The sequence below is a fragment of the Crassostrea angulata genome, chromosome 9, assembly GCF_025612915.1.
Source record: "Crassostrea angulata isolate pt1a10 chromosome 9, ASM2561291v2, whole genome shotgun sequence".
NCBI lineage: Eukaryota > Metazoa > Mollusca > Bivalvia > Ostreida > Ostreidae > Magallana > Magallana angulata.
This window is the reverse complement of record NC_069119.1, coordinates 24,566,183-24,710,361: the sequence shown is the minus strand read 5'-3', so window position 1 is coordinate 24,710,361 and position 144,179 is coordinate 24,566,183. Positions and strand designations below refer to the sequence as shown.

At 31.3% G+C, this 144,179-nt stretch overlaps 7 protein-coding genes and 5 pseudogenes across 15 annotated transcripts; 5 read left to right on the top strand and 7 right to left on the bottom strand.

Moving 5' to 3' along the window:
• Positions 1-3,753: 3,753 nt before the first annotated feature.
• Positions 3,754-7,650, bottom strand: LOC128162219 (ficolin-1-like). The gene is made up of 6 exons (XM_052825395.1): positions 7,333-7,650; positions 7,024-7,042; positions 6,237-6,322; positions 5,924-6,020; positions 5,084-5,248; positions 3,754-4,090 (listed from the first exon to the last, which is right to left on the bottom strand). The coding sequence occupies exons 1-6, from the start codon at positions 7,648-7,650 to the stop codon at positions 3,849-3,851; spliced, it is 927 nt and encodes a 308-aa protein (XP_052681355.1). The 3' UTR covers positions 3,754-3,848.
• An 18,111-nt stretch (positions 7,651-25,761) lies between these two features.
• LOC128162217 (uncharacterized) lies at positions 25,762-26,948 on the bottom strand (annotated as a pseudogene).
• Positions 26,949-30,112: 3,164 nt separating this feature from the next.
• LOC128162478 (ficolin-1-like) lies at positions 30,113-32,547 on the top strand (annotated as a pseudogene).
• A 5,576-nt stretch (positions 32,548-38,123) lies between these two features.
• Positions 38,124-41,329, bottom strand: LOC128162216 (putative nuclease HARBI1). The gene is made up of 4 exons (XM_052825394.1): positions 41,034-41,329; positions 40,470-40,745; positions 39,655-39,912; positions 38,124-38,346 (listed from the first exon to the last, which is right to left on the bottom strand). Exons 1-4 carry the CDS (start codon positions 41,327-41,329, stop codon positions 38,124-38,126), a joined length of 1,053 nt encoding a protein of 350 aa, XP_052681354.1.
• Positions 41,330-48,062: 6,733 nt separating this feature from the next.
• LOC128162469 (fibrinogen-like protein A) lies at positions 48,063-55,892 on the bottom strand. Its single transcript, XM_052825697.1, has 6 exons — positions 55,578-55,892; positions 55,466-55,484; positions 54,426-54,508; positions 53,693-53,789; positions 51,945-52,109; positions 48,063-48,301 (listed from the first exon to the last, which is right to left on the bottom strand). Exons 1-6 carry the CDS (start codon positions 55,890-55,892, stop codon positions 48,063-48,065), a joined length of 918 nt encoding a protein of 305 aa, XP_052681657.1.
• Positions 55,893-63,736: 7,844 nt separating this feature from the next.
• Positions 63,737-69,227, bottom strand: LOC128164184 (ficolin-2-like; annotated as a pseudogene).
• Positions 69,228-73,916: 4,689 nt separating this feature from the next.
• LOC128163866 (ficolin-2-like) lies at positions 73,917-80,387 on the bottom strand (annotated as a pseudogene).
• A 1,859-nt stretch (positions 80,388-82,246) lies between these two features.
• On the top strand, positions 82,247-87,690 carry LOC128163307 (uncharacterized). The gene is made up of 6 exons (XM_052826875.1): positions 82,247-82,350; positions 82,835-82,890; positions 83,596-83,650; positions 85,315-85,403; positions 86,196-86,396; positions 86,803-87,690. Exons 2-6 carry the CDS (start codon positions 82,866-82,868, stop codon positions 86,949-86,951), a joined length of 519 nt encoding a protein of 172 aa, XP_052682835.1. The 5' UTR covers positions 82,247-82,350; positions 82,835-82,865; the 3' UTR covers positions 86,952-87,690.
• A 6,782-nt stretch (positions 87,691-94,472) lies between these two features.
• Positions 94,473-99,183, top strand: LOC128162215 (uncharacterized; the record flags this gene model as incomplete). Its single annotated transcript, XM_052825393.1, has 5 exons — positions 94,473-94,695; positions 95,089-95,223; positions 95,872-96,003; positions 97,810-97,936; positions 98,307-99,183. Coding segments are annotated over 5 exons (861 nt in total), but the record flags the coding sequence as incomplete, so codon positions are not given.
• A 1,112-nt stretch (positions 99,184-100,295) lies between these two features.
• On the bottom strand, positions 100,296-106,222 carry LOC128162214 (ficolin-2-like; annotated as a pseudogene).
• A 6,221-nt stretch (positions 106,223-112,443) lies between these two features.
• LOC128163306 (uncharacterized) lies at positions 112,444-122,098 on the top strand. 9 transcript variants are annotated; one of them, XM_052826871.1, is made up of 11 exons: positions 112,444-112,574; positions 114,024-114,151; positions 114,310-114,365; positions 114,650-114,704; positions 117,351-117,439; positions 117,734-117,940; positions 118,537-118,677; positions 119,181-119,270; positions 120,159-120,279; positions 120,588-120,636; positions 120,774-122,098. In XM_052826871.1, exons 3-11 carry the CDS (start codon positions 114,341-114,343, stop codon positions 120,996-120,998), a joined length of 1,002 nt encoding a protein of 333 aa, XP_052682831.1. In that variant the 5' UTR covers positions 112,444-112,574; positions 114,024-114,151; positions 114,310-114,340; the 3' UTR covers positions 120,999-122,098. The 9 variants fall into 9 exon arrangements, with proteins under 9 accessions (XP_052682831.1, XP_052682826.1, XP_052682833.1 ...); XM_052826866.1 differs by having other exon boundaries at positions 114,313-114,365; positions 120,156-120,279; positions 120,774-122,097; XM_052826873.1 differs by having other exon boundaries at positions 119,196-119,270; positions 120,774-122,097.
• Positions 122,099-125,747: 3,649 nt separating this feature from the next.
• Positions 125,748-142,921, top strand: LOC128163308 (uncharacterized). Its single transcript, XM_052826876.1, has 9 exons — positions 125,748-125,873; positions 127,614-127,669; positions 132,464-132,518; positions 136,815-136,903; positions 138,773-138,976; positions 139,144-139,284; positions 140,091-140,232; positions 141,692-141,728; positions 141,844-142,921. Exons 2-9 carry the CDS (start codon positions 127,645-127,647, stop codon positions 142,045-142,047), a joined length of 897 nt encoding a protein of 298 aa, XP_052682836.1. The 5' UTR covers positions 125,748-125,873; positions 127,614-127,644; the 3' UTR covers positions 142,048-142,921.
• The last annotated feature ends 1,258 nt before the right edge of the window (positions 142,922-144,179 follow it).

Below are 144,179 nucleotides of genomic sequence, written 5' to 3'. Positions count from 1 at the left end.
TCGGGATCGGTATACGGGACATACTTAAGACCTGAAATACTAAGACCTGAATGACATGAAATTTTATATAAATGATATATTTGAATTTCTATGTTCTGCGTCGAATAAACTGACTTTGTGTGTGTATTTATTATATTTCCATGTGAGATGTGGTAGAAACATATCATGAAATAACATTCATATCAATTATTTACGAAAAAAATGAAAGACCTGAAAATTTAAATTGACCTGAAAATTTGAGCTGACCTGATTTATTTTTAATACTTTTGAGAACCTCATGCAAATAAACAAGCATTCTGAGAGTATTGCATAAGCAATACACGTCCCCTACCGGTTTGTGGAAATTGTGAAAACAATGCACTGTTATGCAGAATATCGAACCCGAACATTAAAAAATTGGAATATAAAAAAAATATTTTCTCGAAAATATGTCAACCAGACGCTACAAAAGTGTAAACTTGATCTGTAGTTTGACATTTTGAAGCTGTCCAGCAAATTTCATATTATTCCTCAAACGCATAAAGAAAAAAAGTGTGGAAAACTGAAGTGGGACAGACAGACGGACGGACAGACGGACAGACAGACGGACGGACGGACAGACGGACTGACGGACGCAGAGGAAAGCTATAGTCCCCTCCGGTGAAAACCGGTAGGGGACTAATAACCATGATAATCTTCATAAACTTCATAAGTGTGGTAAGATTTATAATTCCATTTAGGAAAAAACCAATGATAATTCACAGAACAATAATATATATATATATATATATATATATATATATATATATATATATATATATATATATATATATATATATCATTGTTCTGTGAATTATCATTGGTTTTTATCCAATCAAATTCTATGTTAATGTTTTTAATTGTGTTTGCATTTCTATTACGTTTCTATTTGCAGGTGATTCATTTTTTATTTGCACAACAGTTGTTTTACTAACAGGTGAAAAAAAACACTGAGAATTTTTATTAATCATCATGAATTTTAAAAGCTGTGTGGAGATATTTGCCCAAATTACACAGTTCTTTAAAATTTTTGACACTTAATAAGTGTATACACTTATGTATATATTTTAATGTGTTAAACTTTAATAAATCGACAAATGCGACAATAATCAATCGCTGTAGTTTGTAAATTATTTTTTTTTCGTCACATGTAAAAAAAAAACAACATTGGAAATCAAGTGCAGGTTAATCTAAAGTTTTATGATTTACAGAATGATAGATTATAAGACATATCATCATATCAAATATTGCATGAGTTCAATTGATCATTGGGTCTGATTTTGTAGCATGGTCGTATAAGTCATCCAAGTAAAATCGATTTCTGTCTTTTGTCATGAAATGTATGTAATTTATATGATCCAGTTGTGTCGATTTGCATACCTGATTTCTGAAGCTTTTTTCTTTTACACAAATACTTAATTCTGCAATTTAAAGAGGTTTGTTCCTCTCTTTTTGGGCACCCATTTTCACCTCTGGTCTAAAAACTCTGCATCATATATCGATTCTATTTGTATATTTATATTTTACAAGGCCAAATAAACTATATTGAATAAAATTGTTAAAAGAAAATTACATTTTTACGAAGTTTAGTAAGCGACTATATTTTATGGCGAAACGTTATAGTTTTAGAGAACTATTACTAGCTTCCTAATGTTAAGTGCAAACCAAACTTCCAGATGGTTTGTACATTACGATATATTTAAATTGTTCAGCAAATCAGATATTTGAACAATATTTGGTATTTCTATCAAAATATGTTGGCATATTTAGCTTATATTTCATAGATTGAAGTTAAGAAAAAATCAACTCCAATTTTTGCGATGTGACCACTTAGTTTTTTAATTTTTCGTGAGAAATGAAATGTAAGTCTATTTGTATGCAAAGTTTTAGAAAGATGGCATTACTAATATTTTTTAATTACGTTATAATTTGATTACTCTAAACTTTCGATACGATCTAAACATCTGCTATTGTGCTCATTATATAGTGGCATTTGAAGCCATCAGTAAAGGAATTTTTTTTAAACTTTGACTTAGATATTACTTTCATAGTCACTACATGTGTTCAACTTGATAATGTATTAAAATATATTATCACTGAATAATAGTTCAAACTGTAAATATATGTTTAGTTTTCTTCCAACAATCAATTTCCATGCCAGATTTTAGCAATAACGTTTTGAAAATATCATTCATGTTCGGGGCTCCATATTACCATAAAATGGCATATGACATGGGTCAAAAATAAAATAATTGAACATTTTTGGTCCCAATCTTTATGCAGACTTGGTTTGTGGATAATTGACATTACTAGTATTTCAGGTGAAAACCTCCTTAACTGTTTTCCATCATATCGCGACAGCATTGTACCACAAATGAAATATCTTAAATCATAGTTTCATATAATTCATTGATGTCCGAAAATTATACGCGATATTTCAAAATTCGCGAGATGTTCTTCTTGCGAATTTACTTGGACATCCATTTATTGCATTTAATAAGATCTACAGGGAGAGAAACCGACAGACAAACAGCAAGCGGAGAATCAAATATAAACCCAAAATTAAAGGTCTTATCTTGTTTATTAAATCTTAAACTTTTGTGGTGTTCCTTTAGAACTTATTAATACCAGTGCAAGTAAATCTCGATATTGGATCATATTTTAAACTACATAGGATCATAATTTTCTATAGTTACATTATCTGTTTGGCATAAACTGTTTTATCATAAAATAAAATCATTTCAAATAGTTAAGTTGAAATCACCTGACCCAATGAACAGCTTTCGCATTATTGATATTTCAATATCATACTTATTTGGTCATGAATTCTAATCGTGCTCGTGGTACCCCCTTCAAACCCTCTTACGGTAAGAGTTTATGGCAATACCTGAATTTGTTTGACGTTCAAATTTATAAATAAGATCACTACATGCAAAAATCATTGCATTCCGCCTAATTTTGGTGTATACCTGTATTCTCAATAATTATATTCGTTGAATTTGCATTGAAACTGAAAAAAATCTACCGCTTGGTTGAATGCAGACTATCACTGAATTGTCTATGATTTTTGTTCGATTACGACAAAGTGCACAAGGCGTGCAAGTGTGATCAGCCAGCATATGATATTCGCTCTTTCATCATGATGGCACCTGATCCTACCTATTGTAAAGGTCAGTGTTTGCTCTGCTCGTGCCTTGTATTATCCTTGTCGACTTTTGATTTTCAACAATGTTCGTTATCACTGCATTTCATCTACTATTTAAGATATGTTTGATTCACACTTAAAGAATCAACCTAAATGCAAAAGATAATAAACATCAGGTGGGTTATCAAAGGAAGACAAAAGGTTCAAACGCTTGCCATTTTGTCAACTGAAATGTGAACAAATATCATCATGATATTCAACTAAGAATCTGAAAAATATGTAAAAAAAAACCGGTGTTATATTTATTTTAAAACATTACAATGACAGATCTAAAAATTAGTTTTCTTAAATCGTAATTCAATTAAAGCAAAGACGGATAGACTCATTCATAATTTTGGCGAGTGTCATGTTTTGCAAAGTTATAAAAGGGATTGAAAGTGCTTGAATTAACACATGCTTTCTGGAAAGAGTGCAAGTCTGAAAACGATCGAATCTTTTATTTTAGTTTACAAACTCATGAAACAAACATTTATATACATATGTGAAAACATAATTTATTACATAGAACATTGAAAATTTCATTAATACAAATAAAGACAGATTTATAAATACTACAACAACCTTTTAAGAAACAAGGGATAAGACAACTCAATGACTGACCGATAATTTTCTACATTTGTGAACTTTATGGTTTTCGAACCATCATTCTGACTTCCTTCATTGAGTAATAGAAACCTTTCCAGTAATACCAGTTGATCCCTTTGGACTTTATTGTGTTCCCATACTCCCCATTAAGGTTTGCCGTGTGACATTTGTGATACCACCAGCCTCCGCGAAAAAGTGATCCACAGTTAACAGTCCCATTATTATCATTGTCATTGTCGTACGTAGTGAATGACATTCCGTCATGGAGCCATAAACTGTCTCCTGGAATACAGAATAACGAAAATACAGAAAAAACGGTGTGAAGAAAAAAAATTCAAATCAAGATCGTGTCCTTCCTATTGTAATGATCTTAGAAATATGTACGCTTTCCATGCTATTGTCAAGATCAAAGGAATATGTACACACCTTACGCTTTCGAATAAGTTGCAAAATAATGTGAATTTCGAAATAACAGTAGTTTAACAAATTCCAGGTATTATACTTAACACCAAAAAAAATATGTGTTTGGTCTTCGTACTTAATATTTTTAATTATATAAATGATTAATAATACTTGTAAATAAATCTTAAATTAAAACATTTTTTGAAAATGTTTTGTACATTTAACTTTAACTTTGTTTCAATCTTATTAAAACATAAGTAATGTGCATCTGCCTAAAGTTTGTTGTTAAACTAAAAAGTTTTATTTTTGTTTCCCTTTTAAATCATTTAGAAACCTGCATTAAATCTATTTGAATGAATGTAATCTTTTTTACTTCTGAATGATTTAATATATTTGGTAATTGTTAAATTTATATTGCCTGAATGATACAATTAAACTCTTGCTAATAGCTCTAAAAAAAATCTCCCATTTTCTTTTAACTTGCTCAGTCATATGCATAATCACAGCATAATAAAAATTAAATGACCTAAAAACGAAAAAAAAGATAACTGTTTTTGTATCTAAAACATTTTTAATCTGCATGATGTCAGTCGATCTAGATAGGTTATCTTACATGTAGCCAATGAGACACTTTAAAATTCAAATTACTATATCTATATTTCAGTGAAAATGTGCTTGGTAGCAAAAATGAGTACAAAACAGTGAATTAAGTAAACAAGTAATTTCAGAAAGCAGTATTTTGATAACTTGAAGAACAATTTACAGAAAAGTATAAAATTAATGACGATTTGAATATAAATGAATCTAGAGTCGACAGGTATTCGCTGTCACCAATAATAAATTGATTTCCCAATGATCTGAACAAAAAAATACCTGCATTCCCAGAATAACCACGGACATGGAGTCTATATTTGAAGCTGTCAGACTCCACATTAAATGTTGAATATTCTGCATATTTCCAAACATTGTCATGGTCCATCAGTTCTATTCTGAGATACGTATAGCCATCATTTGTTAATTCATGGATGTTCCTGTTACCTAAACGTATGCATTATTTTTTATAAGAAAAAAAATAAATATATGAATTAATTGACGCAGCATGTTTAAAAAAACATGCTTCTTTTCGATTATTTTATGAAAGAGTTGGATGAAATCAATAAAACTGTTTTGTTTAGGTTGGAGTTGAACGATTTTTTTTATGAGAAATGCGTTAATTTTCAAATCAAACCCGGGTCTGCAATGATAGATCTAGAGCTGACCCTAAGTAGATATTTTTCACATCCTATGGGAACACATAAAGCAGACCCTGATTTCATCAGAAGACACTAAAATTACATTGAAAGGAACCAGATGTATCTGCATATTTGTAATTAGTATTTGGACTTACGGGCAGTTATAAAAGACGTGTGTGCTTCAAACTTAGTGTGTAAAGCGGACCAAAAGGGTTAGCTCCAGTTCATTGCAGAACCAGAGCGGACTCAGACCAAATTTTCTAATAATGGAGACCCCTACCAGATAACCCCAAAGCGGATAAAAAGAGGACCGAGGGTCAACTTTTTGGGATTGTTTTAGTGTTTGGTTGTGTGAAGTCGTAACTGTTCTAGTAGATTAAAGAATCAATAACAGAAATTAATATTGCCATAAGAAACATAAATTAACAAAAACATTATGATATATGATATGCATTATTACAAATTGATAACATGAATATACCAAGCCAAAACTCGGATCCCAAGCATCCAAAACCGTTTTCATAATCCGCCCAGTCTCTCGTGAAATTCACTGATCCATCGATACGTCTCTGCATGAGCTTTTTAATTTTTACATCGAAAAAAAAAAGACAAATGTAGTAAAAGACATCATTCCTAGTGATATAGAAGAGAGACAAATCACGCTTGTGCAACTTTACAATATTACATTATTATGTTTTTAATGATAACAACATCTATATTCTTGGTTTATTTGTTTTTATTTATTCATTGAGAGAGAGAGAGAGAGAGAGAGAGAGAGAGAGAGATTTATATACCATCCACTTGTGGGCCCCTTGATTACAGAGAGTAGATATTTCAATTCCATTTGTTAATTGTATTGTGCAATACGAGTCCCTCTCAACTTAAAAAGATTCAGAATATTGAGAGTTAGATATAAAACATGAATAAAGAATTTATGATATAATTAATAATAATTAAAATTGTATAAGGTTATGATTATTCACTGTTGAACTAAAGTTAGTTAGCTTAGCTTAACTTTCATGAAGAAAAAAAAGAATGTTTTGCACGGTTTTTCTATACACTATCACAAACTTGAGAGTGATTTTAATTAACTCCGAACTCAACAACATAAACTGCTTTAAATTTTGTAGATGTAAATGAGAGAAAAGGAATGAAAAATTATTTTTTGTATTGCTTGCTATGTAATAATTTTTTTCTAATCTTAAAAATGCCGATGCGAATAGGAAGATTAATTATTTTAATAATGTTTACAATTTTGTGAAGCGCAAAAAAGAGATATTCGTTAGCGTATCAAAGATTAAAACACCGCATAAATTGTAAAATGATAAAGCTGATTGAATTTGATGAAGTAAAATTCTATAGTGTTGTTTTGGCAAGCATGGAGTGGGTAAACAGCCTCATTTATAAACCAGGTATATTTTTGGCATTTCAGATACATGTATGTTCTGTTTTATTTATATGCTGATTGAAACTATTGCAACTTTCACATATGACATTCACGGAATTTCTCCATGCCATCAATATTAAAAAACACCTCAAGCACACAACATTCATTTTTTTTAAAAAGCAAAATAATTTTACCAGTATTGGTTCCTGTAAGCTATATCAAACATCAAAAACAATGATATAAAGAAAACCAAAATACTTGTACATTTGTATTACAAGTAGGAAGGTTTTTCCAAAGTAGCGTACAATGTCTTTTTCCGATCTTCTTGAATATTAGTTTTATTTAGTGTGCTCATTTTTGAAATTGTTAAAAAATGTAATGCTTTTAATTATATATGATTTATAGATTTAATAAGATAGATAGATAGATAAATAGATAGATAGATAGATAGATAGATAGATAGATAGATAGATAGATAGATAGATAGATAGATATATAGATACCTTTTGATAACGAATGACTTGTTTTGAAGTTTTAATTGATGATTTCAAAAAATCAAATCCAAACAAAAGACGACATTGTTTCGCCTCCTCTCCAATGATTTCCATTCCGATACACAGGTCAGAAGAGCTGCACAGTAATCCACATTGCATTTGTGCAGAAGTTGTTGAATTGTCTACAGGAAATTCGTCTATACTGCACTCAGATGAAGGAATCTCCCCAGATTGTACACGAACAAAATTATTGACCGTAATGCGTGAGAAAACAAAGGGACACACTTCAAAAAAGGTAAGAAAGTAGCCTAACAAACACAACTGCATACCGTCAAAGATTTTCCCGATTTCAAATATTCTATCTAAGTGTATATGCCACTTGCATTGATTTCGTTTTGTGGCGGTTTCAAATTCCTCTCCGTAGATTTATATGATTTATATGTTTGAAAAATTGTGTGTATCTCATTTATCAAATAATCAAATAAAATAAAATTCATTTGAAGCCTCCGTCCTATATCATTTGTCATTTAAAATCTAACAGAGTTTTGTTCACAGACAAATTCATTTCTTTGATCATATTGCCCTAAGGAAGATTATATGATTAAACAAACATTTTTTTTATGTATACAAAGTTTTTAGTGTTTTTACGTTGATCAAGTAATGAACTAATATTTATTCAGGTCTTTTGTCTTCGGGATTTTGATTGTTTATCAAAGGAAGCTTAAACAAAAACGCAAACTACAAAAGCCTGTATGGATGGAACATTTATTCGCTACATTATCTATTGATACTTCGAAGAATGAGCATCCTGTCCAAAGCTACACAAAGTAACATTGGACATAAGACATCAAAAGCACCTAAGATGTGTTTCAAAGATCTGGCTTTTTGTTAAAATCAACATTTGAATTAAATTTGAATATAACAACTGTTCACAAAAATATCCTTATTATTGCTCAAGTTTATTTCGGCATGACTAGGATCCACGTACATGTGACATCATAGTCAACAAAATGACGAAGATGGAATTTAAAATATAACTTCTGTTTATTTTTTTTTAGAATACCATTTGTCCGAGTTTTTATAAAGATATTTGTTCAAACACTTTCAAAAATTAATTTAAAATGCATTTATACCAATACCAAAACTTCTTAACAATATATATTTTAGCGAATACATGTATCATACACCGTAAATAAAAAATGTAAAAGCTGTTGTTTACGCAGTGCATACGCAACGTGATGTGAGCAGACTATGCCGAATTTAAAGTGATATACGGGGTACCGTTGAAATACGAAATCTTGCAGATCAATTTAAGTTTGTTTAACTGTACAGTATGTTTGGTAGATCCTTTTAAATTCCCATCACTTGTAATTTTTTTTTAATCACAATAATCAATACTAAACCATCGATAACTATATTTCTGCGGATGATAGGTTTAGAAAATAAGAGTACATTCGAAATACATATAAGCAAAAAAAAGTTCAACACGCATAAATTTAAGATATCTAAAGAACACACGGAGAATTCATCTGACCGTGTCAGATGTTTTGGTCGTTTGGTAAACACAATTGATATGGTCGAAACATTTTTAAAAAAGTAATTACTTTTTACAAAGAAAAATACTTTGATTTTTAAGAGATCGCTTGCAGAAAATGGATATGTAGAAATACTTTTCCAAAAAAAATTCCAAATATTTGTTTCGACTTTCCGCTGCATTTCTTTATTTTTCAACACAATGCGACACTTATTATGTCACCAGGTTAACAGGTGGGTGGCTGTCAGTCAAAATACCGGTTCTTATTTGCTCGATGGTTAGAGCACTGGCACGGTATGCCAGAGGCCCTGGGTTCGAAACTTGGTTGAGACTTTGCTTTTCACAACCTGTTTAATTTGAATCCAACGTACAAATCCAATGGTCACTCCCTGGCAATATGTTTTACAAGATTTCCTTTACTCGTAAAGGTCAAATGGTAAAGGCGAGGACAAAATTCTACCAAGAGGCCAGGAGGTGTTACATTTATCAAAAACCAGAGAATGTACATGTAGAATAACAATTAACTGTTTCTATTAAGAAAGAGGATTTTCTATTCGTGTCCTCTTTTTTTCAGTGCAAAATGAAAAATGAACACAATGCAAAAACAGAAATGAACATGAATTTTATTCATTTTGGTCGTTGAACACAACATAAATTGGTGAACCCACCTTCTTTTTTACACAAAAGCACATTTTACAGTATCTTTAAACCTTCATATTCCACAATGACAGTCATAATATTGGTGATTCCACCAATTTCATTCATCGATTGTTTCACTTACGAAAAAACTTGGTGGGTCCACCAATAATAAGATAATGGCGATTCTGTTATTTAAAACAGCATCAAATATATTAAATACACAGGACCCTGGTGATTTCACCAATTTTATTCATCGACTATCTCACTTTCAAATAAACTTGGTGGGTCCACCAATAATAAAATATTGGCGATTCTTTTATTTTGAAAAGCATAAAATATCTCATTCACACAGGCCCCTGGTGGTTCCACCAAAAATCAATTGTGAATTTGTCTGTATACAGTTTTGTATTTCATTCAAAGAATTGGTGAACCCACCAACAAAGCATTTTGCAAACATTGTTTGGTGATTCCACCAATAGTCAAAGAGGTAAAAATTTCTAATATGTCAATAATATGTCAATATATAAACACTACACTGAACAAATTTTTGAACTTGTCCAAATTGTAAATGCTGTCGCTATTTCAATACTTGGTGGATCCACCAATATAAAATTGTGCGAAATGTGAAATGAAACTAGAGCTCCAAATTGGTGGACTCACCAAGAATTTTTAAAAGATCAAAAGCTGTTAATAAATCGCTGTGTTAAATACAGCAGGTTTGGCAACCAAAAAAGATGAAAAATTTTTCTTCTATACAAGACAAGAAAGTTGGTGAATCCACCAGAAAGATCACATTAACATATTTTAGCTTTCGCTGATGCAGACTAGTGGAATGAATTTACCTTGTTGGACTCACCAAAACAAGCACTTTCACTTTAGATTTACATACTTGGTGGATCTACGGTGACTTATTATCCAAAATAGATTACAAAGCTGGTGCATGCACACACACAAAATAAAATCCCTCAAAAACACTTTGTTTATCAGTCAAATAAAAATATAGATTTGTCGGAGTCTGCTCTTTCTGTGGGTCAAAATACGTTTTCCTTTTTAACGGGATTATCGATGACAGAAAAGAATTATATTGTAAAAGATAAAAGCAAAAATTATCATCACTAACTCCTAGGTGCAACTTAGAAGGATTTCCACCGATGGTAGGTGTTGTAAATAAACTAGTCACCGTCACTATTCATCATTTCAATAATTCGTTGATTATTATCCCTTAGAAAATCACCAATACTACTCTCTGGTCATGTTTTAAAGAGTTCTCGAATTATCGACATACGCATAGTGTGTCTTTCCTCCTCAGGCTTCTAGATGGAGGTGGTGCCACAGGGATTTTATGTGTAAACCAACACAGCGATCTGTAAAAAAGCACAAAACTAATTACTTTACTGGATAATTATGGAAAAAAAATTTCAACTTTCTTTTTGATATGATAAACTTTCACAAAGATGATTTTACTTGATTTTGTCAGCTCAAGTACAGAGAAAATGAAAGAAAATATAATCACATAAAGTCAATGTAGAGGTCATGCGTTGAAGTTTAAAATAATCAACAAAATGTTGATATCACGAACAAAATTGCGTAAAGAAAACTAGGTACTCAGTTTCAGTTTCGTATATACATAATGACAATAAATAATAAATAATAATCAATATGTAATCAATAAATGTTTTAAAAAGTGCTAGTCTCTCATGATTGTAAATAATATTTCCTAATTTGTTTGCTGGAAAGATAGTTTTACATAGGTATTGTTTCATGAAGATGGCTATTGAATACATATTTTAACTAAACAACCCCTCCAATTATCCAGGGGCTGGAGAGCAATTGTACCGGATTAAATGAAAATAAAAATGGTATATAATGCTTCATTTTTCACTTGATTTGCATTACTTCTCGTATCAACATATCTAAGAACAGAATTCGGCTCTTCCTTAGCACATTGTATTGTATTAGACCATGACCAGGCGTCTCAGTCCGTACTCGCTTCACCCGAATTTTATACGAAATGCGAGAAAGAATTACGTAATAATGGCAGCTACCGAGTGCCTCTTGGACAAACGAAAAAGCTTTCATTCAATACATACAAATATTCCGTTTGCCTCGTGGTTATTTTAACGTCAACCAACCTTGCAACCGACAAGGCAACTTGTCATCTAGAACGCCTGGCTATTCTACTTGGCGATGTCACTTATTTAAACAAAAAGATATTGCAACTTATCACTGCACAGTTCTCTACCCAATGTTACATTGTAATCAAATTATACAGATTATACCACAGTTATATTCTTTTTCTGCGTACATGTACTTCTTCTGCATCTTATATTCAGTTTATTGAATATTAGACAACATAGCTTAAGCTTTCAGTATTCATTCTTACACTTTAATAGAAATACAAACAACCATATATGTATATTGGTGAAAATATCTGGCATTTAAGTCCAAAATTCTTTTTTAAAACATATTATGCAGTGTTTTGGGGTAGGAAATTGTTAATTTTCTATATTTACACCCACCAAGTATGATTACCTCAAATTTTAACAGAAAGGATACTGCACTTAAGGACATGCTATACTTGCGAGAAAATAAACTTTTAAAACAAGAATTTTCTTTAAATTGCAGAAATGGTCAACATCTAAACTGCAACTTTACGTAATTGCGTTATATAAAAGTATGTGTTAACAAGTACGAATTTGTTTTATAGGCGGGGGTCATCACGATTTCTTGAATATCCTTACGATAATGAGGACACCCACTTTTACACTGACTTCATACAAAATCAGCGCATGTTTGTCTATTGTATTACGTTTAACAGTAGTTGTATATTTGCATCATCAAAGTTATGTAAAAGGGAGATTAATAAACAAACATGCGCTCGTGGTTTAAATGAGAAAAAATATGGAGGGTAATCGTGTTCAAAAATCCAGACATGTAAACTTGTAAATCCGAATATGCAATCGTGTTGATGTGTGAGCCTGAGTATGAATATGTGTAATTCTGATGTAACCTATAAAACTCGGGCATAAACACGTGTAAGATTTGACTCAGTTCCTTCGCATGATGCCTATTTTGCAACTTTATTGTTTACATTAGTTAATTAAACCTTCAACTTTGCACACTTTTAATCCGCAGTTTCTGCATTTGTAACTTCAGGTTCGGCAATAGCACATCTGACATGATACAAATTGGCAAATGTAAAGTCTACAAATTTGTCGAATTTTGACATGACCTTATATGGCAACTGCCTTGCTGCGGGAAAAGGCATGCCGTAACCGCCGGAATGAACGAAAAATAAACATAATATTCTGCTAAACTGTTGCAATAAGCTTTTAATGAACGACACCTTTTCTATCGAAAACACCGGTATTATTTTAAGAAAAAAAATTGAGGTATGATCGAAGCTGGACCAAACATGAAGAGGTTCATGTAGAAAAAAAAATCGTTGCCGATGTAACGAATGCGCAAATTTCCGTATAGATATAAATCTCATCGTATTATAAAAGGAAATGCCTAATATCTTATTTCTTTAAAAAAAAAATTGACATGTAATTTAAACTGGAATATAAGTAAATGCGTTCTCTTTTCTAGAAATGAGACGGATCAAGAAATATACTAAGGGGGTAAATATATTTTGAGCGGCATGGGGTTCGAAGACCGCCGTGAGGTCCCATGTAACTCCATTACTTCTGAATTCTAAGAATTTTGAGAGAGAATTTTTAACCGGGTTTCCGATTATTGAAATAGTAAAAATTGCAAGCCGACGGCTGTCAAAAAGGTACCCTTATTGTATCGATAACTCCTCGAACAGTTTTCAAGATAGGAAGTTGATCTTTTGCAGATCATTTATACATATATATCAGAGGTATGCAAATTGCTAGGATTTTGATTTCTGATAATTTATGAAAAAATATCAGCTGTTGAACTTAGTCATTTTTGGGCAAAAACATTGCATATAGAGTACCCCATTTTTACTCTTGTTATTTTTCTGAATTTGTTAGAATAAACGACCTGCAAGGATTTGGTAAATTTTCGCGAAAAAATTTATGTTACTTTACATGTATTTATACTTTTTGTTGTTGTGTAAGTGAAAGATAAATAATAACACAATCTTCAATAATTATAAAAAAACTAGCGCGTATTTTTTGTGCGCCGTAAATTGATGTTTTACTATGGGAGGCACTGTAGCTCCCAGATCGTCCATCTGTATTTTTAGACAGGGAGCTACAGACCTGCAGCTAGTTCACAAGTGGCTGTAAATTAAAGCTGTATTATAATAGCTCTCCAGAAAATTTTTATCAACCAACTTCACAAAGTGAGTCTGTATTGAACCGACATTCAGGACGTCATACTCATATCCCGTAATAATTGCTTGAAATAATAAAAAAAATGTCAATTTTTACCTGCATGATATGCTTTTTTCCCTATATATTGCCGACAATGCAAAGAAACATTTCTTAAAATAATATTGATACATATTTTAATTTCACGACAGTTAACCTTATCTTTAGAATTTTTATTCATTTTTTTAAAGAGGGTGTCGCTTCTTATGTCTCATATTAATCACAATTTCAAAACCAATGTCTTTAAATAGTTTGTTTTTCTTATCGATAACTTTGCAACTCAGCTGGCCGACCCCGTGTAATTTTTCGCGGGGGTGTGGGGGGAGGGAGGTCTTGTCACAACTTTGTGTTAGCGATAAGGATGCATTTAGAGAAATTTTCTTAATTCAGCCGAGGCCTATACTTTAACAATTTGTTGGCGTCGGAAGCAATTTGAAAGGGGGTGGGGCTAAACTAATCATAACAAATATTGACAATTTAAGAATTCCCATATTCATGAAAATTCTAATCCGTGGGGGAGGGTATATCAATAACTCCAATTTTACCTGCCCAATCCCCCCCCCTCCCCCCAAATCATGAAATTCCTAATCCGTGGTGGTTGGGGGGTTGGGGGGGGTGGGGGGGGGTTCTAGTGGTCTACTATGACTCTAATTTTCAATATCTCTATTTATATTTCATTCTTTTTAAGGTCTTTTAAGGAACAATTTTGTTTGTTGCGAGGAAAAAGTATGGGGGGGGGGGGGGTGAATCCTCCCTGTTGCTATGTTCCTAATGGTTAGGTCTAACTTGGCAAAAAAGTGGGGGGGGGGGCTAAGTCCCCCCCCCCCCCCAGCCCCCCTCCCGGTTCCGACGCCTATGAATAAAAATGCTTATATATCTTTATACACGTGTATTCAAACAAAGTCATTAAATGTAATTTTTTTCAGGTCTAAGAGGATATCTGAAGCCGATCGAATTCTTTACTCGCATCTTTTATACATTCTCTTGATAAAATGTACACCAATCTCATAATTTAATTTTCCGAAAAATAATACTCTATGAAATGTTGTTATCCAAAGAAAATTTGATTATAGGCCTACCTAATATATTTTTTTCATTTATTCCGTCCCTATTCCGGCAATTACGGCATGCCTTTACCTGCAACAAGCCTTTTTCTATCAGTGACGTCACTGTTTCCATATAAGGTCATGTCAAAATTCGACAAACTTGTAGACTTTACATTTGTCAATTTGTATCATGTCAGATGTGCTATTGCCGAACCTGAAGTTACAAATTCAGAAACTACGGATTGAAAGTGTGCAACGTTGAAGGTTTAATTGACTAATGTAAACAATAAGGTTGCAAAATGTGCATCATGCGAAGGAACTGAGTCAAATCTTACACGTGTTTATGCCCGAGTTTTATAGGTTACACGATCAGAATTACACATATTCATACTCAGGCTCATACATCAACACGATTGCATATTCGGATTTACAAGTTTACATGTCTGGATTTTTGAACACGATTACCCTCCATAAAAAAACTGCTTCTTCTTACTTCCGCTTTACCCGTCGTAACCAAGGGTTGATGCATGTTGTATATTATATAAATCATCACGTGATTTCTCACCTCAGGTAACTTTGTGAATACAAAATTCTATCACATGACGTGTAAGATAGCATTTTGTGTGCTTACTAGGACAATATTTTCAAGAACGTTAAGTTGTCAAGCATTGATTTAATGGGGCTTGGACACGATTTAAGCTCAAATTTTTCAAAATTTAATTTGTCATATTTAATGTCTAAAATAATCAGTATGGGTGTTTTTAATACTTTGTCAAAATTTGAAAGTACAGTATCGAGTTACAAGCGAGTTACAGAGGTAAAAATGTTGAGCTTTTGTTATTGTTTAAATATGTGTTATAATGATATGTTTCAATCTAATGTTACTTTTTGTTGTTGGTAAAATTATTTATGAGCCAATTGAATGAGTTTATCTTGTTTCCACAAGTTATTTTGTCAAAGAAATTGTAATTTCTTTACTTTACATTATTTGTAAGCAAATATAAGACTCGAGCTTTGTTTACATAAAAACGATTTCTTTCCTCTGTCTCTCGCTTGTAACATGACTTCTAACATTCAAATCTGGGTAAATCGTTCAAAATACACAAGAAAACTATTTTATGTATACAAATCAAAAATAAAATTTTCATCTGAAATTGTGTTTAAATCCTTTTAAAGTCTTCTGTACTTACATAGGCGTGGTCTAATTGTTGAAACCAATATTAAATAGAATACTTGTACCATATAGAATAGATAGGGTTATGGTGAAAGAGTTATCACATAAATTTTATACATGGCATTGTTATTCATGCTAGTATAATATCAGTACCATTCTGATAATGTCAGCTCCACCTCTCATGGATATTAATATCAATCGTATGTTTGATCAAGGGCAGATAAGCAAAAATCTCCTTTTTTCTAAAGTTATAAGGAGAAAAACATAAAAAGAGCTTAATGTGTCACAGTCATGTTGGAAATAAACTAGACTCTTTAAAACTTGTAACAAAAGTGGAACTAGGTTAAGAAATAAACGCAACGGAAGCGACCAAAAGGGGCCCAAACCCCGGCGCCAAGTGCAGTCATCCTTCATGAAATATATAGCTATGTAGACACTCACATAACTGAAATCTACCCAACCCTCTTATCAATTGGTCAAAACCTACAGTGACATAGGAAAAATCACGGACTACACGAAATAATCTATACATACACATCTTACTGATGTATATGAATTGTAATTTAAATAGTTTTTAATAACCTTTGACAATCATTTCATCAATTTGTTAAAAGAATGGTGTTTATACAAACGGAAACGAGGGTATGCTTACTTTGTTGATTCATACAGGTTATATATAGGTAGCGAAAATTGCAGAAAAATTTCCTAAACCCGATAACGCGAATTCTAGCCACACTCTGCGATAAGAAACCCTACCCTGTGGTTGTTGAATTCATAATTTTGGACCTTATAGTCTTTCTTAAAATTCATTCAGTTTCAGTAGAGAAAAAGAAGAAGTGTTTCAACCATTTTACGTGTTAGTATATTAACACTGCATGACCATATTGGCCTACTGAGTGCATCAGGTGACAAAACAAAATCATATTTGCGCGTATGTTAATTTTAAATCTGCTAAAGGAAGTGGGCGCTAAAGATGTACATTCGGCGGGAATCTGGGCGCACACTTAGAATGAAAATTCCATCGATCAATTTTGCACATTTTCCGAATTATAACGGTTATTTGGTTTTTGTTGGACGTGAAATGGGTAGAAAAATGCTTGTAATGCAAAGGTTTTATCATAATATGGGTCTACATGTTAATATAGCAACACGATTCAATTCATGCAAAATCCTACTTATTTTTTGCTGTCTTTGAATGATTTTGTCGTCTCTGGGTCTTCTCTTTTAGTAATAATAGTTATAGTTGTTTACGTGCTGAAAAGTTGCAATTCACGTGGCTTAATAGCTAAAGCTAATTTTTGAACTCATTAATCTGAAGCTTACTTTCACAAGGTCTGTGGATATGATTAGTACCATCGATATCTCTGGACAAGTTTTTGCTTTAAAAGCCTCGTAATATCTCTAAAAACCGTTAACCCACCTCTGGAAAAAGTAAGCTGAATTCGCGTGCAGATCAAGTGTCGTCATTTATACGTGTGAACAAACTACAATACTTCACTTACATGTAAGTTATTTTGGCTAAGCGAACATAGTGGTTAAAATATAATGATTTAGTTTGATTGATCATTCCTGTCTCCTTATGTATTTTCCCATCATTTTCCTGATTATTTTTGTAAATGAGAAAATATTTTTTAGGCATATTATAATTAAATTTCACTGCACTGAAACTATAGAAAAAAATAGCTATGTATACTTACACTAGTGATTAACTATTCTTTTTCAATGGAAATTTATTTCGCGCGTGTTTAAGACTTACATTTAGAACAAATGAAATCTAAAACACTTAATATTTTAAAAAAAAAAAACCATTATGACAGCAGTTACAGGCACGTATCATCGTTATTGAAAGTGTGTGGGGGCAAACTCATCCCAAGCAAAAAAAAAAAGGAACTTTCAAAATCATAAAAATCCTTATCCGTGGGAAGGGGGGGGGGGGGGTCAGAACATAGCATATCTATAACTTCTTATAACATCAACTTCCTTTCAATTTATTTTTTACATTCTCCCAAAAAGGGGGAGACATCTTCATTTTAATTTCCCTCTTTATATGTAGAGTAAAAAAATGTTTACTGCGCAAAAAAGCAGGGGAGATGCTGCCACCCTCATCCCTACTCCACCCCCGATGCTACGTGCCTTAGCTACAAGGTACTTATATAAAGGCCAGGTCAATGATACAGATATAGCTGTTGCATTTGTAATGTTTATACTTCCATAACTTTAGCAATCGTCATAACTTCGCATTTTTTTCTGCAGTTAATTGAGGACACGGTTAAGTAACATATTCACAAAAATTCCAAGTATTCATGTTGATGTAGTGTATTACTTACCATAACTAGGCCGACTTCATTTGTTGTCTATTTCTTTTTTTCTTTCTTCATTTATCCCACCATCGGCATCCATATATATATATAATTCTTTTCTTCCCTTTCGCACACAATATCCAATATTTCGGTCATTATTCAAACAGATGAATCATTATAATTCGTGGTAATTCAAAATTCCGTTGTTGTTTATCCGTATGTCCTAGAATGTTGGTCATTCGTACTGTAAACTGTTCTGTGCATGCCCCATTCACCCAGCCTTCTATTGGTTGATGGTATAATGTTTCAGAGGAAGGCACAGCAGGAAGTCTTTATGCAACCGTTATTTGTTGACTGTGCCGTGCATTCCAAATTAAAAATAAATAAAATACTATATCTAGCTACATTTAACTGTATTTATTTGTTGAATAGTACTAAAAAAAAGCGAAACAAATTTCAATTATGCGATCATTGGTTCCTGTTTTACAAGTTTTTCCGACCCACTTTTATGAACCACACTAGTCCATAATACATCATTTTATTCATAATGATTCATAATGATAAACTACATGTAACCTTAAAGGGAAACTTGTTAATCTTAATCTAGGATTAAATCGTTACAAACAATTAATTGTCATTAATTTCTAAACACTCTTCTCCTAGAATAAACAGAAATTTGATTAGATCAATACTCTCTCTCTCTCTCTCTCTCTCTCTCTCTCTCTCTCTCTCTCTCTCTCTCTCTCTCTCTGCAAATTATCTATGCACTTCTTTTTCCTTTCTTTATCTCTCTCGCCGATCTTGCTGACTTTGACATGTGTCTATGTGGGAATTTTACGACATCCAAGAGCAGTGAAGAATTCTCTCTCTCTCTCTCTCTTTCTCTCTCTGGGGAGGGTTAACGATTACCATGACCTTACATACAGACTCCGGGAAGCCGCCCCTGTCTACTGTTGGCCGCCCCGATTACGACACCGGGTGCTGATTTTGAAGCGGAGAATTTCATCGGAAGAAGTTCGATTTCTCCGCTTCAAAGTTATATTTAAAATAGTTTTCGTTTCGTTAAAATACATTTCGTTACCGTTCAAATGAAAACTTGTTAAATAGAAAGAGTTGAATGCATCAAAGAGAAAAAAAACTGAGGATGGGGGTGTCTGAATTTTACTTATTGTTTGATGTTGAAGAGTTTGAGGGACAAAGTCATCATATCGTACATAAATTGCTTTAAAAGCTTATCATGAATTAAGTGTCTGGTAACTGGAATGGGTTCTTTTATATCAATCGGATTGTTCATCTATTTTGAGTACAAAGTATCATAACAAAGAGACATGTTTTGAAGGGTACTGTTTAAATCAACATTTTTTGTATTTATTTGAATTAATCAGTAAGCAATGTTTAAGCGTTCCTTCGCTTTTTGTTGAGACACTTATATCACATTGCTGAAAAATGCCACTAAGAAAACATATGCATGTATATAACCAAAATATTTACTTAGTATTCTTAGCACTTTCTTCAAATATCATTAGAAAAAACTTCAAAGTGGATTTAGGTCATATAATATTTTTCAAATTGTAAACACACAAGATAAGGTCGCTAGGATATAGATGGTATTTTGAATTGAGATAAGGAGACACAAAACGCGGTTCCTCTTGTCCTGCACAAGGTCAGCAATGTTTATCCTCCTGCTGGTGTGAAGACCCAGCGAATTCAACAGAATGTAGCCTCCCGCTGTGCCGACCAAGAAAGTGATCTTACAGGTGTTTGTAATTATCTAATGAAAGACCTCCCTCTTTGCTGAGCTTCTAGCACGGAATTATTCTGAAATTCTCAGATATTGCTGAATTTTACGAAATTTACATTACGTTGCGATGTTCTAATGAAACATGCTCCTGGAAAATGACTTATAACTCAATGAATATAAATATATATCTTTTTCAGTTGAATAATTGTCAAAACTTAGAAGCAATTATTAAAAAGTCTTTACGTAAAAAAGTATGTACCTTACAAAAATACGATTGAGATGAACTGACTGAGCACCCACAAGAATGTTTATGAAGCTATATCTTATAAATCAGAAACTTTCGAGAGGCGGGTATGACGCATCTTACATGGAGGTTCATGTGCTGCTGAATATTTGTTTATTCTTAGGACAACTTCTGATACTTTATGTACATGAATGATGTACATGTACTTATTTCTTTTTTATTTATTCGCCGTCGCATCAAATCCAACAGTTTGAATAAAATATCAAATCTGAGAATAAATCATTCATTTGGATTAATTTTTATTCATTTAATGAAAATGATGTTTATTTAAGATATGCATTAAACGGATGCATAATCTTTTCCCCACGCAAAAAACAGAATTGTTTCTGATGCTTTTAATAAAAATTCGCACATACGACGGCGTTCTGTCTGCCGCCACTGTATTTTTCAGAGTTACATGTATATGTACGTCCGCCGGTGAACATAACGTGACGATTTTTTTTATTAAAAAAAAGGCAACGGCGAACATAATGTGACGGCGGACAAAACGTGACTGACCCACCTCATATGTAATAAGAAATATGCAAGTACGTGAGAAGTTTATAATACAGAATACACTGAATTAAAAAGTGCAGTCTGCCTCCAAAAGACAATTCAGTTTTATAGAATGATATAGAGGGTTTTATAGTGGTATGTCCCCTTCATCTGAGCTTGCAGAGATATAAGGAGTACATACATGAACAGTATGTAGTATTGAATTAGAACCCCCCCCCCCCCCCCAACCATTTTCGGGAATATAGGAATATACCAGTAAAGTATACAACGCTTTCTCCTACCGTTGCCACCCCAAATGTTTAGTTCTATATACATGCACATTTTGCACATACATGTACATGTGTATTTCCCTTTTTAAAACCAAAAATCCTGCATTCGCGCCTGAATATTGAGAGAGAGAGAGAGAGAGAGAGAGAGAGAGAGAGAGAGAGTTCACATAATTTTGTTACTTTCGCTGCTAGTTAACTACTGTATGACGTGCTGATCATTTATCTATACTTATTAATTTAGACATTTTGCCAATAGCAAAGAAAAAAAAAACACCAGTGGCAATGTTCATGAAAGTATCTTAAAATCTATATTACGTCATGTCCTAGATTTAGGATGTCTTACGACATATCTTATGACCACTCTAATACAAAACATAAGAAGTAAACCAAAGCTGTCTTATGTATACTAAATCATATATAGGGATATAGAGGGGTTTTCAAAGCAGAAAAATAGGAATGGTCTCTGCATAGTGTATAAACTTTCAATTCTTCACGTGATCTGATATTTTAAGATTATACTTGTTTCTTGCATTTCTTACCCAGGTAAGTGTAGACAATGGTGTGTGCATGCATATACATGTATATATGAATACCTGTCATAATACTTATCATGTTTATATCAAATTTAAATTGCGTGTATTGTTTTCTCACACCATAAGATTATTTGGATCTATAAATGTTATTTTCGATCAGATATAATTTGCCGATATTAGTTTTTTTAATGAAATGGAAATTGCAAAAGGCTTACTTAGATCTACATGTAAATATTAGACGGGGAATTTTCTTAAAATTTAGAAAACGGACTTTGTACTCAGTGTATGTAAGTAAACACAAGTCATGCGTTGATTGGGAAGAATGAACATAGTTAAGTTACTGAAACTAGCGCTCGGAACCTCCACCCACCTTTTGGAGAAATGCAAATTTAGATATGATCAAAAAAGTGTCCTTGTTACAAACCCTGAAACGTACTACTTTTCCATTTTTTCGTGTGTTCACCGTGCGCTCATAGTGCGCTCAATGTGCGTTCACTTGCGCTCTCCGCTCCGCTCCGTTCGCGCTCACCGTTCACAAAGCTCTCATAGTGCGTTCACTGTGCGTTCACAAAACGTTCACCGTTCGTTCAGCGTTCTCTTATCGTTCAGTCAATTTTCATTCGGAACTCCAAAATGAAAGAAACAGTCTTTGCATGCGAGACACAGCAACATGCAGAGGTTGTTGAAAATAAATTCTAAGAAGTTCGTCTTCTGCCTCAGATGACATTTTATACAGCTAAAATTGTCTTTATACGATAGAGAGCTTCACAATTATAAAAAGGCGAGGGCGAAAGTGCGAAGACGCGAAGGCAAGAGTGCGAAGTTGCGAAGGCGAAGAGCGATAGTAGTATCGCTCCTTTATGGTGTCCGGATAGGGCCATTTGCGTTAGCGCGACATCGCGTTCAGGTAAACGAGACATCGCGCTAACACACAACACGCCGTCGCGCTAACGCAACTTTGCACAACACGCCGTCGCGCTAACACACAACACGCCGTCGCGCTAACACACAACACGCCGTCGCGCTAACGCAACTTTACACAACACGCCGTCGCGCTAACGCAACTTTGCACAACACGCCGTCGCGCTAACACACAACACGCCGTCGCGCAAACGCAACTTTGCACAACACGCCGTCGCGCTAACACACAACACGCCGTCGCGCTAACACACAACACGCCGTCGCGCTAACACAACTTTGCATAACACGCCGTCGCGCTAACACACAACACGCCGTCGCGCTAACACAACTTTGCACAACACGCCGTCGCGCTAACGCAACTTTGCAAGTTTCACAGTCTAGTAGGTAGTCGTGTCCGGAAATATCAGACTGCGCATGCTTAAATATGTAGGCATGCACGCAAGCATGGATGAAAAATAAATAAAATGTACTTATTGTAAAATAAAATACTTCATGATATTTCAATATTCTTTGAAATTTTTTTCTACACGTTTTTCCCTTTTTTGATGGCTTTGTAAATCCAAAGGCAATTATGAGTTATGATGATATGTTGATCTTTCTGGTGGATTCACCAACTTTCTGATCTTTTATGTAAACTGAACATAGCATTCATATTGGTGGGCCCACCAATTATATATTCAGTAGCAGCAATAAACTAATTGTTACCGGCCGGGGGTTTCTTTGGTGAATCCACCAACTTTGTAATCTGTTTTTTTAATAATTCGTATAACTTGATATCTGGTGGATCCACCAAGTAGGGATATTTTGAATATTGTCAATCTTTTTGGTGGCTTCTGCAACTTTCTTGTTTTGTATATTAACTGACATGTATTGTGGTGTTTCTGTTTATTTAGTGCCATCGATGAATGTTTAGAAACTTTTGGTAAATGCATCAACTTTGTACTCTATATTTGTTTGTATAATTTCATTTTGGTGGATCCACCAAATATTTGGATAATGAAAGTCTGAGTTCACAAAATTTAATCAGTAAAGTATAAGACAAAATGATTATTGCATATTTGTATTTAGGTGGAATCACCAATTAAGGTTTCATTAAAACGGAAATGTTTGATGACATGTGTTGCTTTCATTGCTCTGTTGGTGGGTTCACCAAATCTTTGAATGAAATACAAAACTGTATGCGGACAAATTCACAATTGAAATCAAAATATTTGGTAAAAAATAAAACACTTAAATAAATCATTATAATTTTCCAAATTTGCATGAATCTATGAATATTGTTATGATTATTTAACTTATATTAGATAATTTTAAGGTTTCCCAATGAATGCATATAGACCATATTTTGTATCTGATATATAATGAATGGTCCAAAAACTATTTTGTTCCCTATGTTTACTATTTGCAATTCAAAATAAAGCATGAAATAGAAAACCGAATCAAAAAGTATTTCGTGTATTATGCCTTTGGTGAATGAATAACTGCATGCATGTGTACCTTTCAATTACACATTCACATGCATGTGGTAAAAGCGTAAAAATTGTTTTCATATTTTGCGTATAAAGGATTGTAAAAACTTCTTTGTACATAAATTATAGTTAAAAGTAATGAAAATGAGAGTCAGAATCGTGAAAAAAAAAAACCTTTTAAAATAACTGACTTTGAAAAGATTGCATTCAACCACTATTATTAGTTCGGACGATGTACAGGTTTTATTTCACTAAACCGATTCCACGCAATGATGATGCTGGTCACAAGCTAGTACACCGATTCAACTCCCAATATCTTTATACGTAATCCGTATATCGCGACAGTAACACATGCAATGCTAAGCGGAAACCCCTTTCTAGCACCCATTACTTTCATTCTTACTTCACCCTCTCGAGAACCCTGACAATGACCCTTAGGGCTAATAATCCATGGTTCACCACTCAAGGAAAAAAGGGAAGCTCTATACTGCTTAGAACTTCCGGTTTGGCGATCGCGATTTGTTATAATCGATCTCATTGGCTGGAGCTCTTTTGTAATTGAAAATAAGAAAAACGAACCAAAACAAAGACAACGTGATTCTAGGCTAACAAGCACGCTGTCTGAATAACAGGTATTTGCCATTGAAAAGGCCAAACAAAGATGCTCATAAAATACATTAACTTTTTGAATACACACTTTGCATAGTTTTCAACATATTAATTCTGATTTAAAGATACTAATCTTTAAAACGTTATTCGCTTTTCATTTAATTAAGGTAGCACGAAACACCCCTGAAATTATTTATTTGAAATATTTTCTCAAATACAGACAAATATGACTAAATATTATTTTAAAATTAATTTCAATCCATTATATTAAGAACAAATATATAAATCATACCCGTTTATTACTCAAGGCTGAAAAAATTGAGGTACAACGTATTTTGATAATTTTGAAACATACGGTTATATGGTGTTCATATGATATTTGTGCAATTTAACCTTATATCATTTAAAAATGCGTAACTTGTGTTGTTTTCAAAGTAAAGACTTGAAATTTGGATACAGTGAATCGGTGACCTTCATTTTTTACCTAAAAAAAGATTGAGACCTTCAGTTATTGTGAATAGTTAATAAACCTCCTGTATGAAACAAGTGCCTGTGAGTAAAATACCTCGACAAATCAGCGACACTACACCGGACATTTATATCGAGAAATAAAATACAGAATATTAGGTTGACGACAATAGACAAGATATTTCCAGCGTACTTAGGTAGCACAAAAATAAGAAGAAATAAATAAATAATCAATACATAAAAAAAAATGATAAGTACATGTAAATAAAATTCCTGAGCTGTATGCAAATTATTTCAGAAAATGTTTTAATTCGAACTGTATAAAGAAAAATAACACAGGATTATTATATAAATAGAAGGGAAATATAATACAAGTTGACGACAATAGACAAAATATTTCAGGCGTACATTGTACTAAGGTAGCACAAAACATAAATAAATAAATAAATAAATAGATAAATGAAAAAAGGTGTTTAAAGAAACAAAGAATAAAACCCTAAATTTTAACGATATCTACAAATTACATATCTGTGATCATTATTCCTTAGAATTGTATTGACTAGTTTGTAATTTAACAAAGCGAAATAACAAGTTCATTCATCTAGAGTATTGGCTACGTCACACAAGTGTTTCTCCATGATTCGCCATCGGTCCGGACCAAGGTGTCTGGGGCCACGCCATCGCGTGATGACCATGTTTTCATGTACTGGAGAACGCGTCGGCCGGCACCGTTCTCTCCGTCATCCCAGAAACTTTCATGAATTGTCCCCGCAGAATCCACAAACCTATAGATCAGATTACAGTGATCCGCCGCAGCAGAATATGAATCAACACAGACCTTTCTGTACAGGTCCTTGACCTCTTCCACCGAACAAACTTTTACACCCGTTGCAAAAATTTCGGAACCCTTTAGTTTTTTAGGCTGCGTAGAATGTGTTGGTAGTTGTAGGGCATCGATCGCATCTGGTGTTATCTGTAAGGCATGCGCCGTCTCAATCTTTGGAACAGGATCTTGGTAATATTCACCGTTGGGTAGGATCAACCGCCCTCGTTCCACCTTTGACTTAATATTTTGCTCCCGGAGAGAATCTGAAATAGCATATAATATTTTGCGGTCTGCAACTATTACTGGTGGGTCTTGAAATGTTATAAAGAATGGTAATTTAACCCTTTGTAGTTTCTTAGCTTTCTGTGCTGGTAGAATCTCGTCTTTCTTGCTTCTGTTTACCAATTTTGCAGTTATCGAGACTGGTCTAGAGTTCATCGTGCCCTTTACACTGTTTCTGTGAATATGGACAAATGAGACATGCACCCCTAAAACTTCATGAATTAGCTGAGAAATGCTTTCTGATAAGTTCTCGCCGGGGTGTACGCAAAATTATGAATCAAAATGTTATCTCGCATTGAACGAGAACGTGAATCCTTTATTTCATGTTCAAGGTGGCCCATCTTTCGATCCATCTTAATAATCATAACACGTAATAAATCGCCTTCACCTCGAAGTTGCGCATTTTCAGGACGAATACAGTTGATCTCATCATTATTGCATTCCGATTGTTCGGACACATATTTCAGTGATTCTCATCTTCGATTATATATTTCATTTTGGCAACATCGTCAATCAAAGATTCATATTTAAAGAGTTTGTGCTTTAGATTGTTTAGCGAGGTCTGTAACTCCCGAATATACTTTAGTTTACATCTTTGTTTACCTGGCTCGATGAACTCGGTGAACACTGCTCGGACTCTTTAGTGACCCTCTGTTGTTGGTTTGTTGACATTTTCACAAATGAACGTCTTTTCGATATTAAAAACTGTCAAAAACTATATCCGAAGATGTTCATAACTTACGATAAAGAATTCTGTAAAATCCCAAATAAAAATTGCCACTGAAAATTACACTTGTTCTGCTAAAATGTTGCCGGTCAAATTTACGTGGCCATTCCTCAGGTAGGTCAAGTGACTCAACTAACTCCACACCACTAACAAATTTTCATTAAATTTCAATTCTTTTCCCTTAAAGGAGGGCACGGTCCTTCATTTTAACAAAGTTGAATCCCCTTTGCCCAGTGATGCTTTATGCCAAGTTTGGTTGAAATTGCCCAATAAATCTGGAGAAGAGGTAAAAATGTTAAGTTTACAGACAGACAGACAGACAGACAGACGCCGGACAAAAAGTGATCAGAAAAGCTCATTTGGGCTTTAGCTCAGGTGAGCTAAAACAACATGCGGAATGTCATACATGCATATATAGTATAATACCTAAATAGACATTCTTTTCATCGATCAACTTGACAAAGATGCACCAAAATTAGTACCATGCTCTTAAAAAAAACTAAGGGTGGAGGGGGGGGGGGGTGGGAAGAAGTTAGACAACAAATGTCTATACTATTATGATAGTAATATAGGGATAACATTACAACAACTGTGAGCTATTTTATAAAAAGCGAAACGGTACCAATATTTTTACACATTCAATACGATGAACACGATAAATTACATTTCTGAGCTTGTATTGCTAAAGAGTTTACAAGTTACGCGAACAAAAACAATCGATGAACATTTGAAATATAAGTGAAATATAAGTTCCAGACAATCCCCAAACAATTGATAAAAATAAATAACTTAAGCCCCAAGAGCGAAGATTCCTTTGCCCAAGGCATTATTTTCATCCAATCTAAGACTAAATCTGCATGCATTAGCATTATTAAAGCATATCAATAGTATATCAATTGATCGTAATGAGCATGTGCATGTATATGGCTCAAAAGAAATTGTATTTTAATTAAATCAACATAAAATTCTCATGAACATCGAAAGCATTTGTGTATTTTCCAAAAGGTCTATACGTCTAGCAATGTATCATGATAAGGTAAATAATTTTGTATTACGTTACAAGTACGATGCAGCTGCGAAGGAAGACAAATTCGGTGCGTTGCTATGCAACGAGCTCGTTTCTAGTTTTGTTCTACATGTTTATTTCTTCGGTGTAATAAAAACGTATTGAAATGTGTTTAGCGTTGCATGAATATAAAGCCTTTATATTTGAGTAAGGTGGAATGATAGTAAATCAGTTTGCATATTCAATACAATATGATTACATATAAATAAAAAAAGTAAAATTGTTAATTCCGAGCAAAATCAAACGTTGGATAAAATCAAGTACTTTGCACTAACAAATTCATTTAATCCTTTGTTTAAATTTGTAATAATATTGATGTACCATTGAAGATAAAAAAAAATCAAAAACATGTGGTTATTAAACTAAAAACATGTGGTTATTAAACATACCCCCCCCCCCCCCCGGAAAAAAAGAGGATTGTCCTATCAAAAATCAAAGAAACTTTCAGCAGAATAACGTATTTAGTACCTACTATTAAAGTCTACAAAGAAAATCAAGATAAATATTTGTTATGATTTTAACTTGCAATCGAATGGGTGAACAAAAGTGTATGCTTTTTTTGCTCACCTGAGCTGAAAGCTCAAGTGAGCTATTCTGATCAAATTTTGTCTGTCGTGCGTCTGTTTGTCCGTCTGTCTGTAAACTTTTCACATTTTCAACATCTTCTCAAGAACCACTGCGCCAATTTCAACCAAACTTGGCACAAAGCATCCCCAGCCTAAAAGAATTCAAAGTTGTGAAAAATAAGGACCACACCCTTTTGCAAAGGGAGATAATTAGGAATTTCTGAAAGACCAGGAAAGCTGAAACTTGTGTGAAAGCATCCTCAGGTAGTGTAAATTCAAAATTGTGAAAATCATGACCCCCAGGGGTAGGGTGAAGCCACAATGGGGGTTCGAAGTTTAACATAGGAATATATAGAGTAAATCTTTAAAAATCTTCTTCTTCTCAGAAACTAATCAGCCAGGAAAGCTGAAACTTGTGTGGAAGCATCCTCAAGAAGTGTAGATTCAAAGTTGTCAAAATCATAACCCCCGGGGGTAGGGTGGGGCCACAATGGGGGGGGGGGGTCGAAGTTTTACATAGGAATTAATATATAGAGTAAATCTTTAAAAATCTTCTTCTCAGAAACTTATCACCCAGCAAAGCTAAAACTTGTGTGGAAGCATCCTCAGGTAGTGTAGATTCAAAGTTGTGAAAATCATGATCCCTGGGGGTAGGGTGGGGCACAATGGAGGGTCTAAGTTTTACATAGGAATATATAGTGTAAATCTTTGAAAATCTTCTTCTCAGAAACTAATCAGCCAGATGATTCTTTATAATTGTTAAGAATTTGGCTCCAGGACAATTATTCGGCCTCACAAGAAGGTTCAGAGTTTGATGTATCTGTATATCCCATATACATGTATAAACAATTGTTCAGGATCTTATTGAGAACTGCAATACTCAACATATGATATGACTATAAAATCATCCTGTTAGAAATAGGACTAATGATTATAAACATAAGAATATCCAGGGGGGGGGGGGTGGATTTTATTTATACAGGATTTACATGTATTATTGTACATTGTCCAAATTGTTTGTATTATGACTATATTAAGCTGATTTTATCATACCTATTGTTCCTCAGGTAAGCGATGTGGCCAATGGGTCTCTTGTTAAATATTAACGATCTTTGACCAACTTTAAATGTATTGAATTTTTTGGGAACAAAATGTATTTGCAAATAACTTTAAGTGAGAGTAAATGAAGTTGAAACATTCCATCAACAAAAAAATGTTTAGATAAAAGATTCAATGCAAGTAGATGATAAACAGTTTGAGATGTAACGACAAACAAAAATACAAAGAAAATTCACATTAATGTGTGATTGATTATACCGTTTTATGAGATAAAAAGTGCTTAGTTTTTGCATTTTTAAACAATTTTAAAAGGAATTTTGTACGAAGCACACGTTCGATATAAAAAATAAATACAAAACGTGTGAACCATCTTTTCTCAGATAGTTCTTAAGGGAATCACAACCGTAATAACGACAGAATGAAAATGGGAATACTTTCCTACTTAACTGTTGTTATTGATATTCTGTCAATTGTTTCTTCATCCTCAGTTGAAAATGATTTTTTTCTTATCCAGTCTGGTGAGATTCCGTCTACTTCGTGCCTTTTAAATGAAATTCAAATAGAAAATTCAACACTCACACCACGATTACAATGTGGACTTTATTGCAATACATGATCACAGTGTGTTGGGATGGAGATCATTAGCAAAGATCCCAAAACGTGTCGCCTTCTAAATGGATTTGCTGCTTTAATACCAACACATGCAACATCTGAGCAAGCCGTGAGATATCAGAAGGTAATATTAAAAACCTACTTAACAATTAAGTTCTATAATTCAATTTAAACAGGAAAAGCCATTTTTGTTAATAAAAGAAACAAAAGAAAAAAAAGGCCAAGTAATTAGAACATGTGTAGTTTTTTCTTTCGAATAACAAATCAGCAATTGTCCCCCTTTTTTCAGTCGTCAGGAATCAATATAGGTAATATGTCTCATTGCAATATCAAAATATGTTTTCATTCGTCATCAGTTGTTTTTTTTTTTAACATGAAGTTGATATATATATCATCAAATCATGCATTTATTCTTTAATATTTCTTGTCGGAGATTCAAAAAACAAAACATCACAAAAACAAAACAAAACATGAAAAAAATAAAAAACAAAACAAACAACATAACAAAACAAAACAACCGATATAACATACTTACATAAGCTGGATGGTAAGCACATAAATTCGTTAATGGCTCATACGTTTGTGTCAGGTACAGAAAAAGAGACGATAGACTTTCTCGTTTTACAAGTGTTATAAGTTAACTAAATAGTCATGGATACCAGTTCTATGTCAAATGCAAAAATATTTGCTCTAAGCTTCTATTCATTCCCAGATGATATATATATATATATATATATATATATATATATATATATATATATATATATATATATATATATATATATATATATATATATATATATAATAAACGTACAGAAAACGTATACTCGTATACTTAAATTATGAGTCATTTTATCTCATAGGCACAGATTCATATTGCTCTGTGCACCTTACAAATGGGAACATCATATCCACCATCTGTAACCAAGGGACCCACCAATGGATGGTAGTTTTTGTATCTATATGCCTTACAATTATTTTTGATTATTTCTGAGAGTAATTTTGTTAAAAGTTTGAAGACATTACTATCAATAGAAAAATACGTCTAGCTACAATCAGTTGAAAGTATTAATTAAACTGCAATACATGTTTTCCCTACATTGATTCTGTTGTTATTAATTTAAAAAAAATTCTTTCGACCTCAGCTCTTTCAGAGAAGAATCAACGGGTCCGTAAATTTTAGAAGAGATTGGTTTGACTACGAAAACGGGTTTGGATCAAGAGAGTCAGAGTTTTGGCTAGGTACGATTAACAGGAACATTCAGTTCAGAAATGTAATGGAAGTGTTTGCTTTTACAGATTACCCGCAAGGCCATAACAACATTCCAAATCAATCAGAAAACGATAAAGATGATAAACATTTTAGGTTAAACTATCTTTCTTAATAAAAACAAACCATAACATTTATGATATTTTTTATAAGTATGCTAAACACTACAGACACTTAAAATGTGAATTTGTTGCTTCTTTGAAGGTAACCAACACATCCATGAAATAACAAATGATGGCTACACATACCTTAGAATAGAATTGATGGACCATGACTGTGTTTGGAAATATGCAGAGTATTCATACTTTTATGTTGAATCAGCCATTTCCAAATACAAACTGCATGTAAACGGTTATACTGGCAATGCAGGTTAACTTCTTTGTTCATTTTATTGTTTGATTAATATTACATTTTATAAAATTTCATTGATTAGTAATGTGGCAAATTTTGGAGAGAAAGAGATATATTTCCCCCTGGTTCGCTGATTGTATCTCTTGTGCGTTTCTATTTTCTTTTATCACTGTCTTACATTAAAAGTATATTCACACATTGACTGAAAGAAGAAAGAAGAATATCTATGGAGTATGATGATATAGAATCACGCGAATAAGAATTTGTTTCTTTTTAAGAGACATGCAAATAAGCCGTAATGGCAATATTTTTGGCTGCTGAATAATAATATAGTAATTTATCTAAATATTACAAGAAAGTACTTTTTTCTAATTACAGGAGATAGTATGGCGTTCCATAATGGAATGTTCTTCAGTACATTTGATCGCGACAATGATGTTAATAACAACTACAACTGTGCGGACGGCAGGCTTGGCGGATGGTGGTACAACTCCTGCCACAAATCGAACCTCAATGGAGAGTATGGAAACACAGATTACTCCAATGGCATCAATTGGTATCACTGGAAAGGTTTTTATTACTCCATGAAGGAAGTCAGAATGATGGCGCGGAAACCCTGACGTTAAATGAATAATGTGTTCTAACATTGATCTGAACGATTATTGTGTGCGGAAGAAATGTTCTTTTATCGCTGTACAAACATTTAGAAGAAATCGAAGTGCCAATTTACCTTTCTATCATTGTTTGCAGCATACATCATATTACATGTAGGTGGTATTGTATTTTGGCATGGGAGTGAATAGAGGTACATGTAACTCATATACATATGTAGAGACTGTTTTTAACGTTCAGGGACCGTGTCAAACTATGATTTACGTCCTGTCATTAAATAAGCAAAGCTGGGTCAAAAGAAAATAACTTCTGAAATTTTAATTTTAATTTGTTTGATATGCAGGTTCCTTACGATTTATGATATTTTAATTTTTTGGTATTGAAAATTAACATATCATTTAATTAATTTTAATATACATTTATATTTTATTCGTTAAATTCGATTATGTAATTGTTCATTTAAATTCCGGTTCAATGTTTAAAAATGTATTGGCACATACACAAAGTTTGATAAAAATGTGACATAAGCTCACCTGTATCACTGTCAACTGTTTTTTCGATTCGCGGGTATGATAAGGCAACTCTCAGCGATTAATAAGTAAAAATTCCTCTGATCCGTATGACGTCACAAGAAGCATCATGATGTCATATTTTAATAAACATATCAATTTTTAACTTTATATCTAATTATCTGGTTTAAATTATTAAAACTACAGGCATAAAATGTCACTCGAATCTCTTCACTCAAATCTGGTCTAACTGAATATATCTTCGATTTCTCTGTATAACGTATAATTATCATAATTGATGACGTCACAGGCATGTTTAATAGAGAAGATCAATGTCGGGAAATAAATCATCGGAATGCAGTGTGAACAATGCCGAAATATGACTTATCTAACACAGATACCAAAGATGAATATCAGTTAGATTATAATCTGGATTATACAAGCATGGATATTTTGTTTTATCAGCGAGTGTTATAAGGTAAGCAGAGAACCATTTATATGGCTTGACCGGCCTCTCCTCTGCCAATGTGTACAAAAATGACAAAAGTGTAACACTACCCCTAATATTATGAAAGTTGAATTTGGCAAATATCAAAAGCACATAACCTAAAATACTTGAAAAGTGCTGCTAGAACCCTGTTTTCAATGAAATTGAAGTTGAGAAGGTTTCCGATAAAAAATGACAACATTTTTTTATGAGATTAACGATAGGATTTTAGCAGTTATACTAATAAACATGAACTATTTGTTGATCGAATTATTGTATCGTACAAACAAATGAACTTCGGGGACGTGTTACACTTTTTGATTTTTTGTTAAGGTAAAAAAGGGATCTATTTTTAACTGTCACATGATACCATGGCACGACAGCTTTATAGATTGACTCGATTCCGAGGTAGAAAATAATATCTTGGCGAACACATTCACTTGATATTAATATTCAGCACTGTTTTCATAAAAATAAATTATTTTTAAATTGATCATAATATCGACGGTCATTAAACTCGGAGTTGCCTTAACCTACCCGCGTTTTCATTTGTTAACAAATAAAATTTAAGAGTGCTGTATGACCTTAGCTACTTTTTTCTATATGACATAATGTATACATGTACTGTAGTTTCCATGCGGTGATTAGCTCTGTAAAAAAGACATAATTGCTTGTTAAAATTTTAAAACTTTTTAAAAGCAGTTATTTTTACTCTCTGGATGATAGTTTATGACAAAAATCCTACTGTAAATCTGGGAATTTTTACGGCGATAATTATTTTTATGAATCCGAGTCATTAAACTTTAAATTAATTGTTATGTTTTAAATTTTTGCGAAATTTCGCTAAAAAATCTAAAGCACTCAGATATTAAACATATTGACATTCACAATGTTACATGTAGGTAACCTTCGTGTATCGTATATTTATGTTTATTATCATGTGAGAGTTGATGTCTACAATGTATATCTTGTTCAAATTACCGATATATACATTAACAGCGGCAAATGCAGCCAAACTACCTAAAGGGGCATCTTGTTACAGATTTACAGCAATTCACATCTTCACATGCAACGGTTTGTGAACACTAAACAAGTATCGGATGGTCACGTGTCAAACACAGGTGATGTTTTCCTGAGTCGAGCGAGCGAGAATGAAAGGAAAATGGTGACATTCAATGAGAAATTCAAAATACTGTGAAACGCTAAACTCTGCCTAACACCGGTACATGTCACATGTGTGAATAAATCACGCTTGCATGCAGTGTCATCAGTATACCTGTACACTTAAGATAGACACGAGTCTTCCAGTCAATCAAAGATACCGTTTGAGTAAAGCCCTTCTCCACACCCTGCTAATAGCTAGGGGGTAATTACCTGGTTATATAAACAGGTTTTTTAAATGACTACTTCTTACGGACACCTGTTCATATGGTATGGAGTAGAGACCAGCATTCGGCAGATTTTTATTCACTTTTTTTAAATTGTTGATTAACTTTTAGAACATGTTTTTTGCGAATGCATAGCGCGCGAGCGAAGAGCTAAAAATGTATCTATAATAAAAAAAATTCCAGATTTACGGTATATATGATTTTACTTTTTCGATTATTCTGGTGAGTAATTTGTAGATCATCTAGCCCCCTTATCAATTGATGTTTAATCCCAATATACACTATTTCGCATCATCATTGAAATATCTTTTGCGCATTTTGATCGAATCCGCGGAAGAACAAGTATCGAGGCTTAGAGCTGAAGAATTTTTCAACAACTAAATTGGTAAATTTTAAAGATGAATTTCATAAAAATTTAAATTTCATTGTGTTTTAAGGGGAAAAAATTAGCATAATTACATGATATGAACATATAACTGATAGCAAATTAGTTCACTACGTTTGATGACTATTCAGTCATTATAAGACAAGCTGAACTAATTAAAATATCGAAGTTAGTTGACTTTGCTCATAAAACGTTTAAATGAATAAGATATTTATACCAACTAAGTATGATTCCTCTATTTCTTACAGAAATTGAAATAATTCATAGCCCAGTAGAAACTAACAGGACTAAATTCTACACGCACGGAATATCAAACAAAACCTTTATCGACCTAGGAGAAGTCATGGACTGCACAACATAATTATGATTATGTCAGACTCATATACCAATTTAAGACGACTTGGATTTTTCTTTTATTCAACGTACTGACATGCATAAACAATATCACAGTGAATCTAATTAATTTTGACGATCAATCTATTAATTTTTTAAAGGAAATTTGTAAAATCAATCAATAAAATGAGAGGGAGAGAGATAAAGAGAAGGTGTGTGGGTGTATATACCTGCATCCCCTGAATAACCAGTGACATGTTGTTTATATCTAAATTTGCCAGATTCAACATTAAAGGTCGAATACTCTGCATATTTCCAAACATTGTCATGGTCCATCATTTCGATTCTAAGATATGTGTAGCCATCATTTGTTAACTCATGAATGTTCCTGTTGCCTGAAATACATAGTGAAAGCGTATAATTTATGTGCTCAAATTGATTATATAGAGCGATCAGAGCTGTGTGAATTCAGTTTCAATATTTATATTTTTGCATGGTTATAAACTATTTCAATAGGAAAAACGATGATTTTCAAAATGAATATGTAAGGGTGAATAATTTAATAATACGTCAGAAATTATAGTTTAAAATTAAATTCAAAGACCATCGTGACGTGATGTATCCTTTGCATTATTACAACTTACCAAGCCAAAACTCGGATCCCAAGCATCCAAAACCGTTTTCATAATCTGCCCGGTCTCTCGTAAAATTCACTGATCCATCAAGTCGTCTCTGTATGAGCTTTTGTTGTGAAACAAAAAAAAAATGATTTCGTTATTACAACAAAACAACATCTAAGTATCTTTTGTTTTTAAACCGTTTGAGAGAGAGAGAGAGAGAGATAGAGAGATAGAGAGAGAGAGAGATTTACCATCCATTGGTGGGCCCCTTGATAACAGAGAGTAGACACTTGTAGTCCATTTGTTAATTGTATTTTGCAAAAGGAACCCCATCCAGCTTGAGAAAATCAATAATAATAAAAAATAGGCATATGATTAAGTTTATAGTGCTCATATTTGAAAAAAAAAATGTTTTAGTTGTCCATTAATATTATATTAGCTTACATGTACACATCCACTTAAAAAATCCCAGCTGAATTGATTTTTCCATGACTCTTTACGTAAAAAGAACAATGATTTAGATATAAATACATGTACATGTATCGCAAGCTATTCAAATTGTATAGTAAGTTATGAAAAAATAAAATGAAGAAATCCCTATTGTCTTAATCAGTATGGACCTCAAAAACAAATTAGTCGTTTGCACATGCAAAGTAGCATTTCAGAAAATAAAAAAAACTCATAAATATGATCAAGCAGCTTTAATTAGCGCCTAAAAAAGTTATTTATCACAATTAGAAAATAGGTAAAATACCTCATCCATAAACCAGGTATTTTTTTTGTATTCCAGAGATACGTTCGGTTATGCTTGTTTGCTGTTTGAAGTTTTAAGTATGACATTTATTTGATTTTTTCACAAAACCAATAGCATAAAACCCAAGCAAAGAAATAAATGTAAGTTTTCAATTTCAATAAAAAGAAAGAAATTATAATACCTTTGTCGATTTCTGTAAGCTACAATAAACGTTAACAACTATGACTATAATAACAAAATAGCAAAATACATATTTTCAGGAACATTTATAACAATTTATTTTTCTATAACCATTTTTTGTATGCTGTTTTACAATATTTGTTTACTTGAAATGAAAAAAAAAGATTGTCTAAGCTTCAGGAGAAATTTAACTTTATTTGTCAAAAATGTACGTCATAACTTGAATAAAATTCAAAAGATAGATAGATAGATAGATAGATAGATAGATAGATAGATAGATATATAACTTTTGATATCTTCTCACTTGTTTTGAACTTTCATGCGATGGTCCCAAAACCGTACATGTTCAAGACAAGAGGTGACATAGTTTTGCCTCCTTTCCGATGATTTCCATTCCAATACACCTCTCGGATAAGGTGCACTGCAATCCACATTGCATTTGTGCAGAAGTTGAGGAATTTTCTACATGGAATTCGTCTATACTGCATTCGGATGACGAAATCGTGTCAGATTGCACACGACGAAAGTTATTTACCGTAATGGATGAGAAAACCATGGGACAGAATTGCAAGAAGGAAAGAAAACATACCAACAAACAAAACAGCATTGTTACCGTCTAACGATTCCTTTGTTCGAATTCCCTTTCCAACTGCATATGCTTATTGCATTCGTATTGTGACCGTTTCAAATTACTCTACGTAAATTTATACGATTTATAGGTTTTATATATATATATATATATATATATATATATATATATATATATATATATATATATATATATATATATATATATATATAAAATAAAAAACTTTTAAAACACTGTTTCAAAATATTTCGACCGTGTTACCGGTCTTCATCAGTCGGTTTTTATTGTCTATAGCAACACAACGTAGAACGGAGTGCCCTAATCTAATTAATGGTTTACCTAAGAGAACCGTTGCCTGATTAGTTGGTCTCTGGTTGATTTACCGTCATTGACCGGACCCTGGTACACAACATCATTTTCGTCTTCGGGCAGTTCTTCTGGAATATCACTAACTGGAAGATGCTTGTCGATACAGATATTGTGTAGCTGGCAACAGACAAAGATAATCTTGCAACACTTTGTAGGTTGATAATCCAAAACCCCTCCTGTTTTATGCAGACATCTGAAAAGGATGTTATATATGTGTGTTAGTGTTTAAAACGTATGGTTCTTTATAACTTTTATCGCTGTTGACATTTTGTCGTTGTTTACTCCTCAAAACAGTTCATTTACGAATTGATTATTTGTTTTTTTTAATTATATCATGAGGAAGACAAAACAACTTCAAAGAGGTATAGCGCACTTAGTATACGATTTCATCCACGAAATAGCGCTTTTGCAAACGGCAGACATTTTCAATATAATACGATATTTATGTAGTTTAAATATATTCAAAGAAACGCAAGCTACTCAACAAGATAAAAGAGTCTTAGTTGTCTTACACAACATCGTTGACCACTTTATATGCAAGACACACACATGAGTGATGAATAGAGTTACTCTTGACATAATAGATATTTAATTAAAAGGATAACTCAGGATTACTAATTATTTTCATTACAGGTGGCACCTTAATGTCCGGTGGCAAAAAATTGCTTTTAAAATATTTGGACGGTAAAAATTGTAAAAGCCCGATCGAGCGGGATTCGAACTCATGACTTACAGATTCGTAGTACACCCTCTAAATCAGTGCACTACGCTGTTAGGTGACAATATTGGGAAAGAAACTACTTATATAATAACACTTCATTTTATTGTCTATTTCGATATATAAAACGTCACAACATGGAAGTGTCCCATACCACCTTAAACCAAAGAAATCCGATTAAAATTATATTTTTTCACGAACATGTATTATATGTTTACATTGAAATAATTTAGGTTTGTACTGTAAATTGTACTTGTTTCAATCAGTGACTTTTCTTAAACATTCATGAATAGAGCCACATATATTGAAAGGACATTCTATAATTGTGTTGTAAGCGTGGCCAAATGGTAACGCATTGTTCTTTTTTTTTTTAATTTTATCGTCGCTGAATCGATTCCCCCAAGTTATATATTTTTTCTTTTCATTAAATTAAAGCATGATAAAAATAGAAAGTATAAATTATATGTGTCTGATATGCAGGATGTTTTTTTTCAAAACATCTTTTATAATTCGCCGAGTCTGAACTCATCCAAAATGATCATTATGATATCTCTTCAAACTTTTTACACTTACATTCATTTCATTTTGCTGGAAGTAATGTTAACTAACTTTATACACAGAGTTCCATATATTCATTTTTGATGCAGGTTTATACCACGTAGTTAAAAACCTTCATAAAATAGCGAGAGGTACCTGAATCTATTTTTAGTAAAAGGTACTTTCCGTTCAAACACGGATGTAGGTGAATTTAGCGAGAATTGGGCGGACTATTAAGTGGGATACCTGAAGCGGGATTTTAAAACGCCAAAGGCTTGCTCCACGACAACCCTTGATCTCCTGTGTGACCGGTTATATCGATCTTCTCCCCGGCAACTTTGACGATTGACTGGTGTTAAAAGCCACGGTCGAAGAGGATAACCGGAATCGCCCAGAAGCCACCCATCAACCTGACCACTCTCGAAACGTCGGGCTATGGAGGAATTGGCCCAGACAAAAGCATCATGTGTGGAACCTGGCCATTTACTGACAATGCTCAGAAATCTGAATAAAGATTAATGTTATAAATTACAACTGGTGTCTCACGAAGACAAACCCCTTTATAAAGCCGCTGGGGGTTAAGCGATGTAATCTGTACATTTTTAAAATCAGATAAGTCGAAGAATAACCTTCCATTTTCTTTATATTATTCTTTTATGGAAGTTATTGCTATATAAATACTGATATTTAAACATTTTTAGTATTATTCTGCCCCTCGTATCAATTAGTTCTAAATTATTGTAATGTATAAGGAAATTATTGATTTTTTCTTATGCTAAAAAAACTTCATAGTAATATAAATATGATTTATATGTATTCAATACAGCTTCTCCATACTTTTTCATAATTAAATGATTACATGCAGCTACATTTTTCAGTTTATACTTTGACCTTGGATTCGTAGCTCATCAAATATGTCATGAATAGGAAATATTTTTATTTAACACTGCGACATTTAAGTCCGGAATTCAAGTTACATACCCTTTCTGTAATATATAAACTAAGTTTGAAATACTTAATGAAAATAATCACATTTATATGCTATAGTAATTAACATTTACTTCATGTCAGCATCAACTATTGCCTGGACATTGATTGAATGATAGCCCTTCCGACATATGTAAAGGTGTTCGTCGGTAGAAGGTGCAGTTATTGCAATGTGGGTACCGTCAATGGCTCCTAGCACATTGGGAAATCCAGCAATGGAGTGGAAACCCACCTTCGTCCTGGTAACGTCAATGTCACTGGTTGGAAAGTTGATGTTTTGCAGTGATGCACTCAAGACATTTGTTACATCTTCGATGGACCTGAACAAAATTTTACATCGCACTGAAGAACTATTACAGAATTATATAGTGAATATATGTGCACCCTTCTGCAATTAAAATGTCGATTTTTGCTAAAATAGAATATATCAAAATATGTGCAATTTTTTAAATCACAAAATTACTTTCTCATATTTCATGCTACATGTATATATCGATTATTTTTATTAAAATTATGTAATAATTAAATAAGTGTAGTTGTTGAATTAGACAGACCCGTGAACTTTCACTCGCAGCGTAAAAACACTGTATTCATAGTAAATTTCTGAACGGAAATTTCATATCCTGCAAACGGAGGACTTCGAAATTCCTAGCGTGTCCCCAATCAGTCTCTGCTGGGTGCCAGAACCAAGGAAGCGCAAAGTTGCAAAGACTTGTAGAGATACAGGTAGGCTGACCGATCGCTGGGTGGGCCTCTCTAAGCGGTCTTTAATCAAATCGATGATCGAGATGATGGATTGCCTGTCTAACCGATATCGCTGAATGATTTCAAGGTCGTCGTAGGCGTCAAGGGGATTCTGTCTGTCCCTAAAAATGCGCTGCCGCCTCAAATCCCGTCGCACTTGCTCATCAACAACCCTCATGAACGCCGCCATTTTGATAAACTAACGCTGAGAGGTAATTTTACGTCACCTCCGAGATGACGTAGAGTAACGACGTAACTTACGACGCAACGTGAATTAAGACGCTTTCGTGAAACGCCGAAATTTTGCTACGAACTACTTACGTCGCAGTTACGTACTACGTAAGATTTACGATGCTTTTGTGAAACGGTTCCCAGGGGACCATGCAAATTATTTCAATATATCCGTATTTCAATATAAGCGAAATTGACTGACGTGAAGCCGCCATTTTTTAAAGCTCAATCCCAATGTAAGCATAGAAAACCAAACCCAAACAAATTATTATATATATATATATATATATATATATATATATATATATATATATATATATATATATATATATATATATATATCCCATATATTTGAAGTCTCCTTCCCGTATTCCGCGTCGTTCAAAATGAAATAAACTTTTGTTCAAAGACAAATATATTTCTATAATCATATCAGTTTTGGTTTAAAAAAACCAAGCGATATATGAATTTTTTAATGTAAATAACATTGATCAAAGAATAAATTTGATTTGTTAGGTCTTCTCTCTTTGAGAATGTTATTGTTATGTGAAAGGAAGCTTAAACAAAGACCCAAATAACAAAAGTTTGTATGGATCAAGTATTTATTCTTTACATTATCTATCGACAGTTTGAAGAATAAACAAACAGTTCCAGACCTCTATATACTTAGGTATTTGGTGATAATATAATCTCATGAATAAATCATAATAAGATTATATCCAAATTTTCATGAGGATATGAATAATAATCTTATTTTAAAAGTTTCTATGATAATATGATTAGTGGGGTATCTTTATTTACATGTGCACTGCATACTTGTTTGTGTTTATATAAATCCCTGTAAACATTTACATTTAGCAGTCATTTTTTTTTTAATAAATAGTTTTTGCTTCAGCCAAATCAAGCACATCGTCAAATGACAAACAACCGTTACGGTTATGATGCATACGAGGGTTGTCCCAAAATAGCGTAGACAAGTGGCGTTATTCAGTTAATCGAAGACAAAGGATGATGATATTTGTGCCACAAAGGGTACAAGAAATTTGCATTCAAATAATGTTTTAAAATCGAATATTGTTCGAGATTAAATCTGTGAAATGAAAGCATGTTAGATCAGAAATTCGACATGCGGCGCAATGTCAAAAACAAAAAGTTAAAATCAACATAATGAATTGAAAATTGGGCGGAAAAGTACTTTTCAAATGAAAAAAATTCAAATGAAACATACACTGATATTTAAAAATAGTTCTTTTATTTACTCAGAAAATGTTTTGGCTATAACAAAACTTATAAATATTTTATAGCGCGTTTTGTGACAAGTTGAAAAGTTAACTAATAATAAAATGACGTTGTCAGCGTTTAAGGCGGCGCAGTATTAACTGATACAATTTTGTAAAGACCATGAAATAAATCCTAAGCGGCTTTGGAAGTAAATGAAATAAACAAAATCGATGAGAAATGCGTTTTATGAATAAGTAGTTAAACAACATTCAAAATATTTGAACAAGTATGATGACAATAAGTGGAAAAAAGAAACCCCGAACGATATCAATGGACGTCAAAATGTTGAACGACGCATTTCGGTAAGACGGACGTTAAGTTAACAAGTAATACAGGACAAGTTTGGAGCCGACAGATCGTTTGTACTTAAAAAATATTTTTAAAAAAATCAGAACTAGAAATATATATTGAATGTACATGCTGGGTACATGTTTCAAGATATTATTTTTTCTAAGACATTTTCGGAAATAAAACGTAAATGTTATCGTAAACGATGTGGAGGGTTAAGGAAGAACGTAAAACTGGAAATTTTCAACGTCGCACATTGCGCCGCCTGACAAAACTTGTTGTAACTAATTATTCATCTTCTCGAGAAATAAATAAAGTACAGATCTGAACTTTTCAGCATTGTTTGCCAAAGGGTCATTGAAGAAAAGATAGAAGTCTAATGAAATTGCAGTGAACAGATTATAAATTATGTGTCTTGTCTACATTATTTTGGGACAACCCTCGTATTAATAGGTAAATTCCAAAATGCGCTTTACTTTATCAAATTCAAGCTAATCTGTTGTTAAAATAATTTTTCAACGAAAAATAAATTGTACACATTAATCAAAATACGTTTACCCCACTTTTACTATGTTTACGTGCTCTTTAACATATGTAAATGACGTTGTTCGTCTATTGAATTAATATCTATTTTAGTCTTCCTTCCTGTTTTCAGAGTTATCCGAACTTGAAATATTTGTTTTAAGCAAGATAAGAACATTTTAAGGTCATATATATTGGACTGATCTGTAACAGAAAACAAGGAATGGCTTATTTGTTTTCCAACGTTGCTATTTCCAATTCAATGATATACACAAATATTAACAAAAAGTATTACACGTGTATAGTGATAATGTCCTTAAAATATGGGATTTAATTTTTTTTCTCAGAAGGAAATTATGTACAATAACCTCTCCATTACACGTTTTTATTGTTCTGGTGTTGTTTTTAAAATTTAATAGACCACATTATAGTAAATGTATTTAATAAGATGTTAGTTTACACATCAGAAACTACAACGTGTGCTTATTATACAATCATGTATAACGCGTACACAACAACGACCAAAATCATTCTTGCTGAGGTGAAACATGAACTGGGCGATAACAAAAAAAAATTGTACGAAATTGTCCCATAGAACCAACTGAAACATAAATAAGAAAGAACTGCGAACGCTTACGCCCGTTTCCCGCCTACATTTTACATCCAAATATTTCGGAATTTCTGTTAGATATTCAAAAACTAAGTTTTCTACTTAAAAGTTAATCAAATCCTAATCAATTTATATCAAAATAAAATTTGTAATCAAATTATTTTTCTAAACAGAAGTTTTGCTAACGTGGGGTCTTTAAAAATTTCATTGAAATCGGTCTCTATGAGTGAGGAAAATATTTTTTAGTGGCCAATATGTGCATAAAAACTTAATAATAACATATTAACGATAATTATATATTAAAGTAAAATTTCATTTTAATTCATATCTGTTAATTATTTTTCGAAAATTTACAAAGCGAAATTCTTTTTTGGAATGTATTTCGGTCTGTAGACATATGTTCCCCCCGTAAAACAACAAACCCTTTGGTTGAAATATGATAAATAACAATATATAAAACCCGTCAAAAGGAATTTTTGTTTCACGGGGGGGGGGGGGGGGATCATTTCCGTTTTCCGTTATTTTCTATTATGAAATGAGCTATTTTAACCCAAAATACAAAGTTATCTCTATTTGTTTGACCAAATCATTTATATATTTAATGAAAATATACGTATTATAAAAAAATTACTTTAATTAGACAACTTTCAAAAAATGATTTTTAGTTAGGCGGCTAGACAATGCTGTCGTTCGCAGTCCTTAAAAACTAGTTATCATCTTATAGTAAATGATAGAATTAATATGTTGAAAACAAAAGGTTTTTTTTTATCCAAAATATGTATGTAAATTAATGATTGTGACAATTGTTCTATTTGTAACTGTTTTAAAAGCAGAAACGAGTTACATGTAAATATTATATCCATGTTTGTATTTTATTTTTTGCAATGGAGCCATAATCTTGCAGATTTCTATTTTTTTAATTCATTTATTGACGTGAACAAACTTCAAACTTTAAAAACAAAAAGAAGTGCTCTAGGAGACCAATTAGGGTTTTATTCTACAAAAACTACAGAAACAAAGCTCTTGATTTTTAACCAAATGTAATAGAATCAATAGTATATTTGAGAGGTTTTAAGAAAATCTACCGTTTGGTACTTTTTAGTGTCATCTCAAAATTCAAATTCAGGTACACTAACAAAATGAAAAAAAATATGAAAAATTATTATTTTCTGCATTTCCAAGCAAATCAAAGAAATACTACAACTTCACAATTTCCCTAAAATTTCAATATCAATTCGTAATACCATTTTCTGCCTTATCTGTAAAAAAAGAAGCTTAATTGCACCGTTTTATTTGTGTTTCATCCAATTGTCAACCAAGTTTGTCAAAATATCAAAATGCACCATATTTTAATGTACCCCGGTGATAACATCATTCAGTGTATAAAAAATTAGAGCCGTGCTCTGCTTAATTTTTCTTTTTTTTAATAATTTTTAAAACCCACTTCTACAAAGCTTTACATGTATCACAACGTCCTAAACATAACGTCCTAAAGCACAATGTCAACGCTCACCTATCAACAACGGATAAATCGAAAATTATTTATTATATTAACTGTTATTTTTATTTTGTTTTTTTACAAGGTATAAATACAATGTATTTTAATAGAATGCGCAAAAACATGCTCAATGAAAACTAAAGTAACCCTCCTTAAAATGTTCAAATTGGAAATAGTTTACAGATGACATGTCATTGAGAATGCCGTGTGAAAAGATGTCGAGTAAAAAAAAACCCTAAACGATTTAAAAAACCTAAACGACAAGAAATCATATTGATGCAAGCGTAAAATGGGCCGCACAAAATATAATTGTTATATGAATCATTGGTCGTTTACATAAGAAGGAAATAAAAGTTGGTTGTGCTAATTTATATGGTAAATTTTGATATACTTTCAGCAACTTGTTTTTACTATTATCATAAAGAATCGAGTTCGTTACTGTAAGCATTTCTAACGGTAATTGTATGATTATTGCCATAGATTGAAGTAATGGAGAACACATTGATTACTCTAATACAAAGTTCAACTCATCATTTTTCTCTTGGAGATTATGTATTTCAAACCATTTTGGTTTTTTGTTGTTGTTGCATTGTATGGAATGAAAACTTAATGCATTAGTTTATATGATTTCAAGGGACCACATGATAAAATAAAAATGGATTAGTTCAAATTTTCCAGTCAATTCAAAATTTCATTCATGTCATATATTTGCGTAAATAATTGATATGTATTTCATTTCATGATAATATCTACCACATTTTACTTGGAGATATAATAAATACATATACAAAGTCATTTGATTTGACACGGCACATAGCTATTCAAATATTGCATTTACATAAAATTTAATGACATTTGGGTCTTTAGTATATCCCGCATACCTATCCCGATGCATTGTTTTGAAAAGAATGAAGAACTCCGAAATTTTCCGAATAGATTATAGTCTCGATAAAAAACGCGCTAAGCACGACAGTCTACTAAGTATGACCTATTTACATGTTCGAGTAAAACAAAAATATCTTATATTTTTTTGAAAGGCATAAAACATATTTCTACATGCAAATTTATATTTAATTCATAAAAAGAAGCATAATATTAATTCTTTTAAAAAAGAACTATCCCACAGATACGCAGTAACAATATTTAAATGTATATCAAATAACGGACCGCCTTCCGGCGGCCATTAATAACACAAACATAAATCATCTTAGTTTACAAATGGAAACTGATAGAATGATCTGTTTGTCTGTGTTAGAATTTCATGAATTTCTTCATATAAGAAGTATGTCTGATAACAAGAAGACTCCTTCCATAAAAAAAAACATAGTACGATAGTGAGTGGATATCGATTTGTCGTTGTTGCCAATATTCTCTTTTCGTTAACATCGTCGGGATTGCCCCGTAGACGATGTTGAACACATATCAAATATAATCATATCGTCGACATTGCCGACATTTCTTTGACGATTACATTGCAGAAATTGTCGACATTGCAATGTTTATGTCGACATCGTAGACGATAAAAAATGCACTATGTAGACACGATGTCGACTCGATGCCTATCATCATTGTGAGTGACTATGTCGACGATGCAAATAAGAAAGAAGGCGTACAATGTAGACACAATATAGACTCGATGATGGCCAATATTTATATAAAAATCTTTTGGTTCACCCTACCCGATCACAGAAAAAAACTAAATACGCAGTCAGATAAATAGTCAGATAAACTGCGAAATAAACATTGCTAAATAAGCTAAGCTTTGAAAAAGGCGATAATATACTATATAATATAATCACGATTATTCTAAGATAGTCATGAAATTCAATGTTAAAAGAAAGGTTATATCCATAAGTTACAAAGAGAAACAATCAAATGTTGAAATTATGCAAAATAAAAGATATATAAATATTGTAAAGATTGAAATCTTTGAATCCGAATTATTATGTTGAAAACTATACAAGGTTTCTATTAAAAAACGTAACTTAATATGAAAATTGAAATACATCTGTTTCTATGCGACAGTTATTGTTATTTCATTAAAAGCAGAAATGCGTTAAAGACTTTTAACGCATTATTTGCGATGGGTGTATAAATCTTGCTGTTCCAAAATCTCAAGTTATCAACGTGAAACATATCTTGTCAATACATGTAATTTTGAATGGGCAAGTTGCAAGTCTTGGAAACTCATTAAACTGATTAAGAATGTTTTAATTCAAACTGCTTGAAAGATGGCAGTCCGACTTTTACTCCCTTTCCAGCTGTGAGACTGGATTCAAATCATATAAGACTTCAACTCCACCTTTCCTTTTCCTTTTTTGTAACGAAATTAAAGCATATATCAGAATATTTTTTTATCACATTCAACATTTTTTAATTCATTAACTACACAAATAAATATACATGTAGCAAACACTGAATATTAATAAGGTAATTGCTTAAAAGATAGAACCGCTCTTTGATTGGTTGATGGATCCTTTATAGCTTTCATTCCTAGGGTTTTCGAACCATCATTCTGACTTCTTTCATTGAGTAGTAGGCACCTTTCCAGTAATACCAAATGATCCCTTGGCCATAATTTGTGTTCCCATACTCCCCGTTTAGATTTGATGCGAGACATGCGTTATACCACCATGCTCCACAATAACCTGATCCACAGTCCTTCCACGAATTATCGTTGTCATTGTCGAACGTACTGAAAAACATTCCGTCATGGTACCTCATACAGTCTTCTGAAATAGGGGATGACAATGAAAAATATTAAAAAAGTATTATTTTCATTAAAGGAGGCTGTATGGTCACTTAATTAATCATCAGATCTACCTAAAATTATAAGATAACATTTGTTAGCTATAAACTGTTATTTAGTAAAGTAAAAATCATTATATTTTACCATAAACATTTGTTTTTTTTTATATTAAATTTTGTATATGAAAATCTCCTTTTAGAGAAAATCAAGCAATTTCAAAATGACCAAGACTATCGAGTCTGCTTAAAGAAGCCGACATTAGTTTTTATTGTGCATGTTTTAGCGCATTCTAGTATAATACAGTGGATTTATTCTTCTTATGAAATTTTTCGATTTCCTTAATAAAATGGAACACAATACACAAAATACAGATAAAGTTGTATTTTTAGATTTTTAAAGGAAGTTTTAATTTTTAAACGATTTTTCCGTTGTGCGGTAGGGGAACGTTGTCTCTGCCCTTTCATGCCGTTGTGATAGATTGAAGCTTTGTAGGAGTACGTTATACGCAATAACATAACACAAAAAGTGAAAATCGAATGCCGCTGAAATTTATACACAGAATGATGCTATCTTCGATAACATTTTTCTTATTTTTTTAATGAATCAATTATACCAATCTTCATTTGTAATGCTCTAAATGAATAGCAAAATTTGGAGCATTTTAAAATTTTGAGATAGCCCCCAACTAAAAAAACAGACGGTAGAATTAAGGTTTTTTTTTTTACATAGAAGGTAGGAAATAATATAACTAATCATATATAACTATTTGAGAAAAAAAACTATTCTAGTATTTTTTAATCTGCTTCGAAGTGTGGAAATTACATTTTTATATATATTCCTATCATTGTAAACTGACCTCTATTTTGAGATGGTCCTTAAAAAGAATCAGACGGTCGACTTTCTTGAAATTTCGCAAAGAAAGTAGAGTTAGTTTAAATGACATATGGTTAAAAGTTAAAGGGTTTTAACTAAACATCTAGATCTGAAGCAACTCTAATACCACAAAGCCCACATATGTAACTTCACATTTCCAAAAAATACAAACATGGTTTAAAATATCGATTAATCTGCTTGTCAGAGAAAGTACCTTTCATGATACCATGAAATCAACATTTTTAACAAACATAAAGTCAATAGCTTACAATTAGCTGCTGAGCTGACATAAATTCATGAAAGTATCAGTTCGCCATATTATGTTTCATCGTTCCTTAACTGGTACTGGAGTAAATACATCAATCAAAAGAGTCAAGACCGCTTGCTTTTTTAAATCAAAGCATTTAGGTTGAACGGACATTTTTATATGCAGAAACCACACTTTACAGTTATAGTAAAAAAGGAAATAAAAGTAAGTATGCAGCCTTGAAAAGTTGAAGAATAAAAAATTGCATCGCATATGTACGCTCTAAAATTTATAGGTCTATTATGACAACAATATTTACCTGTTATCTTATTATGATATAAATTTGAAATCAAATAAAACAACACTAATTGGTTTGGCACTTTGTATGACACTTAAAATGGTCTTATGTCGTAGCACTTTTTCATAAATTAAACATTCTCTTTATTTATATTCACATTGTGAAAAAAAAGTTGTAAAATGTATGACCCTGTGAAAAGGGATTGAAATAGGTGTCAAACTCAACGAACTTGTACACTAAATACTCTCAGACTGGTAAAAAAAAATAGATACATTCTATAAATATCGCATATAATTATAAATTATTTGAAGATTATACTACATTATTTTTAAAATGCATTACCCCTCGTTAAAGCAAGAGATGTTTGTGAAACACTTATACCCCCTCACTTGGGAACATCCACAAATAAAATGAACGTAAACTGCAAATAACTGGAATTTTTCTACGTACAAGGGTCATAACTCTGTCGAAAATTGCTCTAACATACCCAAAATCAAACTTGACCTAGATATTATCCTGATAAACCTGTATACCAAATTTCATTTCAATAGTTGCACCCTCTGCAAAGAAAATGAGCGGAAACTGCAAATAACTGGAATTTTTCTACGTCCAAGGGCTATATCTCTGTCGAAAATGCTTGATCGTACCCAATATCAAACTTGACGTAGATATTATTATGATAAACCTGTAAACCAAATTTCATTCAATATGTTCATCCTCTGCAAAGAAAATGAGCGGAAACTGTTTGTGGACCGACCGACAGACCGACCGACAGACAGCAGCAAAGAAATATGCCCTCCCTTCTTCGAAGGGGGGGGGGGCATACAAATGATTGATTCACATACTATGCGTCAATATGTTCAATACGACGTCACATCTACAAGTGCATTGTGATCAGTAAGTTGTATATAATTAACGATGTTGGAATTATTTGACTCCAGAGTTACATTATAGTTGCATTATAATTTTTATTGTAGTTTTATACAGCCGTAGACAAAAGAAATGAATGTCAAATTACTTTTTAGCATTATATTTGTCGGACTTTGTTTTGTGTGGAGTCCGAAACTTTCTATACCCCTCTACTACCTAGTAGACCTTAACAGACCTTAACAGTGCTGTTTACAATCAATAGAAAATAAAAGTGGTTGTATGCTTTGAAAGAATTGACAAGTTGTTTGAATTGTCCAAGACAGGTCGTACTGCTATATTTCGCATATACATCAAACATAAGTGTCGTTAATAACGAATGCATAACCATTATGATAATAACGTCTGCATCGTAGTGTAGACTAAGTCGCAATAAAATTATATATAACATATATAAGCGATAATAAATCCAAGAAAATAACAACGTGTTGTTGTCGTTTTTATCAGTTTTCGCAAAATAAAAATTGTTACTTTTTTGAAATCGATGATATCATTTGCAATATTATTTGCGATTAAGTAGATTATAATATAACACAAGAATTCTTTAATTGTATGTGCCTAGACTTCAGTCTGCTTTGCCTTGTCTATCATTGGATAACATAATACGCTGTGTATTCGTTTTTAACATATGACAATGTGCTTAATTTCTCGGATTAAAGGTGAAAACTAGTTTTTTGTTCCTATCGAAAACACCATTGCAGTGTTTTTGATGTTGTTGGGTCTTTTTAAAGGTTTTTTTAAACGTGAGTTTAAAATCTTTCCGTATGAAATACCTGAATGAAGTAACACTGAAAAAAATACTATCAGTTTTGCTTCATTCAGGTATTTGGGGGAGTGAAACGATAAGCCTAATAATAGAAATCAAAAACTATTATTGAGGAAGTCAGTGAAAATAATGTGGTCTCCTAAAAGTTACTCAGCTTTAACCTTATTTTACCATTTCATAAAGTATTACAGAATTTACATGTAACATAACTTCACATGTATAGAAAAAAAACACTTCTGTCTTGATCGATGTTAGGAATCAACATTAAATTCAATGAACGAATTTTAAATGCGCGGTACATTCAGCGTTGTTAACTTTAGAAGATGGACATCAAAGCATTTGAATGAAAACAATACCGCTGGTTTGATATTTTCAAAAATTCGGTTTGAAAATATAAAATGTATACAGAACCGATTTAACATTGAGAGAGAGAGAGAGAGAGAGAGAGAGAGAGAGAGAGAGAGAGAGAGAGAGAGAGAGAGAGAGAGAGAGTGAGTGAGTGAGTGAGCGAGTACCTGCATTCCCTGAATAACCACTGACATGCAGTTTATATTTGGAACTGCCAGATTCAATATTAAAGGTCGAATACTCTGCATACTTCCAAACACAGTCATGGTCCATCATTTCGATTCTGAGATATGTGTAGCCATCTTTTGTTAATTCATGGATGTTCTTGTTTCCTAAATGTAAACACATTATATCCTTTGAGATGAAGGTGAATGTTTTAAATAGTTGACTAGGAATTGATTCAATTCTATTTATTATGATAACAATTTATATTCCTGGATTGAACTTACATTTCTGAATTTTTATCAATTTTTAGCTTAGATCTAGTAAATTATCACAGCAATACTTTTTAACATGTATTAATTTTTCAAAATACTTTTTACATGTATAAGGAACTAAATAAATCTAACATTTACTGGCTTTTCAGCTACAAGTTTTTCAAAATAAGATACTATAAAACGATAAAATATGGCGCTCTAAAACTTGCACATCTTTTGCCGCTTATGTTAAGGCCATTGCAAGTTTTTTCTTTGTTTAGCGTCCACCCAAAACTCAAAAACCTATCTTTCTATCAGGAAAAAACACAAACCTTAGAAAATAAAACACAACTTTAAAAGTGCAACAAAATAAAATTTGTTATATATTTTGATGTATATTTTTTCACTTTGTATCAAATACCTACAATATGATTGCCATTTTGAATGTTGTTATATTTGATTTCTGATCTGGATTAAAAAATGCGATCCTGAGCCCGACATTTAAAACAAGCAATCTAACAGATTGAACTAAAATTGTGGGTTTTTTTTTTTCATTTTATATCTCAAACCAATCCGTCCGCGGACGCTAAACATGGAAAAAATTGGAATAGCCTAATAGTGCCTCAACGATCTCCATTTTTGTAAATTTTTTAAAGTTACAAAATAATAACTTCATCCCTATTTTAATAGAAGAAATGCGCGCTAACGTAAATTTCGACAATCGATTCTGTTTGTCTACACTTTTCTACAAGTATACAATATTAGAGATCGAGTTCTGCCTAAAAATTGATTCATTGAAATTTTTTTTGGTTAATTATTATCTATCATTAGCAATACCAATAACCTTTTCTTTCTTCAAAGTTGAGCTTCTTTCCCTACTGCTTTATTTTCGCGCCTTGAGTTAAAAGTGTGATCACGCGTGGCAAATTTTCATCCCTACAATACATGATTGATCATTTTCTAGCTCTTTAATTAGCAGATATAAAATTAATAAGAGGATTATCTCTGTTTGCATTATTTAGATATAAACTTAATGTGAAGAAGATTCGTCCAGGGCGTCGATTCAAATTCACTGGTAGCATGCGGTAGCCTTCCCTTTTAGCTTAACAAGTCGACTATTGTTATCACAGTTGCTTCATTAAATCCAACGTCTGATAGCTCAAACTTGTAAAACAAACAAAATTACACCCCATCGACAAAAACTGAAGCCATAAGCTTATATCTATCTAATGATGAATTCGACAAAAGTAAGTGTACTGTTCTCAACGACCGCTAGAAATCAAAGTCGTTGTGTTCACATGCTTGAGTGAACACAGAAATAAAGGGCGAAACAGTGGATTAAACAAGAACATTTGAATTAAACCTTTTTCAAAATAAAAGGTGCATGCGCAAAAATGTTAATGTGCTAGGATATTGGAATATGCGTTTGCACTAAGAAACGTTTGCACAAAAATTTCTCGTTTTACAGTACTTGTTTTTTTTTCTCACAAGTATCCTACCTAACCAGAACTCTGACTCTATTGATCCAAAACCGTTCTCGTAGTCAGCCCAGTTTCTCAAAAAAATTTCCGATCCATCCACCCGTCTTTGAATGAGCTTTTTACAAATGATAAAAAAGATCAAACCAAACAAAATATAAATCATGTATTATATAAAGTTTATTTCACACATGTGTTGTTAACTACCTGTGTGATAGACCTTTGCTTTATCAATGGGTGGTGCTTTATCAAATACAATTTAAAACACAGTCCCATGATTAAACGCGTCATTGAGCTAGTTTTAGAAAAAAAGTTTCTTGTATATTCCTTATCACTATATTTCTTACCAAACATTGATTTAAAATAATTCTGTCGAAGATTTAAATTTAAAAAATAAACACAGACTTTAAAGTGTGTTGTTAAATGAAATTAATTCTTGTCATTTAAAGGAGTGTCTCAAAGGAATGTCTTGCCATAGAAATCAAATCGTATGAGATACATAGGAAATCTATGATTGTGTAATTTGAAAAGTAATATTTGCTCGGCAAGCCTCGTGAATATATACACCATCTCAACCTCGTTTGATAAAGCAACTATAAAATCACACAATTTAAATATTCTCTCTGTAATTCTATTCTTTTCTGTTGAACACTAATTCATGGAGAGAGAGAGAGAGAGAGAGAGAGAGAGAGAGAGAGAGAGAGAGAGAGAGAGAGAGAGAGAGAGAGAGAGAGAGAGAGAGAGAGAATCTAACCATCCATTGATGATTTCCCTGATTACATATGGTAGATACGATTTGCCCATTCGTTAATTGCATTGAACAATAAGAATCTGTTCCTACAAAAAAGTATGTTATATCGTTGGTTCTTTAAAACAGTGCCTTAGCATACAACTTAGTAATTGTGTGGACAATAGACAAAGATATTGGTAAACAAAAGCCTATACATGTATATAAGTATGTCACTATAAAAGATGCTGAACACTTTAGTAATGTGGTTTTTAAAAAAATAATAATACAGAGGTAAATAAAACGGGTTAGTTTTATAAACTTAAACTGTAATATATGTATTGACAGCATATGTGTCATGTGTGAACATTAACATCACCTGATATGGTAAAAAAAAAAAGCAAAAACTGAAAAAGTAAATAGTAAACTTGAAAACAAAATAACATACTTATTTAGTAGGCTGTCATTCTTTCTAGCACTAGGATATCTTTATCAATAACTAGTCTTTTTTTTAAGGGCAATTTTTTAGCAAACTTTAGTTTAATGTTGTAAATAAGATTGATACTTATTCTGTCACAGAGCATTGTATATTTATTGTCATTTCAAATTTTTAAAAATATTTTCGGGTTTTTTTTTTAAATGTTCAACTCCTATCATGTGTTAAGCATTGTTAGATAGATAGATAGATAGATAGATAGATAGATAGATAGATAGATAGATAGATAGATAGATATATATATATATATATATATATATATATATATATATATATATATATATATATATATATATATATATAATTATATATATATATATCAATATACATTCATTTTTTTTTCAAATTGGTACGGGCATTGCAGTAGATGACATTTATTCCATGATATTTTTTAAAAATTCTAATTAGGTAAAGATGTACAAAATCAACCTCAACCTTAAACAGATTACAAAAATCCCTTGATTAATTAGGTAAAAGTAATGCTCTAATTTATTTAAGTTCGCCTTGATATATTGTTAAGAATAAACTACAATAGTTTAATAAATTAAATTGTAAAACATGGTTGTATTACCAATATTTATTCCAGTGAACTGCAATAAAACAAAAAGATTAATCAATCAAATAGTTCAAATTAAGACATAATCCCATTCAATTTAAACATATAGATGAATAAAGGACCATACCTTCTGATACCTGACCGTTTCGTCTGATGTCGCATTTGTTGGTATTAGAGCAGTAAATCCATACAAAAGGCGACAGCTTTTTGTTTCGTCTCCTATGATATCGACTCCAACACAATGTGAGAGAGCATTGCAAGACAGGCCACAGTGTATCATAGGATCTGTATAGTTATCTACTGGGAACTCCTTCAAAATGCATGCATTCGATTGAGTCACACCAGACTGCACAACGAAAAAGTAGTTTTCTGCTTTTGATAAACGACTAATTTGAACTTTTTCATAAAAGATAAAAACACAAATTATCAGATGTAGCTTCATGTCGGCTTAAAGAAACGTCTATTTCTCATCAGCACGTTGAAAAACTCAAGAATATATTCAATTTTTTAAGCAATATCCTAAAACTAAAAAATTATTCTATGAACGAAAAAAGAAGTGTTAAGCCTTTACAAACTTATTTTGGTAAATATTTTCATAAAAGTGCCCATTTTAGAGTAAAATATAAATTAAAAAGCATAAACAATCAAAAGCTTTTAAAGTAATGTGTATTACAATAAAAGTAAATTCAAGGACGTTTACTTTATACACCGTTAATGTTCTAATGATTTTCAAAACACTTTTTCTTGTTTGGTTAAAATGTTCACCGTTGTTTTAATTGTCAACAAATATTTCTTGTGTCAGACCACATTTAAAGATAATATTGATTGACAAATTTCGCGTTATAAATATACAGATGCTCTTAAATGTTATTAGAGAAGAATGATTTTCAAAACAAACAAAAAATCTAAAATTAAGCATGTAAATGACATTTGTATAAAAACTTATTTTTAAAGATTGTATTCAATCCATTAAACAATGTAAGAGGAATTTGTATTAATTGTGTTTAAAGATTGTCATCAATCCAATGGGATTATTTGTGTTTTTATTAAAAGATTCTGGTTTAATATTTGCTGTATTGTATTGTATCTTGTATATTCTGTGTTAGTTCCAGAGGTTTTCTCAAGTTGGACTTAAGTTAGATATACACAAACGAATAAAACTATGTTTAGATAAACAAAGCAGAAATATCCCGCCCGATGTAACAAAGGCAATTGAGAGTATTTTTGTCTTTAACATGTTCACTGTGTATCTAGCAGATCTAGAATTAGACCTAGAAATAATTAAAACTAAAAAAAAGATAACCTTAAACTGAATATTAAAGTAAATCATGAATTGTTCGTTCATTTTTTTTTTAAACTGGGTACCCTAAAAAAGAAAACAAAGAAACCCATTGTCGTACCTATTTTGTGTAAATGCGTGCTCTTTTTTTTTCGAACACAAATTCTATACAAAAGCAATTGAATTTTGAATCCAGTTCAATGAAAATTATGATTTTCCAGTCGCTCAATGCAGGCATTACGTGAGTTACTCTTCAGTCGTTTAATGCAGGTGTTGAGCGACTCTACCATGGTCTAATGCATGCACTGAGCGACTCTTCAATATTTGCTTAATGCAGACACTCATTAATGAAATAGCGTCCAGTGCACCATATTAAATGCAAATCAATTATATTTGAAGTTAATTTAGACATCAACAATGACAACGTATATATTTTATAACGCACATGCAAATTTAGTAATGATTAAAATAAGCATAAATTGTAAAGCTTGAAAAGAATGATCAAATAGAAACAAATAACAGTTACTGTAAGCTGATAATAATAAGGAATTCTCATGTAAGATGAAAAGTGTGTTATTGTAAATTACAAAAAGAAAATGTAAAACTTTGAATTGTGCCTCAGTTTCTTGAAAGCTGAATAATTATTTTATTTAAAATATATATTTTTAAACCGATTTAATGTGTTGAAAACTATTCAATCTCTATTCAAAAAAGAAATCGATCGAAAATTATAGTTCGTAACTGTTTCTAGGTTACAAATGAAAATTTTCAAGTGATTTAATGGATGAAAAGAGGTTTATTTAAAAACTTCATTAGATAAATATGCTTAGAGTCGACCTTAATCCATTCATCGGAAGTGAATTTTTGTGAACATTTTTTGATATCAATATATATTTTTACAATGTTGAAGCGCACAGCCAATATAAAGCTTTTAAAGAAATTTGTTTTACATCGAGTAAACGTTGAGGTTAGGGCTATATACATTTAATATTGATTTTTTTAACATTAAAAGTTCTTTTATTCAAATGATTATTTATTAAGGAAGTAAATCCTTGCCTTGACTACATTGGAACGTATATTTTTTTTACTTTTGTCAAATGATGTGTTTTAAACAAATAATTGTTCCATAACAACAGATATAAAACATTCATTGACAATCAAAATTCATGTTATGCCTTTTCAAAGGGGTTTGCAACGATTAAACATGATTGTATCATATTAATGCTTTGCCAGATTTTTAGTTTTCTTTATTTGTTTATGTACAAACAATTGTATCTAAGAAAGTGAGTGTGCTAATATTATAATTTGAGTAGTGTATTAAATTCATATTAAAGGTCCATGCTTCTTTTTTATAAGTTCAGCTTTAACCATAAAAAAAGAAACAAAATGCATTATGCAGACATCTTGTAAAATGTAAAAATTAGTTTGAATTATGGGTTTATATTCGTTTTATCTAAAATACGAAACAAATAAAAGATTAAGAATCTACATATTATTAAATCAATGGGTAAAAGCTTCTTACGGAAAATATTGCTATTACCGTTTATTTAGAAAACATTTTTTAGTAATTGTAAAACTTCAAAACTGCGGCGATGTAGATAAAAACCAGGTCATCGATGATTTTCTGCATTCTACAAGTTTAATCATACCTTATCATTTTGACACTCAGCTTAAGCCTTTACAACTGCTTGGATTCTGCGTGGAAAGTTCCTGTAAGAGTGAAGAAGAAGGGTGATGAAGTTAGGACGGATATTTTCCCATACGTGTATGGCCGTTTCCTGATCATTACTGTTCTTAAATTATGTACCTTGTTTAAGTTTTCGCCAAAAGTTTTCAATAATATTCATGTCAGGGTTCGAGCAGGCCATTCCATGCTCATAGTATTTTGTTCCGGTAATAAACGGGGGCATTGTCATCTTGAAATAGGTAATATGTTGATAAAACATGTACTGAAGCGACGGGTGTCAATTATCTCTTTATATTTCTTAGCATTTATGTTTCCATCTAAAACACAAAGTGTGCCGATTTTATTGTAAGTAATGTATCACTAAATCATTAAATCCAACCATTGCCTGCTGGCTGGTGCATTAAAAGGTGGGTCTTATTCCTCTCCTGCTTTTCTTCCTATATATATACGTTAATCGCCATCAGTCAAAATCTTACATCCATTTGTAAAAATTTACTTTTTAGGAGTTGATTTTAATTTACTCTTCTCTGTAGTCAATCTGGCTAACTGAAATAAAGCAGCGTTCGGACCAAAGCAGACACCATTATCTCTGACACTTAACACTTAAAAATAATTGAGAAATTCGATGTAAAGTATTCAGAAACATTTTTTTCCGGGGAAATGTATCCATATATATCGTAAAATAGTAAGATTTTAAATAGTACGAACAATTATGATAATTTTTACAGTCGTATTGCAGTTCCCTGACGCTTCAAAAACGTATGCATTGTTTATAATGGCCTTCCAAAATATCTCAAATTTTCCATGTAGCTTCAAACTTGCTTTCTTAAAAAGTAAAATTGACTTTTTCTCTTTCAAACATAATTTCTACCCTTTTTTACGTCATCATTTAATATTTATCCTACATGAAAATTATTATTTTTACATTTCATTGAAGCACACATTTAAGTATCTGTGTTCTGTAACAATTTCTTTTCTTGATACGATTGATGGTGCAGATAAACCTCGAACATGGATTATTTGTGAAGTACATACAGATCTGATGCATGTATATTAACTGATTTTATTAAATAATAGAAATTATTTTAATTAATTTAGTTTTAAGTCACCTGATCCGATTCACAGCATTAGTACATGCATGAAATATATCACCAGCAAGTCCAAAAAGTATTTGTGGGATGAAATGCTAAAAATAAAGTTTATCTTTAAATCTTTTAATCTTTTATTACGTGAAAAAAAGTTTAGCTTTATTTGCCTTTTTTGTTTTACGCTGTATTTAAAATGTACTGGTACGGAAATACTTCAATTTTTTTTTGTGAATTGCCTTGAGTGCCATATCAACGACTACTGGTACTGTACCAGTTATCGGCTAAGACCAGTTATCGGCTAAATTGAGAGTTCGGGTTTATAGCACGTGACAATCCAAGATTTTTTAATTCAGTCGTCTTTTTCGAATAAAGAAAAGTAAGTTTGCTTAAAAACTTTCTTGAATATGTTTTATACATGAGCTTAAACGATCATTGTTTACCGCTGATTTTACATCTTTGCACTTTCAGCAGTGGGGGAAGTGACGTAATAAGTTAAAAATAGAATATTACCTCTTTTTGATACGTTATTATAGCCCTTTATTTGATTTGACATATGAAATCAATACATTTAACATGTATAAACAAAAGGAATTCACGAATTTCCGAGAGATTCGTAGCGCAATTGAACGCCGGATTGCACAATTATGTATTGAATAGTATACGATTTGGTGTATTACCGTATGATAATAAACGAATTATTTTATGAGTTTTGTTTAAAATGTATTATGACCCCGAATACTTTAGTCTGACCTCACAAGGGGCATAATTCAATCTACATTTAGCAGAGTATAAAATCAACATGAACACAAATTTTACTATGTTATTATCACGAAGCCGATAACTGGTACAGTAAATCATAAAAACTCGGCAAATTTTGGGCGTGCTTAAAAGCACAAAACAAGATGTTTTGGGTTCTAAATAATGATATAAACTAACAGACTGATAAATAAGGAGTTCACTTTTTAAAGTATGTGATGTTTTATCCAAAAATATCAAGAAATAAGGAATTACGAAAAGGAAACGTTAAATTTTAGCCGATAACTGGTACAGTGCCAGTATAGTTATTAAAATCAAAAATAAAAGTCTACGCGCAATAGGATTTAATTAGCTTTTAAGATACTGCATAACGCCTAGAAAGTACGGATCATCATTATTTAAAAGTTCAAACTGTAGATTTTCAATCTCCCAAATGATTGATTTGCAGTTTAATATACGAAACTGCATAATCCCAGTAAAATATCAACTCGTATGGGGTCTTAAAGTTTATGATTTTATTCTTTTATTTGCTTTTAAGAATAACTATAACACAAGAGGCCCATGGGGTCACATCGCTCATCTGAGCAACAATGGATGTTCAAAAGATATTGTGCCATATGGCCCTCGGTAGAATAACAAAAAAAAAATAAATATTGTAAAGTATTCGAATTTTACACTTAATTTTGCATACACGTAATCTTCGACATTGTACCTTCATGAAATACTGTTTTTACACAGAACAAGAAAATCCTACGCAAGATATAGAACTAAATATTTGGTAGGGGTACACTGTTATATAACTTCTAATTCCCTGTTTTTTCGTTCTGCCCCCCTCCCCCACTTAATAAAGCGATCAAAATATATGAGAGCATATAGGTTCATTTTCTTTTTCAACTACTAACTAGTTATTGTATTTTTTTTTAAATACAATAGTTATTGTATTTTATCAAAAAAATCCTACATGTATATATGTAAAGAAGAAAATTGCACTTCAATGCGCTCAATTTCTCAAATTAAAAATATTCTAAAATTTAATTTGTCTTCTCCATTATAATTAAATGACTGTTGTTTACCTCGCGTAAACTCGTGACTTTTATTACTTTACTCACACTTTATTGATGAATACACTTGAATGAAAAATGTTGTCACATGACATGTTAAAGAGCTATAAAAATCAATGTTACCGTATTGACAGGCACATCACTCTTATTTACTATGGCCCACCCATTATTTTCATTTTTATTCAAAAATAACAAAAGGCTACAAACCAGGATAATTTTCCGCTGTAATATTTTCGTTTGTTTTAACGATGTCGTTTTTATTTACTCACATTTCACATTATTCATTGTATAAAGGGGGCCCCAGAGAGTAGTTATATACAGCATATCATTCTTTAATTTTGTTGTGTACAAGTATTTAACATACTCTTAATTCATATAGAATTTCTAATGATCAACCAAAATTTCAGTGTCAATCGTAGAATTATAAGCAAGATGAGCTCAAAATTGTGCTAGGTTTGAGTCATATTTTGTTCACATGAGTTTATTACATTCAGCTTAAGATTTTTAACTTGGTATTTCCTATTCGGCATTTAAAATGGAAAAAAATGAATGGCCTCAGATCTGTGTACAAAGATAGAATTGTGAGCAAATCTCTGTATATTGCTTATAATTCGAAGCTTAACACTCAAATATGGTAAGTAAATAGAAATTGTATACAATTGAACATAAGAAACATGTACTATAACAAATAACACAATTTATTTTTCAAATTGAATCATATACATGTATATACCTACATATTTCCGTCAGCGATATTGAACTCTATTTAAACTGAATAAACTCGAGAAAATGCCGAGCATCTCAACAAAACATATTGCATTATTCTACCATTACGCAAAATATGATACCGAATTACCGATAGCCTGAATGAATTGCATTTTAATTCTTTCTTAATACATCAGATGTTGCTTAATTTGCGCAGGTAAACAGTAAACTGTTTGATTAACCGAAGTCTCTGTTTGATTTGATACGTAAAAATCAGGAAATACAAGCGACAGTTCCCAGGTTAACGCAAAGCATAAATGAAAACGAAACGAAAATCACAACAAGCTAACAACACTGTCATATGTGAAAACTGTCAACGCATTGAAATATTTAACCTCAATTTACTTCACAAAATCGGCACCAATGTATTTTGCATGTTTCAAAGATTCCCTTCGTACACGAACTGTTGCACAACAAACAAATCCCGTTTATCATATAGTGTCATGGCTGCTTTAAACAAAGAACCTCGTTTTAGAAGTATGGAATACGAGTCTTGGTAAAATGGGTATGCAAACCCGGGCCGTGGCAAAATAAAAGCCGGGGCAGATCGGAAATCGTCAATTCCAAACACGCAGTATTTTGCAGCATTATTTACAGCGAATACAAATATACTGGTCAACCAAATATCCTGAAATTTTAATGAGATTGGCAGATTAATAACTGCCAATCTTTTGTTTTGCCCAGGCCAAATCTTGCCAACCCATTTTACCGGATGCCGAACCCGAAGCTATTAAACTGATTGAAACACGCCTTTCCTTTATTATTATTTTCGTAATAACTCTGATTTAAAACATAATTAGCCCTTAATTTTTGCAATTTATATTTTCCTTCCCATAAGGATAATTAATGCTAAACTACGTTGAACTGGAATCAGTAGTTCTTGTGAAGAAGATTTTTAAAAATGCACCCCCCTTTTTCTACAGTTTCAAAGTTTTCTCCGCTTTGAATATAGATCGGACTTTTATTTCTGCAATATATATTCGCCCTCCCATAAGGATGTTTTGTGCCAAATTTGGTTGAAATTGGATAAGTGGTTTTAGAAAAGAAGTTCAAAATGAAAAAAGTATACAGACGGACAGACGGACGGACAGACTGACGACGGACAAAATGTGATCAAAATAGCTCACTTGAGCTTTCAGCTCAGGTGAGCTAATAAATATAAAATAAGTCAAACTCATAATAATACCTTTTTTGAGTATCACTGATTTCTGATACATGTAGACTTACTTTTAAGATTCAACTCATATGCCATGATGTGTGTAATTAAAGGAAATTTTAACGTTTAAAAGTTTGCCTTTTAGTCAAATAAAGTTAATGAAATTTTCTAAGATTTTCAACTTGGAATATGTTTTGGTTTCAAAATATCAACAGATCTAAAAGATTCTGATTTCTGTATCTGTAATTAGATTCAAAGCAGAAATAAATTAAACCCATTTATGATTTTGCATTGGCGATTTTTAAGCTTGCAATCTAATATATGTGGAATAAAATGTTAGAAATAGCGGTTTTCATTACATGTACAAATGCCATGTAGAAAGAAGCCTCGAATATAGAAAACAAATTTTTAAAGTTTATACTCATAAGTATATTATTAAGAAAAATCAAAAATCTTTTCTGAAATGCACATTAAACATTTGATTTAGTACACAAATAAATGCAAATATATACATGTATAACAAACACTGATCTTTATTTTAAGAAAACTAGGATAATTTAATCTTTGAAAAACTTTACTGAATTGCACATAAAACATTTCGTTAAATACACAAAAAAAGGCAAATACATGTATAACAAACACTAAAAATCATTTTAAGAGAACTAGGATAATGTAATCAAGATTAACAAAGAATTCTCCAGAGCTATCAACTTTAAGGTTTTCGAACCATAATTCTGACTTCCTTCATTGAGTAATAAAAACCTTTCCAGTGATACCAATTGATCCCTTCACCATAATCATTGTTTCCGTAATCTCCATTAAGATTTGTCCTATGACATCCACGATACCACCACCCTCCGCGCCATCTTAATCCACAGTTATAGTCTGCATAATCATTATCATTGTCGTACGTACTGAAGAACATTCCGTTAGGTACCACATACTGTCTTCTGAAACATACAATAGAAATGAAATAAAGAAAAAAATGTAAAAAAAAAAAAAAATCTGTTATCTTCTAAATGGGGAGCATTTTTTTTTTAATGATAAACTTTTCGAATTACTTATTACAGTAATATATATGGAAGTCTACTTATTAATGGCAACACTTTAACAAATAATTGTTTGGTCTAAATTATAGATTAATTTGTAAATCAGTAACATTACTTTAAACAAAAGTATACTTATATTTCATGGCAAACACTAAATGTTCATCGTACATTTAGCGTTAATCTCACTTCATTTTTAGTATAACTTAAACTTGGTTGTACAATCCTATGATTTCATATTTTTCTTATTAAATTTAAAACATTTCATAAATCTGCATTAAATTTATTAAATGAAAGTATTTATTTACACTTTTGTATGATTAATCATCTGCTTAATTTATTTTGCCTTTAGTTAATAATAGCTTTAAACGATTGCAGATAGTTCAAATTGTGTTCATTCGTTTTGGGTTTTGAAGCTTGCCCAATCATAATTACAGTATCATCAAATTAATTTGACATAAAAAAGATACGCAACTGATTATTTGAGGCAAAAATGGTTTTTAATTAATGCTATGATATCATGTCATTGCATCGGTTAATTAAGATAGTAAAACCCTTAAGAATTCAAAAAACAACAATATTTTGTTCATAATCCATTGGTGATATACTTGGTTGCAAAATTAATAAAAAATGAAAACAAAATATTTAAAAGAGCAACATGTAGAAAACAATATAATAACATTTCAAAAATTAGTACAGATGAAGCTATGTATTAATTAAGCGTAGAAAGATTCTCAATGTCACCAATTATCATTTCAAAATTATCTTAACTAAAGTACCTGCATCCCCAGAATAACCATTGACATGCAGCTTATATTTATTGTTGTCGGATTCAACATAAAAGTATGAATACTCTGCATATTTCCAAATACAGTCGTGGTCCATCAGTTCTATTCTAAGGTAAGTGTAACCATCATTTGTTAATTCATGAATGTTTCGGTTACCTAAACATAATTTGAGAAAAGGTGAATATATTAATTGATCTATCAGCATTTCCTTAAAATTAAGCTTAATCACCGTAAGTGTTAATATCTTTTTTTAATTTTCGAATGAAGCGTTGGACAAATTTAGAATTTGATGAATAAAAAAAAATGAAAATTTAGATAATGCCCACAACAATGCTTTTTAACAATGTATTAAGATTGTGAGAAACTTATCTTTCCTAAATAGAAGTATGCCAATACACATTTACTGTCTTTTCAACTACAAGTTCTGTTAAATTTGATATTAAGTTTTGTCTTAAGTTTCTTACCTATCCAGAACTCTGACCCTCTAGATCCAAATCCATTTTCGTAGTCCACCCAGTTTCTCAAAAAATTCTCTGATCCATCAAACCGTCTCTGAATAAGCTTTTAGTAATAATATAAGATCAGAGAAAGAAAATTATTGTTAAGAATGATATAACGTGTGGCAATTTAAATTCAAAAAAATAATCACAGAGAGAGAGAGAGAGAGAGAGAGAGAGAAAGAGAGAGAGAGAGATATTCTAACCATCCATTGATGATTTTCCTGATTACATATGGTAGATACAATCTGCCCACAGGTTAATTGCGCCTCACAATAAAAATCTGTACCTACAAAAAAGGTGTATTTTGTGATAGGTTCTTTACAAATTTCCCTAACATACAAAGTAGTAATTAAGGGAACAAATATATTGTAAATGTTATGTATTCTTATGATGGAATTCGGCGTTTGTGATATTGTTTTTATCATAGCAATAAGGTCAACGTTTTTTCTCAAATTGAGATGTAAGACGTAAGTTAAGATGATGATTACTCTACCTAGATTATGAGTATCAACTTGAAAGTATTTTATTGTATGTTTATGGTGATTTTTAAAAGTAATTGTTTCCTTCTTCTTATATATCGGCTTCCATTTTTCACCTTTTTTTAACTTTTGTAGTCATTTTGGTTAAATTAAAGGTAGATGTGGCGTATTTTTTTATGCTTAGAAATATTTGATTGATTTATTTATTTAAATATGTTATATAAAATTATATCTTCACAATGATTTACGCAGTTTATATCAATCGGGTTAAAAAAATATAGAAATTAAGAAAAAATTTTGATAATTATTTTCGAGTCCACGATAAAAGAGCATTTGAATAAACCCCGCCTTAAATCGGACACGTAATACTACGCCCAGTCTATTACAACAACAATGGCGACGACGAGAAAGATAGGTATACCCGTAATACCGTTAAGTTTGACAGATTTGGCCAAGAAAGAAAAAAAGAGACAGCCTGACAAGGACATGAACAAAGGGAAGATTGTCATCAAAGACCATGTAGATTAATGGAATTGAAATTAAAGCCAAATTAAATTAAGTTTTTATCATGAAGTTGAAGGGTTCTTACGTGTTCAATGTGTTCCATGTCCTTACGTTATAAGTTATAAACCACAAGTGGATTTTTGTTTAGAGAAATGTTGGAATAAAAAAAAGAATAAACACTCTCAGTTCATGCATCCCGCAGGGATCAACCGTGTCGTTGATGCTAGAATAGTGTTTTATCTTTATTACAAATAATAAGCAATTTATATCGTTCTACATTAAAGAAAAACGGAATAAAAATGCTTCGGGTATTATCTGATATAAGAATTATCTAATTTTAGACATAAAACGTGATTCTAATTTGTAAACAAACTGTTCTTCCATCGTGTTTTCAATACTAGGTTTTCCCGTACGAATGCGCAGTGGCGTTACAAATGGCCGATCACATTAATATTCATCAAACGTGTAGCACAGTTTAGAGACAAATAACTAAAGAAAGAACACGTTTTACGGGCCTATAGCTTGTAAAACGTCTAATTATAAGATTGAAGCATGTTGTACATTTAACTGAAACTCATGTTAAAAATTTTACTCCAAATACGCCACATATAACATTAGATATGTTCCATGATAATCTTAATTTTTTTTTCAATTATAGTTTGTCCCAAGTTACTGCTTCTATCACTTTTTGATGGTTTTTCATAAAAGTACACATACCTATGAAATCAATAAACAGGATTATATCCCCGATATCTTTATTGACACATTATCATTTCTCGCTCATAAAAGTTCAAACGAACGAAAACAAATAATATCTTACGGAGATTTAAAATGATAAATGTTTACATCTTTTCACCATTTTGAACTCGTTTGGAATACCTCGCACATTTTTTCAACGTTATCACCCGGGCTCTTTTTTTGGCTGATGCAATGCAATATCTCCGTAGATTTCTATAATTTTGGGTTTTGTATTGAAGCCTTAAGCGGTGGAGGGGTCATATCAAAAAAGATAATCTGGGCATTTTTGATATTAGTGGATTAAAGTAGTTTGAGCACTAAGGTATTATGATCGAAATATCAAGTGGAAAGTGGAGGAGCAAAAACTCGGGACTGAGCTTGGATGAAAATATTTGGTTTAAAATAAAATGCATAATATTATTGACACCTTAATTATCCCTTTTAACAGAATTCAATAAAAGAACTTAAAGAATAGTAACTATTTTGTTGAACATTTTTTTCTATTTAACGATCATTAATATATATCCAAAGACTTCTTATATTGTTATTAATTAACCAAGTACTAACATTTTATGAATCAACATGTAAAAAGAAAAGTGTTATTACCAACTCTGCTTCCAGTGGACTATAAGAAAACAAAATATATAAAATACTGGACGTATAACTATTAAAAATTAAGAATAACAATAAAAAGCAAAAACTAGAGCAAAGCTCGTTGCAAAGCAACGAGTGGGTCTTCCGTTAATGTCGAAAGTAAAGCCGGAAGTTCCTGTAAGAAGCAGAGCTCTTAAACCAACAACAAGAGTAACTAAAATAAAAAGATAAAAAAAATCGAATTATTCCTGGTACGACTTAACAAAATCCGAATGCTTTTAAGTACGAATTAACAAAAACCTTTCTGATTTCAAGAACGACTTGACAAAAAAAATCCGAATGTGTTCAAGCACGACTTAACAATTATTTTTGGTACGAATTAATTTTACTTTGAACATTACGCTATTTTTTAAACCAAGGACGCGGAATCAAAATTTCCGGAAAAATCAATTTTTAAACCCCGATATCTCTGTAATGCATTGTTTGATTTTCAAACAGATTTCAGATTTGAATTCACCATGGCAAGTTCTATAATACTGTAGTATTGTCTTATTTGTTAAAAAAAATGAAAATTTCCAAAAATTGGAACTGCTTCCGGTTTTGAGCAAAATTGATGAACAAAATTTTAAACCCCCCAGTACATTATAGAATTGATACATCTATCATCAGTTAAAATTTCAAAGCGATATCTTTAAAGTTAACGGAGATTTTTTCCGGACAAAATCACTTTTTTTAAATTTAAAAATGGCCGCCAAATTTGAACGGAAGTGACGTAAATACTGAAACTTTGACATCGTTGAGGCACGGTAACTTTACAAAAGCTCTGAAAATTTCATTGAAATCGGATGAAAACTTTTTGAGATATAAAGCCGAGAAGGAGTCAGAAAAAAAATAAAAAATAAAAAAATAATAAAAAGAAACCGAAGAAAAACAAGAGGGTCTTCCGTTGGAAAACGGAAGACCCTAACTAAGCAAAAATTCCTAAAATAAAAGATTATTTAACAAATTATCATACTTTCTGATATCTGGCGGTTTCATCTGATGTTGTCTGTGTTGGTATTAGAGCAGGAAATCCACTCAAAAGGCGACACTGTTTTGTTTCCCTTCCTATGATATCCACTCCAACACACTCTAAAAGAGCATTACAAGGTATTCCACATTGTAACCGAGCGGATAGTGTCGAGTTATCTATTGCAAACTCGTTCAGAATACATGCATTTGATTGTGTCACACCAGATTGCACATAAACAAAGTCATTCTCCGCTTTGGATGAGCGAGTTATTTTGAGTTTTCCAAATAAGAAAAGAAAAGAAATTATAAGATTAAACTTCATATCGCCTTGTTCAGAGTTATAATCGCATCAGCTGGTTTTCGTTTTAAAACGTCAGAATTTATTAAAAAAAAATTCCCAACAAAAAATACGCAAATGCCAATATAAAAAAATTAATCGATTAATAAATGGATACCTTAACAAAGGTTTAAATCCAAGCTTTTAAAAAAGTAAACATTTTTTTTATAAAAAAATCACACTTAAATGCATGTTAAAAGTGTATCAATATAATATTTGATAAAAATTTAGACACTGATAAATTATGAAAAAGTAAATTAGTTAAAATAAATAGCCATTAAGTGGTTTTAAAGTAATGCGGATTTGTCAAAGTAACGACAGGAATGTTGACACTACAAACAGTTATTGAATTTTTAACATTGTAAATGGAAGTTGTTTGGTTTAATTGTTAATCCACTGTTTTAATGTTACACAAGTAATCTCTTTTGCGTTTTTCACCATTGAAATTTAATATATACAATGAATTGACAATGGTGAAAAAGAAATAAACACATGCTGTTTAATCATTAAAAAATATTTATTCCACAAAAAATAAAGTTTTTGCATTGAATTAGCAAAGAGTTATTAGTGTCATTATTTAAACTATAAAATGCGTTCTTTGCATTGGTGATTCATTCGTGATATGAGGGTAGCGACATTGCAGAAAAATACATAACCCGCGTTAGCGGGTTATGGTATTTTTTTCTGCAATGATCGCTACCTTCATAACCCGAATGAATCATCAAAGAAAGCATTTTATTGTTTATATTAACATCTTTCTTTAAGCTAATTGATAAATTGATTATGAAAAGTAAGTAAAATTTACTTAATTACTGTTAATGTACGTAAGTACGTTAGCTAAAAGAAACAGCCAAATCGTCTCCTGTGAGAGTTTGATTCTGACGTCGTCATGATTATTTCGTGCAGTCCGTGATTTTTCCTATGTCGTTGTAGGTTTCGACCAATCGATAAACAGGGCATGTCAATATCTGTCCTGTCATATTCTTGTCAGTTTCTCAGCCGCTGTATATTTTGACCAATCGATAAACGGGGCGTGTAGATTTCAGTCTGGTTGTTTCTATAGAGCTATGAATTAACTATAAGTTTCCGTAAGAAATAGAAAGAAATAATACTTGTTCGATGTAATCATTTGTAAATGCTGCAGCTGGTTTAAGTTGTTGTGTTATTAATGTAGTGAAATAAAACTAACTTATTGACATGCATGTCGATCATCTGTTTTTGTAGTTTGTGCAACTGATTAGCTTTTGTCTAGTACTCTGTTTAGAGCAAGTGTAACATTCAAGTCAACAAAGCAATTCTTTAATGATCTGAAAATCGTTAATTATAAAATGAAACAAATATTGTTAGGTTCAATGATAGTTAATCTTGCGATCTTGCAATTTGACGTGACTTATTTACACATTAATATGCTTTCTTTGGAAATTCATGGGGGATATGAAGGTTACAACATTGCAGAAAATAACTAAGTTAAACCCGCATTAGCAGGTTGTATGATTTTTTTCTGCAACGATTGCAGCCTTAATTACCCGCAATTTATGTCGACTTTGGGTGAAACAGCGACAGATACGAAACAAATGAAAGAGAAAACGGTTAACCATCGAAATGTTTTGAGATCATCATAATTCATCTACAAGTGGCACACGTGATTTGTAATGACGTGTGCGGTTGTACCTTTTGGCCAGGCAGTGATTACATCATATTACTCACCGGCAAAGCGAGGACAACAACATATAAAAGCGTCGATATACCTTAGACGTCACACAAAGCTATGCGGCCAGTATAGACAATACTGATTTAAGAAATAAAGCATATTAATTCTTTGAGTATTATAAGGTGATACTTTTTGTCGAGGTGTGATCAAATCTAATAAAAGCCCGAAGAGCTTTATGAAAGATAAGATCACGCCCCGACCGAATTATCACCTCATAATATTCAAAGAATTATTCCTTATTACTTATATTTATATATTTTTAAGTCATTATACGATTAAATATTCATATCTGAATAAGCAAACCCCGCTCAAACCTCAATTATACGGCATTTGAACTTACAAAATCGATACATATTGATATCACCGGCAATGACACTGGAATTTAAATATATAACAACACCAATGAAAGTAGGTACATTGCTTTGATTTTTAAACATATGCTTAATTATATAAAAAAAATGGTCAATATTATATCATTATGATACGTTTCTGAAAATTTCGTCGTTATTTAGAGTGAAATTATATGTATCCACGATTATTTTAGACGGCCCCTCGTATCAAACTAGAAATAAACAAATAACCATTCATTGAAATGTAGAATAGTCCAACGATATTGACCACCCAACTTTTTCTTCAGTATTGATGTGTTAAAACTAAATAATTACTGAGAGAATTTTTCCATTTTTTTTTTCAATTTATCGAATTTATTGTAAACGATGGCGCATATAAACGTTTTTGTTACTCCAAAACAAGGTACCGTTACAAATAACAAAGTGACAGGTGAATAACAGATTAATAATGTAGATGTTTGCTAACAGCGCTTATACATGTACTAGGATTTCCAAACCCTTGGGAACATATAACGTGTAGAATATCATTAGATATCATTTGATGTAGAAGATTTTAGGCAATTAAGTTGGCACACATTGATCATAAACTCATGTGTTCTATTCTGTTTGTAAAATGTTTTGGATTGTTATAATAATTGTTGTTTTATATGACAAAACAAAATTACTTATTAGGTTTGTTACTGACTGTTTACAGAAATGTGTGGGGTCGGTAAAGTCCATAGAAGGCGATGTGGAGCCGAGCCTTCTCTGGACTTTACCGACACCACAAATTTCTGTAAACCGTAACAAATCTAATAAGTGTTTTGTTTTGTCGAGGACCTAAAAATTGATATGAAAACAACAAAAGATAATACATAACAATTAAATTCATAGGCTTATTCTCTAATTTTGTACCTTTCTCGTCAGTTGTCTGAGCAAACCTGAATGCCATTGTACATGTATATAGAATCGTTTCACTACGTCATCCAATGATGTCGAAACATTCTAGTCCTAGGCAAAACAAATATTAATTTTGTATTAAAGTATAAATATTGATGCTATTCAACTCCTGTTCCGATCCTAATCTTGATGTAATTTATCAAATGAATAATTGTTTACCCATTTAAGCTTTCTCTGTGTATGTTGAGTCATTCGAATGATTTCAAAACAAAATTTAGCAAAGAAATATTGTAAATGATTAAAATAATAAAAATAAATGATAACTTTTCGACGAACAATAATCGTGAGATGCAATTCAAAACCTTAAGCTCATGATTGGTTAATCTTTAAATACATACAATAGGTTCAGATCAGTTTAACTTTAAATTTTTATATATTTTTTTGTGTTAAAATGGTACTGCAAGGACATTTGAAGACATTTCATGTTTTTGTGAATTTGTCTTGAGTGTCATATCAAAGAATACAATTTAACAGATTCGAATATAAATGTATAGGCGTAATAGTTTTAGCCGTTGAGTTAATGCCAAGAAGGAAGGTTCAAATCATAAAAAGGTACCGCAAAAGTTCAATATGTAGAAGAAAAAGAATTCATCATAATTGAATGTGCAGTTAACTTTATGTTAGTGCATAATCCCAGTGAAATCTCACCTCTTGCCGCGTCTATAAAATATGTTTTTGTTCCTTTAAGAATGATTAGAAGATGAACAAAAAAATAAGTCATACTTTATTTGAATTATTCACCGACGTGTACTAGATTTACAGTATATTGAATCTTATTTTTTTTAAAGATGTGGTCTGCAACGGTGTGTGAATACAAAATGTGCAATAGAAATAATGCTTTTATATCTCTGCCTTATTCTTCGAGTAAAGTGCCCTTAACGGAGGAGCAATTGGAACAGCCACAGTATGCTGACAAAAATAGGGCACATCGCTATAAATTCTAATTACACAATGTTATTTTTCATTATGTTAATTGAGTGATATAACCCAAAGCATGATAATCAATAAATAAATTGAATTCATCCAACTGTTAACAAATATCTCAATCGATAAAACGTTCCTAAGTTTAAGTTTAATATCGGGTCATGATCCGGTTTGAAATCGCGAGGCAAGTCAAACATGTTCGTCTAGAAACACTAAAAAAATGTATTCATACGCACTAGATTTGGTAATTTGGTCTTCCGTGTTATGCGTAAATATCACTCAAATCGATCAATGCAATTCAATAGGAGGAAAGAAAGTAAATGGAAATAATTTAAATTAAGAATCAAATCAGATGCCATCCTGTGTCTTATCAAAGAAAAATTCAAAGTTTAAAGTTTTGAAACTTAATCAACCAAAAGTGTAAATAGATATTTTGAAGATTTTGGAATTACAATCTGAATTTGTAAGAAACGAAGTTACGTTTTTATTTTCAGATGTTAACGTATCTGAAAGATTATGTTTACTGTAACTGTAATTTGATAAATGCAGGAATAAATAAATCTATTTATAATTTTATCTTGGCTAGTTTCAAATTTTGCAAACTTCTAGAAAAGATTTATAATGTTTGGAAGGATTATTTGTTATTTTTATAAAGAGAGCAATTTTGAAAATACTATTGATTTTTTTTATGATATAAACTCATACATGTAAGACAATCATTTATACATTGTAAACATGCATGCAAAACAAACTTTATTGCATTTAACATTGACCATTCCATTAAAAATACGCATAAAGTAAGTTTTGACAAGCACTAAACAACTTTTTAAAAAGAAAAACGGGATAAACACATCCTTGTATGACTGATGACTTTTTCTATAGCAGTCAACTTTAGGGTTTTCGAACCATCATTCTGACTTCCTTCATTGAGTAATAGAAACCTTTCCAGTAGTACCAATTGATGCCGTTGGAGTAATCTGTGCTCCCATACTCTCCATTAAGATTTGCCTTGTGGCATGAGTTATACCACCATCCTCCGCGCCTGGTTAATCCACAGTTATTTGACCAGTAATCGTTGTCACTGTCGTACGTACTAAAGAACATTCCGTCATGGTACCACATACTTTCTCCTAAAATGTGAAAACATAATTGTTATTTATAAAGCACATTTTTTCTGCAAAGACCGTTTGATAATATGAAACACTGATACTACTTTGAACTTTCATTTTAGTATCTATTAAGTAGAGATCACTTAACAATACTGGAAAAAAATTCTAAGACCGTTTGATAAACTGAAATGCTGATACTACTTTGATCTTTCTATTTAATTTTTATTATGTAGAGATTGCTTAACAATACTGGAAAATAATTCTTAGAAATATATTAGCTTTATAGTTAGCCTTAAATTCTCAATTTAATCAACGTTGTTATCATGAAGTCAAATCTATTTGACGTTCAATAGTAAACGCAAATAATCGAAATTATTTGATGAATTTAAAAAAGTACAAACTTAATTTAGTTTCCATTGGCGATCTGGTGTGATATGAAATCGAGGTTTTCTTCCTGTCGTTCAAGTAAACAGTCATGTAATGACTACTCATTATTGCAAACAGGAACCATGCCAGATTCATCTCTTAAGAGCAAAATATAAATCAGAGAGGTAAATCGATCCCAATTCATTCTACATTTTAAGTCAACATTCCTCCTGTGAGTCACAAACGTCACCAGACGACTACGGGTCGCCATCGATTGCCAGAAACCCTCGCTCACGGTCGAGGGATGCAGGAAAGATGCTAGATGGAGACACGACGGCATTGTCCTGCGGAGGTCTAGGATGTAAATTATTCTTTAAGTTATTCCATCTATTAAGATAATTTATTTCCGTTTAAAATCTACTAATTTAATAGTACTTTATATCAAGTTAATGGCATACTTTAAACTAAATTCCGGGTTTGTCCAACTGGATAGTTGGATTATCTCTCTCTTATCGGACAGGGATAGAAGCCGGACCCAGTTCCGAGGTACAAAACTCGACCTGCCATCCAAAATCACCTGGAATGGCATACAAAGACTGCAGTGACACCAAGTCCTAGAGAGTATTGCGGGTACATGTATGACAGATAGGATGTGTCATTCTAATAGGTTAATTTTATATTTAAGGTCCAATGACTTAACTTCAATAATGTATCTTCTAAGTCCTTTATCCATATGGTACAATCATTATAAACCAAATATTTTTAAACAATCTGCGAGCAACAATGCAGATTTTTTCTGTAGCCAAACAATCTTTTCTCCCATAAAGTTACCTCGTGTGCTATGCAAAAGCACTGACTACTAACTTTTTGTGACACAAATATTTCCAGTTTCATTATAATTTTGGGCAAAAATGGCATCATTATAAAACGTGTAATCATTCATCATCCCCCCTTCCTGCCATGTTTAAGACGTATCGTTTAGTGTGGGAATTGGCGAATATTTGGGGGGGGGGGGGGGGGATTTATCAATGTCCATGGCGGGAGTGGGGAGTTCACAGTGGTAGTTGATCACCCGTTGTCTCCTGCCATTTGCGACTAAAGCAGGGAGAAGATGTTATGTATGCCTTCAATTTGTTCCAAGAGTAGATAGGTTACGGGTCATCATTCATTATCTGTATGTTACATGGAAGGCGCACAGCTGGGTCATTACGGGTGCCATATCCACCTCCCAAAGAAGGGAGGGGATGTTACAGGCTGGTGCATTTTCCTGGACAACGGTAAAGCTGTCTACATATTGGTCGTGGTTATGCTTCCATACCAGGTAACACCAAGGCTTCTTGAAATGCCCCCCGTAATAAGTAGACTTAAAGTAGGATTTTTTTTTTTTTTTTTACATATAAAGTAGAAAATGATATTACTTATCACGTATTACAACTTGAGAAAACTCGCCATTGTATCTTTTAATCTGTTTAGAAGTTCGGAAAATGACAATTTATATATTCCTAAAGTAAATGTACCTGCATTTTGAGATGGCCCAAAAAACGAAATGGTCGATACACCTTGCAATATATTAAAATAGTGAATTGATAACGAAAGAGAAAAAAGACGAACAGTACCTGCATTCCCGCTATAACCACTGACAAGCAGTTTATATTTGGAACTGCCAGATTGAACATAAAAGGTGGAATACTCTGCATACTTCCAAACACAATCAGGGTCCATCATTTCTTTTCTAAGATATGTGTAACCATCGTTTGTTAATTCATGGATTTTCTGGTTACCTTCAAAGAAAAAAATCAATTAAAAGAAAATAAAAATGGATAACCTTATTATTTGGCAAGTCATTCAGTTAAAATATATTCGTGTGTTAAGTATCAGTTCTTTAATATATGATTTAACATTCAGAAAAAAAGAATATGGCAAATGTCGTCGTACAATTATTTTTCATTCAAGATGTATATTAATATACGTAAAATGTTTCCCAAGGTCAAGTCTAAGCTGATTTTCTTTTCTAGCAAGAATTTAGTAGTACCCTTACCTATCCAAAACTCCGATTCGTCAGAGCCAAAGCCGTTTTCGTAGTCTTTCCAGTTCCCCTAAAAATTTCTGATCCATCAAACCGTCTCTGAATGAGCTTTTCATCATTAACAAAAACAAAATAAAGCAAAGAAATTATTAAGTATAACAGTATACAGAGTCTTACCAAATATATGAAAGAGTGTGCTATTGTGTGATTTCATATGGTTTTAATAGTTATTACATGTATTCGTAATGAGTTGACCTGAACAATAAACATGAATTTAAAAAAAAAAACTAAAAAAACAACAAGAAAACCAGAATCATCGATTCGAAGTTAAATTTATGGAGTTAAGATGCTTAATGTGGAATGTCCTTCTGATAAGAGAGATAACTTCTGTGGAAAATATTCTCACTCTGTAACTCAAAGTTAATCAGGAATGTAGCTATAAGGGAGGCGGTACTTGATCCCATTTCATGCTGGAAGGTAACATTTATTTTAATTCAAATATAAAAAGATGAAAATTAAACGGAAGGAACTGAACCTCAACTGTAATTAAGGGGGGGGGGAGGGGCAAAACCTTCTAAAAATAAGTCTTTGGAGTATTTAATTAAGTAAGAAGCTTTCATACAGAAACACATTGTCTGTACCAACACCTGTGTAAAAAAAAGCATGCACAGAGAGAGAGAGAGAGAGAGAGAAAGAGAGAGACAGACAGACAGACATGTAGAGAGACAGGGAAATATATTATCTTACCATCCATTCATGAGTCCCCTGACTGCACAAGGTAGATATGATTTGCCCATTCGTTAGTTGCACAGAACAAAAATAATCTATAACTACATCAAAGTATATGGAAAGCATTTTTATTCAATTTAAGTGTCTAAAAATACATGTACAAAAATCATTCTTAGTGAAATTGTCCAATTTTGCATATATCCTTAAGACGAAGATCATTCTTTGTTCAAAATTTATGCATTTCATCTCATTATAAAGCAAACATTGTTGGAGCTACAATTACAATGTATTTAGAAAATATTACCATAAAATTGCCGAGAGTTTTCAAAATGCAGTTTCTTATACATTTTGCATACAAATGTATGGATTGCTTTTGAAAAATTGTCATCCTTTGCTACAGTAACACAAGCTCAAAAAATAGGTTGTTAACGTACAAAGTGCAGCAGATTTAATTTTGATAGGTTTCATTTTATTTAGCAATTAATAAAAAGATAATGTAAGATGCAGCCCAAGTAAATTTACCATGAAATGATTCTCAGAATTATTGTTTGATATTCACATTTACTTAATCTTTGCTGTGTATATATATATATATATATATATATATATATATATATATATATATATATATATATATATATATATATATATATATATATATAAGTGCCCTATTCCCGATATAAAACAGTCCCATGTAAGATATGCATCATTATTAAGGTAGGGATACACTTTTAACATTTAATCCTAAAATACTTTAAGTTTAAAAGATACAAGCCTAATAAGGAACTATTTTCTTTACAGCTGGTTAATGTATAATGTCGTAATCTATTTATATATTATGTAAACTTTTTTTTCTCCATAACACGTTCGGAGTTAATTCAATGTTGAACATTGCAGTGGTTTGCCTTGTACAACTTTTTATTATTTATTGTTTTTGTAAAAAAAATAATTAGAGCTCGGAATTGAAATTTTGGGTATTGTTTGGCAAAGGGAAATGAATCATGAAGTCTTATGAAATTTCAGTCGACAGCTGTTATGTAAAAATTATGTGTTCTGTCTACGTATTCTTCATTGTAGGAATGAACTCCGAACATATCATGAAAAAAAAAAATCCTTGAGCATGTATCCTGCATGCATATTCACAAAGAATGTCTAATTAAAAATATTGCACTGGTACAAACGATTCGGCGATTCAAAAGTAGTCCCGTATGTCTTATTGTATCATGTATGTTTCTTAAGATGTATTGTTAAGCCTTTTTATGCATCTTACAATCCGTCGGTTTTTCTTTCTTTCTTTCTTTTCTTTTTTTACTTGATATCACCATACTGTTCTAGTTTTTCTTTGACGCTTGAGTATTTGAGCAAATGAGGATTTATTTTCAAACCTTTACAAAATTTTATTATTTACATATACCACAGCGTAACCTCAAACGGTGACGTGGCAAGTTAACTATGAATTCAAACCCTAACTTGTCGAAAAATGCGCTAGTAAATCTTGGAAAACTCCATCATGGTCAAACTATATATTGGGAAAAGAAAAAAAATCAAATATATTAATTGGGTTTTTTTTCTTATGTTGATTTAACTACTTGTTTTTAACATTGCGCGCCGCCGGTCGATTTAATTATTTAGCATGTTTCTATCATTCTAGTTTAATTTCATACAATATTTTAGATTGACGCATTGTTTTAATGCAAATATATTAAACTCTTCGAGGCAGAAGTTTGTTCTTTGAGTCTCCTATTAACAGAAGAACGCCAATTGTCCACGCAATTGTAGAACAACCCTTGCATAAGTAATAACAAATTTATTTTCTAAATACTATGAGGTGACCAATATTGTCAAACGTGATAAATTTAATCATAAAGCCTTTTGAGTTTATTGGAATCTTTTATCCGCGACCATTTATGAAAATCTCATTATCCTAAAACTATGATTCCTTATGCGTTAAATGAATCAATGTGTAATTATCAACAGGAGATATCAAAATTTGATATTCCACATTTGCATTATACAACGAGTTAAAATGAGGAGTAGCATTATAGAGGGTTGTGTTTTTAGTTTGGTTATTCTTAACACGTCAAAAATATGCATTTCTCAGCAGTTTTTGTAGTTAATTCGAAAATGTTATGAAATGTTCTAACCTAAAGAGACTAAATTGTTCCAATTACTCCCAATTGGTCATTGAATTACTTTAAGTGTCATTTTGCAAAAAAATATTAAGATATATATTTGTTGCTTATCATTATACTGTTGCAAAAAATGAAAGTATTTGTGGCCACCGCCTTTTGATTTTTACATGCATTAAATTGATCTTAAGCTTTATATTATGAATTCTTTAGAGAGATTTGTTTCGGTTTATATATCATCTGAGTATTGAACTATAGCTACATGTAATACCTATTTCAAATAGTTTAACATAGTGTTTCTATGATTTAAATCGTTATCAATATAAAGAATTCAAAGTTTCATCTTATTCATGCATGTAACTTACTACCAAAGAAAATGTTAAATTAACCAGAATTTAAAGGGTCAACTTACCAATGCTGATTCCAGTTGACTACAACAAAAGAACAATACATATAAATATCAAATACAAAAAAGGATCGCATTCAGACATATAAAGAGGAAAGTATACTACCTTCTGATATCTGTCATCTGATATTGTGTCAGATGGTATCAGAGCAGGAAAGCCGTATAAAAGGCGACAGCATTTTGCTTCGTCTCCTACGATATCCACTCCAACGCATTGCGTAAGAGCATTACAAGGCATTCCACATTGTAATTGAGCGGATATTGTCGAATTATCTATTGCAAACTCGTTCAGTATACAAGAATTTGATTGTGTCTCGCCAGATTGCACGTAAACAAACTTATTTTCCGCTTTGGATGAATGTCTCATTTGATGTTTTCCAGAAAAGAAAAGAAAAACAATTACCACGTGAAACTTCATATCGCCTTGAAGAAAGTAGTTTCTTATCAGCAGGTTTCATACCAATTTAAGTTTTTTGAATCAGTGAGAAAGCTTTAATTTCAATATAGAAATAAATCAATTCATACAGGGAAAAGGGAACTTAAGATCAGATTAAAGCTTTTAAGAGAGTAAATATTTTCATAAAAGCGTACACTTAAAAGTAAAGAAAAAATGTTCCTGTTAAAAGCACGGCAAATAAGTAGCTTTTACAGTTAAGTGTATTACAATCAAAGTGAAGACACGGATGTGTACTTTACATAACTTATCGGATTTTCTTATTGGTTCCTGAGCAATTTTAAATATAATAATTTTAATTTTACACAAACCTTCTGTCCATATTGAAAGAAAATATACGCATGCATATCGACAATGTCATACACGTCCAAAAAACTTTTCAAATATATTTAGCAACTACAAAATGATGATGTTATGTATGCAGTTCGAGTTATTGTTAAATTATATAATTAAAGTTTTTTGCATTGAAAAACGACGTTATTTGAAGAAACGCATTTTAGTTGGCTTTATTGTTATAGAAATCAATTAAATGTTCCTATGCATTTTATTGTTCATTGAACAATATTGTAAAGAAATGTTAAAATTTTCACTTTGCATCTCCTGAAACAATTTAAAGCCGCCTGCGATGGTTATATTTGAAATGAGAAATAATTTTGTACACAAACGTATCACCAGCGATACCATTTCTTTAGGCATTTAGCACTTTATAAAAGTTGAGGCCTAGGAGGAAAAAGAAAACAATCAAGCAGATGGTATGACATGAACAAAAATTGGTCTTAAAAAATTATGTAGATTCAGACTGAGAGTGGTTCAATGTTCTAAAAGAATTCCTGCGTCCGCAAAATTGATGTGTCAACATTTTTTTCCTAGCTAATCAAATCATGTCAAATCATAAACACCAATTATATGAATTAAAGATGACAATTACACTGTATATGTTAACGAAACAATGAAAGGGGGAACAATAGGTAGGTTACGAAACAACAAATGTTAGCCCATATACGCTTCCGTAACTGAACTCTGTAACTAATGACATTCCATCATTATATGTATTTTCTTCTTAAAATCAAAAAGACATAAGATGGTGCACACTGAATGAAATCAGGTCCAAACTATGATGCATGTATCATTAGATTGTCGAAAACTCTATTGCAAATGAAAGTAAACCATTTTATATGCTGTTTATTTTTTTTTCAACAAAGCGAATGGCATATTTAATTTTGGTTATAGAAATCATATGCATGAAACAAGCACGGGATAATTGACTTCTTTTTGCGTTATATTGACAGTGCATGAACTGTTAACTCACAGAAATGTGATGCTAACTGTGCTAGCTAACAAAAATAACGTTAAACATCAAATTTTAAATATGTTTCTAACAATATCCCAGTTATCTTTGGTGATGATATGCATCTGAGAGACATTTGGGGCTTTTTTTCCATTGAACATTTTTACCCTGGATGGATTTGCATGTGTTTATAGTAAACAGGTGTTTTAAGTGTTAGTTTAAATGATAAACAAATAGTAACATACGAATTTGATGAGTTTATAACTCCTGTGCATATGTAAAATCATGAAGCTACTTAATATTACCAAATGAAATAAATATCGATATGGTTTAAATGGGCAGTAGTCAACTAAAATTAGATCCATGTGAGTTAAATTCACAAGATACACGGTTTTGTACTTTATGATATGATAAATGTTACGTTGTAAATTAGACATAAGAATAATATACCAATATTAAATGTCTTACGAGCTTTTTCCTGTTTTCATATCCTAGAAGATCGTTTCCTTTTTAACGATAAAAAATACCAGGAAGGATTGGGTAAAGTTTATGTTTTTAACACAGAAGATTTTGCTCTTTTATACAAGAAGCTGTGAAAAAAGTATATAATCTTTTAAAAGATCATTTATAAATCATATAAGAAGGTAAATATCTTGGTTAACTTTTGGCATTTCTGTCAGGTAAGCGCTTTGTCAAATGGGTCTCTCGATTACTTGAAAATAATATAATGCCGTCGTTGGTCTCTTATATGACACATAATGCTAATTTTGTTTTATAACAATTGTGTAGAGTTGTATTTATCTGATGGTTATTTTTTTTTCACCAAAAAGCCTTGTTTCTATTTAGGAGGCTGGCTGCTCAAAAACTAAATCAGGAGATCTGCAATAAGATACTAGACAATATTTCTTAGCCATGAAGTATTATTTTGTAAATGTTTTAATAGTGTACATTTAAAATTTAACCAATTTTCTTTCATTTATACAAATGCCTTGCTCTAATGAGGATTAAATTATTCTTATAATAACCAATAATTTATTCTAAAAAAATAACCAGACCAGCTTTTCTCTGAATTACAGTGTAGATTTATTTAAATAATGTCGTTTAATCTTCCACGTAAATGAGCGTACATCATTTTTTTTTCTATAAATGTTTCTTTTTATTTAGGTTTTGAAAAAAAAGTTCTGTGAACAAGATAATGGCGATCCGCTGTATAAAAATATGTATTTTTTATAATAGACGTTTGAAAATAAGATGACCTTGATGGCCTCATTACTGATACTTTACAATGTTCACTTAGTTATTATATCATCATCTCAAAATATTATAACAGTCATAACGATAGGGTGTTGAGGACGTATATTGAATTTCTAATGTGAATATCTTTCAAGGGGCTAACTTACATTCTTTATCTCATATTTGGGTCTTCATATTTGATGAGGATGGAGCCCCGCGAAAAGTCAGTCGACCCTCAAAACTACTTGGATTTACACGACCATAAAGAAGATAAGCTAGCCTGGTGAAAGAAGGGAATTTCGTACAATACAGTTCTAATGGGAATATCATTCAAGGGGCTGGCTAAAACCCTGTATCGCATATTTGGGCTTTAATATTTTATGAGGATGGGGCCCCGGGAATGTTCAGTCAACGCTCCAAAGGAATTTGGTTTACACGACCATTATCAGGCTAAGCTAGCCTGGTGAAAATAGTAAATTCCGTATGATACAGTTCTAATGGAAATATGCTTCAAGGGGCTGGCTTAAAACAAATATCCAATAGTATGGCCTTCATATTCGGGGCTTATGGGTCCCGCGCGGGAAAATAAACACTATAATGAAAATTTTAATTGTTATTTATGTTACCTATTGCATTTTTTGCTCTTTATTGTTAAATGTACATCACTTATATATCATATTATCAATTTTAAGATGTTTCCGCCATCCAAATTTCCTGCGTTTTGCTAAATGCTGACTTTTTTGTGAGGTAGGTCAAATAAACATGTACCTGTATCCGTCCTTCTTATGTATCCGTCCTTCTGAGTACAGAAAAATGTCCTGCTTAAAAACAATTTTGTATACAGTGTTCTTTTATATAAAAAACTGCCATTCTATTATTCTGTAATAATTTTTCTGTCTTAAACTGCAATTTCTTTTTTATTTTAGTTTAGTATGCTTGTGTATCAACAATGCATGGATTACCTTTTACTTCTTACACAGTTGGGTTAATTGTTGGACTAAGGTTCAAATAAAAAAAAATAATCCATGTAAATATTCAAAGTAAAATTGCCTGTATTTTTTAGAAACTTATCTTGCTGAAAATACAGACAATCTGGTAATTCTGTTTGCAATATACCATTTTATTGTAGAAGAAAATTAACAAACCAAATTTTTACAGTTTATGTTTTTAAAAAAACCATACAATGATACTGTACATTTATTGCTGTTTTAAGGTCAACACGATAACTAAGCTACCCGAGAAGCTCAATATTCACCGAGCTGGTATTACATTAGATGATTTAGCGACGAACATACATAGATATAATAAAGCAACAACAAGAACAGAATTTAGTGTTTATCAATCGATGAAAACTTAATCACCTCCTTATTCGATTAATATTAAAAAACCGCGTTATTTCGTTAGACGACAAGATTATGAAAACAAATAATAGCATTTTGGACATTCCCGATCTATTTTAAGTCCTATTTAGAAATAAAACCACAGGACTATATGCGAGATAAAGTGTTTTTGATGCCTCGAAATTGTCTGTTTTGACTTGAACTCAAAGAGATTTACTTAATATTAAATATTAAAACATATGTAATTAAAGTGTAACTATACATTTTCTAATAGGGATGTTATTTATCGCGGATGATCTAATGTTCAAAAAGTATATAATTATCTAAGAAAAAACTGTATTTCCTGCGAGTCATTTAAACATTCCACATTGAGAGCATGCTTGCTTCAACGATATTTTATGATATTATTTGCAAATAAAAATAAACAATACTATATGTGAAAATGAATTTGAAGCAACGATGCGCTCTAAATTTGTTAGAGCCGATTAAAAAAAGGAAAAAAGTGGTTAATTATTCATGCTTCTGCGAAATGGCGGGAATTGGTCCATTTTCGAGACTTCTTCGAGCCACAAGAAATGAATGATGCTGTAAAACCTAAATATTTTTGTACCTTGCATATTTAATTTTACATACTAACAAAATTTCGGTACAATATGATTTTTTTAAAAGTATGTGGGGGCGCAGATATTGGACCTTATCGAACATGAGCTTACGCTTTAGCTCCTAAATAACGTACATGTACAGGTGAATACATGTGTAACGTTAATTTTGGTTTTTCATGATCGTTGGATAACAGCGAATCAGTGAGCAGAGAATATACGAATCATATTATACATTAAATGTTTACATGTGTACAAAACATTTCTTTTATAACGTCAATGTTGTCAATTTGAATCATAAGCTAAAAAATTCTAAAAATAAATCTACTTAACAGATAACATTTTATGAACAGGTGTTCATTGTTAGGTTAGTATTTTTTTTTTTAATTTTCACGTTTATGTTTTTGTTATTGTTAATTCATGTTTATGAATGTTTACATAATGGTGCATTAAACTTTTGTCATTTCTTTAGTTCCGTATGCCTTGAGGACATTCCGTCATTTATTAGAAGTAGCAAAGCTTGTGAATTTAGAACGGTTGATTTTGACATCATATCTAATGGTACAACAAGTTTGGTGATGTTTAACACTTTATCCAGATGATTTCTATTCCTAATTATATTACAGTAAAACACGGTTATAGCCAACACGCTAATAATGAATTGACGCTTCTAGCGAAGTAATTTTCATTCACTGTGACTTTATTACATGTTGTAAACTTGACAGATATAACGGATTCCGTTTATAACAAAGTAAAATCACCCGTCGCTGTCACTTCGTTATAAGCGTGTTTTACTGTATTTAAAATTGTAGCAGTGCAATTTCTTAAAAAGAAGTTTTCAAAGAATTCAATATATTGATATTCTGTAATACTGATTTATTTTTCCCCAGAAACCCAGTTAGGGTCAGGATTTAAACCAGGTTAAAACATAGAATTTATTAATATACTTTGTCTTATAAAAAAAATACCACAGGCATCAATATGTAGATGTTACTATTTACTAGAGTTACCATGTTTGAATACATCAACTGTTGTTTTATATGTAATAATAGCGATAAGTTTCTTCACGAAGATAACACTTCATTTGGATGATTTTTTTTCATAATAATATTATGTAAAAATGTAGCACTGCAATTTCTTTAAAAGAATTGATCAAAGAATTCAATATATAAGTATTCCTGTAATACTGATTTGTTATTTCCCAAGAAACCCAGTTAGGGTCAGAATTGTAACTAAGTTAAAACATAGGTTAAACATAATATATTACATGAAATATGCTTCGTCTTTTGAAAAAAATACCACAGACATCTATATTTACATGTTTTAATCATTGTATTTGTTTCACGTTTGTAGATAGCACTAAAGGATGTCACATTGATTGTTCAATACTTTCTACTGATCCACCGTCTTCTCATATGGATAGCGTATATAAAATATTGACAATAGAAGTTAAATTACTTTTTGTTTCAAATGGATTTAATTTGCAAACACAATGTATAAATAGAAACCCTTCTTTGAACATCAGAATCGGTTGCGAAGGAGAATTTATACACAGTAATGTCGTTTTTGAAGATTTCAACATTTTATGAATAACGTATTTTAAAATCATTCATTGCAGAAGTCTACCTGTCGACAAATAAATTACTCTATGGTATTCTAATATGAAAGGAGCATAACAAAATAAATTTAGTGTTGATATTAAATCGATTTGTGAAGCCAAAATGACGGTGGAATTAGTTCACTCCTCTTTTTAACACTGTTATTCGTTGCAAAGGAGAACTCATTTAAACACAGTTTTCTTTTTATATTTCAACATTCTATCGAATAAATATTCTAAATTCATCAATAACATCAGTTTACTTGTCGACAATGATAAATCATATAAATAAATTCTATGCTCAGAGATTTTTAAATTTTCACAAACTGCCAAAAAAGATACTTCATTTGTTTCTTTTTCAAGATCGTGGAATAAGAGAAAGATGTGACAGCGACACTCAGTGTGAAAATGGTACAACTAATTCCTTTTGTAATGAGACGAGCGGATTTTGTCAGTGTAAAGCAGGATCTCTGTTTTTGAGGGAATCAAATACCTGTTCTCCAGGTCAATAATGTATATTTTTTATTTTAAGCTCACTTGAGCCAAAGGCTTTTCTGATCACAATTTGTCCGTTGTCTTTCGTTGTCGTTGTCGTCGTTCTTGTCGTCGTCGTCGTTGTCATCGTCGTCGAAGTTGTAGACTTTTGCACATTTTTATCTTCTTCTCAAGAACCACTGGGCAGATTTCAACCAAATTTGGCACAAAGCACCACTAGGTGAATGGAATTCAGGTTTGTTCGAAAGAAAGTCCACGCTCTCCTTAAAGGGGGGATAATTGAGAATTACTGAAAATTTGATGGTATTTTTCAAAAATCTTATTCTCAAAAACTATTTGGCCTGAAAAGCTTAAACTTGTGTGGAGGCATTCTCAGGTAGTGTAGATTCAAATTTGTTCAAATCATGGTCCCTGTGGGTAGGGTGGGGCCACAAGAGGGGAATCAAGTTTTACATAGAGATATATAGAGAAAATCTTTTAAAATCTTCTTCTTAAAAACTACCAGGCCAGAAAAGCTCAAAATAAAAAAGAAGCATACTCAGATAGTGTAGATTCAAGTTTGTTCAAATCATGGTCCCCGAGGGTAGGGTTGGACCACAATTGGGGGATCAAGTTTTACATAGAAACATATAGAGAAAATCTTTAAAAATCTTCTTCTCAAAAACTATTAGGCAAGGAAAGCTCAAATTTGAGTGGAAGCATCTTCAGATAGTGTAGATGCAAGTTTGTTCAAATCATGGTCCCCAGGGTAGGGTGGGGCCACCATTGGGGGATCAAGTTTTACATAGAAATATATAGAGAAAATCTTTAAAAATCGTCTTCTCAAAAACTATTAGGCAAGGAAAGCTCAAATTTGAGTGGAAGCATCCTTAGATAGTGTAGATTCAAGTTTGTTCAAATCATGGTCCCTGGGGGTAGGGAGGGGCCACAATGGGAGATACATTTTTATATATAGAGAAAATCTTTAAAAATCTTCTTCTCAAAACTATTAGGCCAGGAATGCCCGAATTTAAGTGGAAGCATCCCCAGATCGTATAGATTCAAGTTTGTTTAAATAATAGTCCAGGGGTAGGGTGAGGCTACAATGGGAGATGAATTTTTACATAGGAATATATAGAGAATATATAGAGAAAATCTTTAAAAATCTTCTGTTTAAAGACTATTTGGCCAGAAAAGCTTAAACTTGAGTAGAGGCATCCTCGGGTAGTGTAAATTCAAATCACAGTCCCTAGTGGTTTGGCGGAGTCGTGATGGCGGTTTGAATTTTTATATAGGAATATATAGAGAAAATCTTTAAAAATATTCTGGGAAAGGTTTCGGTCCAAAACTCAGTACTTAGTGTGAAAGCACAGGATATGCAGATTTAAGATTGATGAAACCATAATTCCCTAGAGAAAAGTGGGGCCATGAAATGGGGGGGTGTATATAGGAATAGAGAAAAATCTTCTTACAGGTACAACAACAAAAGGGGCTTGGTATTTACGAAAAAATAAAGAGGTGGATAAAAATTGGCAGATTTTCAATTTTTTTTAGCAAGATCCAGTGTACTTAATTGTCAAGATATTCTGATACTGTAATGTTAATTTGATCAGAATTAAGGCAATTGTTGCTCTGGTGAGCGAATAGACTTCACATTTTTTTAAGGGAGATAATATATATATATATATATATATATATATATATATATATATATATATATATATATATATATATATATATATATATATATATATATATATATATATATATATATATATATATATGTATTGAATTGTATTGAATTGTATGTTATCTACTATGTTGCAAATTATATTTTTTTCCGCTAAATCTAGCTATGACGTCATAATAGACATTGCCATTCAACGTTCAAGTTTTTTGACGTCACGTTACTATGTTACCATTATATAGCTTCTGAAGATTTTAAAATGAAAGCGCTTAAGCTATATTGAACGTTTTTCGTGTTTTCTTATTTAATTTTTATTTATATATAGATATATATATATATATATATATATATATATATATATATATATATATATATATATATATATATATATATATATATATATATATATATATATATATATATATATATATTGTCACGACAGCCGTCGTGACTGTTCAGTCAAACACAACAAGATCCGATATCTATTTACAATTTTTATATAAAATAAAACCAAACAAATATACATAATTTAAACACAACATGAACAATAAAATGTTAAAGTGTTCTGGTGTCCCAAGTCTCAATTACGGGCATGTAGAATACTAGTAGATGCCATCCAGTGAGTAGACGGACGATATGGGTAGATATGGCATGGCGTGAAACAGTGGCGGACAGGTATAACCACGGCGATGGACTTGAAACTGGATAGGGATCTTATTAAATTAAACAAATAACCATATTTTAAGTAACATGATTAAAATACCTTACATAAACATAGGCTAAGTCGTACGGACTTAAGGTAGCTCGCGGGTTTACCTGCTTGTGAGAAAACCTACCTTGAAAATTTGTCCACGTGATCCATAGGTTTTATAGTTTTATTTCTAAAATTTATTTAAGATTCGTCTGCGCGGTAATAATGTTATCGTGTTTCAAATACAGTGTCATTAATAAAATCAAGCAACGCCATTTCAATGAAATATATAGTAAAATGCACATTTTAACCGAGAAACGCATTACAAAACTATGCTCCAAACTTTTAAACGATTCAGACGAAACTAATCATACTCAACACAAAAACAGAGGAGATAATTATGAATCAATTCATAAAAAAATATCAGTATGTGTTCTCGGCAAATTTTTGGCAAAAAAACTTTAAATATTTAAAAGATTTCTCAAAACCTTATATTTTCATTAGGACGTTAGCCTGACGTCATCATTTCCTTACTTCTTAGAACACCAAAATTGAAATGCATTTATTGACAAGACTAGCTGTTTAACACATTTTAGAACATGTAAATGCTGATTAGACATTATTGTGAATGTTATCAAATGCAATTAATGTAAGGCTGTAAAGATACAAAAAATTGCTATTTTTGTTTTTATGAAACTCTGAGTCAATCAATGCAAAAATAAAATGCCAGGCAACTACTGACATTATAAGTAAGTAATCGAATAAAACAGTTATCTCAAGCCAAAAGAAATTTAAGAATTTAATCGGTAGTGCAGATTACGGAAGTTATAATGGTAAAAAAAAAATCGAAGTTAATGCATACATTCTGTTTTGAAACATGACTTTAAATGGAAGAGTTCTAACGCACACTCATTCTTTATCTTTGTAGAACAAAATCTGACAATGTATGTGACATCTTTAAATTTTCAGCACTTGATATCATAAATCGTTGTATAAACAGTCATAAACCGCATATAAGCTTTTTAAAGTATGTTCTTTTATACTTCTAAATATCTCATTTGTCATTAAAAAAAAAATTATGAGTTTACTATGACGGTCAACTCTTTACGTCGATTCCTATTGTGACGTCAGCAAACCCGCGAGCTACGTTAAATATAACATTATGGCAACAACAGCACGATATACAACAGCACGAAACCACAGCGAATACGAACACTGCATAATGTTAAGAGTATCACACTACTTAACAAAGAAAAACCACGTCTAGACGATAGATATAATACTCCGTACTACACGGAAAATATACTTGTACACCGTACCACACAGCAAAAATACAAGTATATCATGCATATATATATTTGATTAAAATCAGTCAAATATTTAAATCATTATTTTTTAACAGACTGAGTATTCACTAATAGAAACTAAACTTAATTTCTGTTATATATACGAGCCGTATTTTTAATAATAATTAATTAAAAATCAGGCACGTAGCATCAAGGGGGCTGCCCCCTCCGCTTTTTTACGCAGCAAAGATTTTTGCTTTAATTTGCATACAAAAATTGAACGAAGATGCCCCCCCCCACTCTTCTGTGACCATGTAAAAATTGAATTGAGAATACGGTAATACGGTAAGGTAATAGTCGTTGAACGTTTATGACAATCACACAAACATACAAGAATCAGATCCAAACATATACCCATTACAATCATTACAGTACACAAGATAAAGCTCTTTTATTTAGTCGACTGAAAGAATGATTTAAGGAAATTAAAATGTGACTGAATGGCATATCTCTGAAAATTAGTCACATTTCCAGATGTTTCAGTTAATAATCAGGTGGTTGAATTGCACAAAACCATCCATAGATGTATGTAGCATATTATTAAAAATATCACGGATTTACATAATGTAAATTCTAGTTCATAAAAGCAAAACTACATGTAATATATGAACAAACCAACCCCGTCCTATATTTATAGACTACTTATAATGAACTTAGCAATATCAATCATACAAGTCCAATGCACAGGTTTCCTGGATATGACCGACGTATTCCTAACTACAACAACTTGACATTTTACAGAGTGAATGCAAGCATAAATCTAAAATATTTCCAAAAACCGCTCTGCTTAATAAAACGAGCTGTTTATTTGCGTACACAATGAATTATTTCATCAGCATATCAATCAAGAATCAAACGAGTTCATTAATTTTCGAAAATTGAACTAAACTTTGTTTTCTTCCTGGAACGTACACAAGTGAAGAGGCATTAAATATAAGAATTGAATATTGAACCGATCTTTGATTAACGAACTTTCCGTGAAGTACTATTCGCATTTGAAGCCGGCTGTTTTGCAAAGTAAAATAATGGAATCACGACATATCTGTATATGTAAGTAAATGTATATTTTGCATGATAATGAAATTGAAAGTGTTTTGTTGTCTTACGGTAGAAGTTTAAGCTTTAATATATACAATTTATTTTTTTTCTTTTAAAAAATGTTATGATGTTCTTTAATTTACTAATGCAAGAAATATTGAATTATTTCAATATTAAAAATATAAGAATTCTTAATAACAGCACAGGTGCTGTTTAGAATTTTGATTCATTTAGTAAGAGGTGAGCGAAAATAAATTTATTAGGGTTTTTAGAGGAGAATCAATGGTTGAATTAATTTTTTTTGTATATTTTATTCAGTAATATAACCTTACATATATTATACGTATAGTTGTACTGTACGCTTAAACTTTGTATTTCTTTACTTAAACTGCATTGCTACCGTTTTGTCATCGTGTTTCCAATTTTTAGATGTTTATGCCATGAAAAAAATAGCATATATGACCATTCTGCTATTTACTGACGTCCCTGTGAGGTAGGTTCTATGTATTTGATTTTTTCTTCTTACAAGTACACCTCATATCATGTTCTTTGTTATTATTTATCTACTATTCGGCATTCCCTTCATCTCAGGATAAAGCTTTACCATTTCGTTAACTGAAAGGTGACTGCTTGGTAACTTAAATATGACTAACGGTAACTTAAAGGTGACTGATTGGTTACTTTGAGGTGACTTATTGGTAATTCAAAGGTAACTGAATGGCTTCTTAAAAGTGACTGAATGAAAACTTAAGGTGATTGAATGGTTACTTAAAGGTGACATATTGGTTACAGATCTTTCATTTAGTTATTTTCTTTTACATTTTCCGTTAACATTCTGGTTCAAGGATCCTCTTAAGTCTAAATGTGTGCTCAGAGAAAAAAAGATTATCATTACTTTGGAACAAAATCAAACATGTATTTTAGGATTGTATTTCCTTCTCATTAAGGAAGGATAAGATATATTAAAAATATGAGGGTTTTTAGTACATCCTGAAAAATATCAGCTAAACTATGAATCTTTTATATTCCTGGAAGGCTAAACTTAAGTCATGTTGTACAGTTATATTATTTCAGTCAATCAATGGCTAAAATTGTGAACTAAAAATTTCTTTAAAATTAATTTAGGTCTATTTGTCTTGAGGACGATCTTTCATTCAAATCTAGCGATAAGGCCTGTTCATTCGACTTCAATGATTTCAACAAATGATACAGAAGTAAGAATAGATTAATATATACTATTCAATGCTAATCTTGTTTATTAATAATGGGCTCGTCAGCTAAGTATTTTATTACGATAATACAATCAAATTTATGGCTTTTAAAGATTCAAATGTTCTCATTAAATAGTGTTTAATAGTTTATTTTAATAAAAAAATAAATAAATATACATCATCAACTAAAACACTTAATAAGCCATGAATATTTTTTCTAACTATCACCATAAGGTATTATGTCCAATATTCTTTTAAATTTTATTTTTCGAATTTTAGCATGTCAAACGTTGCAACATTCGATATAATCCATTTGCATTGTATTTAAGCATTGTTAATTATTTTATTTTGCAATATCAAAGAACAGTTCTAAATATTTACAAAGTCTATATTGATTTTTATTTTCCCCAATTTTGTTATCAGTTAAACATAAATAGTTATAACATACGTTTGATTGTGAAAATATTATTTACCAGTTATCATGGGTTTTTTTCCGCGTCATCTTTTTAACGCAAATAAGAACCTTGAACAGTTTTTAAGACTTATGCAAATCATATTTTTAATATTTTACAGTCAAGGTGAAAAACAATAATTCATGCACAACCGTTTCAACCTGTAAAGTATACGTATTTGAGGGGGGGGGGGCATCTAATATATTTTTGACTCCTCAATTTTAATGAAAAATTTAGACAATGAAACAATTTACACGATTTCCATTATATAATATAATTACCAAAAATATTTTTCAGAGATATAACAATCATAGATCAGAAAATCATGTACCGTACCGATCAGACCCAACCTAACAGAAAGTAAACCCCAACTAAACCCTGGGTTTACTTTCTGGGTTTACTTTGGGTTTACTTCGGGTTTACTAGAGTGGACCCAGAGTAAACCCAAAGTTAACCCAGAGTGGACACAGAGAGTAAACCCAGTCAGAAAAATACCCCTGAAAGCAGACGCTAACTGTGTATTCAGAATATACAAAGGGTAGGAATTACAGGCAGTAGGATGGTAAGATTAAATTCTAGTCTGCTTCACACTTCAGTGCATACAGTTGTCCTAAAAAGAAATTTTAAAGTAAACCCAAAGTAAACCCCGAGTTAACCCAAAGTAAACCCCGAGTGGACTCAAATTTTCAAAAAGTAAACCCAGAGTAAACCCCAAGTAAACCCAAAAAGTAAACCCGGGGTTTAGTTGGAGTTTACTCTGGTGTTAGGTTGGGTCTGATCGGTACTTTACCTACCTTTTTGTTTTAAAGCAGAGATATAGTTCTATTACAGGATCAAAACTTTGTACAAAATTTTCGCTGACTTATTTTCCGCAAATCGGATATCGTCGCGAACAAAGCGGAAATTAGATATACGCTGGAAAAAATATACAGTAAAACACGGTTATAGTGAACATGCTTAAAATGAATTGACTCTTACAGCGAAGTAATTTTTATTCCCCTTGACTTTATTACATGTTGTAAACTTGACGGATATAACGAATTCCGTTTATAAAAAAGTAAAATCACCCGTCCCTGGTATTTTGTTATAAGCGTGTTTTAATTATGTATACGGTATTTCGTCTTCATTTATTAATCACTCATCTTTGTAGGTGATTCTAAGAAGTGTCAAATTGATTGTTCAATAGTTTCAACTTCTCCAAATATATCGCACGAAATGGAAAAGAAATATGAAATAGCGAGGATGGAGATTTATTTTGTGTCATCTTCATATAGTTTTGTGCGAGATAAAGCCTGTGGGAATTATAGCAATACCCATTTTAACATTACCATCTGTTGTGCCGGAGAGTATTTTCACGGTAAGATTGTTCAAGACATTTAGATAATTATCAGCAACCTTACATTGTTGTACATAATCATACTCAGTTTCTATTTCGACGCAAAGGAAAATCGTTTCTAGATAATTACTATATAAAACTAATCGCTACCTTTTGATACATGATACAAATAGCCAGTTAAAAAAACCTATCTTACTCTTGTAGCTAGTTACTTGTAGCTTATTGCTAGTAGCTACATGTAAATACACCTTTCCGATTTTAAGACCTTTTTTTCACTCCCATTAAAAAACAAAAACACATTTATTTTAGTTTGTTTGTTTGGATTTTTTTTTGTGTTTTTGTGTTTTTTGTTTGTTTGTTTGTTTGTTTTGTACACCTTAATGTTGTAAACTATGAATGGTTCTTTCATAACAGACCGTAACATAGGCGAGAGCTGTGTTAGAGACCAGCAATGTGTTAGTGTCAATTCCACATGTAACGAGACGAGTGGGATGTGTCAGTGTAAGACAGGTCATGTGTACCATCGGAAGACGGACACTTGTGAACCAGGTAAAGTAATGCAATTTTTTTCACTGAATTATCTTTGAGATCTGAGGATGGATCCGATGTGTGATTTAACGCACATAAAGACGGACAGACAGGGAGACAGACAGATACATAGTTACATAACTTGACATTTTAAACATCGTTACTAGAGAGTGCAATCAATGGTCAGTTTTACCAGTTATTATACACCTCGTAGACTAGGCAAACAATGTTTCGACTCTAAACAATGCGAAAGAGGAAGCCAGTATTCAACATGTGAAGCTGGTGACAAGTATACCGAGAGAATAGAGCACTCGTTTGCCTGTTAAAAATAAACAAGTCATTCAAGGTACAATGTAATATTATTAGTATTATGACCGTTTTCCCCATCTTCTTTTTTTACATCATGCTATTATAATTTATCATAATTTATAACTATATTTTTTTCTAATATCTACATGTACCATGAATGAAAATTATAGGATGAATTTCTGCCATTCAGTCAACTAAAATGAGACTGAAAGGTAACTGAAATGTGACTGAGTGGCATAGCTATAGCCATTCAGTCACATTTCCAGACCATTCAGTTAACACTGAGTTGACTGAATGGCAGAGATTCATTCTGTAATTACATGATTGCTTATTAAAACTAATGACCTTTTTTTTAAACAGAGCGTGGACTGAACGAATCATGTGACAACACTTTACAACGCTCAGTGGCCACTCCAAATGGTATGTGTAATGTAATCACTGGGGTCTGTACGTGTGCTAGTCACGTGATGGTGGTGGACACGCGTGTCAACGGTATTTTAATATACCTCATTTGATTTAAAGTAACTAAGTGAAATCCTTTGATTCCTTTAAAGGACCACCTGATCAATCAACCTTTGACTAATTTTTTTTTTTTGGGGGGGGGGTTGTTTTTGTTTTTGTTGTCCCCCCCCCCTTTTTTTTGGGGGGGGGGGCTTCTTTTTGCGTTTATCTTTTTGTTTTTCAATTTATCAGTTGAACTAAAATTATTTGCGCTCAGTTAAGCAACTCTTGATCTAAATTAAATGAGTTTGGTATTTTACAAGTACTTCTCTCAATATTTAGTTTTAATCTTGATTTTAGGACCGATATACCAACAATTTATTCTATATATGTTAGGTCGTATTTTGTTTGATAAAATACATAAAATCTGCAAGGAGTGTATGTCAGATCTTTGTGAAGACGTACACATTAAAAAGGCTTGTATATTGTTATATTATACATCTGCTAGCTCTTTTGAATGTGATATATGATATCATTTGAAGTTAAAATCACGACTTATATTTAAGTGTTTTGGTTCTTAGTTTTCTCTTAAATGCAAAAAGAACCAAGAAAAAAAGGAAACAAAGAAACGCAAAACAAAACGAAACGAGGCAATAAAAAAGTTAAAACAAAAACAGATAAACAAAGAAACAAAAAGTATAACATAACAAACATATCTTGATTTGTAGTACACGTAATCCATGGATAAAAGCTGGAAGAGCTCTGACTTTTTCTACATGCATTTCGATCTGCGCTTTGAACCCGTGGTTATTTTTAATCCTACCCACAAAGCTTGTTTTTAAATTTTGGCGATTGTGATCATTGAAGGATTAACCATCACATCTTTATGTGGAAATTTTATTGAATTAAAACAAGTCAGTTATGAATAAATCCTTTTTATAACGATTTACAATTGTAGGTGTCAATATCATCCATAGTAATCATTATAACAAAATGTGTTAAAATGAGTACTACAATTTGTTTTTTTTTCATAATACGTGTATCAAAAATACATGTCAACCAGATCTAGATGCTATATAATAGAACAACTTGATACTCAAAATTTGATAAACTGACGGTAATAACAAAATCGATAAAAGATATTTGCGCGAGTAATAGATAATAACTGGCACTTTGATATTGACGAAATCAATTTATTTTTTCGACTCATGGCGCCGAAATGATGTAACATATGTATATAGACACATTTTCCTTCTTTCTACTTTAACTGTCCATCTAATGAGGACTAATGTCAACAATCACTACCGTCCCATTTTCTACAATATTGTAGAAAAAGATGAAAGCGACTCAAAATGGTTTTGATTTAGATATTCAATGATCTGTTGGTTTTTTTTTCCAAATAAATACAGCGTTTGCAATGTGTGTATATGTAAGTGTAAGTATTGCTTTGATTTCATTTTTGTCAACTTACATGTGTAATTTCAGTACGATAGATATACTTAATTTAATCAATTTAATCTACTTTTTTAATACCATCTACTTTGTCAAATTTAAACAGATATTTTTTTTATTCACATTAATTCAGATATTGCAATGTGACTATATGTAAGTCAAGGCTATTGCTTTGATTTCATATCCGTCAACTTAATTCAAATACATGTACGTTAATTTCTTAATGACATTGTAAATCAATGAATTCCCCCCTCCTCCTTCGTCAATTTAATCTACTTCTTTTACAGAATCATTGAATATTTAAAAAAAATGGATTAAAAAGGAATTATAACAACAAGACATTCCATATCATGTTTTTTATTAGGAACCTTTTTTACTGCCATCTACTTTTTCTAATTTAAACAGATACAGTCGGGAACCATAACTCTGGCGTTGTTATAGGTAGTGGAGTGATCGGACTTTTGTTGGGAATAGCTTTTTGTGGAGCACTAAACTTTATCATAAATCGGTTAAGAAACCAATCTGGATTAAGGTAACACATAACATATGACACAGCAAACAAATGCATTTTGAACAATTTCTTAGGTAGTTTACTATATTATTTTGTTAAATACATGTTCATTTATATTAAACGAATACATTTTTGTCCCTGAGAACTACAATCTGGCAGATCAAGAGAAATAAAATGTCATTAATATAGAAAATTCCTAATTACTCTGTTATTGTTTATCATTAGCACGCTATATCATTTATTGATTTGCTGCTTTTTAGTTTGCTAAATACTTATATTTTTTATACTTTTCCACCAAGCACAAACTACTATCGATGCTATTTATTGAATAGCCGTATTCTACTCATCGTGTATTTTATACGTAAAATGTATTACACTTTTGCTCTCTTAGTACCAGAACTTATATATCAAACGGGGAAAAATCAGTGGAAAGTATGAACTCCAATCCAACTTGCAATGAAATGAGCAACGATGAGGAGGAAGGAAATGACATTTATAACCATTTACATGAAGACCATATCGAGCTCTCTGTACAGTCGGATTATGAAGTCACAGAGGAAGACGACTACAGTCACGTGACCACATTTAATGCAAATCACATCCAGATCTCTGGAGACTATGGAGTGTTCAGCTGAAAAGAAGAATGAACTATTCTTTTTCTTTTGTTAATCGAAGATGCCACCTTTACAACAGAAGAATTGAAACTGGTTGTTTGAACAAATCAATCAATATTTGTTATTGTTCATTGGAAACACATTTCGTATATTTACACGTCTTGTATAATACATGTACTGTATGCCCTGCATTTAAAAAAATCTGAAGTCACTTTTTTTTTGTATCTATGTTAATGTCTGATGCATAATGGATTTATTTGCTGTATGTCTGTTAATAAATAAATTAAATTCAGCCGAATTAATCATTCAAAATATAACGACAATTGTCAAAAAAATTATTAGGAAATTGCTTGATATGAGCAAGGATGCTGACACTAATAAAAACTGTTCAATTAAGAGTCGTTGTTAGCTCAGACTTTTTGACATCTGATGTTAAATTTAATCAAAATACGATTTTATAAAGATCAATTAAAGCAAATCACTTCTGTTAGTTTAAGAAAACCTCCGCTTGTTGATTCATATACATGTACTTTAATTTGCTGAAATCCAATCATGAAAAATTATAATGATGTAACAATACTTGTACACATAATTGAAGAGGCAATTTCTGACCAAAATATCCTCAGACATATATATGTTTGCGTGCGATGAATATTCTCGACGTTTGATAGCAGTTTGTGTGTATTTCATTTAACTATTTTAAATATAAATGTCATTGTTTGAAATACCATAAATAATTGCAAAAATGGTTGTCTTTAATTACTATGTTTTGTTTAAGTCATTGCGGAGAATGGGTGTTTACATATTTCTATCGTTTCAGATTTTACTGCACAACTACAAATATAAAGTGTACTGTGATTTTGCATTGCAAACGGCATGAAAAGTACCCAAATGATAATGATACATTTGCGAGGTAGTCCTCAAACTCTCCAAATGGATAAATTATTTGAAATAAAAGGTTAAAAAGTTTGCAAGGTTTCTATATAATTTATAAAAGTAAATGAACTAGACCCCAACTAAATCTTGTTTTTACGTGTTGATACTTTCTGGGTTTACTCTGGGTTCACTCCGGGTTTACTAGAAATTACCCAGAAAACCCCCAGAGTAAACCCAAAGTAAACCCAGAGTGGACACAAAGTGTAAACCCCGATCAAAAGTATACCCCTAAATGCAGACACTATATGTGTATTCGGAATATACAAAGGGCAGGAATTACAGGCAGTAAGATAATATGATAAAAGACGGGTCTCCTTCACACTTAAATGCGTACAGTACACCCCAAAAGCAATTTCAGAGTAAACCCAAAGTAAACCCTGAGTGGACCCCAATTTTAAAAACATAAACCCAGAGTAAACCTCAAGTAAACCCCAAAAGTAAACCTAGGGTTTAGTTGGGGTTTACACTGGTGTTACGTTGGATCTGATCAATACTGTACCTCAGAAATCAATTTTATTTCATTTTGGTGAGACGCAAGTTCTTAAAACTAAAACAAGTGACTAGAATGTTTAAAATCCAACTGCTTGACAGACGACATGCCATTAAAAGGAGACTGAGTCGGGTGAGACTGAATTTGACTCCTATTAGACTACAAATTCGGAAAATGTCTCTCTTTAAGTAAAAACCTTTATTATCTAACAATTAAGCAAATCATTGAATACACAAGTGAATTGACTTGAACAGTGTAGCAACAACTAAGTCTATTTTTTTTATTTAGATAAGACTGATCCTGGATTGGTTGATGGCTTTGTTTATAACTGTCATCATCTCTAGGGTTTACGAACCATCATTTTAACTTCTTCATTGAGTAACCATGACCTCTCCAGGCTTTCCACTCAATCCCTTCGCCATAATTTGTGTTCCCATATTCCCCGTTAAGATTTGCCCAGTGACAACCGCTATACCACCACCCTCCGTGAAATTTCAATCCACAATTGCTTTCCCATGCATCGTTGTCATTGTCCTACGTACTGAAGTACATTCCGTCATTGTACCACATACTGTCTTCTGGAAAACGAAATAACAATACAGAGTTTAAAAACATTATTATTTTTTATTTAAAGATCGTTTTCTAACTACTGAGACATATACGTAAGCTTTTGCATACATTGCCAACGATAAAAATGTGGCTGTAACTGTAACTTGTTGCTTTGTGTGATGCCTAGTTTTGACATTTCCCGTCCTTTTTACTCGGTGCAACTACCTAGTAGACCTTGGTAGTGCTGCGTACAATCAAAATAAAATAAAATTGGGTACATATACTTCAATGAATCGACAAGGTGTTTTAATTACTTAGACAGATACGATGTGGTGTTGCGTCACTTTGCATTTACATCGAACACGTGTCGTTCATGAAGAGAGCGTTGTAATAGGGTCGTGAGGCAATAACCTTTACAATTGAAATCGGAAATAACAAAGCAGAAGTCGCGAATAAAAAGAAAAATAAATGTTTGGTGTGAATTTATGCGAGGTTTAAATGTATATTGCCTTTATCGTAAACTAAAGTAATGTATATCATAACTTAACATTTCTTGTGAAAACCAGCAGTTGCAGTTTTGTCTTTTATGATTAACTTGGCGTCGGTAGCCGAGTGGTTAAGGTGCAGGACTCATGACCGAAAGGTTGTGGGTTCGAATCCTGGCCGCAACAAGTCGACGTTGTGTCCTTGGGAAAGACACTTTACATGTATTTCCTCACTCCACCCAAGTGTAAAATTGGTACCTGGCTATAGACAGTGAAAGATATTGTCGGAATGTGAGTGTCTGAGCGCCTTAACGGCTGTCGCACTCAGAATGCTCTGGAATGCTTTAAGGTCTGCTGGGGTAATAATTGTAAAGCGCTTTGAGAAATGCTTCGGCAATTTTAAAAGCGCTATATAAAAACTTGCAATTATTATTATGGCAATTACTTAAAAGTCTTCCTTAATGAACGCTAACGCCCGTTTCCCGCCTACATTTTGCATCCAAATATTTCGAAAGTTCTGTAAGATACTAAAAAAAATTGTATCTACTAAAAAGTATGATTAAATCCTAATTGATTTATATCAAAATAAAATTTGTAGTCAAATTCTTAATTTTTAAACAAAAGTTTTGCTTACGGGGGATCAAAATAACTTTCATTAAAATCGTTCTTTATGAGTAAAATATTATTTAGCGGCTGATATGGGTATAAACTTAACAGTCACATGTTTACGTTACATATTAAAGTAAAATTTCATTCTAATTCATATCTATTAATTATTTTTCAAAAATATACAAAGCATAATTATTTATTGGAATGTATTTCGGTCTGTAGACATATGTTCCCCCCGTGAAACAACAAATAAGTATGCTTAATAACAATATATAAAACCCCTCAAAAGTAATTTTTGTTTCACAGGGGGGGGGGGGTGTTTTAAAATGTTTGCTTTCCGTTATTTTCTATTATGAAATGAGCTATTCTAACCAAAAATACAAAGTTATCTCTCTTTGTTTGATCAAATCATTTATATTTAACGAAAACATACGTTAATGCTTAAATTGTTTTGAAAAAAGTAACTTTAATTAGACAATTTTCAAAAAATGACTTTTAGTTAGGCGGCTTGACAATGCTATCGTTCGCAATCCTTCAATGAGTGAAATTATTAGACTTTGAATGAAGTAGAATCTGTTTAATTTGTAATGCATGAATGATAGCATTGAATATCTGCAAATAGCTTCATAGCTTTTTTTATGTAAATATTATTTTGCTCAGTCATAGTTAAAATGTTAAAATTTAATTTGATATGCAGGCCAAAAATAGGGGGGACACCTTTACTCGGCCATATTAGGTTTTTTATTTGAATCATAATGATGTCATAACATTTAAAAACGGGTAAAATATCCAATAAAATGTCAAAATGCTAATAAAAATATTTTGTTCTGTGTGTGGTACATGTAAAATATAACCTAAAAAAGAACATTTGAAAAAGCAACATTTTATATTTCAAAGAATAATTTTCTTTGATAGTTCAAAGTTAAGGAAAATCTAATTGTATGCATATATGGAGTAAAACATTCTCAGTGCCACCAATTATCATTTCAGTATAGTCTGAACTTAAGATTACAAAACGTCCGAAGGCCTACGAAAAAGCTTACGTAAAACATGATATAGCGGTAAATAATTTTCCATTATTATTATTAACATCAAGAGAGAGAGAGAGAGAGAGAGAGAGAGAGAGAGAGAGAGAGAGAGAGAGAGAGAGAGAGAGAGAGAGAGAGAGAGAGAGAGCTTAAAAATACCTGCATTCCCGCTATAACCATTTACATGTAGTTTATATTTCAAGCTGCTAGATTCAACATTAAAGGTTGAATACTCTGCATATTTCCAAACACATTCATGGTCCATCATTTCGATTCTAAGGTGTCGATACCCATCATTTGTTAATTCATGGATGTTCCGGTTACCTATGCGTAAAAACAATTTTTAAAAATAAATTATGATGAATAAACTCATAATTCGGTTGATATACATTTGTTTGTTTAAAAATGTATACATTATGATAACTTAAAAATATTAAGTTAAATGAAACTTAAAAAACAATATGGCAACATTCACAGTAATATAAACTTAGTATGATGATATAAGTTTAACGGGTTTTTAACGCCTCTATGATTACCATTTCTGATATGAATCCTACCTAACCAAAACTCCGAATCTTGTGAGCCAAAACCGTTTTCGTAGTCTATCCAGTTTCTCGAAAAATCTTCTGATCCATCAAACCGTCTCTGAATCAGCTTTTTACCGATAACAAAATTAAAGTATACATGTAACAAAGAATTTATATAACATTAACACACAAAGTGTGCTACCAACTGTATGGAGGATATCTGCATATTAAGTGATTTTATAAATGCTTTAATGGTGATGTTTCTAATGACCTGAACTAGAAAACAGTGAAATGAAAAAGAGCAGGACAATCAAACTAGATTTACATATATTGATTATGTGTACTTATTGGTACTGGTGGTAGAATAAAATTCTTCTAAGTATACACAATTATATCAGAAAGTGTTGGTATAGAAAGACAAACAATGTATTTATTTAATAACAATTACATGTATAATAATAATAATGAGAGTATATAAGGATATGTTGATGACTAACGTAATGTGCCGTTAAATATCTTCATACTAATGTTTTAACTTAATTTTTTCCTAACGTTAATACTGTAAAAACAATGTTGGATCAATATTGAAAATAGAAATGATGATGTGAAATACATTGAACATATTTTATTGTGTAAATAACACAAAAGGATTGGAAACAAGTTCTTGCAACTTACAAGTTCCTCTCCTATTGATAATACATACAATATATACAATTGTCATAGTACATGTAATATTACATTTTACTTATAGTTATTGACTTTATAATAATTAAATTCATAGACATACATTTACAAAGTAATTGCAAATATATAGGAGATAACGTTAATATACAGTATAGAAAGCAAAAGCAAATGGGAATTTAATTATTAAATCTTCCAGATATGTGTATGTGATATATATATATATATATATATATATATATATGTGTGTGTGTGTGTGTTTTTGTGTGTGTGTGTGTGTGTGTGTGTGTGTGTGTGTGTGTGTGTGTGTGTGTGTGTGTGTGTGTGTGTGTGTGTGTGTGTGTGTGTGTGTGTGTGTGTGTGAAATACAAAGATATGTATTCAAAAACTAGGTATTTAAAACGATGGTGGTGTTTGAAAAATATTTCTTAAGTGTTTGAAAAAGGATCAGATATGAAAAAGCAAGAGGTATATGTAGTATACACCACACGTATGGGATAAATAGCAATATTTCGTGGTTGGATGTCAAACAGAGAGAGAGAGAGAGAGTGAGAGAGAGAGAGAGAGATTTACCATCCATTGATGATTCCCCTGATTACATAAGGTGGATATGGTTCGTCCATTCATTAATTGTACAGAACAATTATAATCTGTCCCTACAGCAAAGTAGATTGTGATAATCAAAATTAAAGTTTATGAACATATAAACAAGTTTACATGTAGCATTTTTAGTGTAAAGGAAGAATATTTAAAAATTATGTATATTTTCTTCAGATGATAAAAATGATAATCATTTTTTTTATAAATGGTTATATTCTCAATCATCTTATTTTAAAAGAAAAAAGTGTTGGAGACACCATCATTCATAAAATAGTATCATTAGAATTGCTGATAGTTTTTATGAAGAATTAATTGTGTTTTTTCTATATAGTACTTAATAAGGTTTTTTAAAAAGTGTTTTGGTATAGTACATGTACAACTTTACCACAAAAATAGGATGTACATGTACAAAGTAAAGCAAATGCGATCTCTGTAAGTTGATATTTTCTTTAGAAATTGATGTATCAAAAACTTTGTAACATGTAGTCAAAACATAACATATAACTTTATGGTAAAGCACAAGCGGGGTTTTCATTATTAACAAATGAAAGTAACATTTAAAGGTCAGCTATTTAGAATTTAAGAATTGGTGAACATTATATAAATTTTAGTAAAAAGGAATTATTTCTTTAATACTATGAGATAATCAAATACGGTCGGGTGTGATCAAATCTACCATAAAGCCTATCGAGCTTTAATGCATATGACTAATCTCTATCGTATCTAAACTATACTAAAATCATAATTTCTAATTCTTCAATAAAATAAAAATAATTTAGTTGTAAATAGAAGATATCCAGATTGTGTGATTTTATAGCTTCTTAATTCAACGATTAAAGATGAGAAATATTATGTGCATTACTAGTATGTGTTTTGTTTAGATTTCATTTTAGGATTTAAAATCAATCGGATTTTTTTTAAGTAATGAACACGTCCAAAATTTGCATTTCTCACAAGTGTTTCTCTTGTATTCGAAAATTAACAAGTTTTTAATAATATTTTTAGCCGAAAGATGCTTAAGTGTTGCCATCACTCGCAATGAGTCATTATATAAGCCTTTGTCATTTAAGCAATATTGTCATTTTGCAATGTGTCTATAATATTGCTGATCAAAGTATAGTGTGCCAAAAAATGCGAGTATGCGTTGCCATCAAAGTTGATTTTTACATGCATTGAATTGATCATAAACTTATTTTTTTCTTATTAACTCGACACAGGGATCCGTTTCAGTTTATCTGCAATCTGAGCGTTGAACTGAAGCTCAAAATGACTTTAATTATTTCATTTAACATTTTTCTTTCATTTGAATCGATATCAAGACTAAAAATATATGTTTAATTTTGTTTATAACCACTACAAAAAATTAATGAATCAAAATGCAAAAAAGTCATATTACCAATATTGATTTCAGTGGACTACAACAAAACAAATCAATAAATTAGTAATCAAAAACAAAAGAAATGATCATATTTAAATATATACATTCATATGAGTGAAGTGTAGTACCTTCTGATATCGAACGGTTTCGTCTGATGTTGTGTGAGATGGTACTAGAGCGGGAAATCCGTACAAAAGGCGACATCGTTTTGCTTTGCCTCGTACGATATCGACTCCAACACATTGCGATAAAGCATTACAAGACACGCAGCATTGTAACCGAGCGGAAATTGTCGAGTTATCTATTTCAAACTCGTTCAGAATGCATGCATTTGATTGTGCCAAGCCAGATTGCACGTATAAAAAGTTATTTTCCACGTTGGATGAGCCACTCATTTGGAGTTTTTCCATAAAGAATAGGAAACAAATTATTCTAAGGAACTGCATGACGCCCCGAAGAAATGTATGTTTCCCGTCGGTAGGTGAAGTTTTCTTTGAAAAAAACGTGGTATTATTCGAGCTTTTTATGATCTGTTTCCCTTCTCAAAACCCCAAATATCGATTAAAAATATAAATCAATTTATCAAGTGTTTAATGAACTAAAAATTAGTTCTAAGTTTAAAAAAAAATTAATATCTTTATAAAATTGTAAACTTTCACAGTATATTTTCATTCTAAAGGAAACTCTTGAAAACAATTTTTAATTTAAAAAAAATGCTTGTCAACCAATAGATAGCTTTTAAAGCAACGTGAATTACGATCAAACTAAAGAAACAAATGTTTACTTACTTAGTCTAGACAGTTAATGATTTCTTTGTAACTTTAAGAGTAGGGGTCTGATTTCATATTAAGTTTTATATTTGCGTTAAACAGTGGTTTTTTTAGTATGTGTATAATAATATGCTTCAAAAACTTTTCCCAGACATTCAAGAGATATTTCAATGGCAAATAGATACAAAAATCCTCTAACACTGATTGTTTGTTCAATGAACATAACATATAATATGCTTTTATCATCTAAGTCTTCTTCAGACTTTAAAGAGTAAACAATAACGAATGTAAAATGTTTTACACGTACGTGAAAAATATAAAACATTTGCATAGTTAAAAAAATTCTAATTGGGTATTTTTAAGTAACTATGTTACTTTTTGAAGATTTGTGTTTTTAAATTATTGGGAAAAAAACTATTATATATTAAATATATATATATTATATATTATATAAAAATATTAATAATATAATAACATGAAAAACTTTTAAAAGGACGTGGTAAAAGTACATGTATTACTCCAATTGCAAATGCGTCGCTTTTACTTTGGTAACATAAGTGATTTACTCAAACATATGACGTACATATAAGATATGTTTCCGACAGTTACAAAGGATGTCTTGAAAAGCTCATTAGTATATTTACCACACTTTGAATCCATGACCTTGAATTCGTTCCGTGTTGAAATCTGATATTTCTCAAGAGCAAATTAGTTAAACAACATTTTACAATATTGTCATTTAATATAATTATCAAATTTATACTTCGCATCATTACATCTATAACGCAGTTCTACCTTTCGAATGAGCGAACAGAAACGCCTTTTTTTACGTGATATTGAATATGTTATCATCAAACTCGATGATAATGGTATATCAGTTCCTGTAAAATAATTTGCTTTTGATACATATGTAAACATATAGGAAGTCTTTGTAAATTATATAAATTGTTTCTCAAATCATTTGACATTACTTTATATCAGTACATACATGAATTGTCAGATAAATATGGCGTTTCGATAATGTACAAATAATTTCTACAAGCTTGCTTATATTTAAGCATTGGAACATGTTATTTTATAATATCAAACCTATGAAATCTGATATTTTTTTATGGTCGGTCAGTTACATGTACAAACGATATAATTTCATGTATGGTATAGAACATGTATTATAAAATATAATCTTGATTTGCTAAATCTACACTTGAACATTTTTGCGATGCAGTAAATATCTCCAAATAGTCACTCATTTATCATATAAATTCAGTTGAAAATCAATTGACAAAGATGAATGGACCACAACTCGCTGATATATGTTATTGAGATAGGATTCTATCCAACAAAAAGCATAATGAGATGATGCTCAATGCGTGCATTGACCATTTTTTCCAAAAAAAAAACAATAATGAAATTATTTTGTTATCAATGCACAAGTCACAAACTGTCGTGGAAAAACGATGTCATACTTTCCTGAATTTCTCTAACCGGTTTTGATAACATCGGTTGAGGTGTTTTGAAAGGAAGATAAGGAAGATATAAGGTATCTGGTGTGAATTGGTTTTAACTTTGATAGACTGCGGTCTATATCGAGTTCTTTCACAGTTCTTCAGGCGGAGGCGCTTAGTTTGCTTTTTTTAAACCAACTTCTCAGCTTGATTGTCATGAAATATTTGTGTGATTTCGGGTTTAAATACCTATACGACCTAATGTTGATATTGTTTTATAATTAGTACTGATAACGAACATTTGCGTCTTGTTTTTTGTACACAAATGGAGCGGATCTTTAGTTTCACATAAGCAGAGTTTTTAAAAATACGCTGAATTAAATCTTTCTTAAGAAAAGCCGCTTATTCAAATCTATACCAACTTTTTGAATATTCTATGTCCGACAAAAATCGTACACGCTTAATATAATACGCTTTCCGAACTAGGTAGGTGTTATTTCATTTAATTTTCAATAGAACAATAAAATGTTGTTTTTTTATTATTCATACGTCGGGCTAGAAGAGCAGCCAGTGTTTCAGGAAACAATGGCATCAACCCCTTGCGATGCTATGTATTTCTGCAATGATAGCTGGATCCGTACCAGCATGCATCAACAATAAACGTATTTCATTGTTTAGGTAAACAATTCATGCATCTGAAAAAATTCAGATCATAAAACTAAAAGAAAGCAACTAAAAGAACCGGAGAAAAACAAGCAAACAAACAGGCAGACAATATGGATTATTAAATATTAGAGGTCTTATATTCAGACTAGAGTATCATAATGCTTTATTAAAATTCCCTTGCCTATAAAATTTACTCAGCAACATTGTTTCCCAGAAAAAATAAATTGGTATATTTAGCTATTATGTATAACATTATCATATTGTTTCTTAATACATAAATAACTTATTTTCTTATAAGATCAACATTTTAAATTTAATAGTTCTGTCAATAGATATATCCTCATTGTCATACACTACTTTAACAAATGGAGAAAATTAATTCGTGTGAAATCATATGGTACAAAAAACACAACTAGTAAAAATTTCGGTTCACAATTATACTACAAAATTTAACAATACAATGAATGGGAGAACAATACATTAGTCAAAACGCGACAAATATAAGACGATATATGCCTCCGTAACATAACTCTGTAACAGCTGTCATTACATCATCATATGATGCATCTATCACATCAAACTACAGACCTGTGTCATTGCTGAGTTGTATTAGTAAAATTTTTGAGAGAATCTTGTTTAAACATCTATATAATTTTTTACACGCCAACAACTTATTTTATAAATACCAGGCTGGTTTTTTGCCTGGACATTCAACTGTTTACCAACTTTTAGAAACATATCATTCTATTGTGAAAAGTATTGACGATGGAAATTACTGCTGTATGATCTTTTGTGATCTTTCAAAAGCTTTCGATAGGGTCTGGCATAAGGGTCTAATTCATAAACTTAAATCGTATGGAGTCTCTGGGCCAATTCTTGAATGGTTTATTAGCTATTTAAGTAATAGAACACAGAAGGTTATGTATAAAAACAAACTCTCTTCCAGCCAATTCATAAATGCAGGTGTTCCCCAGGGCTCTGTTCTTGGCCCATTATTGTTTTTACTCTATGTAAATGATGTGGCTGAAAACATGAGATCAATATGTAGACTTTATGCTGATGATAGTTCATTACAACAGTGTTCAAACAATATTTCTGTCATAGAAAATAATCTTAATTATGATCTTCATGTACTGAAGGAATGGTCAAAGCAATGGCTTCTAGAATTTAATCCACAAAAAACAAAAGTTGTATTCTTTAGTTTTAAAAATGTTGAAAAATTTCCTAATTTGTTGTTTGATGATTGTACCTTGGAATATGTTTCACAACACAAGCATCTAGGAGTATTGTTATCTTCAAATTTAAGTTGGTCTAAACACATAGACATCATTGTTAAAAAAGCTTACAAAAAACTTGGTCTACTTAAAAAACTTAAATTTACTGTATCTAGAGATATTTTAGCACAAATGTATGTATCATTTATAAGACCACAACTAGAGTATGCTGTTGAAGTTTGGTCTGGATGTACCCAATTTGATATGGATAAGCTTGAAAAGGTTCAACTTTATGCAGCAAGAATAGTTTCAGGTCTTTCAGTCATAGCCTCAAGAAATTCTCTATATTTGGAAACAGGATGGGAACCATTAATAACGAGACGAGACCGCCTTAAATTATCTACTATGTTCAAAATTCATAACAATCTTGTTCCTTCTTATCTAAAAGACATAACTCCTGGAATTAGAAATGTCACTTCCAACTATAATACTAGAAACTCCTCAAACTATTCTTTGCCTAGATGTAGATTAGAAGCTTTTAATAAGTCATTTTTTCCTGACACTATTCGTAAGTGGAATAGTCTGAATAATAATACCAAGGAAGCTACTTCGTTAAATATTTTTAAGAAATCACTACAGAGCAATTATACAAAACCTCCTAAGTATTTTTCTTTTGGTAAAAGATTCTTGAATATCATTCATACAAAATTAAGGCATAATTGTGTTCTCAATTGTGATCTTTATCGGTGTAACATAATAGCCAACCCAATGTGTTCATGTGGAAGTTTAGAAGATGCACATCACTTGTTCTTCGTTTGTAAAAAATATTCATCATTAAGACAATCATTTATGTATAATCTTTTATCACTGAACTTTTTGAATATAATTGATGTACATTTGTTACTTTGGGGTGACAACACTTTATCTTATGATGAAAACATAAAAATATTTAAAGAAGTTCATACATTTATACAAAAGTGTGGTAGATTTATCTAAATTTTTTAAATTATTTGCATAACTTTCTTATCCAACCTAATTCTAATTCTAGATTTAAAACTAATGATTTATTTGTATTTCATTACATGTTTTATAACTGTTATCAATGTTAACTGGCATTGTATGGCACTGTAATATATTATGTACAAGGAGAGGACATTCTAAGTTTTTGGAACTTGTGTCCAATCCTTTTGGCATTAGTCAATAAAATATGTTCAACACAACACATCATCATATGTAGTTTTTCATTGAAAACAAAAAGACATCAAATAGTGCATTTCAAGTAAAACAATCTAGACTATGGAACATTTCTTAATTAATTTTCAACATTTTTATCAAAAATGAACTTTAACAATTAACAGATGCTGTTTACGTTTGCTTTCAACTCAGTAAATTACGAATTGATAATTTCATTTCTATTTTCCTATTGAAATCATATGCATAAAACATTCATCGGTTAATTAGGGTGTCTTATCTGCTTTTTATTGATAGTGTGTGTATACTTTGTAATCCACACGAACTGTAATGCCCACTGAGCTAGCTAACGCAAATAGCCTTTCAGCATCAAACCTTAAATGTGCTTATGTCAATATTCTTACTATATGTGGTTACAACATGTACATATGGCAGACAATTTAGGCTTATTTCTTCTTTATTTTACATTTTTGCCCTGAATGGATTAACACGTGTTAAGTTATATTAAACAGGTGTTTGAAGTTCATGGTTCAATGGTCAACATACTTACAAATGTCAACATACTTACATATGTCAACATACTTAGATATGTATTTGATGAATTTATAACCACTTTGAATATGTGAAATCGTGTAATTGCTGTAAATTACCAAATCAAATTTTAAAAAAGTGTCAAAACAGTATAAAGATCCATATTTAATTCGATGTCTGTGTGCTAAATTTACAATCTCTGATGTTAAAATACAATGGTCTGATTAAATTCAAATTCTCCATCCGCTCCTTTTTTTTCTTTTTTTTTCTTTTTTGTTGCTACTGGAGAATCTGCAGACACCCTGCTTATGGTTACTTGTACTACCTGGTGAACTTTGTCTTGACCAATGAAATTATCGGTTCCATTCCTCAGTTACGTGTTTTGACAGTTATATCAATACAATCTTTGGATTCCTCGAGGGCTTATACTATCAATTTATGATCCGTCCCTAGCTCGCTGATACCAAAGTGCCTCGCCTCATCTTACGACTCCATATTTTTAGTAATCCGAAAATACTGCCTCTAACGATTGGCTAAAATAAGTCATGAATACCTTTAATCGAAGATCACCAAGAGATGACCTCAAGCGGGGTTTCTTCAGATCCTCGTGTAGCAATAATAGAAAAACAAGGAACGTATCGAGGGTATGATTTTGATTAAATTGCGTTTGAATAAATGAATCAACAGATACAATTATTTACCGTAAAATAGCACTAAGGTTTGTCGCGGTAGTCATTTTTGGTTTATTTTAATCTCGAATGTCGCTTCCGCAACTTAGAAGGTCGTTTCCTTTTAACTTTAGATATAAACCCAGGAAGGATATGATAGAGCAGTTTATGTTTTTCTGTTTTATAAAAGTGGCGGTAAAAATAATATGTAAAAGTTTTCCTTGTAAAACTGAGTGATAATTTCACTATTCAAGTCAACTTTTGGCATTTCTCTCAGGTAAGAGTTGTGAGCCATTGATCTCTTAATTAATTAAAACCCATTTCTTGTCGTCTGGTGTCTTTTTTATATTTTGCTTTCCAGATAATGTGCATTGTTGCGTTTATCTGATGGGGTTTTTCTTTTCAAAGAAAACAGTTTCAATTAAGGAAACTAGGTGCTCAAAACATTAATCATTAGATCTCCAATAAAATGTCACTCCTTATTGTTTTAACCATTAAGTATTTTTTTGTGAAGTAAAAGTTTTAGTACTGTACTTTAAATTTTGATCATTTCCCTTAATTTTGTCGCAAAGCTCTCGTTCACAAGGAGATTAATATATTCTAAAAATAACCACGGCCATCATTTCCTCTGACTGGGAGTGTACTCTAAGATGCATTTAAATATGGTCTATTATTTCTTCCTGGTTGAAGACCATACATACTTTTACATTGTGTTAAAAACGAAGGCCGCATAAGAGTGTGGCTTGTAACAGTCATCTTGCAGTGGTATTAAGGAAGCATAATTATAGGATTTAACTGATTTTGTTCATAAATCAGATTGTATTACGCAGATTTAAACATTGATGACGTCATGACTGAAAGTTAAACGTCGTGTCAATTTGATTGAAAAGCAATGCAAATAAATTCAATATTGAAGAAATCTAATTGATTAAGTATTTTAGTGTAACCTTATTTGATTAAACAAGAGAATGCTGGAACAGATGTTAACCTTATGTAATATTCGCTAAAAGATATGTAATTATGTTTTAATCTCTCGACCAGGTTTTCCTCTGTCGTTGTTTAAGATATAAAAAGTGGACTAAAACTAGACTACCCTGTATACTTTGAACTTTACATTTAATACCTATCAACAGTTTGATCAATGCTAAACTTGAATGTTCTGTGTTGGTGGTTTGATGTTCTGTGTTGGTTTGATGCAACATTCCGTTTTCCTTTCAATCTGTATAAAGGATGGAGAGGGTTTTTTGAGAACCGAATGAATAACTAACTATTCATTCAAGGAAAATATAGGACTCTAGTTTTATAAAACTAAAATGGTTTACCCTTATTTGAGTTGTTTATTGTTTTGTGGATCTGTTTTCTTTTTATTTCATAATAAGGAATATACGTAATGTATTTATACTTATCACGTAATGATGCAACATTTGTGTCTATTTGTCTTCGGGGAAAAAGATGTAAGGTGCTAAAGAAAAAGTTAAAAAGTTTGTAATATATTTATTTCATTTTATTTTTGCTAACATGTGTGCTTTTTTTTTAAATAAACCAACAAAAAAGTAAGACCAATAACTTGGGACAAACTATAATGACATTAAGTCTCGTTCAATCAATTTGATTCAAAAAATATTTTGTATTTTTGTTGATTGCACTCACTTTGTATTTAATTTCCCATGATAAGGCTCAATATATAAAACAGTACGATTTTAATGGTGTTATGAATATAAATAAGAAAAACAGGAAACATTTCATCCCAAATAACAAGAGATGGCGTGTGTCATAGGGCCTAATCATTGTATTTAACCCCCTGTATGCAGAGAAGAAGTGTTTGTGCTTCAATCTTCAGCAGACAGCGTGTATGTAAGTGCATATTTATTTTAACATCCGACAAATTCACCATATGCTACTTGTAACACATATTTCACTTCTTGATACGTGTTTTAATAACATATAATATGTGCTTGTATTCCTATTATCATGCCCTTGTTTTGTTTACATCTACAAATCTTTGTTAATAGCAGATTGATCATATTTTATTGATCGAAAAAAATGGCAACACAGAGGATCTTTATTTGTAAGTAGTCTAAACAAGTTATGCTTTTGTTCCCAATTGATCCAGATGGGTTTTTTTTTATTAAAGCAAACCAATTCTACACTGGTATTGATTGCTTCAATTTCTTAAAAATATCAATTTAACATGTGTTCTTTTATCAATCACTAGCGTTTGTACAAGCACTTAAATTTGATTTCCTGAAGTCATATTGAACAAATATATCTTTTTATTCTCAGTATTTATACAATTATAATATGTACATGTATTTGTACATGTACATGTACAAATTTGAATTCTATTTTCAGGTGGAATTCTTATCTTAGTAACAGGCGTTTTGAGAGAGAATATTTGGTTTGTGAGGTAGGTTTTTTTTAATAAGATGACTTTTCTGTGGTTTCTTATCATATCTATATAATCAATGTAAAATGCTTATAAACAACTGCACATAAATATATTCAATTGCGTTTTACTAGGTACATTTTATACAAACTATGTAATTGCTACTTATACATTCATGCAAAACAGTACACACTACATTACAGTGATGAAATTACATACATATATGTATCGGTAAACTATTCTTTATTATTACTTTCTTACATTTTTTTTAGTTTATTAATCAGCTGCATGTGAAAAAAATGTATGCCTCTGTTATAAGGATCAATGATAAATTCTAAATATTCATTAATTCATTTGTTTTTACATTTACATGTACTAAATAATGTAAATGTAATAAATTCACGTTTGTGAACAAATGCTAAATATTGGCTTCCATTAATTTAGCAATGAATTCAATATTTATTCGTTTCGTATGATAAAAAATGGTTTGGGGCAGTTTACGCTTTATAAACCACTTCGCGTAAACTGTTTCAAATCATTTTATATTGTATAAAACGAATGAATATTGAATTCATTAATTATAATTGAATTTTTTTACTCATCGTTGTAGATAAAAACGGTCATTTGACCTTTAAAATAACGTTAAATTATACAAAATTCAAATGTAACGTCAGGCGTATTGATACGTTTTTGACTTTAGTCTTACTATGACGTAGGCAACATTCTTTATAAGAAATAAAATAAAGTTTAAGCCAATCAGAAAGCGCGATATAACTAGAAATAAATTATTTTGTATTAAAGGTTCAGATCTAGTAAATAAAAGGTGCCGACAGATTCATAATATTTAAGTTCATATAAATTCTTTCAAAGATGCTTTATAACAAAAGCTTTGTTTTATATGATGTACCGGCGCTAACACAATGAAAAATCCTGTTTTTAACTGTCATTTCAATGAAATTGAAGGAATTGTGGAACAAAATATGGAGTTTTGTCCATATTTGACTAATAAAATATATCTAGAATGCCTACAGTCTCCCCCAAAACGGAATTAAACAAGCTCTTGATCTCCTTATTTAAAATGATGTCAAATAGAATATAGGTACCAGAATTACTTTTCCCTTGATTTATCATAGAATGTCTACATAATTCCTATAAAGCCGTAAAGTACTGGAAAAAGATTCTTTAAATTAATTATGATGCAATAATGGTTTTAGCACCAAAAAGACACTCTAGAATCATTTACTACATCTGGACCTTAAGGTATCACATTGGTAATTGTTTTCACAATACAACACTATAGAGGAAACAAAATTATTGAAAACCAGTTTGTATATCTCATGACAATTTTTTGGAGGAAATTTTATGTTACCTATCTCATCAGCTTAATTAAAACATGGCCACACGATATAGGAAATTTTCTCAAAATATGTAGCTCCAAAGAGGTTTACCCCCAAAACCTCGTGTTTTCCGTTTGCATGTAAACAGACTGCACACTCCCCAGGAAGCTGCAGCATGTGCCTTGAAAGAACCGATTGAAAATATATAATATAACGTGCTCAGAAGTACAAAACATTTTAAAACCGGGTAAAGGAAAATTTAATAATACAGTCAAGAAAAACAATATATGTGAAATATATATGGAACTACAATTGACTAAATTGATTTTGATTGACCAATTGACAAAAGCCTACAAATTATATGAATTCTTTCAGTGATATCTACATGTATGTCTTATATCAACTTTGAGATTTAAATGAAAGGTTTCCGAGCGGCAAAATGTTGACCTTCAAAACCAACATCCGACGCGCCAGATTCAATACTAATAGGTTTCCTTAGCTCAACTTAAGGTTCAGCAAAAATACGTATGCTTTCATCACAAGAAATCATTAAAGTAAATATCGCTAATATATATATATAAGGCTTGGGGCCAATTACATTGTAGATTAATGCATTTCATAACCATTATTTCATGGATTTGGGCATTAAATTACCATAACCATTACTTAATTCATTAAATGCATAACTAATTGGGGTAAATTTTTCAAATGATATACATTATTTGATAACAACACTCTTCAAATGTTATAAAATTGTGCTGTTATAGCTAGTTATATTGACAATTTAAGAATTGATTCTTTATTTTTTAAATTCTACAAATAAATATTTTTATTTCAATTTTTATTAATATTCTTCTTTTAAACAATTTTTAATCAAATACAATTTCGGTCATTCAATTCATCACATCTTTATGAAAATGAACTTGCATAAAAAGCATAGTTATGCAAAGTATTGCCATGTAATGCCAGCATAACACTTGATTTTGGAAAGTAATGCATTACATTACAATTACTTGTAATGCTAAATTAAACATTACTAGCATTGCTTTGAAAACATGTAATGCATTGCAATGCATTACCATTATATTTATCATTACCCCAAGCCTATATATAGTGTTTCTCTATTTTTTTTAGTAAATAAACAACGATGTACCAAAGAAAAAAAATTAAATCAATGTTTATAAAAATGAAATTGGCATTGATTTTACCGTTTATTTCTTAAATGCAAAATGCCAAATGATTGGTTATGTTCAAAGTTGAAACATTTAAACCACCTTGCAGTTTTACTTCAAATCATTTTTTGTCATGATTACTGTACTTCTTGCATCAGGTCTGTTTGCCTCCAGGATGTATTGTCATTCTACACCGGTAAAATGCGATGTTCTTTTAGGAGGGGTGACTTCAACAGGATTTTCTTAAGTACATGTATTGTTTGTTCGAAAAAAGTAAAGTGTTATTTAATCTTTATAATTGCTCATAATTTGACAATAAAGAACAACTCAAAATAAATAAAAATAAAATACATATGAACTACATATGTACAAGTTAAATTAACTTTTTTTTCTTTTAAAAATCAACAAGTTTCATTTTCATTATTGAAACAAACACTATGTAAATATTTTGTTGTAACATGCCTGTGCATTCTACATGTATATATAATTTCTAGACATTCTTTGGTTAAAAAAATTGGTTTATTTAAATTTCTTTTTGTAGATAATTCTAAAAGATGTCAAATCAATTGTTCCATTAATTCATCAGACCCATCACATTCTTCTTTGAATGATAGTGAATATGAAATCAAAAGGATAACAGTTCGTTTTACATCAACTGCATATGAGTTTCCTCTCAAACCATCGTGCTCAGACGGTGACATTGAGAATTTTTACATTGATTTAGATTGTGAAGGCGAATATTTACATGGTAAGTACACGTTACATACGATGTGTTATTTGAAAATAAGGTAGAATAACACACCTGGAAAAAGTCACTCAAATAAGCAGGATTTTTTTTATAATAAAAGATATAATGATAAATAAACTGTAAAAATGTCAAATAAGCGAAATATTTGCAGTTTGGGGATACAAAAAATGAATATTTAAAAAAATTCAATACGATAAGTAAAAGCGAAAGCCCCTGTGGGATTTGAACTCGGGATGTACGGATCACAAGTCAGACACCTTATCAACTCTGCTATGGTGTAAGGTACATGGTTCAGTACATTAAATCCTTTTGATAAACCGAAATGTCGTTTCAATCAGCAGTCAGCCATTTTGTGATGATATGTTATTCCACCTTAAGTTGTGCTAGTGCAAAAAGGAGAAATGGAAAAAAAATCAAACTTTTTGCTGACTAAATACAAAAAACGCTAAATACAGTTTAACATATAATCAACCTCAAAACTATATTTAGGAATGCTGGTTGTTTTTTAACGCAGCTTTTATATAAACAAACCTTACTTTTATTTTACTGTAAATTTTAATAACATGAAATTGATTCATTTTATGACAATGTTTAAGATCGTGGAATAGGAGAGCGCTGTGTCAATGCCAGTCAGTGTGTGAGTGTCAACGTTAATTCCACTTGTAATGAGACAATCGGACTGTGTCAGTGTAAGACAGGGTACCAGTGTTTATCAGGGACGAGCACCAGTTTACCAGGTTAGCAATGTGCATTCTTATTTCCCAATCACACGAATGTACAAAACTATCTCACGCACGCACATACTAACCAGAGTCAACATTTTTTTTTTCAGTAAAGACCTTCCTTGAACAACTTCAAACTTCACAAATACTTTAAATAAAAACGCATTTTAATTTTACAAAATAAAATTGATTGTGGTATTTACAATCTTGTTGACAGCTGACAGTTAAAATGACGTAGTCAAAATATCTTGCGACGAAACGCCGCACTCTGATTGGCTAAAGTAAACAATTAAAGAAGATCAGCTAAATACTCAAAAATACTCAAAAATTAGAAATACAATTTATTTATATTATGACTAGACTATTATTTTTGGTACTGGCATAAAAATAACAATCACAATTTGCATAAATGCTATTATTTACAATAATACTGTTTAATTTTGTATGTAATTGTTTTTAATAATCAAAAAGTTTGAATGGTTACTTTATTGATGAAAATATCATTATTTACTATTTAGAATTTTTTAACACAGCTCCAAGACTTGGGGGGCAGTGCAACAATTCCAAACAATGCAAAGATGTTGACCAGTTTTCAGTGTATAGCGGAGGTAACATATGTAAATAACAAGGGATATACAGAAATTATTGATTATCGTTTACAGGGTAAAGATGAATAGTGTACCACACAATCTATCAAGAGACTCTTTTTTGACTGACGATATATTTTGATTAGTTCACTACGTTCTAATATGTTCCATCTTAGTACCACAAAACTGTGGATTTCTGAATAAAATAAATTACTTTAATGTAACAGACGAATGTCTACTTAAATTTTTTTTTTTTGATGTAACGACACATTTGATTGGCTAAACAAATTCATATATATCGTATAAGATAACTTGCCTACGTCACAAGACGATGCGCGTGCGAAAAGGATTAATCTGCATGACGTTACTTTTAAATTTTGTACAAATTAACATCTTTGAACTATTTAATGGGCCTTATTTTCTGATTTTAGTTGTAGACAATTAAATCATAAGGAATAAATTCAATTTGTACCTATGTTATACGAGTAAAACATATTAACTTGAAACAATACGGGTTTTTTATAAACCGCTTTGCGGTTTATAAAGCGTAAACTGCACCAAGTTATGTTATATCGTATAAAAGAGGCAGAAATTATATTCATTCCTCAAATAGTCTTAACATTGATGTGCATTAAACTCATTGTGAAATTTTGAGGAAGAACTGGAGGTCCCTGTTTTTTTTTTACTAAATTATAAATTATAAAATATTCCGGCTGATATACAATACATTTTCTTAATCCGAACATGTGTTACACTATTTTAAGTATTTCATAATTTGTTCTTGTTTTATTTTAAATAGTTAAATGAATCGAGCAGACCTTAAAAATAAACTCTCTGGTCAAAGTTAACTAAGTACATACATGTTGATGACTGAAACATGTTTTTTTTATTCTTATAACAATTTAGAAGAAAGGAGCGACAACTCTGCATTAGTATTTGGAGTCGGGATAGCTGGATTTGTGCTAGGAGTTGCAGTTTGTGGGTTGCTTTACATCATCATGATTCGGTACAGAAACCGACACCAAGCAAGGTAAATATATATTATAAACATATGTATTATTCATCATGCTACAAGTATAAACCCTATATACTGTACAAGTAAATAAAAAGACTTAAAAATTGTTTTTCAGGATTAATATGAAAAAGTGTAAATGTATACTTCCTTAACCTCTTTCTCTCTCTCTCTCTCTCTCTCTCTCTCTCTCTCTCTCTCTCTCTCTCTCTCTCTCTCTCTCTTCAAACCATATCAACAAGAACGAAAATTCAAGATCTCAATTAAAATATCTTATGATATCCTATGCTCTGTTTTTTTTGTAATATGTGTTTGTTGATTAAAAGCAGGTCAGACAAACGCAGAGAAGATTGCACGGAACAGGGAACCGTCCTGGTAACTTTATATTTAAGATTTTTCATTTTGTTTGTTGTTTTTCTATGGATATTATTCATAGCAAACAAGTGTTTTCAAATTCAAAGTTGTGCTCTTTTACATATACAAGTTAACAATTATAAAATATTATTGTCCAGGTGTCTCAGACCTCGACTCCACACCCGAATTACAATAAAACCTTATGTGATAACGTCGAAGGAAATGATGTTTACAATCACTTACATGAAGACCCTAATGAGGTATGTGTACCGGACTATGACCATGTCCCACCACAAGTCGAGGAGAACGGCGATTACAGTCACATGACAACACGCAATGCACATAGCTCTGACATTGCTGGAGAATACGGAAAGATCAGTTAGATGATTGCAGTTTTGTTTTATATTCTTTTGTTTAAACTTTTTTATTCATAAATCATTAAACGAATGATAATTTTTTGAAGAGAACATCAATTGTATTTTGTTTACATGCACCATGTAAAAGATTGTTCGAGCTGAAAAGAATGCACAGGTAGAAGATCGCAAATACAAGATGCTTCAACTGTTTCTTATGGTACATGTAATATATTGGAGCAAACGCATGAGAGAGAGAGAGAGAGAGAGAGAGAGAGAGAGAGAGAGAGAGTTTAACGTTAAATATTCGGTTTCTCTAGCTACATGTAATAAGGTTTTTTTGATATTATAATGTTTCATGGTAACTATACTCGGTTAAGATTGCAAACAAGCTTGAGAAGCATCAGTTGTATATTGAGTGACGTTGCATTAGACCATGTTACACAATACACATGTAGTTAAGTCAGTCAAACAGTTTTCAAATTAAGTATCATTTATTCCTAGATAGTGCTGTAACATTTATCGCACACGCTACTTTTTATGAAAATATATGATGTTTTATTAATGAACCATAGCATAGTCTTTTATCCTTTTTATTGATTTTTGAAAGAAATTATTTCTGATTTGTATTTTTCCTATTAAATATTGCTTTTAAAAATCATCTTTTTTCTATCTGTTCGTACCTACTCACTAGTACAATAATCCATACTGTTATAATAACTTGCTGGTAATGAGATGTTGAATTTGGTCACTAAAGTTACTACGATAAAAATAATTCAGATTATTATGGTTGATTCATATTTTGGCATTGGTCTCTACCTTTATTTGAGGAACATAAACACTTAAATATTCAATATGATTAAAAATGTAAAATGTATAAATCATTCGAGTATGCCCTTTTAATTCAAACGTTTGCTTAATAAGCGGTGTCTAAGGAAAATTTAAAAAAAAACAATGCTGGAGGTTTTTTCGTGTTTCTATGACGAACGTAAACATTTCACTTTCTTTTGAAATCTTATAAAAGCACTAACCGTAGATTTGGTTGAGTAAATTATCAATAAGTGTGTTTGCTCGAATACATATTATACATGTACGAATTATTATATTCTGCTCAGCAGCGTAACATTTTAAATAAGTCAAACGTACTAGATGAAAATATAAACAACAGTGATTCATTCGGACTATAAAAGTAGAGATTTGAAGCATCGCAGAAATAATACATTACCCGCTAACTGGAATGTTGGCAACCTTTATACCTGCAGGAAGCACATAAGAAACCCTTTTATTGTTACATGCATAGATCTCAAACACGATCAACTACGTCAGTCTATATTTTTGGAATTCGCATGCTCGATTTCACGGTCGGACATATTTGGAAAACTACGATTTGATAGCTAAACTGTACAATAACAATGTCGAATCAAAGTACTGAGTATACTGTTAGATGGGGTCTTGAATGTTTAAATCTGTAATTGTCCCCATTCTCTTTAAATATGCTTTTAAAAATTATGTGTTTGAAATCGGTGTTGAAATAAACGTTTAAAACATAATGACCGTGCATTATTACTAGCATTAATATTGGTGTGGCATATTCAGCCATTGGAGAAAGATCAGCTGAGTTTCTGATGATAGACATTAAGATATTGATGAAGAAATTATTTTAATTATCTAGAGCGTACAAAAATAAAGAAATCAAACGTTTGTCTCATAACAAGTAAAATAATTACATTATGATATTGATCCCGAAAAACCTGGATACCATGAACATTAACATTTAACTTTTGTTCTTTAATCTATAAGATTGTACATGTATATTGTTTGATGTATAAGTCGCCCGTGCTGTATAATCTATGTTGATTTTGTTAAAAAAATGTATTTTCAGAATTTTAACTCAATTTGATGAAATAAAGAGTCAATGAACGAAAAGGTGAATTCAGACTTATTTTAATTACTATGCATACAATTCCTTCAGAGATGAGGAGCGGTCATTTTGCAATTAGACTGAAGGCCTATGAGAGAGAAAAAAAATGAAAAAATCATATTTAAGAGAGCTGTGTATAACCCGTTCAGATTATGAGCTCACTCATAAAGTTTGATATCTTTAAGGGCATTGGCAACAAAGTACTCCGGATTTTAGAAATCCGCACCTGCATTTTCTCTTTTATACAATGAATTAGAGTTACCCTTCTTGAATTGTTTTCCAACTGGGAGTAATCTCCCGTAATATGAGCTCTTTTGAATATTATGGTAAACAAGTAGTGTTTCCGAGGTAAACAAAATATGTCATGTATAAAGATGAAGCGATATTTATATATCGCTCTGCGTCAACAAGCAGGTTACATGTGCCTTAGAAAAGAGAGGAGCAAATTCCTATATGACAAACATTGTGAGAAAGATTTTAAATGACCTTTCTTTTTTTTATTTACTATTGACAGATGACCGAGGAAGGTTGGGGGGTCAGACCTACCACAACATCCTTAATTAAGATATTGACGAGCAAAATAAAAACAAAAGTGAAACAAACATTGATTAACTCCGATACTCTTTAACAAAAGACAGTAGACCGAGAGTCTAAATTCATTTATTTTCGTACCTTTTGTTTTGATATTATAGTACAATACGCACATATACATGTATATGCATGAAATATTATATACACATAATCTATTCATAGCTGCTTTATTTTGTGGACAATGAAATTATTTCTAAATTAAACTGAATTAGTTATTTGCGTATTATAATACGAAGCTTTAAAACTGCTGATTTTTTATACTCAAAATTGATAATATTTAATATAGTATGACTATTATTCACAAAAGCATCTATGTAAAGGAATCAAGCGGTTTAATACACATTATAAAATATACACTGGTAAGTTTCTGACATGTGGTTGTGCAACATGCACACGGTACGAATGGTCAACCCTTTGCAGGAAATTATAAAAAGCTGAATATTCACGAAAAATAGGAGAAATAGGAAAAGATTGAAATCTAACAAAAAAACCTATGAAGAAAAGTTTTCACATTCTGACAAGAAATTGTCCTCAGAAACTGATGATTGGCCTTATAAGGGGTAAAATAAAGTTATTTGTACTGAATGGGAACTGCATAAATTCTAGTTACAGAGTTCCGTAAACACTCATCGCCTAGCTGCAGTGAATTTTATCAAAAGATAAACTTTCCCCTGCTTCTTAACAAAAAACTAATCAAATGCTTATATTTACCGTTTTATAGTAAAATGCGCCTTTGAAAATCCATAGACGTATTTCAAAGATCGAATTGTATAGATTGTCTTCACAAAAAAATATAAACAAAATTGTTATTCAAATTAATAAAAATCAGTAGGCACCTACCATTTACGTAAGCTGACCTTAATGTCAAAATAATCATGAAGAATAACCAAAATCTTATCGTATGTATTGTTCAGTGTTGTTGGATTTATTTATGCATTGGTTCAAAGAAGTATTGGTACTATATTTTTAGCAAAATGAGCATATGTATAAAAATCCAAATTATTTACATGTATAATGACTTTTAAAAGAATGAAGTAACAGGCCTGGGGTAGTTGTATGTCCACGCACTACTAAGAAAGACTTCTTAAATTACATTTTATGCGGACTCTGTGAAACACATGGCTCAGTGGTCAAGCGCATTAGCCCAAGAACCGAAAGATCGCTTGTTCAAACCCTGCTGTGGTCACTTGATGTTGGTGTTGTGCACTTAGACAAAGCACTTCATCTAAATTGCCTCAGTTCACCCAGCTAAAATTGGGTACCGGCTTACGCTTGGGGCTAACATGCGATGGACTGGTGTACTATCCAAGGAAAGTAAATGACTCTCATCTGTTTAGCACGACGGAAACCTGGGATAAGCGCCGGCTTTATGCGCCTTCGTGGCAGTGAGAAGGATTTAACTTTAATGCAGACTTTAAATTTTATTTTTATTTAAATAATATCTCCAATTTTCTAACTTACCTGTTATACCTTAGCTTTTTACATAATTTTCTTTATCATAAGTTATAGACTTGTGAACGAGTTTGAGAGTCGTTTATTACCAGATTTAAAAAGGTTGACTTTATTGGCGTCTTTTCTCATTCATTACCCATTTTTGATTGTAAAAAGTATGGTAAAAGTAAACATTTCAAGCTTTTACAACTTGAAAAAGCTTGAGTCACAAGTAATATGGGTGTGTTGGTGGAAATGTAAAAGTAAACTTCCTGGTACACTCACAAGATGTCCAGGTCAAGTCTATTGTTGTGTCGCAGTGTAAGTTGACAATGTACGTGATGAATATATTGTATCTGGGCCGTCAGAGAAAAGATAACGGGGAAACGATTACGATTTCAAGTTGCTTTGCATGAAACCTTTTTGTCCATCTGTCTCTTAATTCTCTCTCTCTTTTCTCTCTCTCTCTCTCTCTCTCTCTCTCTCTCTCTCTCTCGGAGGAAGAGGAGGGTGGGGTGTCATAGTCCTCGAATGGTCGGTAATGTGTGTGTGTGTGTGTGTGTGTGTGCGTGTGCGTGTGCGTGTGTGTGTGTGTGCGTGCGTGCGTGCGTGCGTGCGTGCGTGCGTGTGTGTGTGTGCCCTGTCGCAACGTAGTATTTTAAAGATACACACCAGCATACTTTATGATATGATAAGTAAAATTGAATCTTAAAAATAAATTTCAGAATTCAGTTTATATATTTTATCCTCAAGTGTCGAATAAGCCTTTCCGGTTTTCTTAGAAGATCGTTTCCATTTAACCATAGATACAAAACAAGGAAGAATTTGTTAGAGCTATTTTTATGATGTGTTGTTTTATAAAAGAAGCTGTGAATAATGTGTGAAAGATTTCCATGTAAAATTGTGTGCTAAAATAGTTAAGGAATTTAACTATTTTGATCAATTTTTGGCATTTCTCTCAGGTAATAGCTGTAAGCCATTGATTTCCTACTTAATTGAACCCATGCAATGTTTTGTTCTACCGAAAATGTGTCTTGTTGCATCTATCTAAAAGGGTTTTTCTTACTAAAGAAAACATTGTTTATATTAACGAGGCTGGATGCTCAAGGCAATTACCATCAGATCTACAATTACATGTCAGTCATTAATACTTTAGTCGTAAAGAATTATTTAATGAGGCAATTATTTTTTCATTGTTCTTTAAAATTGAATATTTTCGTGGTTATTTTTTAACAGAACTCTTGTTCTTAAGGAGACTAATATTTTTTTTTCTTTTTTAAATAACCACGACCATCCTTCCCTTTATATAACAGTGTACTACAAGATGTATTTGAACAGGCCTATAATTCTTCCTGGAAGACAAACATACACACATTTACATTGTGTTAAAAACGGATGACTTATTAGAGTGTGGCTGTTTTAAAATGTTCATTATTTTTATTAAAGTCTTCCGTACCCAACGGAAGACCTTATAGTGATTGTAGTGTTTCTCATTAAGGTCTTCCGTATCCAACGGAAGACCTTATAGTGATTATATATAGTGTTTCTTCTTCTTATTTTTTCTTGTCCACAAGATTTCCCAGAGACGGCTGGATATTTTTTTTGAAATTTTTAGGTGTGATAAAAAATGGTAATATCCCGAGGTGGTTTTTTTCATTTTTTTAAAATTTATTTCCGCTCGTCCGTTTCCTGTCCCGCGTCAAAAAACCTTGTTCCCTCGAGAATTCGGCAAACATTAAAACATCTAAACTTTGTGGGATGATAGACCTATATTTGTAGAAGTGTTTAAACTATTTTATTTTGTTCGTCGTAACTTCCGGTCGTCACCGGAAGCACTTAAAAAATAATTATTTTTTAGCATTAAATTTCTTTTCCATAGAATAAATATGAAAAATAAACCATACATTAGTTATCTATGCGATGTTATATCAACAAAAAAATTCTTCTTCCCGTGAGATATCTCAATTATCTCAGATTGCTTTTTTTAAACACATTTTGTACTGAAGAGATCTCAGAAACGATAAGTGATCAAAGCACGAAACTTTCATGGATGATAGACATTTAATTAAAGATGTGTTTAGTCGGTATCAGTTTTTTCTTCCGTCACTTCCGGTCGACATAGGAAGAGTTCAAATAAATCGAGCTGTTAATCAGTTTAATTTTTTTTCCTTTCATATTTGTAGTTAGCTCGATGAAGAAAAATGTGTCAAAAAAAACCAAGTAAAGAAGAAATATTTAATACGATTTACATTGAGCACTTCCGTTTGTCTGTTTCCTGTTTCGAGACAAAAAAACCTTATTTCGACGAGATCTCAAAAACGGTAATGACTTGAACAACCAAACTTTGTGGAATGATAGACCTATGTATGTACATGTGTAAATTATATTATAACCAACAAAAATTTGAACATCCGAACTTTGAGGAAAGACAAAACAATGCATGAAGTTATATGTTAACTATGTTCTGTATGATACGGCGTAACTTCCGGTCGTCACAGAAAGTACTCAAAAATTTACATTTTGTCTTTTTGTTTTGTTTAACTTAGTAATAATTTCTTGGGAATTCCTTTACAGTATATATTATATCCCTTTTCTTTTCACAAGAGAAATTAATTTTTTTTGTGCAGATTGATACATGAGGAACGGAAGACATTTTTGTTGCTATAGCAACAAGAGTCTAGTTTATGTTTCTTTCTTTTTAGGTTTTGAAACATTTTTCTTGTTTGGTCGATAATGGCCATCCGGTGGATACGAATATGTAAGTGGATTTTAACATTGACATTTGAAAATAAGATACATTTTATGTAATCATTGAAGTGACTTAACAATGTTCATAAAGGTATTATATTCTCATATTTTCAAAAAGTGTAAAATTCATCACACAGGGGTATAACGAAAGCATATAGATTTAAGTTGTATATAATTCCGCAATCTAACAAATCTTAACTATTTTGTAGCTATTCAGATATTAAAACAACGAAACATAGTCCAAAAACAATTTTTTAAAAAAAAACATATTTTTTTCTTCATAAACTAGATTGTTTTACGTAGATTTACACATTAATAACGTCATGGCTGAAAATGAAATATCTTGTCAATTTGATCAGAAAACTACGTAAACAGATTTAAAATATAAGAGTTCTAAAAGTTCTAATAATTTTAAAGTGTTTTAATGTGATTTGTTGAATATTGAGCAAGATAATGCTGGAACATGTGTTACTGTATCAAATTTTTGCTACAAGGTAAATTGCCCATGCGATCCTTTAACCTACCCGCGCATCGTAAATATGTTATCATTTAGACATGTTATTTAGTTCTTTAAAATTGTGTAGTGTTTTTGTCCAATTGAGCTGTAGAGAAAAGAAATGAACATTACAGAAATGTGCAGAACCCTTTAATGACATATTAAATGATAAATTTATTTTATTTTAGAGATGAATTGTTATCTAGATACCATTTTGTCGAAGTCAAATACACATATAATGTAATTTATTTTATATATTAAAAAAAGATAAATTCAAGATAGCTTCTATAATCGAACATAAAACCAAATTGATGATTAAAGTGTATATACTTTAGCCAACAAAATTTACAAGTTATCTAAATTATTGGTGATTGGCGGAAATCGCAATTTCTTTAAAATGCATATTGAGTTCATTAGCAGTACATTGGAAACTTTTATACGATGCTATCATTTCTTTTGTCTGTATTTTCCTATTGCTGTAAGTTTTATTATCTGAAAGTATTTTCTGAAAGATATGGAATTAGTATTCTCCGTTTGAGCTGCACTTCATATAAAATCTTATCAACAAGAAAGTAATTTTCCATGTATCACGATTCCAACGCTCAACGTTATGCAAATATGTACTTTTGATTAAAATTTAATGCCCAATAAGCTATACAACAATAAATTCAAGTGTAGTTTTCCTGCTACTATTACGTATTAGGTTTGTAACTGACTCGCTACAGACATCTATCGGGTTGATCAATCTCATTGATGGTGAGGAGAAGGCGAGCCGTCTTTGAGATTGATCAACCCGATAGATTTTTGTAGTCAGTCAGTAACAAACCTAATAAGTGTTTTTTATTTTCCCGAACACCATCAAGGGTCACATTTTTTAAACTAAAAGCGGTAATCTACGAACACCCATGAAGAATTTGTCTAACATCTTGTCCAATATTTAACTCCTTTAAACTCTTCAAAACTATCAAATTCACCTTTCAAATAGCTCTTTAAAATTCTTCGCTTCACCCATATTTACTTACAATATTTTGTTGCAATTCAATTTTAAACGGTTTCTCTTTGCATAGATTTGAGCAAATCTCGACGCTGTAATTTTGTTCTGCTCCGGACACAAAAATGTGACGTCAATATTCAAAGGGCAACTTCTCTAATTCTTAAAGATTTTCAAAGGGCAATTTCTCCAAGTATTATAAGAAGCTAGAGCATTCATTTTCTTAATTTAATATAAAATGTCGAAAAGAGTAAGCAAAGCGTCGGCAAATGACGGCCATATTGCCGAATATCAATTCTCACCGAACAGACATAGAAATATATTAGGCAGTCACATGCTATGTTTATACTAATAAAAGTGTGACATTTCATTCTGAGGGAAAACAAATAAAGTTAATGTACTAAAAAAACACAAGATGAAAATATTTTATCCAGAATACTGGTCCATGCTCTGTGGTTACATTAACATTGGTTGGTGACCCTGTAGCCCCATATCTTTTCATTCTTTGTGCTGAAATATTGGCTATACTAATTAAACAAAATAAAGATATTAGAGGCATTTTTGTGTATGATAGAGAACATAAAATATCCCAGTATGCAGATGATACATCCCTTATTCTTGACGGTTCTGCTTCATCTTTATTTAATGCTCTCGAAACTTTAGAATTATTTTCAAAAATATCGGGGTTGAAAGTTAATAGCTCAAAAACAAAAATTGTATGGTTTGGCTCAAAAAAATTTTCATCCGAAGTCTTTCATCACTCTAGATGGAAATTAGATTGGGGAGCCACTGAATTTGTATTATTAGGTATTCATTTTTCTGTTGACTTGGAACAAATTCCAGAATTAAATTATAATATTCAAATTCCAAAAATCTCTGCACTCATCCAACAATGGGAAAGGCGAATTCTTACTCCCATAGGAAGACTTACTGTACTTAAAAGTCTTATTATTCCAAAAATAAACCATTTACTTATTTCATTACCAAATCCAAGAATAGAAACTATTAATTTTTTGAACAATGATTTTTTTAGATTTATTTGGAAATCCAAGTGTGATAAAATTAAACGCTCAGTCGTGACACAAAACCTCTTTGCAGGAGGCTTGAATATGGTGAACTTGAATAATTTTATAATTTCCTTAAAGTGTTCCTGGATACAAAGACTAGTGCAGGGGGGACAATCTTGGTTGAGTATTTTTAAAGCAGTGTTTGGAGATATTGTGTCTGGATTTTTGGATTTTGGTGATGCTTTTATTGAAAATCTTTTGAACAACTGTACCAACACTTTTTGGAGAGATGTTCTGAAGTCATGGCTTATTGTATTGAATACACATTTTAACCAAAGTCGAATTTTAAATGATAACATAACATATGCTCCAGTTTGGTTTAATTCTAAAATTAAGGTGGATAAAAAGCCTGTGTTTTATAAAGAATGGTACAGAAGAGGTGTTAAAATTGTGAAAGACTTTTTATATGAAAATGGATCATTTCTATCAAAATCTGATTTTGAAAAGAAATTCAATTTTGAAATATGTTTTATGCAATACAACAGTATGATTAGTGCTGTAGCAAAGTTTGTAAAAGGTTCAAAGTTCTGTAAGGAAACCTACAGCCATAGCATTGGTCCTTTTGTTCCTTATCATTGTGTTGAAATTCTTTTATACAAGAAATGTACCAAGCATATTTACAAATTAATTAATACTTATACAGTAGGTATTTTACCAACATCAATTAGAAGATGGAATTCCACTATTGTACAAAGAGGATATCCTGAATTAATTTTACAGGATGTGTTTAAAATATGTTTCAAGGTCACTAAAGACTCTTCTATACAATGGTTACAATATAGAACATTACATAGACTTCTCCCAGTTAAAGCTTACTTGAAAAAGTTAAAATTAGTTGATAATGACACTTGTACTTTCTGCAAGAGTGAAGTTGAAACCATTGAACATATTTTCACATCTTGTCCTATTGTACTTGCTATCTGGAATAGTTTGAGTATGCATATTTACAATACTGTCTCAAAGAGAGTTGGTTTTAATGCAATCAATGTATTATTCGGAGAGGCTCCTCTCTCAAAGTCAAATTTAGTCATTAATTTTCTAATTTTATTTACCAAACAGTATATTTTTCAATGTCTTTGTAATAAAAAAACCCCAAACATTGCTGGACTAATGTGTCATTTACTTTATAGATATGAAATTGAAAGTTGTCTAGCAATTAGAAATTCTTCTTTTTACAAACATAATACAATATGGTCTGAATGGAAAAATCTTTTCTGTGATGTTTAATATATACAAGATCTAGAGCAGAAGTCATATAGTTTTTTTTTCCTGATTGTATCAACTTTATAGTATAATTACTTATAATCTATGGTATGTATGTTTGTGTATGTATGAATGTGAAAAATGTAATTACAAAAAATTGCAAATAAAAAAAAAAAAAAAAAAAAAAAAAAAAAAAAAAAAAAAAAAAAAAAAAAAAAAAAAAAAAAAAAACATTGGTTGGTGCAATTATATCAAGTTTAAGTGGTTAAGTGACATTTTCAATGATACTAGAATTTGTTAAACAAATTATAATTCGAATACGATATGATAGCAATACTTTTGCGGGATGACTCAACAACAAAATTCTCAAAATTAAAGTGCATGCGTTTAAGAAAAAAATTAATTTAACTTTATGTTAACAGTATGTGAAGAATAAATGACATATTGTACATTAAATTTAATACATTTAAACTAAAGAGTTCATAAACTGTGAATAATTTGGACACTTTATTTATGATTGAGGTTTCAGATAAAGCAGTTGTTGTAATAAAGAAATGTTTTTTTTTTCATTTTTATTATGCATAATAAGGTCAGTTGGTTTTCCTTAATACTTCAATGCAAATGCAAGTGTTGTATTTTCCGTCTGCTAATTGATTTTATTCGCTTGGTGTTTGTTATCCGAAACAGTGTTTTAGAAATTTAATATTTTAACTAGAATGTAGGTAACCTAGCAAATCCTGATTTATAGATAAGTGATAAAACAGGTGTATTGTGTCGGTTCATGCATGCATGAGTACATGCATGTAAGGAAGTCAAGCAATGCGGAACAGATATTTAAAGATTACCAGTGTTCATTTTTGTAAAGTTATTTTATATGGGTTTTTTAAGTGAATGAAAAGATAGTATTACATACAGGTATGCTACTTAAACAATAAATATTCATAAATCTTCTTACTAACCATGTGCATGTATTCACCTATAGTATTGCATTGTTTCTTTTTATCATTCTTAAATATAAATATTACTAATCATATTTTAAATTTTCAGATGTTTCCGCTATACAAATTTTCTGCGTTTTGATAAATACTGACGTGTTTGTGAGGTAGGTTAAATAAATATGTATCTGTCCTTTCTAGTACAAAAAAAATTCTGTTTAACTAACATTTCTCTTTTTAGAATTCTTTTATATTACTGTCTTAGTAATCTGTAATATTTATACTGTCATCAACTGCAACACGTTTCGTTTTTTATTTAATTAGTTATTATTACGTATCAATGATGCATGGATTGATTTATACTTATTACACAATAAGGTTGATTGTCAGAAGTTGCATTTTTTTGGCAAAAAAAGAGACTAAAAAAAACCAAACAAACAACAAATCAAGACATAATATTATTTCGTAGACTTAAATTAATATAATTATACAGTGAATCATAAATGTTTGAAGTTAAACTTCCTGTATGTTTTAAAAAAAATTATCTTTTATCTTGCTGAAAATATTCCTGATAATTATGTTTGCAACTTATCACTTTATTGTACATTATTTTAAAACAAATCAGAACTTTTTTAATTGGAAAAAACAAGAGGCCCATGGGCCACATCGCTCACCTGAACAGCAGTTCCTTGTAACATTCTATTTTGTAGCATATGCTATTTCTATTTTAAACTTTGAACCCCTTTCTGGGGCCCCAGTATTGGTCCAAGGTTTATGGTCGGATTAAAGAATTTAGAAATTACACTATTTGAGGATCCTTGCATAGTAATCTCACAAATTGTAGCGTTATAGTTCTCGAGAAAAACTTTTTAAAAAACATTTTCCATATATATTTCTATGTTAAACTTTGAACCCTCTTGGGGAACCAGTTATAGTCCAGTGCCAAAACTATATTAATTTAGAATCGACAATATTTAAGGATGCTTGCATAGTAATCTCTGAGTCACAAGTTGAAGCATTGTAATTCTCTAGAAAAAGATTTCTAAACATCTTCCGTCTTTATTTCTATGTCAAACTTTGATCACCTCTTGGGATCCCAGTATTAGATCGAGGGTCACGACTGGCTTTTATAATTTCGAATCTACACTATTACAGGATGCTTACGTAGTTATCTGACAAATTGAAGCATTGTAGTTATCGAAAAGACGATTTTACATATTTACTTCTATATTAAACTTTTAACCCATCTTGGGTCCACAGTTTTATTCCATGGGTCGGTATAATTTTAAAACTATCTACATTATCCAAGGTTGTATGCATAGTAACTTATAAATTGTAGCATTTTAGTTCTCGAGAAGAAGATTTTTAACATGTTACCTATATATTTCTATATTAAACTTTGACCACTCTTGGGGCCCCAGTATTAGTCCGGGGGTCACGATTTCACCAATTAAGAATCTACATAAGACGGGGATGCATGCATAGTAATTCAACAAACTGTTACATTGTAGTTCTCGAGAAAATCATTTTTAAACGCTTCCGATATATATTTTTTAAAATGTTAAATTTTGTACCGCTCTTGGTGCCTCAGTAAATGTCCGGGAGTCACGATTTTTACAAATTAGAATCTACATTATTTAAGGATGTATGCTTAGTAATATCCCAAACTGTTGCATTATAGTTATTGAGAATAAGATTTTCAAACATTTTTCTATATATATTAAGCTTTGAACCCCTTTCGGGGCCAAACTTTTTTTCCGGGGTCACAATATTTACAATTTAGAATCTTCGCTATATATATAACCTTTTGTTATATTGGCATTTCTGATGCAGTGGTTCTTGAGAAGAAGTTTTTAAAACATGTTTTCTATGCATTTCTATGTTAAACTTTGAACCCCGCTTGGGGCTTCAATACATATCAAAGGCCAGAACGGCCATAAAGACGTCGAGCTGACATTTTCTTTAATGTAAATATCATTGATTTAAATATTTGTACCAAAAGTCGTATATGAAATAATTTCAGAATAAAAATGTGTTGTGCCACTAAATTTATACATATGCAACTATATTTTTAAATACAATTTTAGCATCGCAATGTGATTGTATACTCAGTATATTTCCTGATAAAATACGTTGTGATGTATTTGGAATACAATGAATCATAACTCATCATGGTTACAAAAATCGAAAAAATTTCGAAATTCAAAATAAATTATCTTCTTAAAAGTTTCTGCTTTAAACAGTCTTTGAACAAAGGACGAGTGCACTTATGGGCCCCGGTGAAAAGTGAAAGAATGAAGAATCAAATTAAGCATATTTTTTTCCTTAACATTATCTATTGATATCTATTCCATAAGAATTAACAAGTTTTAGCGCTGAAATTATTGTTTATGAAAAGCACGAAGCTTTAAAACATAGTAGGGGTCAGCAGACATTCGTGATTTTGTATAGTAAATCGAGGACAGGCATTCATTTTAAAGCCTTTGTTTACTGTCAGCCTAACCGAGTACAAACTTGTGGAAAAGACAATATACGAATTATACATTTAGTAAACTCCTGTGAAAGTAAGAAGTTTGTACTCGGTTAGGCTGGTACCTAAAAAATGAAAAAGGTATAAAAATTTCAAGGTTTTTCCTATAGCAAGCGAAATCTATTACCTGCGTGACCCATGTTTGAACTCACGCATGGAATAAATTATTTCAAACAATCACGTGGTTTCTATCCAGGTAAACGTTTGTCAAATGTGCTCACTGTAAAACATTTACACGTTTTAGACTGCTTTCCTTCACCTTTGTATGGTCAGGAATATTTGTTTTTTTTTCAGACGTAAAATAATGCATAAAGTATAATTCAGCAAACGCGCCAATCGATCCACCAACAGAGCAATGTTGATTTAAATGTCTCCTCCCTCTGATTTAAATAGACACAATTCAAGTAGGTTCGGTTCGATTTTTCCGGATTTAGATTATTTATAGGCATTTAAAAATCCTCAATTTTTTAAATTGTATTCTAATTTTGGTAAATTTAAGCGTGCATATAAATCAGAAGTATCCATGAGTGCTTAACTATTATGAGAAAAAAGCAATTTGATGATATTTTCTACATATAAACGGCACTGAAAAAGGGCCCATTCTCTATAGCTTAAGTGCACTTGTTCTTTCACGGGTTCATCATTTGTATACGAGGATAAACCTAAACAATGTTTCCATAATTATAATAAAATATACTTTAATTATATTCAAATCCCGTGTTACCTGTGGTATGTTTGTTTACAAATAAATCCACACCACGTGCGTTGATCTGCCGTATCTATCATGCTCAACCAAACTAGGAATCGGAACATCACTCGGCCTTTTCCGATAAAGAACGGAAACGGCCGAGCGATGTTCCGATTGCCAAACTAGCTGCAATATTGCAACAAAATCACAAGACACATTTATCGCTTACATTCATTTTGGAGACCATGCCCGACAAGAAATAAATTTACATATTACATGTAGTTTTCATTTTATCAGGCACGGTCTCCAAATAAACTGTAAACGATAAACTAAAATAATATTTAGTGAATTTTTTACAACTTATGGTATTTATCCGTCATTACCTGATTAAACACACTTATATACTTATGCAATGAGTTGTCAATAATAAAAAAAAACACAGTTTGGTTTTTTGGTGCACAATTAAGTTGAATAAATGGAACAAAAATCTTGTAAACATTTTTCCTATGTATTTCTATGTTAAACGTTAAACCCCGTCATGGGGGGCCCAATTTTGGTCCGAGGGTCACATTTTTTACAATTTAGAATCTTCACTATATATACAACCTTTTTTGTAAATATTGGCATTTCTGGTGGAGTGGTTCTTGAGAAGAAGATGTTTTAACATTTTTCCTATACATTTCTATGTTAAACTTTGAACCTCAACTGGGTTCCCAGTTTTGGTCCGAGGGTCACAATTTTTATAATTTAGATTCTTCACTATATACACAAGCTTTAGTGAAATATTGGCTTTTCGGTGCAGTGGTTCTTGAGAATACTTTTTAAAGACACACGCCTATACTCACTGTTTCGCAATTACATTGTATCTCCCTTTCAAAAAGGGCACAGGGCTGTGCCCTTTATTTTTACAATTTATAATTCTCTTTCAACAAGGATGCTCTGTACGAAATTTGGTTTAATTCAACCCAGTGGTTTTAGAGAAGAAGTCAAAAATGTGCGAAGTTTACAGACGGACAGACGGACGACGGACAACGGGTGATCAGAAAATCTCACTTGACCCTTCGGTTCAGGTGAGATAAAACAGATATACTTTTAAAACATTTATAAAAAAAAAATAAATCGTTACACTGAATGACACATGTGAACAAAGCATTACTTTTATAATGTTTATGTATTTATTTTCGATCAATAGCCTAATTTTTTATCATCCAGGAAATCCTTTCATATTTATAATTTCTTTTTTAGTTCCGTGTGCCTTGAGGATATTTTTTCGTTCATCAGAAGCAGTAAAGCTTGTGCGTTTAGAAAGGCTGATTTTGACAACATATCCAATGGTAGAACAAACGTGGTGATGTTGAATATTCACCACTACATCAGAAATAATCATTAGCGAATGACAAATAATAATTCTAATTTATAGATAGATCAAATCACTCATTTTAAACCTGTTTAAATTATTCACTGTAGAATAAAATCTCCACACGGCTTTTTCTACAAACTTGAAAAAAAATAACAAAGTTATTTAGAAAAAAAATTAACCAGAGGTACTGAAAAAAGGTTTAACACTCTTTGTACTTTTTTGTTATTTGGGTTTAATAATGTAATAAATATGAAATCACATTAAAGCAGTGTTTGGCCACTGTGTTCCTCCAATAATAAAAACAACTTTATGAAAGCAATTAAGGTATACCACTCCTCATTGTTGGGATTGTATCAAGAAATTTTTGAGAAGTATATCATTAAAATCCGAGACTAAACACATTAAAAAATACAAAGAAAAACGGGAGGTCATTGTGCATCTCTCTGAATTATGGCCAATTTGATTTGACCTTTTTGCACTTATAATGCGATTTCAGCCAGATTAGGATTTGATGTCAGTATTTTTGATTGAGCAAACATTTTTCTTGATGTTTTTGTTTATGCACAATGGTCACTTTGAATAGAGGAATTATGAAAAGAAAATTGTATGAAGCTGCATAAATTTTACTGTGACCGTTTTGCACTTAAAATAGACAATATCTATAATAGTTACAATTTGATTTTAAATAAAACATTTTGAATCTCAAGAATTTTATGAGATTAAACCAATTTTCTTAGATATGTAATCAGTATCATTTTGACATTATAAACATGGGGGGATCAGTGATGTTAAATCTTTGATATATGGCTTCAAAGGAAAACTTCTTGCAAAATTTGGCTTAAAACAATTCAGACATTTTTTATATATTTGCATGATTTAATGCTAAACGTCTATCACTCTCTTAAACTTTAGTTTTGTACAAGTCACAAGCCTTTAGAACATGTCACAAACTTATCAAACGTGAAAACTGTGATTAATGAATAAAGTATAATGAAAAGAAAGTATATTGGAATTCATATAATTGCTTGTTTCTGTCATTTTCGACTAAAAAACGAGAAAATAGTTTCCCCCAAAACTTGTTTGTCTTTGATTTCAAATGGATTTTCTTTATGAACTTTGCGTCATTATGAAATGATGATCTTTCTGTGAAGAATGAATTAATAAAACCCTATTTCTTTAAAAAAATATAATGAACATCTGCGCAATAAAATCAAAATGTGAGGAGTAATATACCTTAAATACATGATAATTTTACTATAAATTATACCACTACGAGGTTCTTGACAAAACTGGATATACCAAATTTCCCCAGGTATTTCTAAAAAAAAAATAATTAGTGACCTCTACAAAACCCTTGTGTAGGTTTGGAAAAAAGATACTCTAGGGTGGTATTTCAAGACATTATGATTAATTTAAACATGTGTTTTTGTAAAGTTTGTAATTAATAAGTGATCTAGAATACTTTTACTTTTAAAAAAATTGTTTGCATAAAATCTAATTTATTCAGTTAAAATGAATTTAAACAAATTCACACAATCTTAATGTGTATTTAAACATACATGTCTTTGTATTTGATAACCCTACAATAAACTGTTAATTTACGAGTAACTTACACATAAACATTCTTTAAACGCTTGAACAAAAAAAGAGCGATTTTTTGATAATCTATGAATATTAATGAGCTTTCCTATGCAGATCGTGAACAGAGGAAAAGAGACAGTATTTGACAATTTTCTTTGATTAGCAAACGATATAATTTAATCCCACATTATGTTGTATAAATTTACGTTACATGAAATTAAATTCATATTTTAATTAATGTATTTTTTATCTCTTATTTTAGACGAAACAAAAGGATGCCAGATTGGCTGTTCAATACTTTCAACTGTTCCACTGTATTCTAAAATGAATAATAAAAATGTATCTAAAATGTCGGGGATAAATCTTTCTCTATTGTCGTTTCAATATACAACCTGGTGGCCAACATATTGTAACGATATGACGGGATTAACCATAAATATTGGTTGCGGAGGAAAATTCATAAGTAGTAATATTCATTTTTAAAGATTTTATGAACTAAGTATTTGGAGATAATGCATGCCATAAGTTAATTTGTCGACAAATATTATACATATATTCATAATTTGAATCGCGTGATTTTATTTTTTTAACAAATTGCAAAAAATAAATCGCTTAGCTTTCTTTTCTTTTAAGATCGTGGAATTAGAGAAAGCTGTGTTAGCGATACTCAGTGTGAAAATGGTACTACCAATTCCATGTGTAATGAGACGAGCGAGGTTTGTGAGTGTAAAAAAGGATGCCTGTTTTTGTGGGAGTCTAACACCTGTTCCCCAAGTAAATGACGTATACATTTAGTTTTTAATATACTTGAGCAGTATTGGCAAGGAGAGAAAATAAACTGATTTTTACAGATACAGACGACTTTTGGTTCATTATATAGAGTATTGAAGATTTATATTTTGTCGTCGAGGCAAAATAAGTAAACACACGCACGCACGCACGCACGCATATATATATATATATATATATATATTTATATTTATATATATATATATATATATATATATATATATATATATATATATATATATATATATATATATATATATATATATATATATATATCGCGTTATTTATGTAACGTTTAAATTAACGTAACAAGTTTGATAATTTCAAAAGAACTTATGAAGAATAATCATATATTTTTGGCCGCGGAAGCAAACTAAATAAAAAGCTAATATAGCTATATCATGTATGTTACATGTGCCTCACTATTAGCGTGTGGCTTTAAAACGACGATATACAAATACTTTATACATATAAACATCAACATTTATACCAATTTAAGAATAAATGCTTATTATTTTTAATTTCGTCTGTCTTATTACACAACAAAGCTATGCAGACAAATTATCATACCGCGCGAATGCGAAGTGTTCAATTTAATCTTGATGTGTCAAGAATGTAAAGTAAATCACAAATACAAATATGAATTCTGAATCTGATAGTTTGATCTTTTTGTAAACATATTATGTACAATATTTGCTCTAGTTCATAGTAAATTTTTTTCTACAATGTGCATTGATCCATAATTAATAAAATCTATGCACCTTTTAAAGAACGTTACTTTGTGTTTAAAGTCAAAAGAGAAACAGAACAAACCAAAAGCTCTCAGACTGGTACGGTTATGGGTGTTGGAGTTGCCGGTCTTGTGCTAGGAGTCGTTGTTTGTGGAATACTTTATTTCATATTGATTCACTACAGAAAGAAATATCAAACAAGGTGATATTCAATGTGCATCATTAGACCAATAATTTTTAACTTCAAGTAGCTTATCACAGAAACAGTTAAAATTTTTCTTTACTTTATGCACTGCTGCTTCCTAAGGACGTTGTTTACTCAGGGTTTGAGTTCTCGAAACCGGATTAATTGTTAAAAAGTTCAATGTCTTGAGTAAAATTTGTTCTTAACACACGAAGTATTTATGAAATGAATTAATATTGACATTTTTACTATATTATTGAATTAGACTCAAAGAAATTTTGACTTTTAGCAAAACAGAGGAAATAAATTCGGACTAAATTTTTCAGATTTTGTTTTATACTGATATATATTTGGTGGTACTTTAATATTTAAAGTTAAGATTTAATTTGTTAATCAATATAATGATTAATAATTTTGCATATTTTTTGTTTGTTTTCTCTCGCTTTTTTGTTTAGATAATCGTTTGGCACACACTACAAAAAAATTGAAAAATACTTAAAAATGATAAAAGGCACCATATCTCAAAATGTTGATCATTGACCTCATATAAATTTTATCCTAGCAGAGAAAAGTCAATATACTTAGTTTAACACTATACATATTTTAGCATTATCATTTTTAGTTTCTTGCTATATTAAATCAAAAATGGGTATGGATTTGAAAACTGATAGAGGAAATTCGGACTTGAATATCATTAAAAATTGTGAATGAAAACTTTATGCATTGTATCAATTTCATGTCACTGCCATTCATAAACTGTATTTCATTTGTTAAAGAGTTTAGCAATTTGTATTATTTTCACAATTAAGAAAGTCTCAATAATAGTGAACATTTTTTAGAGATTTTTCTTAAAATTTCAAAAAGCATTCAATGGCTATTAACTCAAAAAGTAGGTCATTGACCTACTTTTTTGAAAGTGAAGAATAACACTATCATATAAGGTCGATAACATACAATAGTTGGTTTTTAATAATCATCAGTTGAATTTTTTTTCATTCTGAGTAAACGTCATCCTTAAAGCGTGAAAATAGTGTAATGCATATCTTCATACATAAGAAACATATTATTATAGAGATATTTTGATAAAATTCATCAACCACATTCATTCATTCATTCATTCATTCATTCAATCTATCTATCTATCTATCTATCTATCTATCTATCTATCTATCTATCTATCTATCTATCTATCTATCTATCTATCTATCTATCTATCTATCTATCTATCTATCTCATTCTGTAATAGTTATGACAAACGTTTGTTATGTCTAATTTATGTCTTTTATATATATATATATATATATATATATATATATATATATATATATATATATATATATATATTATATATATATATATATATATATATATATATATATATATATATATATATATATATATATATATATATATATATATATATATATATATATATATTTATTCATATATATATATTTGCTTGATTATTAATTAACAGACGTAACAAAGAAATTCGAGAGGAAGCATTTGCCCGGGTAATCAAAAACTATCAACGATCTCATGTGTTTTTAACCTCATAAACATTCTCGCTTTTATGGCTATGGGTGTGTGAACAAATATGATTTAATTTTGGAAAACGTTCTTTTACAGGTATCTTGTTCTTATAGACAGGGAAACGATGATATGGAAGGACTTGGTGTTTACAACTATATACATTGTGAACCAGTCAACAGTCATGTACAATCAGACTATGATCACGTCCCACAACATGGCGTGGGTGATGACTATAGTCATATGAATTCATGCAATGCAAACCAAGTATTTAGTTCAGGAGAATACGGGGTGATCAGCTGACAGAAGAGAAGTGACACCTCTTTTGATTTATTTTTCATCATTATTTAAATCTAAGTACATCTGAATGCTTGAAATTGTAAAATGACGCTTAGATTTAGTTTTAATGTAATATACATATGTATACCTTATTGAGCAATCGAGATACTTGTTACATGCAATAAAAAATAATGGTATTTTGTGATTTGCTGTAAGGAAATGCTTTGCTTTTTTTACGGGAATGTTATATTATGTTGAACAATTTACGTTTTGTAAGGGACTAAGATAAAGAGATAATTATGTATTCGTTTTAATATACCAATTTGTAATTCTTAATTATATGATTTTGCACAGAACTGCGTGGTTTGGTAACAAAGAAAAATCATCGAATTGTAAAAGTAAATCCCTAAAAAAACAACGAGCTGGAACAAGGATACTATTTACTAAGTGTTTTTTTTTCTTCAGATGTGTTTAGTGGCAAACATTGTTGTGGAAGACTTTCGTATGTTTTAACATGCATTTTATCAGTTTTCTGTACTACATTACTTCATTGAAATGATTTTATAAGGAATAAGGAATCATTCTTTGAGAACTAGAGGTGATTATTTTGGTCGGGGCATGATCAAATCCAATAAAGCCCGAAGGACTTTATGATAGATTTCATCACGCCCCGACCGAAATTAATACCTCATAATATTCAAAGAATAATTTCTCATTACTTATATTTATATAATTTTAAGCATTTGTACGATTAAATATTTAAATATAAATAAGCAAACCACACTAGCGCCTTAATTTGGCGTCATTTGTATTATGGGATATATAGTACAAAATCGACACATAGTGTTATCACAGGCAAAGACACTGGAAAACGTAAATATCTAAAAATAAACGTAGGATCGGAATACAGTTATCATGTTTCTTTTTCCTTTAACACACATTATTCAAATTAATCAAAATAATTGCAAGCATCAGTGTCAATAAGGAACTTGATTCTTCGTCTCTCATTCTATAATTCTACTGATCATTTTACTACTTATCAATTCCGCAGAAATACAGCATGACATTTATGCTTAGTATTTGAATTTGACAGATTAATTGTTTTTTAGCAGTATGGGTCTGCTTAATTTTTTTTACCATTGTCGCAAACCACAGCTAATATGTACGATCCTTGACGGGACGAGAAAAAGTAAAGTAGCAACCAATGTATGTAAAACATCAGATGTAACCTTTGATGCAATCTAGTTGCTACTAACAAACTATTATGTATCGGCGATACAACAATAGTCGCACCAAAAGATCAACAAATATGCTCATATATTATTTTCATGGATTAAAAATGACGTCATGTATAAGACATCAATATTCAAATTTATGTGCTTAAACAGCCACGGGTAGGAAAGAGCTATAAATAGTCCGAATCCTGATTTTGAACAGACATGATAAACTGAAATAGCTTTGTTTTTTAAAATTTACGCAACTGCATTAATATACCGTCTGATAAAAAAAAACACTACATCATTGTCTAAAATTCCAACTAAAATTAAATCAAATGTATCTTTTTAAATGGAATGAAAAGGCTTGTTATTTTACCTGCAATAGAAACTCCTTTTAATGCATTTTTTGTAATAGTCATTTTGTAAATTCATTAGCCACAAGAACCGATAAGTAAGTGATCAATTATTTCGGGTTTTAAGACTCATGGCACCTTAAACAATAGCACAATAAGCAATTACTCGAAAAGGGATGCAAATCTTAATAACCAATCATCACCATTACCAATATTTCTTACTGTGAAGCTAAAAACTTTGTTTAGCCAATTATACTAAATGAGATTTTTGTCCATCTTGTGCAAACGCACTTTAAAAAATACATACTTTCCCTTTTTTTTAAAGTACATTAAATTTGGAACAATGTCAGGATTTTTTATGCATTTATATGGTTGGTGTTATCGCGCTTTGACAGACGCATTATTAAACAAGATAGATAGTGATAAATAATTATTCTAATCTAGTTTAACTTAAAACCCAAACCCAAAAGATTTTAGCTATCCTAGCCTTATAAACAATTTTTCGATGATAAAAAAATATTTATACAAGCCCAAAGACATTGTGTATCAAAAATGTACGCATTACAAAGAAAAGTTGCACTGAGCA

Coding starts and splice junctions, on each gene's coding strand:
- LOC128162219 (XM_052825395.1), bottom strand. CDS start 7,650: ATGCAGTTGTGTTTGTTAGGCTACTTTCTTACCTTTTTTGAAGTGTGT. Junction 6,021..6,236: donor AAGGGGCCCACAAGTGGATG/GTATATAAATCT, acceptor AAAATTAAAAAG/CTCATGCAGAGACGTATCGA. Junction 4,091..5,083: donor TGGTTATTCTGGGAATGCAG/GTATTTTTTTGT, acceptor TCTGTATTCCAG/GAGACAGTTTATGGCTCCAT.
- LOC128162216 (XM_052825394.1), bottom strand. CDS start 41,329: ATGGCGGCGTTCATGAGGGTTGTTGATGAGCAAGTGCGACGGGATTTG. Junction 40,746..41,033: donor GACACGCTAGGAATTTCGAA/GTCCTCCGTTTG, acceptor ATTCTGTAATAG/TTCTTCAGTGCGATGTAAAA. Junction 39,913..40,469: donor ATAGTTGATGCTGACATGAA/GTAAATGTTAAT, acceptor ATCTTTATTCAG/ATTTCTGAGCATTGTCAGTA.
- LOC128162469 (XM_052825697.1), bottom strand. CDS start 55,892: ATGAAGCTACATCTGATAATTTGTGTTTTTATCTTTTATGAAAAAGTT. Junction 52,110..53,692: donor AGAGTCAGAGTTCTGGTTAG/GTAGGATACTTG, acceptor GTTTACATTTAG/GAAACAAGAACATCCATGAA. Junction 48,302..51,944: donor TGGTTATTCAGGGAATGCAG/GTACTCGCTCAC, acceptor CCCCTATTTCAG/AAGACTGTATGAGGTACCAT.
- LOC128163307 (XM_052826875.1), top strand. CDS start 82,866: ATGGCGATCCGCTGTATAAAAATAT. Junction 82,891..83,595: donor GATCCGCTGTATAAAAATAT/GTATTTTTTATA, acceptor ATCAATTTTAAG/ATGTTTCCGCCATCCAAATT. Junction 85,404..86,195: donor TTTTGACATCATATCTAATG/GTACAACAAGTT, acceptor TCACGTTTGTAG/ATAGCACTAAAGGATGTCAC.
- LOC128163306 (XM_052826866.1), top strand. CDS start 114,341: ATGGCAACACAGAGGATCTTTATTT. Junction 118,678..119,180: donor GACGAGCACCAGTTTACCAG/GTTAGCAATGTG, acceptor TTTACTATTTAG/AATTTTTTAACACAGCTCCA. Junction 119,271..120,155: donor GTTTTCAGTGTATAGCGGAG/GTAACATATGTA, acceptor ATAACAATTTAG/AAGAAAGGAGCGACAACTCT.
- LOC128163308 (XM_052826876.1), top strand. CDS start 127,645: ATGGCCATCCGGTGGATACGAATAT. Junction 132,519..136,814: donor AATACTGACGTGTTTGTGAG/GTAGGTTAAATA, acceptor TTTCTTTTTTAG/TTCCGTGTGCCTTGAGGATA. Junction 136,904..138,772: donor TTTTGACAACATATCCAATG/GTAGAACAAACG, acceptor CTCTTATTTTAG/ACGAAACAAAAGGATGCCAG.